The sequence below is a fragment of the Aricia agestis genome, chromosome 2, assembly GCF_905147365.1.
Source record: "Aricia agestis chromosome 2, ilAriAges1.1, whole genome shotgun sequence".
Taxonomy (NCBI): Eukaryota; Metazoa; Arthropoda; class Insecta; order Lepidoptera; family Lycaenidae; genus Aricia; species Aricia agestis.
This window is the reverse complement of record NC_056407.1, coordinates 3,747,347-3,887,916: the sequence shown is the minus strand read 5'-3', so window position 1 is coordinate 3,887,916 and position 140,570 is coordinate 3,747,347. Positions and strand designations below refer to the sequence as shown.

Here is a 140,570-nt window from a genome sequence, read left to right as displayed (position 1 = left end):
TATTTTCTTAGTAGAGGGCCCAGACAAGCGGCAAGCGATTATCGTAAACGCCAACGCCAACGCCACAAAATGTATGGGATTTGACATTAGTATTCGCTAGCGAATGACTTAATATGACAAATCGCAAACATTTTGTTAGCATTTACGATAATCACTTGCCACTTGTCTACTAGGTCAGTTTGCACATTTAAAGTCACATCGCATCACACAGCACCATATTGTGACGCAAGATGACATAAAGTATCTTGCATTTTCTTAAAGTTTTACAAAATCTCGTGCATCATAAAGTTCATTCATGACCTTGATGTGGACCACTTGGACCACACATAAAGGCGCGTTCACACGTCGGCGCATCAGCGGCGCCCCGCTGTCTCTTTGTGACCTGCGCCTAATCGTCATACAAAGGCCCGCGAGCCTGAGGGTTCCATGTTTACGTTCATCTCAATAAAAGGTTATTTATTATTTATATCTTGTAGCCAGTGACGGTCATTACAAGACGATTTCTACCATAAGTTTGTAAACAAGAGGCCTAAGTGCTAGATAGTTTAGAAGATATTATATTGTAAAAGCATCGCTCTAAAATCATTTGATCTGATAATATATTATTATTTATTACTCTACGGTTTTAAAGACTTTTCGTCATGGCTATGTCAGCTTACTAAGCTAAGGTATTCACGGTAAAACTATTATTATATTTTGTGTAGTAATAAATCTGTAGATTAAAATCTACCTATTTTACCTGATGATTCCTAAAAAAGTACACAAAACATTGCTCTGAAACAAAAAAAAGATCTATGACTAAGCCTCCTCAATCTTGGGTTTTCCGTCATCCGCGGAACCCCGATGACAAAAAGTCGGGCTCCTGTGTACCCGCCGCATTAATTTACTTGTGATGGAGCTTTTGATACACTGAAATGTGTTTTTTGCGCGGCCATCTTGAACAATCGCTTTTCGGAACCAGGAGGAAACGTGCGAGACTGGTGCATTCCACTTGGTTACTTTAAGGTTATTTCCGCTTAGACTTTGTGTTTGATTAGCTTTTTGAGAAAAAATAGGTAATAAAAATATGGTTAGCTAGTAACAGACTTACTTAAAAATTGTTTCCGCTTAGATTTGACTTTGTTTTTGATTATGACTTGAATTTAAAAAATATACCTAGTAGGTAATAAAAGGACATGGTAAGTAAGCTATAGTTTTATATACGCCCGAATACTGAGGCTAATGAAAAATAATTTTACTTACACACTCTTATCTTAGCATAATGATAGATACACGAGTAAAAATAAACATGAAATCGTATTAATTTTAGGTTACAATATTACTAACCCTCAAGAGTCAATATTTCGTCACTTTATTTAATTTCCGACCAGTAAAGCAAATAACAATATGGTTTAAGATTTATGGGTTATAGTCATGTTAAATTCCTTATGAACCTAGTTTTACCAGTTTATTGCTATAACTCAAAATACGAGATTATTAATCTCGTAAATACAAAACAGTCATATTAATTTGATCCTATTTTATTGCTGTTAATTAATAAGTAACTTTATCAAGTACAAAATTATTAACCACTGAAACCAAAAAATAAATAACATTCTGATGAAAGTTTTAAGCCTTTATCCTATCTCTTACGCCGGTTCTTCTCGGCGGGGTAGTTACCGAACCGGTGGTAGGCAACGTAGTTTCTTCGTTCGATTTTCAAAAAGTGTATCATGATACCTATTTTGAATAAAATGATATTTTATTTATTTATTTATTTATACTTATAAAGTCTAGTTCTTAAACAGGATGTTGTATTCGAGGCTAAGAGACAATAGCCACATTAGAGATTTTTATTTATTTTATCTCTATCTTTCATATTATATTATATTTAACACTAAGAGACAAGACGTAGCATTCAACCTCTTTCAAATTTTCTCTCTATCTCTCTTAGCTGTAAAACTATATTTTGAGGTAAAAATTTGACGGCGCCAAAAGGAGCGCACCTAACCAAGGTCGCTTTTTATGAAAATGTAATATTAATAAAGTGAACACAAGAAAACAATCGTTTCTCGATTCTAAGTATCGTTAATGTGGCGTGATTCCGGTGTCCGCTGTCGGTGGATTTCAATCACTAAATCATTTGCACTTTTTACACTTTGAGTTTAGGAGAAGTATTATGTGCTGGAACTGACTTCATCATGAGGCCTGGTAAAGATGAGGGCCTCGTCGGCAGTTATCTTCAAGATGACACAAGATGAGACAATAAACAAAAGGCGAGCCATATTTCTGATAAGAATCCTAGAAATCCAATACGCTGTTTTTGCCTTCAATAAATATTATTGTTGTTGTTTGAGGTCATAGGATCAATTTTTCTCATATACGGCAGTTGCCGCCATTATTGGGTTTGAAAGATCCTTAAAATTCTGATTTAGACTCGTTAGTCCGAAGCAGAGTTATTCCATTTTTTTTTAATCTGACTCTCAGCATATCCTTAATTCTCATTACTGCTAGAATAGTCAATATTTTTGGAAATTCAATATTTTTTTTAGGTACTAGTTAGTTCCTGAAACGGAATAAGAATATCGGAATTGAACCCACAACAGAAAGTTAGGAACTCAATCGCTCAACCACTGGCCTACGTACACTTTTGTAATTTCGTGGAAAATAAATTATTTTATGGAAAATATGCTAAAATATTATGTGAGGAATTTTCTTCCGTGCACATTCTGTTTTACGTGTATGGCAACACTTTATAATTTATTATTGTGCAATGCGACAATAAAATAACTATATTTATTGCCGTGCAATACATGTTTTTACTTAATCTAAATTTTTAAATGTAATAATTATGTAGCATCCAGCTACATTATTTGGTACAAAATATATTATTTTTGTGTTGACGCAAATATAAATAGCGCATTTTAGTTAGAAACAAAGTGAACTTAAATTTTCTCAAGGTAATGTTAAGTTAATTTATTTTTGTAATAAGTTAAGTTATTTTTGCTTATTGTAGTTGCTTCGTTTAAAATTTATAAACCTGTCGATCCTGTGTCGCCAGGATCGACAGGGTATCCAACCCTTTGATGTGATTTGTAGTCTTGGAGTCCGCCAAGTAACTATAATCAGAAGAAAAAATGAGTAGGTAAGTATATAGTCTAATATCTCTCCCCCAAAAATCGGAAGATAACACTGACCGAAACTCAAATAATTAAATTGTACCCAGCGAATCGAGGCGATAGCGGTCAACGACCTTTTTAGTCTAGAAGCTATATTATGAAGAATGCGCAAACTGTATTTAGCAAGAAAAAAATCTTGCTTTTTAAGTAATCTGAATTTACTGTATACAGTACATCTTATACTAGGTACATATTATACATAGTACTTGTACTTGTACATAGTACTTGAAAATATTCAGAGCACAAAATACTTCATCCACTACGTCTTGTCCACTTGAGAAATCAAACTTTTAAAATATTATTGACAAACCCAAAACTGGCACCGGATTCATCTCTATTAAATATTTTTTGTAAAGTTTACAAATATATTATTATATCCCTTTATTACCTTTATTGTTGCCCATAAGGGATTGTGCCCCAAACACCCTTTACCGTGGGGCCAACCCTTGATCCCATGATGTTTCACAAACTGTCATAATCTACTCAATGCATGTTATCTGTACTTTCGCTTACAAAATGCTTTATATGAAAATTTAATAGGTCATAAATCTTATAACAAATAAAAATATGCTACGAAGAGTTATAAATTATAATAATATTTATTTTGTTTTCAACAAAAAAACGCGAATTTAAATGTACAAGGGATGCTGAATTTTAAATATTTTTATAGACAATGAACAAAACTAACACTGGCATAAAAAAATGCGTGTATGTCTCTACATTATAAAGAAAACAATAAACATACAACTTCTATGCGTATTTATAACTTAAAATTATATTAAAATATCTAAAGACTAAAACCCACCCAAACTACTGTACCCAATATATTACATTATAATACCTTATTAATTTTTTGTAATTGATTCCAGGCAACCACGGACTACGTACAGAGAGACAGAATATAAATATTACATTTTAATTTAATTCAGGAGGCTTTATTTATAAAAAGTACTCCTTGTTAGACCTTTAAGAATATTTTCTACTAGACAAAAAATAAATCAAACCACTTGTGCGTCCGCCAGTACCCTGCTTTCGCTCCAGAGCGTGGATTATGACAATGGTGATGCCGCTGGCTTTGTCGGTGACCAGCTACCACCTACCTGTGTACACACTGGTCGGTTTTCACGTGGAGAATTACGCTATTTATATTTGAAGAAAAAATTGTTACTGAGTACCTACACTATTTATGATACTTAGGTAAAAATTCATTAGAAAAAATATACCTGACCTTTTTTTAAAAGATATCTGTCCTACAGGCCCTACACCTGGGCAAAGGTCTCCTCTAAGGCTTTCCACTTCTCATATTGTTCAAAAGCTGCCGTCAATCTGCCATCTTTCCCCATCTTTTTAGACTTGAAACCAGCTATCTCAAAAAATGTTTGCCGGCTCTCCAGCAGGCAAATAGGTGCGTTTCTACGTTGACACAATAATTTTCCGTTTGATTTATCAAACTTTTATTTCGTTCCGTTTGATTTATTATATTTAACATCGACAATATAGCTTAATTCAACTTAAATGCAATCTCCAATCAATAAATAGTTTGACCAATCAAAACGTGATTAATCAAAACCATAAAAAAGTGTATTATGGCTGAAAACTATTACATGGGATTCGGGAAATTTGTAGCTAAATAAATAAAATACTTCTGCAAAATCATCCCCTGTATCCCAACTATGGTCAGGCCTACCATATGGCATTGTATGAAAATATTTGTAGCACAAAGGACGATATGAAACATAATAGCGTGTGTCATTTCACTGAATAATCGAATTCGCCTTTCCGCTTCCTGTCAAACTCTCTACTTCACTATTGGCCAATACACCCGTGAATAGTAGCTTATCTTATTCCAAACTTTATGGCATGGCGGTTGGCATTAAAAATAATAACATTAAGTTAATAAATTAATAATAATATTACTGCAATGTTTTCACGCTAGACGGCAGCACCACTATGGACAGTAAACAAAAGTTTTGTGCAAGGTTTGACAAAATATTCTGATACTAGCTGTTACCCGCGACTTCGTCCGCGTTAGCATAGTAGATCACATCCCAAGTATTATTTATTGTACACAAATATTCATTGTACAGAATTGACTTTCCTACGATTTTATTATATTATATAGATGTTCCGCGCGGCTTCGCTTGCGTAATTTAGTAATTTCACGGGACCGTACATTTTTCCGCAAAAAATAGCCTATGTCCCTTCACGTGGATCATTCTTCATGTTTGCCAAATAACATGAAAATTGCTCCAGTAGTTCATAAGATAATAAGCAATTCCATATAATTTCCCTCCTTTTTTCCACATTTTCCTCTATTTCTTCGCTCTCATTAGTCTTAGTGTGATAAAATATAGCTTATAACCTACCTCAATGAATGAGCTATCTAACATTGAAAGAATTTTTCAAATCGGATAAGTAGTTCCTGCGATAAGCCCTTTCATATAATTTTCCCCGTTTTTTCACATTTTCCTCTATTTCTACGCTCCTATTAGTCTTAGCGTGATAAAATTTATACGTGGGAGAGCCATGCTTTGGCACGAATAGGCCGGCTCGATCGGAGAAATACCACGTTCTCACAGAAAACCGGCGTGAAACAGCGTTTCCGCTGTGTTTCGCCGGGTGAGTGAGTTTACTGGAGGCCCAATATCCTACCCTATTCCCTTCCTTTCCCATCCCTACCCTATTACCCTATTCCCTTTTAAAAGGCCGGCAACGCACCTGCAGCTCTTCTGATGCTGCGAGTGTCCATGGGCGACAGAAGTTGCTTTCCATCAGGTGACCCGTTTGCTCGTTTGCCTCCTTATTTCATAAAAAAAATATAGCTTATAACCTTCCTCGATCAATGGGCTATCTAACACTGAAATAATTTTTCAAATCGGACCAGTAGTTCCTGAGATTACCGCGTTCAAATAAGCCCTTTCAAATAATTTCCCCCCGTTTTTTCCACATTTTCCTCTATTTCTTTGCTCCTATTTTACATAGCATGGTAAAATATAACCTATAGCCTTCCTCGATAAATGGGCTATCCAACAGTAAAAGAAGTTTTTAAAATCGGACCAGTAGTTCCTGAGATTAGCGCGTTCAAACAAACAAACAAACTCTTCCCAATTATAATGTTAGTATAGATGACGTTTTTTTTTTTTTATTATAAAATTGGGGCCGTCTATGGACTGTTCGTCCATATCCTTTTTTTGTTATTTTATTATTTAGATTTTTCTTTTATAGATAGAATTTTTATAGATGACGTTTACATTGTGCAACATGTCGGATTTTGGTTGGACTGCTATTTTAAGGGTGGGTTGCACCAACTTACTTTAACTATAACTGTAACTTTAATTATAACTTTAACTACAATACAAAATGTCAAATCTTAGGTTAAAGTCAATAATGGACGCCATATTTGACGATAAGCTTGAGCTCGACAAGGCTTCAAATGAACGTGGCGAAAAAAGGAACTAACGCTGTCATCATACAAAACCGCCATTTTTGACAGTTCTCCTTTACCAGCAGCGCCCCCGCCCACGTTCATATTATCAAGCCTTGTTGGACCAGCTGTCATCTGTCAAATTCTGTGGTCAAAGTTAAAGTTAAAGTTAGCCTTAAGGCTTTTACCTTTACCCTTAACATAGGTTAACCCTTAACATAGGTTATAGTTAACTATAACCATAACTTTGACCATAACTGTAACTAAAACTACGCCTCTGGTGCAACCCACCCTTACTGTATTTGCTAGTAGCGCCCTCTGCTTCTTTGTGTAATTATATCCATTGCGATGGCATGAAAATTGGCTTTGCCAAAACAAGAACAAACCGTTAATTCCCCAACCCCACAAAATATTAGCACAGCAAAAATACGAGGTCTACTTGCCTTCGTCTGGAACATTGGAAAAGTCACAAGGCAGACAGAAACATCGGACCTTGAATATCTTTGTCGTCAAGACTAAAATTAGCCAAATCGGTTGAGCCGTCCTCAAGTTTTAGCGAGTATAAGAACATTTTAGAGATATTATATAGATACTACATGACGCCCGCAACTCCGTTGCGCCAAAATTAGTTTATCGCGCGGGAACCGTACATTTTTATACGGTATTCTATGTCCCAGGACATAGAATACCGTATAAATAATACGGGGTTCATATTTCCCAGGACTCAAAGTTTCTCCATGCCAAGTTTCAGCAAAATCGGTTCAGGGGTTTGGGCGTGAAGAAGTACCTAACAGACAGACAGACACACTTTCGCATATATAATATTATTAGTATGGAAGTATGGATTACAGATTATACATTACAGATAGATTATTACATAACATTATGTATTTTTTATGAAATAGGCTTAGCATCCCATTACGACCTTATTAACTATATTTACGATGTAGTAAAATTTCAATGAAATCCGATTACAATTAGGTAGCACATACTTAAAGAGACATTAAAATTACTTAAACATTATTTTTATATTTATTTGATAATAAGTTGACAAGATAATTAATTTTATATCACTCATAAACTTAATACATACTTGTGTGTTATGTAATTTACATATTAATGTTAGAATTTGTCTTTCATAAACATAATAATAAGTCAGAAATGAGTTATAGGTTTCATTATAATGTTCAAAATTTCAGATAAGAGTCTTAATTTATGATTTAGTACTAAACCAAGGAAAGTAATAGCAAAATTACAATTTGGGATAATATTATAATACTAGCTATTTGACCGAGCTTTGTTCGGTATTCGATAAAACATGAATAAAATGACATTTTCTAAAAATGGGTAGCTAGATCGATTTATCGCCCCCGAAACCCCCTATACTGCGTGTAATGGTTGTTTTCCCGCAGTAAAATAATTCTCTAAATTTTGTGAAGTTTTTTTTTATTCAAATCATACATAAAATTCGGCCGGGTCATAGCCGCTCGCGCCTATCGCCATAAAGTTGCCACAGTACGTCATACAAAATATTTTTTTATTTTCAAATATTTACATGCATGATTCGATAGTACTACTATAGGTAAATCGTTCTGCTGCGGGAAAACAAGCACTAAAATTTCTCGTTGTATACTAAATTTCATGAAAATCGTTGGAGCCGATTCCGAGATTCCAATTATATATATATATATATATATATATATATATATATATATATATATATATATATATATATATATATATATATATATATATATATATATATATATATATATATATACAGGGTGTAACAAAAATAAGTGATAATACTTTAGGGTGTGTACGTGTTCCTTGTAGAGAGTTCACTGTGAAAGTAGCAGCGCTGAAAGACCAAAAAATTTTTTCACTTTTGTATGGGGAAACTCGTGATGCTCGGACCCTTGTCCATACAAAAGTGAAAAAATTTTTTGGTCTTATATATATACAAGAATTGCTCGTTTAAAGATATAAGATGTAGAAGTGTACCTAGAAAACGATTCAAAATATTGCGTAATAATAAATGGAAATTTGACCAGTAACAAAAGAAAAAAACTCACTTGCTGATCACAGATTCATGTCAATACTAAGCTCAAGGGTTTTATACTCCAAGTGTCACTTCATTTATTAACTATTACTACTTGATACACTTCGAGTATCATTCATACTCATCATCTCATCAAGGCATTGTAACCCCTATTTACTCTCCATAAAGACTAAAACTCCACGTGCAATGACTCTACATTTACAAATTTTAAAAAGGTACCTTATATAAGCTATTTTCGTCTCTATTTGCTTGCAATAAGGGTGATGTGGGGTGTTTAATTTTTGTATTTTCAAGTGATCTCCAATGTAGGGTCCCAGTTGTTACCAATGCGTCCTCAAGTACATCTGTTGTAGTTCCCAATTATTCGTTTAGGGACGATTTTAAAAATCTGATACTGCTCAAAAATTCTGGTAAGTAGGGATTGAAAATGAATGGGAGTTAGCAAGGGTTACCTTGTACCATCGAATAAATTGATTCATATTCAGGGACCTACGTCAATTGGTCGAATTATGTCAATTCAATATAGTCGTGAATCGTGATCTATCTAAGCTGGGTTTAACAAAACACGACCAAAACGGACCTATTGAAAGTTAAGACATAATAATATTATTATAATATCTTCTTAATTGTTAGCGATGCAAATGTGTTGAAGAATGTTAAATCCCACGTATTTGACATTGGCAAATTTTAGCAGTGAAATTAATTAAAGCATTTACGCTACAATAAGGTAATAATCATATTAATATTAATATTATGTATTATGATTTGTTGTACTATCAGAGAAGTTGCTTCATAGACAGATGGCAGACCTACGTAATTTGGTCGCGTTGTGTTAAACCCAGCTTACAGATCAAGATTAACATGGAATTGACATAATTCGATCAAATGACGTAGGTCCGTCAACTGTCTATGAATGAATTTCTTCGATAGTACAACAGTATACTTACACCTCCGTGGTCTAGTGGTATAGAGCGCGGCTCTTGACTCGGAGGTCGTGGGTTCGAGTCCCGTGTTGGAAACATGTTATTTCCAAGTTTGGTTAGGACAATGCAGGCTGATCACCTGATTGTCTGACAAGTAAGATGATCCATGCGTCGGATGGGCATGTAAAAAGTCGGTCCTGCGCCTGATCTCTCGCCGGTCGTGTCGGTTGTCCGTCCCACTGGGTTATGAGAGTAAAGGAATAGAGAGTGCTCTTGTGTACTGCGCACACACTTGGGCACTATAAAATTACTCCTACGTAGCTGGCCTGGTTTCAATGAAACCGGCCACCGTCACCGAAACCGGTGTGGGAGCTATTATTATACTTACACCACGCAAAGCAAGCCTCGTAGACACATTATCACTTTGATGAAGAATAATTTGATCTAGATTTCATATCAATAAGGCTTATTTGCAATGAATGTGACCTACTCTATGATGTATTGTTATTCGTCACTGACAGGAGTCTTACGGCCTTCAAGTACATAGTTTGGGGCTACCGAAATCCCACTGTTTGTCTAATTCAAGAGAATTGACAGTAATTGGCTCTTCCTCCCAATTTGACTGCACTGTCACGTCTGACAACCAAAAATGAACCCAACACCAACCAAACAGACCTCAATTTGACTCAACATCAAAAGAAAGACTTGTAACGTTTAGATTTTGCGGAAGAAAGTCCAGAAATGTCACCAACATAGGATTCTAAGCTTTAATCTCGAGGTGTAAGGTGGTTTTTCGAGTTGTGGAAATGGACTTATATTTGACCTCTAGTACAGGAAAAGGGGTGCAACATTGCGGCAAATCTGTTCAATTTGATTAAGAAGATCTTAAGGAGATACTCTGATGATAGTACTCCGTTAGATCCATATTTAGGTTAGCACGAACAGTTGACAACAACAATGTTACTCAGGAATCTTCCTGAGCAACATTCATCACTGCTCGTTGACGCCATGCGTAAACTAATAAAATAAATACTATTTTTGTATCTGACACTAATTTAGCTTATGATTTGGGTGCTTTTTAGCCCCAACGAAAAAAGAGAGGTGATATAAGTTTGACGTGTCTCTTTGTCTGTGGTATCGTAGGCCGTAGCGTCCAAACGGATGGACCGATTTTGTTTTTTTTTTGTTAGAAATCTGTTTATGATCCGAAAGTATTTTTGGACACAATTCTTCATCATCGGCTTCTCGTTCATCTATATATATAAAACTCAAAGGTGACTGACTGACATAGTGATCTATCAACGCACAGCCCAAACCAGTGGACGGATCGGGCTGAAATTTTGCATGCAGGTAGATGTTATGTCGAAGGCATCCGCTAAGAAAGGGTTTTGATAAATTCCAACCCCAAGGGGTTAAAATAGGGGATGAAAGTTTGTATATAATAATACTTCTTAACGCGAGCGAAGCCGCGGGCAAAAGCTCGTAATATTATAATCGTTTTTCTTACGTGGTTTTCGCGGGATAAACGGATTTATACGCCACAAAGCAGTCTAGTGATTTGAAGAATTTGAGGTTGGACTCAATAAGTGTATGTCTCTTATGCAGCGACTAGCGTATGAATTTTTTGACAGACGTTCATCTATGTAACAGGGTAGTTGACTGTTGATTGGGTAATATTTTAACATTAACTAACGAAAAGCGCTAGTAAATATACAGAATGTCACAAAATAAAGTGATATTGATACTTTAGGGTGTGTATAATAGGTATGTCACTTAAATTAAGTTCACTGTGAAAGAGCTATGCTGAAAAAGCATTTTTTTGGTGATTTCTTTGGGCAAGCACCCCATATCATGAATTTGACCATATATATACAAAAGTTGAAAAAAGTTACTTTTACAGGGGGGGACACCCTTAAGTTTAGTATTATCACTTTGTTTTGTAAGATTCTGTATAACTAGAGTCAAAAAACTCCAAAAACAAGGCCTATGTAGAGTCCGTTCATTTGCCTTATTATAATAATTGCATGGTTAGCACCTATCTAATCTTAGCATGCTGTAGCAACAATAATATGTAGCCTGTAAACATTTTTTAGCCTCCTAATTTTGTTTCATATTTTCTTATCATTAGTTAATTCAAGGCAACAGAACGTAATAACTTAATAAGTTATAAATCTAGAGATTCTTTAATTAAATCTCTACCTTCGTCAAAAGAGGAGATAGATAATTTTATTTGAATATCTAAGTATTTTTAGAGTTTTAGTATTCATTTCGAATTTCCATATTTTATTTTCCATCTTACATTATGAATAACGTGTGTAAACCGCTTATAAATGAAATTATGTGCTATAAAACCTACTTGCTTAGAACTAAGCAAGTAAGTACTAGCACGGCAAACCAAGTACATTAGTAGTTAGGTACTTCTTAAGGGTAAATAGCAAGTTCTCATACTAAAATCCCTTACTTACTTCATAATGACACTATTCAATCAAATAAAGTATTTTATAACAAAATCACAAGTAATTACACTCGACAAACCGATTTTGGTACCGCCAAGTCTACCGCTGCATGACCGTACAGCGCTATCTATCCGCCAGTAGCGGAACTAGCGGCAGGTGCTGACAACTTGATCAGTTTAATGCGCTACTTTTAGACAATTATTTAAAATTGACTCTCGATTTAACTTGTAATTGCATACATTACTCTAAGAGTAATCTATAACAATAAGTCATTGATTTAGTATGATTTAAGCTGGTAATTATGATTAAGGCAAATAAATAATGTTTATTTAATTTATATGATCTAGATCTCTTCAAAATTATTGTATTTGACAATTTTTATTTGCCTTTTTAGGGTTCCGTAGCCAAATGGCAAAAAACGGAACCCTTATAGATTCATTTTGTCTGTCTGTCTGTCTATCTGTCTGTCTGTCCATCCGTGTAAAAGAATATAATAATATTATGATGTACATTACTAAAAAAAACTACCAACGAAAATTGGTTTGAACGAGATCTAGCAAGTTGTTATTTTTATACGTCATAAATGTTAAACCTTAATTTAATTTTCAATATCGACTGAAATATAAAAATGAATCAAAAACCTTTTAATTGCATAAAAATAAACCTTATTGGTGCCGGAACCCTTCATGGGCGAGTTCAATTCGCACTTGGCTGATTTTTTTTTGTGAAAAAGTTTTATTTGACTTTTCGTAACTTATTTATGTCTATTTAATATATTTTATTTATTCCTACATGATGGCAAATCATGTCTGTCTGTTCGTTATTTACACACCTAAGCTGCTGAAATGATTTTCATGAAATTGGAGGTAGTAGTAGTGGTCAGTAGCTATTTTAGGTCCTGGTTATTTTGTCATTTACAAGGAGTATTTATCTCGGATCGGTCCTCATGCGATACTTGAGTTTCTAATTAAAACGCCATAATATTAAGTATAGCAAAAAATAAAAATTATTTTAATTGTTAATCATTGTTTTGTTGCGTTTTATCGTAATAAATGCTCATTGTTTTATTATCATTATAAATGTCCATTAAGACAGAGATTGTCAGGCTGCCCTAATAATGTTTGACTCTTTAAGAATTAAACTATTATGATTTATGCTTTGAAAATAAAATTTTTTTCATTGCAAGTGTGTTATATGTGATTCAGGCTACAGAGCTTAATAAGAACTATTGCCTTCTATAAGTATCCATACTTTTATGCAAAGAAAATTTTAGTAGAAAGTTGAGAAGTTGACACAGCCTTTAAATAATAATTTTTGTAGAATGTATTCTTTTTGTTCGCGGGATTTTCCGTCATTTCCTCTTACTTATTAGTTATTCGAAGTATCCTCATCCCAAATTTCATTACAATCGGTGCAGCGTGTTACATGTCGAAAGCAAAAGCAAAGTAACTGACAGTGTATTTGTCAATCAATAATCAATAATCATGTATTTCTTTAGCGCACTGACACTTTTCTAGCAATGCGAATTTTCACAAGCTTCAGTATACTGAAAGTATACTGAAGCTTGTGAAAGTATACTTTGCAAAAAAGTATACATTTTTTTGCAAAGTGTTGTTCGGTTTTGTATAATTGTATACTCTTTTCTTTCATATGTAGCACAGTAAAGACACAATAACCTGATCTCTACGTCATGGCCACAAAAAGTCATTAGCGCTATGTAATCGATAACTAATTCAATATGGCCTATATCTGATGGGCGACGGGTGATGACGATGGCAATTAGTGACGTCACGGAGAGAAAGAGGCAAATAGTGTGCCGTCTCTGTCGGAACCGCGTGTGTCAAATGGCAACTCCCACGGTATTTCGCAGGGACGTACTTGTTATGTTGCATCCGGCAGTTTTTGCACAGAATATGACGTTTTTGTGTAATAACTTCATTTAACTTATTACCTTTTATTAGTATGAATAGACCAAAACAGCAGCTTATCAAGTAGCTTTTAGCTAATATGCTGAACCAAATTTCAACCAGAATATTATGTAAAAAATTTACAGGAATTTCAACCCTTTCGGATCTCCGCGTTTTCGAGCCTGAAATTTATCTGTCTCTCAAATCTTTTCAAGTCTTTGGCTTACAGATTTGTAGGGGCCAAAGACTTGAAAAGGGCCGCGGACTTCCAAATTGACACGTACAGTATGTCATTTCTATATAAAGCTAATTAATGTGCGCTCCGGCCCTGTGAAGCTCAGCGCGACATTTGGTCCGGCCACATTCCGCCGGCAGCGCCCCTAGCGGCGGCACACAAAAACTTAATTACTATCGCAATGGCCGACAATGCGTTTGATCTTTATATTTTTTATTTTTAATTGTCGATCGGGTTTCGTATTATGCGATAAATTGATTGATAACCGTTGATTAATTTAGCGAAAACGACAGGGCCGCGCGTCGCATGGGTTGGGGGTTCTGTAAAATAAATAAAAATCTTACGGCAATATTGTAAAAACTTATTATTATAATGAAAAACATAAATATTTAGCCCTTAAAACATTTCAAAAGCTTAGCGAATTCATAAATATTTTTCAGTCAACAACCATTTAAAAAAAATGGACGCCATCTGTTTTTCAACATACGGAGTACGGACGCGAACATAAAAATGCCTTTTCATTAAATACACATTAATTTAAAGGAAAAATGTCATTCATGCTTCCAAGAAGCTAGTTGCAGCTACGAAACATCTGTTGAAAAACTTGTTCCTGCTGCAATATAAGGAAGGAACCCTAAAGGCTATTCTCGATAAGCTATAGTAGTTCGTACTTTTGGAATGAATATACTTTACGACCTACTTTTTGGAAGAAAGCTTGAAATCTACCGTCATCTGAACTATGTTTTGCCGGCGGCTTCACACGCCGTTGCAAGAAATAGAATGTGTGATTAAGATGAGAAGGTTGGATTAGGATTAAGTTTGTCATTAGCTGCGCTGTCATGTCAATAGAATTATTGAAGATTACTGGAAAAAGCAGAAGTAACAGTTAAAAATATGCCGTTTTTTGCAATAATGGAGGCTTTCGGGCCGTAAAAAAATTATTATACATAAATTTAAAAGTACTTACATGAATTTTATGTGTAGCCACTAGCCAAGATAATATATTAGCTAGATTATAAAGTAGGTAAGTTACAAGATATTTGTTAAAATGATAAGGGAAAAAATTAGCAATTGTCCTTATGTTATAAAATGATAGTTATATGGTTCTTCCACTCACGTCTTTAATTGTTTCAGAAGGGATAAAATTGCAGGAGTTATCCTTAATGGTTATTTTGAAATATGATGTTTTGTCGGTACAATCCTTATTAGTAAAAAAAAATGCGAAAGCGTAGGTACGCGTGTATGTCTATCTATCACCTTTCCACGCTTAAATCGTTTTTATCTAGGAAATATTTGCAGTACCCGCGGGAAAAAAACGACGCAACGAAGTTGCTGGCAACATTTTATACTCAAGAGGTTTATTTTAAATTAATGGTTTTTTATCGTTCTATTGTGATTTGTGTCTTTAGAACCGATACGAATAGACGCAATCTATTAGACTTTTTAAATGAAATTAGGGGCAACCAAGCAAACGGATCACCTGATGTAAAGCAACTTCCGTCGCCCATGGACACTCGCAGCATCAGAAGAGCTGCAGGTACGTTGCTGGCCTTTTAAGAGGGAATAGGGTAATAGGATAGGGGAGGGTAGGGAAGGGAATAGGGCCTCCGGTAAACTCAACTGTCTCCCACGATTAAGTAAATCTTTACAAATAGTAGTATTTTTATACCAGAAACATAAATTCAAACCAACATATTAAATAAAATAGAAAATGTCTATACTCAATAACCTAATAATAGTTCCGTATTGCTACCAGCAATTTTAACGTCATGTTTATTAAAAGTTGTTAATAAATTTCTGAAAGAATGCCTTGGGCACCGTCCAGGTACCTAAGTGACACATTAATAGATAAGTGAGAGTAAGTGCTACCATTACACTTTGTTTACACATCATATTTTTCTGACCATTGCATCGTTAGTAATTCTACTGCTTAACCTATACGAAGGATTTTTTTATAAACCCACTTTTATAAACTTGAGTTCTTTTTTTTTTTTATTATACTACCTGACCCGGCAATATCTTTATTGCTCTTATTGCATGTAAAAAGATATTTATAGCCAATACTCAACCCCAGCCGAAATTTTATCAAAATCAGCCCAAAGTTTGGCGACAAACGCCACGACACGATAATTTTGTACGTAAGTTATTATTTATTTTGTATATACATAGTTACTATACTATTACCTGGTAGTATTCCATAAAAATCTAATTAAAATAACATTAGGTTTCTATTTCCAGATTATAGTCCGTTTTATTTTTGTACGAATTAGCTGTTATTAGAAAATTATTCAAATGTCATCTATAAAGTTAATTAAATAAGACTTCTAAAATATTCAATTACCTAATTAAAATACTCGTAGTAAACTGAGTAATTATTTTACGTGATTGAAATAAAACGCCGCGCGCCGTCGCACAGGACCGTAGTACCAAAAGCGACCGCAGCGTGAAATGGCGCTAGTGTCAAACACATTCACACTTGGAAACTACTCGTCGCTAGATGGCACGCAATAATCAATAATTATGAAATTACAGCTAGCAATTAAAATATTAATAAATGAATGTGCTCCAATTATTACGTTGATAAGTTTAATAACATAATATTTTTTTTGTTTGAGATTGTTCTTCTGGAATCATTTCGCTAATGATCATTGCTCGTCATAATAATGAATAATCATATTTTGTAATAATATGTGGATAAGCGGTAGGTAATGTAAGATGTTAGTTAAGTAATAGAATATGAGAAATGATCGGGTTGAAATGATGTCTTATAAGACATGACGTATTCATTCTTATTAGAAAAGTAAAATAGAGAAAGAGAGAGGAACATCACTGAGAAACGACAATACAAGACCACAGCTAAAAACTGAGACTTAAAAATTTTGGATATTATGGTCCCACGTATATTTGATTTAAAAAAAATGATTTAAAATGTGACGCTATTAACGTCAAGCTCATCCTGTAGCACCTCCATCGTGGGTATCGCAGACACAATAGATTTTCAATTGTAATGCGGCGGCTGGCTTTGCTTGGGGATTGATAGGTTAAGGGTGGGTTGCACCAACTTACTTTAACTATAACTTTAACTACAAATTACAATGCAAAATGTCAAATCTTTGGTTAAAGTAAAAAATGAATGCCATCAAGACGCCATATTTAACCATAACCATAGAGCTCGACAAGGCTTTCAATGCACGTGGCGAAAAAAGGAACTAACGCTGTCATCATACAAAAACGACAATTTTGACAGTTCTCCTTTACCAGCAGCGCCCCCGCCCACGTTCTTATAAAGCCTTGTCGGACCAGCAACTTCTTCTGTCAAATTCTCTGGTCAAAGTTATGGTCAAAGTTAAATTTGCCTTAACTATAACCATAATTTTAACCATAACTTTACTTTAACCACGCCTCTGATGCAACCCAACCTAAATGTCACAATGGCTCCAAAAAGTCCCAAAAAACATTCTAGTGGCCACGCTTTTCCCTTTTATACTACTAAAAAGGTTGTACCGGCTCAAACAGCACTAAATCATGAATCGCGCTATCGTAGTTTCTGAAATCATCGCGAATATACAATATCTAACAGACAAGGGCTTCGGATGGACTGGGCATTGTGCCTCGCTCGGTCTGAAGGTATACCTTTGTGGCTCCCAAGCATTTTTATTAATATTCCACAAGCTCATCGTAATACATACTAATAATAATATAAATGCGTGCTTATAATAATAATAATATACGTGGGAGAGCCATGCTTCGGCACGAATGGGCCGGCTCGACCGGAGAAATACCACGCTCTCACAGAAAACCGGCGTGAAACAGCGCTTGCGCTGTGTTTCGCCGAGTGAGTGAGTTTACCGGAGGCCCAATCCCCTACCCTATTCCCTTCCCTACCCTCCCCTATTCCCTTCCCATCCCTACGCCCCCCTATTACCCTATTCCCTCTTAAAAGGCCGGCAACGCACCTGCAGCTCTTCCGATGCTGCGAGTGTCCATGGGCGACGGAAGTTGCTTTCCATCAGGTGACCTGTTTGCCCGTTTGCCCCCTTATTTGATAAAAAAAAATGTGAAAGTGTGTCTGTCTGTATATCTGTTACCACTTGACGCCCCAACCGCTGAACCGACTTAGCTGAAATTCGATATGGAGATACTTTGTGTCCCGGTAAAATGTCCGGTTCCCGCGCGATAAACGAATTTTGGCGCAACGGAGTTGCCGGCGTCATCTAGTTACATTATAAACTTTTTACGAATAGGGAACGTTTTTAAATCTCTTCACTTCACATTATTATGACTGATCTAACACTGATTATGATAGTACATAACGTTAAACTGAAATATACAATGTAGAAATATATTTAAGCCAAAACATATTACATTTCCAGTACATAATGTACAATTTTGGGCATATGCTACACGGCTCCACTTATGGTGTTCCGAAAACCGGCATATAATTTGAAAATACCACAGGCTTTCCCATATCCTACGTGTAATGAAGTCCGAAACCTAAATACAGGCTTGTGCAGTGCAGTCAGCTAAGCCATAATATGCCTCTATAATATTTTTTGACGTCTATAATATATTATTATTACTAGCTGACCCGGAAAATGTTGTTTTACCGTAAGTATACATTATTTCTAGTATATCAATATAAAAAGTATCAATATAAAAAGTACTTAGATAAAAACATTTTCAAGCATCGAGGTAATTGATTACTAGGCAGTTGACAGACCAACGTCATTTGGTCGAATCATGTCAATTCAATGTTAGCTGTGATCTGTCGGCTGGGTTTGACGTAACGCGACCATACTACGTAGGTCCCCCATCTGCCAAGGAATCAACTTCTCTCATAGTACCTACGTACAAAATTTCATTAAAATCGGTTGAGCCGTTTTGGAGGAGTTTGCGTACAAACACTGTGACACGAGAATTTTATATATTAGATTACATGCAGCCCCGGATTTATAGGCCGTTATAGGCCTCGGCCTAGGGGCGGCAGCGTCCATAGAAGCTCTACTTCAGATTCCGTACATGGGGCGGGCGGCGGAAATAAAGTGGCCTACTCTCTCTAAGTACATGTTAGGGTCAATTTAGACCGCAACGCGCGGCGCGGCATTAATTTGTATGGATTTGACAGATTTCAATTGCGTGGGACGTCTTGCGAACCTGTCAAATCCATATAAATTTAGAAATGCATCTACGCGTCGCGTCATGCGGTCTGAATCAACCCTTAGGTTGGGTGGCACCAACTAACTTTAACTATAACTTTAACTACAATGCAAAATGTCAAATCTTTGGTTAAAGTTAAAAATGTTTACAAGGTTTTAAATGCACGTGGCGAAAAAAGGAACTCATCATACAAAAACTCCATTTTTGACAGTTCCCTTTACCAGTAGCGCCCCCGCCCACGTTCATTTATAACTTTGTTGGACCAGCTGTCATCCGTCAATTTCTCCGGTCAAAGTTAAGGTTAAAGTTAAATTTAGCCTTAACTATAACCATAACTTTAACTTTAATAACGCCTCTGATGCAACCCAACCTTAGATGTGGACAGTGAAACGCAATTTCTTGTGCGTAAGAAGAAATCTTTTGGGAGCTGCACATTCAACTGCAAAAAAAGTTTGCATCTTAAAGAATTCAAAGATTAGAAGGAAAGAGAAAACATTAACATTTGATACTCAGCTGGTAAGATGAACTCCTTAGGGCTTACAGGTTTAAAAGAAAGTATCAAGATTAATAATTGTATATTGTTTAATGCATTTTGAGGCCGAATGTAACTAGTTATTGTATCTAGCTGTAATTTTTTATTAATCATGAATATATGCATTTATTGATACAAAACTGTATTTGGTCCTTAAATAAATAAATAAATTTATTATATGTTTTGAGGATGAAAGTTTTTTCGCTACACATGAAGTAAAAACATTTCCACTGCACTTTATTTTACGTGTCGCGTCGGTACGAGTCGGGGGAACATCTTGTTTGTTAGAAAGAGGTAAAAATTATTGCTTGACTAGATGAAATAAAGAACTTTATTTGGTAAAAATAATTGTACATTAAAAGAGGAAATAAAACATTTGAAAACCGTATCTACCAAATTGGTAATTACTCAGCATGTGTTGCGAATCATTGTCGCAACGCTGATTTTCAAAAGACGACCGCAACTAGTTGCGCCGAAATTTGATAATCGCACGGGAACCGTACATTTTTCCGGGATAAAAGTATCCTTTGTCCGGGGCTCAAAGTGTCTAAATACCAAATTTTAGTAAAATCGGTTCAGCTGTTTGGGCGTAAAGAGGTTACTGACAGACAGACACACTTTCGGATTTATGATGTAAATTATGAATTGAAAAAGAAACACATAAACCCACGAGCTTTTATCCATGTAAAAAAGACCTTTTTGTTCAATATTTTTTGTGAATACTATAAAATTTTTAGTTTTAAAAATATATCCACTCCATCGTAATCCACATGCCTTAATACGAAAAACCCGAACGGTTATATTATGATAATCATTAACATGTAACCACAGAGTATAGATTAATGCTCATCATCAGTCCGAGTGATTATCTGTTTAGTATATAGACTGTAACACAGAGTAGTGAGCACGGCGACAGAGAAAACACCTTGAATGAGTCAGCGATACCAAAATTTAGATGTTCCGCCAAAGGTTGATTTGACATACCTACATATTATTATTATACGTTGTAGTTATTATGCTTGATAGTCTTAAAAGAAGATCTGACAACTCAAAAATTCTGAAATGTAATGACAACTCATTTTAGAACCTAAAACATTTAGACAATCTTCATTAGTGTTATTAGGGATTGTACATTTGTACCTTATTTGGTCAGTATTTTTTTTTGATATGAGAAACAGTTGATTATTCTCAGACGTACCCGATAAGCAGATAACATTTTATTAAAGTCGATACATCGCGACATAATTTTATCGTATAATTTTGCATAATCTTGGCTTATTTTCTCAAAACATGGGTCGTTTATTTATTTTGAAGCCTCTGCGGCTAAACTAACCTGTACCTGATTATTATGTAAATTAGCTATTCAGATAGAAGGTTAACATGGTCATCTGTCCTGCCAAAAAACAATAATTCCAGCCCAGGATCGAACCCAGGACATGATTACAGTCCCACGATATCAATATCCTGTTAATATACATTCTAATTCATATTAATTTTATTATTATAAACATCATATTATAATAAACAAAAACATACTTCTATACAAGAATAAACACGCAAATGTCTGTCTATCTATCCGTCTGTCGACTGTTATCTTTTAACCCTTAAACTGCTAAATTGGACTGCTAAAGTAGATCGATAGTCCCGGATAAAGAGCAAAGGATATATTTTGTCCCGAAAAATGTACAGTACCCATACAATTGACGTGTATCGGAGGCAACTCAAGTGCATCACGTGGAAAATCTTTTTGGTAGAGGTAACAGGATATTCTGAACAAATGTGTAGTTTTGGGAAACAGCTTAACTTTATATAACTGTTAACTATTCTTGATCCTACAAATATTGCATTAAATATTAACTTGGTATAACAACAGCAAAAATCACATTGTCTTTATATCTATCACTGCTGCGTACTCTTCAAATCTATCGACAACTTCATTAAGATCGGATCAGCAGTTCCTTACACTACGGCCTACGCACAACCGCTCTTCAGCTTTCGACTCATTGAAGTTCGCGCGTAGTGTACAACACAATAATTATGTTTTTAAATTAATTTGGAACTGAAAATAATTTTGAAAAAAGAAAACAGCAGCCTAAGAGCTGGCGCGCACTACGACTTTTTGCCGCGCGATTATTTTACCGACCTACAAAAATTCAAATAAAATGTCACTTTACGACATACGCTCTAGGTTTCATTTTGCTCTACGCCATTGACAAGCAGCGGCGGCATGGGTCGCTGGACCAATGTCGGTAGAAAATGAAAGCTATAGCCTATGTCATAAAGTGACATTTTATTTGAATTTTTTTCGGTCGGTAAAATAATCGCGCGGCAAAAAGTCGTGGTGCGCGCCAGCTCTTATTCCCGGAACTGATATCAATCTGATATTTGACAGTTTAGACATTCTATTTCTTCATATTTTAGATGTCTAAAGTGTCAAAAATCTGATATCAGTTTGATATCAGTTTCGGGAATAAGGCTGCAGAAAATTTAAACTGACCAAAATGGAGGCCATTTCCTTGATGCGTAGAATTAAATATTTTGCTTAACGTGTGAGTGGCTTTTATCAATTGGTACAGTAACTTTACATTGGTAAGTAGCATTTTATCCGATCTTTATTTTACATTTAGATGAAAATGGATTTAAACTAAGTAAATATTAAACATAGACAAGATAAATAGCTGATTCAACATACGATAAATTGCCTAAGATTACATTACCGCTTAATGAAGGTGCTTGAAGATTGCGCATAATATTCACTTAACAAACTTGCGGTTATGTTTAAGCATCATGGTTAAATTTAAACTAACCTTACCCCCCTCTTTCCCCATAATAACCAATTACGACCGACTTCCAATATAATAGTAATTGAACGCAATTCGCTATAGTTCCCCGCACCGAACAGACGGACAGACGTTTTTGTGTTAATGTGAAAAATAGTGGTGTAGTGCAATGATGAAAATAATAGTGGTGTGCAACTGTCATGTTGGAGTGAAAAAGTGTCACGTCCGCGAAAGTCAAACTTTCAAATAATACATGTTTGATATTCGCGCGGGAAAATGAGTAAGGTGCTCACTTAGTCTAGTTCATTAAAGCAGCGAATCTTATGTAGTTACTATCAGAAAAGTTGATTCATAGGCAGGTGGCGGACCTACGTAATTTAGTCGCATTACGTCAAACCCAGCAGATAGATTTAAGACTGATATAATCCGACCAAACCACGTAGGTCCGTCATCTGCCTATGAATATATTTCTTCTATGGTGCAAATTAAACACGACCATTCAAGGTAGTAAATAATCGGCTGCCGCATTTGCGCCCTCATATCCATTCTAACTTATATATAAAATTCTCGTGTCACAATGTTAGGCCGCGTACTCCTCCGAAACGGCTTTAGGTACTGATTTTAACCAAATTTTATATGAATATTCAGTGGGTCTGAGAATCGGCTACTGGGTACTTTTTACATTGATAAGTGCATTTGTTGAATAAATAATAGTAAATTATTACAACTCGAGACTGACGGCGACCATTGTTTGTGCGACGGGATAGCGATGGTCGTTGCCATGGTGACATACTTATTTAGTCACTTCAATAAAATAATATGGGTGTAATACTTGATATGGCAAAAAAACGTTTGGAGGGACAGTTAGTAATATTAGAAACTAGATGACGCCCACAACTCTGTTGCATCAAAATTAGCTTATAGCGTGAGGACCGTACATTTTTCCGGGATAAAAAGTATCATGTGTCCTTTTCAGTCCGTTACCTCTTCACGCCGTTGAACCGATTTTGATGGAATTTGGTATGGAGATGTTTTGAGCCCCGAAAAAGGACATAGGATACTTTTTTTTTAAATGTACGGTTCCCGCGCGATAAACGAGTTTTGGCCCAACGAGCGTCATCTAGTTAAATACAAAATAACATAACCTTATTTTTTTACAATTTAGGACGCTTTGTTATAAAATTTTAATTTAAAAGAAAACGCAAAATTAATAAAAATATGCTGGATGTTTGCTCAGACTCCTACTTAATGAGATCCAGGAAAATTCGGACATTATATTTTAAGGATGTCACAATATTGATAAAACTGTTTAGATAACTGTTATGATTTACGTAATTCAGTACGAGTACTTAGTTTATTGTTTTTAGAATATTAAATTATTGTAACTTAACTATTTTTGACTAAATTAGATGGTAGTTTTAATATTTAAATCTGGTCACACAGACAACGTGCAATCCCAAGGCTACGTTCGCTTCACTTGGAGTGGGGGTTGACGGGTAAAAATTGTGTATAAATACCCCAAGAGCGCAGTATGATGCGAATTTTGACGGAAGAACAATTGTAAGAGGAATCTCTGCCCGAAAGTGTACCACTGTATAGTATTGTAGAATAAATGTATTTGAAAGTCATCATGCAGTTTCTTATCATCACTTACCTACACGACGTTTCTGTCTTTGTTTGTCTAATGATTTTTACAACGTGTCAGACAACAACATTATAGTCATCCGCTCTGTTTATTTAACGTAAAAAATGTAAGCCACACGCAATCAAAATCTTTTAGTTAAAAAAAATAGAATAACCAAAAACCTCTAATTTGTAAGAATTTCCATATTCATCATTAGGCGAGTTAGAAATTCCTAAATCTTTTGGGTTGGCGCCAAAAACGATTATGTAAATGATAATATTGGTGGAACTTACATTTTGTGAGAAACCGTTTTTAATAATTGTGTGAGAACTAAACACCAATATGCAAGCCCGATCAACTACAGCCTGAAAGAAAACCGGCGTGGGAAAACACTTTAGTGTTTTGCCAAGTTAATTTTTTGGACCAGATGAAAAAATCCCGGTTTCTTAGCTTTTTCGTGTGGAGTTCTTGTAATCGCTCTAGCTCTTGTGAGGGGACCACCCAAACAAAGAGTTAGCGATTACAAGACGTACAAAGCATAGTTTACTCTATCTATGCCAAATCCTTACTAATATTATAAGTGTGTCTGTCATCTGTCTATTATCTTCACGCCCTTACCGCGGAACCGATTTTGCTGAAATTTGGTATGGAGATACTTTGAGTCCCGGTCCCCGGTAAAGAAATAGAATTTTTTATCCCGGAAAATATATGGTTCTTGCGCGATTAACGAATTTTGGCGCAACGGAGTTGCGGGCGTTATCGAGTTTTAACTAGATTCAGTACTTTTTTATCAACTAAGCCTATTAAGTTGGAAAAACAATATACAAACGAACCTTTTTCATATAAAGGCTACAGGGATACTTAAGGAAGTATAGGAACACATAATAAAGTAAAGTATCATCACTTCTTTACGTTGTCTTGCGTTGTAGAAGTCCCATAGGTATAGGTCTACCAGAATCTGATGGCAAATTTTGACAGCAAATTTTCAGAAAATATCCTGGATCATTGGATAAATTTTTATATTTGCATGTTTCACACACAGCCGCTATAAGAAAAAAAAGGATCAAAATGTTTTATTCCGATTACCCCGGTATTTCTAGAGTCAATTTACTTTCTCACTTTTTGCCATCAGATTCTGGTAGAACTATAATAATTTACATTCTTACTAATATTATAAAATACGAAAGTGTGTGTCTATATGGCTCGTAACGCTTAATGCTAAGTACTCACATACGGTTTTGCTCGATAGTTTTACTCCAAATCGAGCAATAACCACCGTGTGGACCGCAAAACAACTGACAGCTCGACGGCTCGCTTCGAGCCGGCTCGATGGAATTAAATATATCAAATATGTCATTTTCTTCGATTCGGAGTAAAACTATCGAGCAAAACCATATGTGAGTACTTCGCATTAAACATTTATAGTGATTTTGATTCAGTAAAAAGATAATGATACTTTTGACTCGGAAAATTTTACGATTTCCACGATACAAGCTTTCTTCGACGCACCGAAGTTGTGAATTGCGGGCAACGTCTAGTAATAATGACTTCGATTCCTACATAGCCTTAAGATCTAAAAAAAATTAAGTGGTTCATAATAAAATTTAAGTACAATATTTAATTTTAAACAATCTGAAGATATCGTCGTCTTAAAATTAGGACAAATTATGCCCTATTATAAAGAAATCAAGAGGAACTTTAGGTAACTTAGACTTGATGTAACATAAAAGAATAGATGCTGCTTTCATACAGCTTAATATATTATTTAGATATTTTAATGTAATACAAGAAATAGTATACTTTAAAACCAAGGTTTCAATCGCGTTTAACATACTAAGTATAAAAGTTATTAGTGTTTTTAATATGCTTTTGTATTTAAAAAATTATGACTAATAGTAGTTATTAACTATGGTTTAAAAGTAGTACACCTCAATCCTGCAACTTTACCTATCGCATTTTTAAGAAATCAGAAGAAAAATCGTAATAAAAATAATGTAAGCCATATTTTGCAAAAGCGCTTACATCAAAACTGCAACAAAGTAATAAAGTAAGAAATGCTTCATACTTCAATAATTTCATCTTCGACGTATTATTATGACATAAAAATTACAGCCTGCATAATTCATAAGCTTCAATAAAAAACCAGAAGTACAGCCGCGTGTGACATAATGTATGTAACTAGCTTTTAAAGCGCGCACTTGCAGCTTACAATTCTAGTGAATTTTTATGAAATGATACATCTACGTAAATGATCTATTTTTAATGACAGCCGAGACGATTCGAAATTCAAATCGTGCGCAGGCGCCGCACGGCTGGCGCTGCGGTTTAAAAAAAATATAGTCATTGCCGTATCCGGGATAGTAAATAGGGGGTTCGAGTCCCGGGGGTGGTGCTGGCTCTGCGGTCGATCGACAAATAAAATCGATTAATCCAACGCTATACTTAAATACCATTACTGCATATTCATGGATTTACAAGAAATTCTTACGGCGTATTATAGTCAATGTTTTAATTACGAAGCATTTGTATTTTATTGTAGTACTAGTGTTAGCACGACTTTGTATGCGCTACATTCAGTCTGGAACCCTACATTTTGCACGTAAAGGTGAGCTTTTTAACCTCCTTGTGTTCTCTATTTCTGTTCCAAGTTCAATTTAAATTATTATTAGTTTTTGAAGCCTTAGAACAGTCAATATTAAAAGAAAAAATATTTTTATTACTTGACCACATGACCAACCAAAAAAATCTATTGTACTAATTGTTATGATCATTGATCGGTGTTTATGACGTATATTTTTTGTTGAATATTATTCATAGATATATTATAATTTCCTACCCTAAGATTTGTAATCTTAGGGTGTGTGGAGGGGGGGGGGGTGGAGGCGGCAGCGACCGAGGATGGCGGCAGAGTTCGTACACAGGGGCGTCAAAATTTAAGTGGCAAATATAAAAATTTATAAGTTTTCGTTTTCTTTTTTAATCAAAGGTATTAATGACATTTTAAATATTAAATTAAAATCTTATTTTTGTACATCAAATTAAATTGTTTTGAGTTTACCGAATTGTCCAAGTGCGAGAACGTAATCTTTAAAACTTTTTCACTTCTTAATATATAAATTATTCATTTTTAGGGTTCCGTACCCAAAGAGTAAAAACGGGACCCTATTACTAAGACTTCGTTGTCTGTCCGTCTGTCTGTCTGTCTGTCTGCCTGTCTGTCTGTCTGTCTCCAGACTGTATCTCAAGAACCGCTATAGCTACACTACTGAAATGTTCACAGACTGTATATATCTGTTGCCGCAACAACAACAAATACTAAAAACAAAGTAAAATTAATTTTTTTTCCCATACAACAAACGTGATTTTTTTGGCCTTTTTTGCTCGTTAACAATAATGGCAACAGGTAGGCACTTGAAATTTTCACAAAGGCCTTAATTATATTATGTGTACTTTATTAATTATAATATTTTAATAAATATAATTAATAAAAATATAAGGACAAAGGCATATCCCACACAAAAAAACACAATCATTTTTGGACTATTTTTGCTCCATAACGGTACAGAACACTCCGTGCGCGAGTCCAACTCGCGCTTGGCCGATTTTTAATAATTCAATTTAATCACTTTTTTTTTATTTTTATAATTGGTGCTATTTAAAAAGTACTTGAATACTACATAATATTGATTGTTAAATAATTAAACTTTCATATTAATTTTAAAACCCAAATAAAACCCAAACAATAAGTTTAAAAAAATCAGTCAAGAGCGAGTTGGACTCGCGAACGAAGGATTTCGTACCACTATAGAGCAAAAATAGGAAATTAATGTGTTTTTTGTATGGTATTTAATAATTAAGGCGGCTCCCTTAATTATTAATTTTATTTGAATATTATTATTAATTATTATTTATTAAATAAATAAAAATTAGTATGTTGTGAAAATTTCAGGTACATAGTTACCGGTTGTCATCATTGATACCGAGCAAAAAATGTTAAAAAAATCACGCTTGTTGTATGGGAGCCCCATTAAATAATAAATTTATTTTATTTTTAGTACCTATTTGTTGTCATAGCGGCAACAAAAAACATAATCTGTGAAAATATCAACTCTGTAGCTGTTACTTTTCTTGAGTTACAGCCTGAAGACAGACAGACAGATGGACAGACGGACAGACATCGAATTCTCAGTAATAGGGACTCGTTTCTACCCTTTGGGTACGGAACCCTAAAAAGTAGCTATTACTGGCGATATTGTTACAAATCTATTGATCATTACATTTTTAATTGATATCTACGGCAAAATAAATATTCATATTCATAAGAAGATATTACCATTCCTTGAAAAGGTTGGTAAATAAAAAGTTATGTTTCTAAAACTTAAAATAAAAACGCCGAAATAAGCCGCGTAGCGCTGCTACAACGTGCTACGCAAGGTATTTTACATCAATAGAAAAGTTTTGTCACAAGTACCAAATTAATTATCACAGTTTTAAATATTGTTTATGCAAAATATTTAAAATTATTTTATCTGCAAACCAAAATAGTCAAGGAGCCCTAGAACATTTCTTTTTATTACTATCAAGCAAATTTTTTGTGAGTAGCTTCATTTAGATAAGACAAACAACATTTTTATCTGCGAAAAATCTTGAAAGTGATAGCTAACAGAGATAGAAGGGATTTCATACTTGGATTTGATGGTTTCAAAATATGGATTATTCTATTTGTAGGACTCCCTGACTAAAAGTCTACTACTTCTTTTATACTCGTTGAAGTTACTTTTATAGACCTTTAGAAAGTAAAAACTAAAGTTGCGGAATTGCACCTTACAATAGTTAAAGTAGTTACCAGTCTACAATTTAAAATAGGAACTCTTCAAATGAAGTGATAAAGTTCCCCGTTCGTACTCTGGGGGCAGTTTTCCTCAGCGAATTATGTCGGTCAGCATTAACAATATAAAGAACTAACAAAAGAGCTAACAAGCGCGATGTTTCCAATAGTTTAAACCAGAAAATTGTCTTATGAGGACCAATTTGTGTAATATTGTTCGAAATTGTGAGGGTAGTTGCACAGAATCAGAATGTATTGTGCGTGTTCAGTCGCGCGAGAGACGCGGCGGGGGACGGACGCGTGTCGCACAATTCGCGCTAATTATGAAGTCAAAATATTGCTCATGTTTTATCTAAGGCAGACCTAAATATGGTTATCGAAAACAACAATTTATATAAAGAAAGTAATTTAAAAGTAAAAGCCTTTTATATGTTTAAAACTGCTTTTCACAATAAAATCTTAGATCAAATTAAAATTGTCATTCACATAATATTTTCTCATATTTTTTTGTAATTCAGTAAATCAATAGGCACATACTACATACTACATTGCATGCATAATTAATTCCAAATTCAGAGATTCATGTATCTTTTTGAAACATCTCATTCTCTCGATTTTGAACACTATATTAATTTGGGTTTTAATCAATACAAATTTAATTTTATGCTCTACATTGATTATTTTATATTTATTTTTATTTTTTTAAACAAAATATATAAAATAAATATCTGCACTTGCGTGCAAAGCGTAGAGAAAGAAAATCCATTGTCAACGACCCCATTCCACGTTGACGCAAAACAAAAGAAAATCGGATAAGCGACCAATTCGTTGCATTTTCGCTTTACATTTCACATTTTTTTAAAGTATATTCCTGTAAATACAGAAAATAATTTACATGATAGTATTGTGTTGAAAAACGCTAAATTATACGACTAGGTCCGACTCATTTAATCAATATAGCATTTGATTTTGATCAGAACCGACTCGGTAATACCAAAATATATTATGACTATGAAATCAGTTCACAATCGCTAATAAATCACACAGCTCATTAAAATCACATTTACAATGCCCTGTCAACTCTACATACATAAAAATATTCCTATTCCTCGTGCTCGAGCCACGAATCGCCCGCCATCGTAGCCTGAACTCTACACACCCTTTAAAATACAATAAATCTATGAAAACACAGGACTCTATTTAACAATAAACGGGTCACGGTAAATTGGACGACGGTGATTTGAATTTACGTATTGTAAATACCGTCGTCTCAGTCCGTCGTGTGGCTTCCGTGACGCGAGAGAAGGAGAGAAAATAGAGAGTCGTATTGCATATCATTATGATGGCAGGAGGGAACGATTAAATGCCTCCGTCTCGTTCTGCGCTACGGATATTTGCGTGGGTGGGAGTGGGAAGACAGGTTTTGAAATATGAGCGCTCATTACGAGAATTTGTTATGAAAATATTATGGCATCGTTCGTTATATGGATTTATTTGAGAGGCATATTTCCTGAACGTTTTCTCGTTTTATCTTTTGTGAAGGTACGATAAATATTCGTTTGACTCACTTTTGAAGTCCATCTTAGTATTGTATTGCAACGAAACCCTTATGTAGAGTATTATAGGTCTACCAGAATCTGATGGCAAAAAGTCAGAAATTAAATTGACTCTAGCAATACCGGGGTAGTTGGAATAAAACATTTTGATCTTTTTTTTTCCTTTAAGCGGCTTATTCTGTGTGTGAAACATGCAAATACATATAAAAATTTATCCAATGATCAAGGATATTTTTTTGAAAATATGCCGTCAAAATTTGCCATCAGATTCTGGTAGACCTATAATTGGTAGGGTTTTTTTTTCAACAAGTTGGTACAAATCAAAAATCATATCTGGCAGTGATTCTTTCTATAAAATCTGTATCTACTGTCTATACTGAGTAGTAGTATACTGAGCTAAACTTATATTTATGAACCTTTTTCATAATAAGTCAATCTTATTTAAGCTACGAATCCGAGCTAAATCAGTTGAGTTTATTTTTTTCATCTTTTTGAGTAAAAAAGGAATTAATTTTTTTGTAAAGAAACAATTCAAGTTTCAACTCTTACGAAAAAAAGGACAGATTTTGCCCCGGAAAATATACACTATTTAATAGAAATTAAAGTATATATAACAGGAGAAATAATAATGTTTTAGAGAAATTCTCAATTATTTAGCTAAACTTGCTACGACCAGCCGCTATGACAATTTTTGGGTCTCTCAAAAATTACACAGATACCTGATTTTTGTGCCCGAAATACGAATGCAGAAAAGTTATTCCTTAAGCTACCGGCTTATGATTCAAATAAATACCTACAGTACTCCCAAATTAATAATGCGCATGGATGACCGTGAATAATGACCGTATTACAAAAGCTACAGGAATATCACGACGAACGTAGTACATGTATCTTAAACGCAATGCAATTAGAAAATGCAATATCGTCTACTACGTCGCTCCGGAAATACGACCATTGTTGTAAAATTTCGAAAATTTCTATGCGCATTATCACTTTTGGAGCACTGTAATGAAGCACAGCAATAGCTGTTAAAAACCAGAATCCGACGTCGTGGTCCTCATATATTTTGAAAATATATGAGGACCGCTATCCGTTGCGTCAAAGGACTATGCCCAAAAAAACCCATAGTCGATTAAAATAATTTATGTACATCAAAGTAGAGCTTAAATAGTAGATTGAAAATATGAAATTCATTTTTTTCTAAACCATAACCGAAACCGATAATTTGAAAAATAAATCTGAGATACACAGTGTGGTATAGACTACTTCGAATCAACTAGTTACTTCCTTTGTTTTTGGGATCTTTCTCGTGAAAGCGATGTTGATAGACAATAATGTACAATTAAATAGAAAAAAAAATCGGCCAAGTGCGAGTTGGACTCGCGCACGAAGGGTCCGTACCGTTATAGAGCGAAAGTAGGGAAAAATTGTTTTTTGTATGGGAGCCCCCCTTAATTATTTATTTTATTTTAATATATTAAAGTACACACATAATTGAGGATTTCATAAAAAAATCATGTGTCTACATAATATAGCCATTATAGATTAGGAGCCAAACAGGGCAAAAAATCACGTTTGTTGTATGGGAGCCTCGCTTGAATCTTAATTTTATTTAGTTTTTAGTATCTGTTGTTATAGCGGCATCAGATATACACAATCTGTGAAGATTTCAGAAGTCTACCCATAGCGGTTCTTGAGTAAGAGCCTGGAGACAGACAGACTGACAGACATCGAAGTCTCAGTAATAGTGTCCCGTTTTTACCCTTTGGGTATGGAACCCTAAAAAAGAATGTCAAATATAATATATTTTAAGAATAAACTAAACCACCCTTGGCTGCATTCTACATCCTCTATCGGTTGTATCACGGGGAGTGCTCTAAGAAATTGTTCGCAATCATACCTCCTGCAACTTTTCGCCATCGCTCCATGCAAAAAATATACCACCCTCATCACTTTGATGAGTGGCAGTCTTTCACCGTGCTTTTTTGGGTAACTTTCTGCTGCGCACTGTAAAACTCTGAAATAAACTGTCACTATATTTTCAATACGACCTGCAAACTTTCGAAGGCCGGCAACGTACTTGCAGCTCTTCTAATGTTGCGAGTGTCCATGGGCGACAGTATAGTTGCTTTCCATCAGGTGATCCGTTTGCTCGTTTGCCCCCTTATTTTATAAAAAAAACGATCATATAACCGATATCGTGTACTTAATAATCCTAAAAAACAGTACGTATTGTATACAGATTATTTTCTATACCAAACTAACATTCATATAACTGTCAGATATAAAAGTGATAAATATTTAAACATTAAATTCATAAATACATAATTAAAATGTTTTTACTACATACTAATCGCCACACTATCGTTTGTAGCATCGCGTCGTCCTGAATATCATATAGATTCCTATAAGAAAAGTCAATTAGTTACGATCGTTTTTAAAGTACTCGGTGATTGTTTAATCCAAAAAGGACATTGTATTTGGGATACAGTATAAGTAGTCTACTATGCCACATATAAATGGTTTCAATCGATTCCGGGCTTTTGGTCCATACATTTTTGGGCATTCGCCTTTCGTTTATTAATTATCGCGCGGGAACAGTACTTTTTCCTCGATAAAAAGTATCCTATAATATGTCCTTTCCCGAAACTCAAAGTATCTCCATACCAAATTTCAGCAAAATTGGTTCATTGGTCTGGACGTGAAGAGGTAAAAGACAGTCAGATAGATACACTTTCGCATTTATATGATTACGAGCTTTTGCCTGCGGCTTCGCTCGCGTTAAGAAGTATTATTATATACAAACTTTCATCCCCTATTTTAACCCCTTGGAGGAGGAATTAATCAAAATCCTTTCTTAGCGGATGCCTTCGTCATAATATCTACCTGCATGCCAAATTTCAGTCCGATCGGTCCAGTGGTTTGGGCTGTGCGTTGATAGATCACCATGTCAGTCAGTCACCTTTGAGTTTTATATATATAGATTATAGATCTATCCATATTAGTATGGATGGTTATTGGTTCATGTATGTATGTATGATGGTATTGATATTTGATGGTTCTGTTTTTTTAACATGTTTTGTTTCAGTGAGAAAAGCTAAACTGTGAAAATATGTATAGATTTATCTTTGACGATTTTTTGTTTGAAAGGCTAAATTGTGAAATCATTGACAGTGTTTTAGTTTTAGAAATTTAATTTAAAAATTGACTTCGCTCTATATTATGTTATTGTTTAGGTTTGGAAACCTAAATTATTAAATTCTAAACTAACCTAATATATAATAAATAAACCTAAATTATAAAATATTTCACTGCAGAGCCACAGTATAGCAATATGACATATCCCTATTGCTATACTGTGGCAGAGCCCTTTCTTCCGACGTTACTTCAGCCACTTTCTAACAACCGCCACGGAAAAATCTGTGTCATTAAGTAAATTTACATAATACTTAGGTATATTGCTTTAAGACTAGAAAAATCATTATTTCATTTTGACCGACTTCCAAAAAGGAGGAGGTAATACGTTCGGCTGTATGTATTTTTGATTTTTTTATGTATGTTCAACGATTACTCAGCCGTTTGTGGTCCGATTTTCAAAATTCTCTGTGTGTTGTTATAGGGTTTAACTCGAATATCTCGATCGAAGAAAAAATTTAAATCACTATATATTCCATACAAATTTCAAGGAGTCCCCTCGATTTCTCAAGGATTCCATCATCAGATCACCGCTTTTGTGAACATGGTACCAAACCATGTTCACAAAAGCGGTGATCTGATGATGGAATCCTTGAGAAATCGAGGGGACTCCTTGAAATTTGTATGGAATATATAGTGATTTAAATTTTTTCTGAAGTATTCGAGGCACTTGCTACCAAAAGTAGGACTTCACACCAGGGTATACCCTGGATCCGAAGGTGCCCAACAGAACTTTTGAATCCTTATAGATACAGTTTCGGGGATTCCGGCGTTGTTTAAACCACTGAAAGCTTAAGCCAATATATCAATATGATTAATCATCATCATCACAACCATAATTATATCATTGGTCATCACTCATCACATTATGACCCAATTATTGGTACTTTTCGTGATATTTTGCATCGAAGATTTCTTCGTAATATTTTATTTTTTTATTAAAAATAATAATTCTATAAAATTTTATAGTATACAGCTTTTATAGTATACTTGCTATAAATAGCATGCCGTGACTGTGAGTCTCGTGTTAAAGTTAATGGTTCAAAGTTCAGTCGGCAGCATTTGGCCCCGAAGTTAAAACACGGGTCAATAGCATTTTATGACGCTTACAGACCCAACTTAAACCATTAAGAGTTAGGTATTTTGATTTAAAACACGAGCGGAAATGGACAAAATAATTTTATAATTTTGAATTTAAAAGAAACTGGCCATTTAGCCAAAACTTTTTCGCTATCGCTTCGTTATAGAATCGCCAACCAAAATGTATGGAATTGACATAAGCGTTCGTTAATATGACGTTGACGTTCGACTTGTCATATTATGTCAATTCCATACATTTTGATCGGCGATTCTATAAAGAAGCGATTAAGAAAAGATCTTGCTCACCCCCCTTTTAATAATTTTAATATCAGGCAGAACATATAAATCTAGAGCCTGTTTGGGCCTATCCGAGTTAAGGTTTTCCCTTTGTTAAAATATTATGCCTTTTCATTCATAATTTGAATGAATGAGAGCAAGTCCAGCCGAATTGTTTTTTTCTTAACTCCGAAACACAACTCTTTAAGCTTGTCATCGGGAAACATTTTTAGGTATCAGTAGCTATGACTAGGACTTCACGCGAGAGCGAGATTTTTCTCGTCTCGCTTTTTCGAGACGAGACGAGACGTTTGGGAAAATATTATGGGCAATACCGAGACCACTACAGGGCAACCCGAGAGTCTCGTTTTGGGTCTCGTTAATTTTTTTTAATGAAGTTTTTCTTCGAAAAGTCAAAAAAGATCTACTTAGAAACCAATTCTGATCAAGACCTTTCCGATGATACTAAATATTATATATAAAATTCTCGTGTCACAATGTTAGTTACCGTACTCCTCCGAAACGGCTTTACTGATTTTTACCAAATTTTATATGCATATTCAGTAGGTATTTGTATGCATATAAATTTTAGCTCTGAGAATCGGCTACTGGGTACTTTTTATATTGATTTAGTGCATTTGTTGAATAAATAATAATAAATTATTACAACTCGAGACTGATGGCGAGTGGCGACCATTGTTTGTGCGACGGGTTAGCGATGGACGTTGCCATGGTGACATACTTATTTAGTCACTTCAATCAAATATTATGGGCGAAATACTTTATATTGCAAAACAACGTTTGCCGGGACAGCTAGTTTATTTATAAAAATGCATTTTATCATATAAATATGCTAGTCATTAAATATTCCTTATTCTCTTCTCAATTATATAGAAATAGATCATTATTCACAATTAAGCGAGACGAGACAACTGGTAACGAGAGAGAATTTTTTGAGGATTGACGAGACCGAGACGAGATTTTTGTTACACTCGCATACTCTCGTCTCGTGTGAAGCCCTAGCTATGACAAGTCAATCTACAAGAGCCATAAAGCGATACCTGCTCAAACTATCTTAACCTTTTATTTGTTATTAATTATTATACTTTAATTTTAAATCAAATGTCTTTAGGCCTCTAGATATCCTACCGCGTAGTCTTTGCAAACATGTCTTCTTCAGATCCTACTAAAAGCAAACATTTTTATGTTTAGAGAGAACATAGAAGCGACGAATCTGTAACAATATACGCATTAACTACAGTAGATAAGTATAGTGGAGATGTTTTTCCAGAGCAACTACACATTTCCAACTGAAGAGCACTAAATAAAGCGCGGAATGAAAATTCTCTTTTTACTAAGCGCTACCATTTTTAATACAGGAACACAAGTACGCCACGGTCTGTGCGGAGAACGTCGGACGTAAACATTTCATGTAGTCTTCATTTGTTGTTTTACAACAAAATGATGATTTTAGTTGACAAATGTCTATGCTTTCTAATGTCTATTAACTTTGGACGCCACTTTGTTTAGAATACTTCTTACAATTCTATACGGTATTGATAATAAATTGTTGGTTTTAATAAAGCCTCTTTAAGCCTCTAAAAGAGAAGAAAATTTTTGAAAGTAAAAGCTTTTTAAATCTTCAAATATTCATTTTATTTTGTTTTTAGTATTTGTTGTTATAGCGGCAACAAAAATACAAAATCTGTGAAAATTTCAGAAGTCTAGCTGTAGCGGTTCTTGAGATACAGCCTGGAGACAGACAGACAGACGTACAGACAGACGGACAGACAGACAGACTAACATCGAAAGTCTCAGTGGGTTCCGTTTTTATCCTTTGGGTACGGAACCCTAAAAATAACATAATTATTGTCTTATAACTAATTATAATATCTAAATCTTATAAGTCACTGAAAAAAAAACAGCAACAAAAAATACTTGCTACAAGTTTTCAGTTGCGCGCTCCGGTCGGGCGGGTGCCCCGCCCCGGCGGTTGCCATGGCGACGGCAGGGGCGGCGTCAGGGAGGCATGTACACCGTAATAAATATTTACTATTAACTGTACGCGCATAATGTATTGATTGAGACGAAATTATCATTCGGATGTTTAAGTTGCGATGAAAGTGAGATACATACAAATATTGCATTACTAGTTAACGCCCGCAACTCCGTTGCGCCAAATTTCGTTTATCAATTATGGCGCGGAAACAGTACACTTTTCCGGGATAAAAAGTAACCTACTTATGTCCTTTCCCTGGACTCGAAGTATCTCCATAACAAATTTCAGCAAAATCGGTTTAGCGGTTTGGGCGTGAAAAGGTAATAACAGACAGACAGACAGACACACTTTCGTATTTATAATATAAGTATGGAAGTATGAGTTTTAAATTTGAAAGTGTACCTACCTTTATGTCTGTTACGCCTAGAGGCGCCGCTGAATCGATTAAGATTTGGTGAAATACAGTCTGTCAAAAAAAGAGTAGACGCTGAACTAAATTTTCTAATCGTTTTCAGTATCGGATGATGGTTTTTTCACCTCGTATTTGCACTGACAACGTTTGTACAATTCAAATAAGTATTAACTATTATCATTCTGGCACATTTTATATTCGGTTTAATAAAGTTTTTCAATATTTTATGTACTTTATTTAAAATCTGTCCAATCTTTCTTTACAAGCTACTTTAAGTCTTGATAAAGATAAGATAATTTTATTACGGCAAAAATTTATTGTTTCCAAGCTGTATCTCGATTTCTGCTAAATCACAAATTTGATATTTCTGATTGTGTGATCATTTAATTCATTAGGAAATATACAGTGTGTTAGTGTAAACACCGCTATCCTTGAAACCACTAAATAAGTTACAATTTACAAAATCGACTTATTCACTAGAAGTGATTATAGAATAATAAGTAGGTTAAAGTATAACAAGTTTAATAACAACAATTTCGAACACGGTGGTTAAATGTCAATGTATTTAAATGCGTAGCAAACATATTTTAAAACTTCAGAAACTACAACTCCTTTACGGCTACTTAGAGGTAAATTTTCACACCACTAATTCCTAGTCTGCATTTCTATAAAATGCGACTTATTATTCGCAATTACATCATAATTTGTAACGTACACGACAGATGGCGTAATTAACTCGCCAATGCGGCGGGAAACGACGGAATGAAGAAAAATAAAACAATGGCCGCCGCACAATGGAGCCCTGGCTTCGAGGGTGCTCCTGTTTCGTGGAGGGTGCTCCAATTTGTAGCGGTTCGATGCTACATGTGTGTACTTCAGTGTATTTGTGACAATGTTGCTTCGTTTCTGTTTTGTGAGTTTGACGCGAATTTTACAACTTTAACCTATGTTTTGTCTACAATTCATCGAAATCCTACTACTACAGTATTTACGTCGGAAAATCGGGTTAGAAATGCAAATGAACCCAGAAAGCCAAATTTTGGATATTACGTGGGCGATGGCTAGAAAAGCTTAAGTTTAAATTGTCGACCAAAAATAATAAGTAATTATATTGGAGCCCCATCAAATCTATATATATATAAAACTCAAAGGTGACTGACTGATTGACATAGTGATCTATCAATGCACAGCTCAAACCACTGGACGGATCGGGCTGAAATTTGGCATGTAGGTAGATGTTATGACGTAGGCATCCGCTAAGAAAGGATTTTGATAAATTCCAACCCTAAGGGCTTCAAATAGGGGATGAAAGTTTGTATATAATAATACTTCTTAACGCGAGCGAAGCCGCGGGCAAAAGCTCGTATTAAATATAATAGTTAATAATATGTGTTTAGTATATTTTGTTGTTACAGAGGGAAACAAAATACATAATATCTGAAAATTTCAAGTCTTTACCTATCACCGTTCTTGAAGCCTGGAGACAGACAGACGGACTGTCTGTCCGTCTGTCTGTCTCCAGGTCTTAATTTTAACTGTGGCTAATTTAATGAGCTACAAGTTTATTTCTGTGTTTCTTTTTGTATTTGACAATAATCGCTATACAGGTCGAACAGGTCGAAATTATACTTTGACTTGTTTTTCGCAGTTATTTCCGTAAATATTGATTTTACAATAAAAATTATAAGGACTAAAAATGAGAAGGATCAAATTTGCGATAAATTTGATTCTTCTCATTTTCTTAAAAAAATAAAATAAAGGAGATATAGCTAAAAAAAGATTGGACCTTCAAACCAATATGCCGGCTAACGCACTCGTCGGATTTGGTCGAGTTTTTTTAATTTAAGCTATTTGTGATCTCTTCTAAACACTGGTGCAAAAAAAATCTGACTATAATTAATTTAAAAAAAAATAACCCTACTGGGGTAGAAGCGGTCGAATTCGACCGCGATAACAATAGAATTAAATTGATTTTTGATTTGAGGCGGAACTACACCATTTGATCGGGATATGTCATTTCAATATTTCAATATCTGTCGGCTGTGTTTGACATAACGCAACCAAATTTCATAGGTCTGTCACATGCCTATGGATCAACTTCCCCGATTGTACATTTTTGATTTCAAACTCTGTCGACTATATCGAATATGAGATGTACAAATACACAGCTCTACTTATTGTTACTATCTATGTGCCTACTGTCTTTCCCCACCCCCCAATCTCACGTGAGATTTTTCAGAATGTGGGTTTCTTATGTAAACGTAGAATGTGGGTTTCTTACGTTTCTAGAACAAATGGACCAAAATAGTATAATTATAATTGTAACAATAAGAAAAGAATTACGAAGATTTGCCAAGACCCCGTCCCCCGAAACACCTCACCTAATTTGTGGACGCTTATGTGCTTAATAGATGATGTCCGCAATTAATCAATAAAAATATGCTATGTCCTTTTCCGGGATTCAAAGACAAACAGTACGAATATGGATAGCGTGATTGAAAACGGCAAAACGGTCAGCAGAAAAATGGTAATCTCCGTTAGCCATAAGTCATAACTCATAAACCTAAGTTCGGACTACTGTATTTTGATTCAAAACTGTAATTTCAATTATTTTAATATAGAACTGTTTTAATTGTTCGAAGACTGTTATCATCGACTATATTTTTTATTGTTGTTAATATTATTTTAATTTCAGGTCGCCAAGTCGTAATCTACGGGTTGCGAACATAAAAAACCATTTGATACGTCCCAAACGTGTCCCAAACTACAAAAAACCGGAAAGATTCAACGACGTAATTATCCGACTGCAAACAAACAAAAAGTGTACGGAATTGTTCCAAATTATATATGGCGGGCACCGGGAGATATAATTTTGGATTTTCGAAGCTTGTGCGTGTCATTTTTCGAAAACCTTTGGGCCGGCAAAAAATCGGGTGTGCGATTAGGCGGCGCGTTTGGTTATAATGATACTAGGTCCGCAGACGCGAGGTGGTCTCGGACGTGAAAATGTGATGAAAAGCGGTTAAGGTTTATACTAGGCTATCAGTAACGTCAGTAATTAAAAGCATCGATGGTAAGTACCTACTACCTTCAACCTATATTGTAAATCTGGAGTCGCTTACTACACTGATCTCGTGGACAGCGCTAGGAACATGCCTTCAAGCGTTTTTGTCACAATTATTATTGGCGACAGTCAAACACAATAAACTCCAATATTAACTTAGCTTTAGCTTAGGAGTCACAATTATTATTAGCCTTATTTCCGTGGTCTCTGACTTTCCGTCATTGCAACTTTGTGCTGTCTCCTGCTTTGTATGGGGAGGGTAATTGGAATTCTTCCTACTCCTCCTATTTTCTTCTGATTAATTTCGTTGCGGGTCCTAAGACAGTTTTAGCATGTCCCTCGGGCTCCCGGAGATCATATCAAAGGGTTTTCGTGCTTGGATACCGCTGTTGATCCTGGCGACACAGGAGATACAGTGGTGGGAATGTGTAGTGGGCCAAAGCCCGTTTTTCTAAATACCTACTAGGCTCGCAAGTCACAACGTAAAGAGGTGGTTTCAAGAAGTGAAAATGTGATGGAAAGCAATGGTGTGACCTACTAGGCTCGCAACGAAAAGAGGTAGTCTCAGGACCTGAAAATGTGACGAAAAACAGTAATCATAGGCTTGCTGCAACGACTCAAGGTGGTCTCGCGGAATGTAATGAACTAACGTCATTAGTCGAACACACTCCGAGATAAAATTAATCTTTATTGTACTTTATGCAAGGTAATCTTCGAAACTGAAAATAACAATTATAGGGTTCGGTGACGATGACTGGTTTCATTGAAACCAGGCCAGTTACGCAGAAATAATTTTATAAATAGTGCTCTAGAGTGTACAAAGTGAAAATACACAATGGCATTCTCTCTACCGTTACTCAAATAACCCAGTGGGAAGGACGACGGACACGACTGGTGAGAGATCAGACTCAGGAGTGACTTTACAAGCCCATCCAACGCACGGATCATCTTACGGGAATGCACAGTCATTGTATTTTATTTATTCGTAGTTTAGAATCTAACTATCTAAACTTTAGATGTATAAAATATGTGTGTTTTATTAATTTAGAAAAGTTTTAGGATATTTGAACTGAGACATTTTCTGACTTTTTTTTGCGGGCACCATGTCGACAACTTTAGGCCAACATTACACGGTAGGTTTTGCTGTCAGTTTTACCAAAGTCATGACTGTGACTGAGGCATAAATGTCGTGTAATGCAGTGACTGATGGTTGCATGAAGTTGATTAACGAAAATCTGGATATCTTTATTTTTGCTTCATGCAACCATCAGTCACGAATTTTAAGTGAGTGTTGTCACATCTGACAAAATAGAAAAAAAATTAGAAACGTATACCTTTGAAAATTTTGGCTTTGACTGACATAAAACTGAAGAGAATTGAGTGACCGGCTAATACCATTCATCAGTCCATCAGTCACTATCAGTCAAACATAATTCATGATTGACGGAATTGACTGTCGCTTGCATGACCGTGTAATCGATGCCTTAAAATGTTTCTCTTACACTTTGACATCATAATATCAAATCCTGGCGGGATATTGGTACATAGTAAGCTATGATACAAGTGATACATTGGTGAGAATGTGGACCAATGTTCTCTTATAAAAATACATACAATCGAAAAACAAAATCCCTCCTGAGGCTATCTGGTAAAATACTTTAAAATAATTGATTTAATAGCTGGCTAACGCGTAAAATACTTTAAATAATTGATTTAAAAGCTTTAATTATAGTAAGTAATACACGTTTATATAATAAGTGTTAAGTGCTGACAGCTTACTTACATTGTTAGCCACTTACCACTTACAAACGAGCTGCTCTCAATTAAACGGCCCAATTAACTAACTGCCTCATTTTATTATTATCTCTCGTAAATCTCTGTAAATAAGAAATTAAGATACATGTTTTGATTCATTCTAACCTGTGAATCTATGCTCAGCTATATTCACAGATTAGATAATAGCTGTCCGTACTTTACTGATAAAGTACGGACAGCTAAAATGCTACTAATTTAAACGGCAGTAATTAATACCCGTATTAACTGCATAAAAGAAATATGTACCTATAATCGCACCTGGATTTAGTTGTTTCAATTGTTTAAAAAAACTGTTTAAATTTAAAATAAAATAAATTTAAACAGAGTAGGTAATAGGTATTTAATTTGTACACATTTTCTAGTTAAAAAAGAATAAAAAATATATATTCATTTGGTAAAATCATAAGCTACAGACAAGATATAAACGACTAATTAAATAACTTTATCAAATTGGTTGAAGAATACAAATTCAAAGAATTTGAATTTGTAGTCTGCAACCAGTTTCAGACATTGGAAAAGTGACTTTTTTAATGTCTGAAACAATAACAGCAACGACCTTATCCATCGCGTAAACATTTTATTGATAGACCCCCGATCTATATTAGTGCAAAAATCACTAATGTATTTGATTACACTTGACGCAACTACAAGTGTGGGGTAATCCTGACCCCACTATCACACGAGGTGCACTGATCCTTGTAAGCCTGTTACGATAACAAAGGATAATCGAATGCTGCTAAGTAAAGCTAATAAAGTGGTAATGACAATGATTACGAAGGCTAAATGATAAAAAGAATAAGATTGGTATCCGGGATAGAAGATGGCTTCGAAGATCGCAGAAAGAAATGCCCGGTTTTGCAGGGATCAAAAGAAAGATTGTTTTTCTCCCCCAGAAACCGATTAGCTACTTACTATATAGGTACATCCATACTAATATTATAAATGCGAAAGTGTGTCTGTCTGTTTGTTACTTATCCACTTCATTCACTCATGTTCTCAATTAATATTATCTCGTTTAAATAGTAGGGAAATACACCATTATAATTAACAGAAAAAAATAGTTGTTACTCTCTTAATTGCAATGAAGAGTTTTCGAAACAAGTTATAAAAGTACACACTGATGTAGAGCATGCGTCCAGAAAGCCTAGGCTATTTTATTGTTGGTAGTTTCCAGATCTTATAGAGTTCCTCTAGACTCCTACTATCACTTACCATCAGATGAGCTACCGCTCGTTTACGCACACGCGTGTACGTTCACGCCGACGGATAATCAGCTAACTGCTAATAGTATAAGAATACATAGCGGTGTTAACCCTCAACTACAATATGTTTCCCATCAAACGGGATGGAATAATCTGGGGGTCTTTTGGACCCCCGGGGGGACACGCGACTACCACAATGGGCTACTTTGACCCCTAATGCGAATCTCGCTAAATACGCGATGATTTCATTAACGCGAATTAGTGATTATACAGGACGCAATGTAATGAATAGTAATTATTTTTTATTTATTTTAGCAATCAAAATTAGAATTTAGATCATTTATATTTTTTTAAATTCTAGTGAGCTAAAAACTGACAATAAACACATTCGTGTTTATTGACAGTTTTTAGATCATGCAAACTGCACGGATTATTGTTGTCCCCGAAAGCATAATATAAGTATTACCTAAATACAAAAATGTAGATTAACCTATGACACTAAATTTATAATAAGAGTCGTGTTAGTAACCCATTGATGCTTGATGTGAAGATCTTTGCAAAGTTACTTTTTAGTTTTTATTCTACATTTTGTAAAGACTGTATTTAATGAATTAAAGATATTTCTTCGATTTCTCGAATATGGAGGATTTGTGTTAGGAAAAAGGGTATTTGTGTCCTGTCGTAATATGAACTTGTGTTGGTTTTGCAACTGGCTCTTATACCACCTTTGAAAAGCATTTAAATTACGATAGAGATATATGAACCTTAATATGAAAAGACATTATTATGTCTTGATGTCTTGTTATTGATGTTGTCCTGATTAAAAATATTATTTTTATACAACATCAATAGGGCGCGATCTGACGCGCGTTTTCAGCGCGCGCGGATTCAGCTCGCGCGTTTTCCCAAACGCTACAGCAGAAAACGCGCACGCTGAAGTCTAAACGCACCGTGAGTAGGATTTGCAACGAAAAAAAATCGGCCAAATGCGAGTTTGACTCGCGCACGACGTGTTCCGTACCACGATAGCGCAAAAATACGGCGAAAATTGTGTTTTTTGTATGGGAGCCCCCCTTGATTATTTTATTTATTTAAATATTATTATAAATTATTTAAGTACAAATAAAACTGAGTATGTTGTGAAAACTTCAAGTGCCTATGTATTGCCATTACTGATATCGAGCAAAAAAGACACACAGACAGATAGACGAACAGACGGACAGACATCGAAGTCTTAGTAATGGGTCCCGTTTTTACCCTTTAGGTGCAGAACCCTAAAAAAGATCGAATCACTTGATGGTAATGATCAATGATTAATCCGGCGACCGACACAATATGACTAACGTAGTAACTGATAATACTTCTTATTTTGAAATTTTTTGAACATTAGAATGACTGCTTATTAAAGTGCCTATAAAATAGAAGTTTGAAAATTTTAATTTGCCGACGGTTTCCACGGAAAAGTGAACAAGTGTTCCTTATACCCACAGCCCGTTAGAAAAAGGTTTTCCAATTGTCATTTAAATGAGATTTCTTATTTAGTCTACCTGCACTATTTATTTATTGCTACAACATGCTTACTTGAGAAAATATCTCCGAAAGTGTCTGACTATTACCGGTCTCTTCATATTTAAAACAATAAGCCAATTTTTATTAAATCTGGGATGAAAAGATAATTTGATGGGTAAGGACATCTAAGGATATTTTTTGCTATAGCAATCTGGCGAACCAAGTGGCGGGCTAAATCTACTGTTACATAAACATTTCGTCACAACACAGGCGTTAAAGAACGGACAAAATTTTTGTCTGACTCGTTCGGGTACAGAAGTTTGGTACAAAAAGCGGGCCCGTGCATCTAGATCAAAACAAGTGACATGTTTCAATGTGCCAACTTCCACGGCGAGACAATGAACTGTGGCTCTCAGAAGCCGGCGCAAAAACCTCCGGCGGCGCTTTGACAGAGCGAGAGGGGTAGTGCGAGAGGGACAGGCGATAGAACCTGCGCGGCCAGCCGCATATCGGGGTGGTGGACGTTGAGTCGGTAAGTGTAGAGTCAGCAGTTGGCATGAAGCTGAAGGATTTGTAAATTGTACCTACTCGCTGTAAAATAGAGATCTTAAGATGTTAATGCTAATTATTATACAGTTATGTTTTAGCCTCTTGTGTAGCTTAGGTTTTTTCTAACTTTATTAAGCAATATTAAATAAAGATCATAAATGATAATGTAAATAATTGCCTTAGCCTGTAGCTTGGCGGTGATGAAATTCTTGTGATGCCCCCTGAATAACATCTCGGAGTATCGCGTTGCGCTGGTAGACTGACTTGAAGTCATAACATAAAACCTGAACATTAGCAATGATTTTACCTGTCCGCAATTCTAGCAACTACGGAACGCATTTTATCCCTCTATATTATGTTCAAATTAATCATTACAGTATCAATTATATTCCGATTATATAATAGGTATAAGCTATGTACCTACTGTGTCACCTCTGCACACTAATCTAGGTGATCAAAGCCCACACCGCCGAGTCCTTTGCCGTGCAAAAACACAACTACCACGTATTGAACCTACTGCCTACTCGTACTGCCTAGGCACGGCATACATGCTAGATCTTATTAAAACCACGTATTTATCCTGGTCATGTTAGTTATATAAAATTTTTGATAATAATTACATGAAACAAAGTAAAAAAATGATTAATCCGTACTTAATATTAGAAATGCCAAAGTGTAACTGTCTGTCATAGGTTACTTTTTATCCCGGAAAAATGTACGGTTCCCGCGCGATAAACAAATTCTGGCACAACGGCGTTGCGGGCGATATCTATGTAGTTTTAGAATCAAACAAATGTTCAGTGATATCCCACTTGTTGACATACCATCGGTACTGTAGAGTCTTAATATGTAGAGGGTGTGCCCGGGTCTTTTTTAAAATTAAAAAAATCGGCCAAGTGCGAGTCGGACTCGCGCACGAAGGGTTCCGTACTGTATAGAGCGAAAGTAGACAAAAATTTGTGTTTTTTGTATGAGAGCCCCCCTTAAATATTTACTTTTATTTAATTTTATTATTAATTATTAAATTAACAATATAAAGAAGTTTTTTGTGAAAATTTCAGAAGTCTAGCTATAGCCGTTCTTGAGTTACAGCCTGGAGACAGACAGACAGACAGATAGACGGACAGACGGACAGACAACGAAGTCTTAGTCTATGGGTTCCGTTTTTACCCCTTGGGTGCGGAACCCTAAAAATGTCGCCAAAGTTCTCATAGGTTTGTATGAAGTTTCTATAACTTTTGTGTTCACAAAAGTTATTGAAATAGCATATTTTGTCGAAGGCTTAATTTTAAGAAAATTTTACCTATATCCAGTGAGTTTACTTTTAAAAGGTAACTAAAAATTTTGTCCTCAGTAGTACACGAACACAGGTTGTTATTGAAGTCTCTGCCAATGTATACGATGTGTCAAGTAACAAAAAATTTAAAAGTAGTATATTTTTTTTTCTTTAATCACAATGTTAGCCAGATGAATAGTGTATACTACAAACTAGATGTTTCATGCGAATCCCTTCGTGCTTCATTCCGTGAAAACCGATATTGCATAATCGATAATGCAAATAATAGAAAGCAGAAAAGTCCTTTGACCAACAATAATTTTCTATTCAGCTTTTCCATGGCTTTTCCTTGAAAACTAATTGCACCTACCAGTCAATTTATTATAGTCTTGAGGTATAAGATTATAATGTTAATTTTAACCCGTCGATCGTGGAAAAACGATGGGGCTTGATGAATTAATAGTTATCGAGACAACAAGTAATAATATTAGGCAAGGAATTTCAATTATTACCTACGTGGGAGAGCCATGTTTCGGCACGAATGGGCCGGCTCGACCGGAGGAATGCCACGTTCTCACAGAAAACCGGAGTGAAACAGCGCTAGCGTTGTGTTTCGCCGAGTGAGTGAGTTTACCGGAGGCCCAATACCCTACCCTATTCCCTTCCCTACCTTCCCCTAATCCCTTCCCATCCCTACCCTCCCCTATTACCCTATTCCCTCTTAAAAGACCGGCAACGCACCTGCAGCTCTTCTGATGCTGCGAGTGTACATGGGCGACGGAAGTTGCTTTCCATCAGGTGACCCGTTTGCTCGTTTGCCCCCTTATTTCATTAAAAAAAAACTTACATTTCACTCAGCATAGCCGCTATAGAAAGGATTTATACGGATGAATGGAAAGTTAGACAAAAAAATGTTGTCGCTTCAGCCTGCAAATATTTGTACTAACTAATGGCTAATACAGTATACAGTATGAAAATTATTAACAGACGAACATACAACATCCTCCGTTTTGTTAGTCAGTTAAAAAGAAGTTAGAAAGATTAGATTCTAGAGATTCTTGCCGAGAATGCCATAGTTATTAGTATAGCTGGACAAATTAACCAAACAGTGTAATTTTATAAGTGGTAGAGAAAACTACAAAGTTTTAGTTGGCTATAGGCTGAATAATGTATATTTTATAAACTAACGCAAGTCCCATAGTATTAATTCTAACACGAATTGGCATAAAAAACTATATTTTGACTTAAAAATAAATTCAATTCAATTTCAAAAATGAACAAATGAAAGATTTTTTTGTATGTGGTAGCCGGTAGGGCAGATTCTACAGAGCCTCAGTCGTCTTTAAGCGTACGGCGTACCCTACCCACAATAGCAAGTCTAAATACAAATTGGCGTAAAAACTAAAGTATAATTTAATAAGAATTCATAAGAATAGCTGGCGCGCCAGCGTGGCAGGACTGATAACTCAATAGCTTTGCCGGCACCGCGCGCGCCTAAAAACTGCCCCGACCTCTCAAACATCCTCCTTAGCCAATTTAAATGTACTTACGTGTAATTATGAACGTTTACCGGCGCGCCTCATTACCGAGCGCCATGCGTACGTGCGGCGCCATCTAGCGGCGAGTAGCGGAAACTTTATTGTGATTAATGTTTCAAATAAATAAATAAACTTTATTGTCTCTTATTAAAGTTTTTATTTATTTATTTAAAATTACGTTTTACTGATTAATTTTATTTTAACATTGAAAAAAATATTTAACTGTATGCCGTTATTCTCTATATATTTATGTGAAATGTAAATGCAGCTAAGGCTAATGATGGAATTTAAATCAATTTTCAAAAACAAACTTCCTTTATTGGTATCAATTTTACGGTTTTACTTTAGTCTCGGAATCCTTGTTTCATATCACATTGTCTTCAGGCTTCAGCATACCGTCCAGAGTTTTATAAACAGTAAGTGCTAGAGAAATGATTATTTGCACGAATTTGCACGCCGACACTACAGTACTATTCAAAATAGCGAAAAACCAAAAAACTTTGGATCCCTTTTGACGAAAAATGCGTAAACGTAGGTGAATGAAATTTTGCACAATTATAGTTTATATGGTGAAGGAGTAAATCGAGCTAATATTATTTTGAAATTATGCTTTTATCTTAAAAAAAATTAACAAATAAAACATTACCTACACACACTACAATGTGCACACTACTTTTTGAATGCCAAGCCAATTATACTCTTTTGTTTATGGTTGAAGTCTGTTGTCAAATTAAAAATGGATGTTATTTTTTTTATTAAATCTGAAATAGTCAATACTTTATACGGGCAGCCAAGAGAAGAAGATAATTAATTTTAAGGTCGAATTTCGACCATTTGGCTCGTCTCGACCATCTAAATAGCTCCCACACCGGTTTCGGTAAATTCATTGAAACCAGGCCAGCTACGCAGTAGTAATTTTATAGTGCCCAACTGTGTGCGCAGTACACAAGAGCGCTCTCTATTCCTTTACTCTCATAACCTAGTGGGACGGAAGACCGACACGACCGGACCATCGACCATCTAGTTCAGAATAAAAACTTCAAGAAAATATTTTTCGGATAACTCCCCTACGCATACTGGGAATATTTTTTTACAAATCATTATAATGTATACCAAGAACTTAGCTGGAAGAAGCGGTTTTGTCTAATCAGACAAGAACAGCCTCAATAAAGCGATTTTGCCTTTTCTGTAATAAAAACGGAAGCCTGTGAGCTTTCGATAAATGACTTCATTTTGTTTTTATAGTGGTTATCATGTTTGTTTCTTGATTGTGAACAGAATACTTTGTTTTTAGGGCGCTGTATCCTATGGAACCCTATTACTGAGGTCTGTAGGTCTGTTCGTCATCAGGCTATAATTATCTCGTATACCATGATAGTTGGAAATTTTACAGAATATAGATTTGCCGCCGCTACAAATACTATAAATAAAATATTAGCCCCATACTCCTCATTAAATTGAAGTAATTCATAATTAAGGTTGGGTTGCACCAGAGGCGTGGTTAAAGTTAAAGTTATGGTTATAGTTAAATATGGCGTCCTTTAGCTTTAACTTTAACCTTAACTTTAACCGGAAAAATTCACAGATGTCTGTTGCGTTTATTTTTTATTGAAGCTACAGGTAACGGGATTGAGGGTATAAAAAGTTGAATTATCCGTAAAAATCAACAGGAAAAATATAACACTGTAAAACATAGTAAAATTTTCAGATATACGTACGAGCGGAGGTTAAATAGGACGCCATATTTAACTTTAACCAAAGATTTGACATTTTGCACTGTAGTTATAGTTAAAGTTACAGTTATAGTTAAAGTTAGTTGGTGCAACCCAACCTAAGTGAGCACGGCCGTTAGTTTAGAATTTAGATGTTCGTACATCTTTGTGCTTGAGTTGGATTCGCACTTAGGCCGTTTTTTTATTTCTTCGAATATCCAAACTGTACCTACTAAAAGTTATCAAAATCGGCCCAGTAATAGATTTAACTTGGTCGCTAAGAAACCATAAAAACATTCTCTATATATAAAATTTTTCAAACATAACTTCGTCGATTTTAATAAGTTACTTGGTTATTTAGTAGATAATAAGGTACATTATATGCGGGTGTATATTTAAAGATGGATGTCGTCAAATATGTCCATACCATGTAATTTTAGTGTTCCCTCAAAGGTACAAGGTGCGTCGTATCTACCGTCAAAGAGTAGACAAGGGGAAGTAAGGTGCAAGTCAAAATATTTGAGGTTTTCATACCATAGGTCAAAACGGAAACCTAGCTTACTTAATATACTCTGTTATTCTTTCTTTATACCATTACGCGACATTTTATAAGATAAGCTGTACAACAAAATAGTATAGTTATAACTTCTTTGCGAATATAAGGCACGTAGAGTTAAATTAGAAATGGACCTATAGCTATGTCCACACTATGCGCTTTCGTCTTCAATTTTCGTCATCTTCTTTGTATTCAACTTTCGTTTGGCGCTTTCAATAATTGAATGCGTTAACGAACGCAACGCCAACATTGTCATTTCTGTTCAGTTGCAGTGTCTGTCAGCTTTGTAACATGTGCGTCGAGAACGTTTTACTGGGTGGAATATGTGCGGCTTATTTTATTCCAGAAAAAATAGAACTAAGCGAAAGTTTTGGATACGGTCAGAGCGCATGCGTCGCGGGCATGCCTCACGTACGCTGTTGACTGCGCTATAACGCATGCCCTTGATGAACAAAAAAAGGCACAGTGTGGACAAAGCTATTATGTCATAGAAATATTGTGAAGAGTCTAAGTCAATTTTTATTTTTAAGAAAAATAGAGTACATAAGGATATAAAATGTTCCTTTTTGTAAAAAATAATACGTATGACTTTTTTTTTATGAAATAAGGGGGCAAACGAGCAAACGGGTCACCTGATGGAAAGCAACTTCCGTCGCCCATGGACACTCGCAGCATCAGAAGAGCTGCAAGTGCGTTGCCGGCCTTTTAAGAGGGAATAGTGTAATAGGGGAGGGTAGGGAAAGGAATAGGGTAGGGGTCAGGGATTGGGCCTCCGGTAAACTCACTCACTCGGCGAAACACAGCGCAAGCGCTGTTTCACGCCGGTTTTATGTGAGAACGTGGTATTTCTCCGGTCGAGCCGGCCCATTCGTGCCGAAGCATGGCTCTCCCACGTGTTTAACATGAAGACTTGCATTAGACTTCTCTCACCAACTCACTTTAACATGAAGACTTGCATTAGACTTCTCTCACCAACTCGGAAGCTGCTCTTTGCCATTTTATTGAATAACCAAATACATAGCTTAACAAACATAGTTACGGTTTGGGGAGAGGTGTATTAATTAAATCGACTGTATATTTACCGAATTCGGACTGTAATTTGTGTGATTGTATGGGGATTTGTGTTCCTCACGGCGAGGACGTAGCACGCAATGCCTTGTAGCTCATTGGCTAAAAGTTTGTAGACATTGTTTGTCCATTATCATAATTATAAGCCACAAATAGACATACGAAGGCAATACGAAAGGTCTTGATCAATTTGTGTAGACTGTTACTTTGCAATATTAACATGGTCTATCTTAGCCTAACCTCCGTGGTCTAGTGGTATAGAGCGTGGGTTCGATTCTCGCGTTGGAAACATGTTATTTCCAAGTTTGGTTAGGACAATGAAATTCAATGAAACCAGCCACCATCGCCGAAACCGGTGTGGGAGCTATTATTATTATCTTAGCCTAAAAATTCGTTAGATTTTTCTGAATAAATAGCTCCACGTCTGACTGATAACTTCACGCTTAACCACTGAGTCGAATTTTATGAAATTTAGTATTGTTAAGTTATTGTTAAGTCCCTTTATTCAAATATACAGTTCTCGAGCGATAAACGAACTTCCCTTTAACGAAGATTTGAGCAATATACCTACTATAAGTAGATATAGTTTAGAAAAATTTAAAGCCAAAAATACAACACTTTACACCAACTCAAGCAAAACGGTAAGCAAAAAATTTTTGGCCGAACTTGAAGCCGAAGCCGAATTATTTTTCCTTCCGACTTAACAATCATATCTGCCAGTCCGTGTATGAGATCATCAAGCTTAAGCCCTGAACCGTTTTTGATGAAAGTCTGCGTACAAAATCTTTGAATCCCGGGTTACACAGAAATAAATTTCATCCTGTAAAAATCCGCGGTTCTTCACTGTGTAGATAAAATCTATTATTTAACTATAATAATATTATTATTAACACGGGAGTTTTTCAGTTTAGTTGTTTTTGATGCCGTCGTTAGAACCGTTAGTTCTGGGAGTTATCTGGTACCATCTAATCACGGTAGCCGTGCTTCTCCGAACCACCAATTACACCAGTATGAGGCCCGAGGCTGCGGGTTTCATCACTATACAGCGTGTTGCAGATATATAAATCAAAATGGCGGAAATGTGATGGAAAGGTAAGTTGGTTTTGATAATTTCAACAGTCGAGTTAGAAATTGAATAGGATGAGCGTTGATATAAGCATTGTAAATGCCAAACGCTGTTGACTTTTATTTTGTATTCCAGATATTACAGTACCCGCTACATAATAATATTATAAGTTATAGTATTTTGTACGGTGTTTAACAGGAGACAAATTTAGGTAATTTAAATAAATTATCATAAAGCTTCCCATCGCTTGTTCTAAAACCTATATATAAAATACCTTCATAATATTATAAACCAGTTAAATTTTAGTTTCAACGTTTTTTAAATCACCAAATTTTGGAACACTCTGCACATAAATGTTCGGCAGTAACAGTAAGGCAAACCTACGCCTTACACGTTAAATATATTATAATTTCTACCCTGGACCATCATTTGGGAATATCTGGTAGTCGCTCGCCTGTAGCCAGGGGTCAGACTTATATTTAGGTACTATAATTAATTCATCTCCAAGGTTATGTTAAGGATAAACTATTTTGTCTTAAAACAGGCTAAGTCCAAGTTTTACTAACGCATGTGTTAGTGGTTCGGTAGTGAAAACTCTGACCTATGTAGAGTTGAAATTCAAGTAGCTCCTTGTAGAATCTAAGAGTTCTAGAAACGCTTTACAATTTTTGTATGTAGTCGAAATCGCAGGCGATACTTCAAAATGGCTAAGAATATCTAATCTATGAATGACCTGTTATTTTTGATGATTAAAAACAATCAGGGTCCTATCAGACAGAGAGCGGTCACGCGCTCAAGCAATTGAAGATGAAGAGGTTTCGGTTGTGATTTCGGTCTTAAGGTGACGCCGCGTTAAAGTAGAAAACCGTGTTGGATATGAAACCGTAGACTGCTTGTTTCCTATGAGAGGCCGGCCCGGCCTCTCACAGAAAACAAGAAATGGAACAGCGAGAAATGGAATGGGCGGAAGCATAAATATATTTCATATAAGCTATGGGCAAATTAAAGTGTATGCTTGAACCAATCTATGTACAAATTTTGGAAGCTTAAATCACTCTCCTCTGTTGGCAAAATTAGAATCCCTTTTTTTACTGAGGTCTTTTTGCTTGATTATTATTGTGTTATAAAAGTTAACCAATCGTGTTATGCTATGGGTAATTCAAAGACAAAAACATTATGAATACTGACAATGAACTTTAATTTCTTAGCTTTAGTCATTGCTGAGAAAAATCGATATCGCTGCAGCCAAATTATCAAGGCGTCGCCTTAAGCCGAAAGTGTAGCCGATATTGAGTGTCATGTCGCTGAACACGAGCAAGCGTTACGCATTTTAGTGTATTTCCCATACATATTAACAGTTTTGGTCTTACCGAAACGACAATAGGTTTATAACGTTATCCTATTGAGCTAGTGAACTTTGTCACAGTCGGCGGCTGGCAATCAGTTTAGTGAGAACGTAACTTTAGCAGTGGCGGATTAACCCTCAATCAGATTAAGCAGTTGCCTAGGGCATCACGTCTGAGGGGGCACCAGAGGAAGCACAAAAAAATCCGTCCTTAGGACACGTTTACGTCTCACTCTCACGTCACCAAAAAAGTTTCTAGGAAAAGTTTTTAGGCGGTGAAGGTTTAAACTTTTAAAGACCGATTCTAGTTGACATACAGATAGGGGGGCCTACATGCATGGATTGCTTAGGGAATCAAGTTGCCTTAATCCGTCACTGAGCTTTAGGCCTAAATTTTGACGAATATGTCTCTGGCCGAAGGTCGCCGTAGCTAAGGCTTCTATCAGACATATCTCCTTTTATCGTTAGTATAAAAAGTGCTATCATAGGAAAAAAACTTTAAATACTCTACACAGGGGACTTAGAACACCGACAGGTCGTTTGACGGCATTTCATAAAAAACGACATCAATAGTTTTTATAACACATTGCACTTTTTAACCGACCGAGCGGGGTTTTGTAACCGAGTCACGTCGCAGCACGCTGTAGGTCGTCGCTACGGTTAGCCGGGAATCGAACCTATGCCCTTTGTTTCACTGATATAAGTGTTGATTAATTCATCACTAGTCTAATTGTTGTTAAGTCGGTCTTTATTTGGTATGTTAGGTTTGTAGAGTTAGATTGTACGTGTTGGTGTGACCCGTTAGAAAAGACAGAGAAGATTAAAATATAGCTTCTTTAATAATAAAAATATTTACAATGTCTCTTTGTCTTGTCTAGTAATTATACCAAAATTAATTAGAAACACACGGCATATGACATGACGGACTGAGACACATACTGGCCTTAAATAGTTAGGTATAAGTTATAACTAGGGTTAGTCTGTTTTTAATCTTTTAAGACTTTTAAGTAAGTCGGTGATTTTTTTTAATGATTTATTAATGATCATCAATAATATTTCTTTTTTTTAAGTATCTGTTTTCAAAGAATTTATGAAAATTTTAAAATTTATAATATATTTGAAGAATTTTAAATTTTGAATAATATAGATATTGTTCTTTTATGTTTTTCTTAGGCTCCAAGCTTCATCTAACTTCTTGTTATGCGTGTTATCGTAAGATTTTTCCCGGATAAACCTTCTAGAAACTGAAGAAAGTCTCAGCACAAAAAATACAAAACATGCGGTGTTCAATAATTCATGCGCACATACACGCCCGAGGCGGGGTTCGAACCCGCACCTCGCTACCACCAACTTACACCCAAATGTACTACCCACCGACACAAACGAAAACCTACTCTATCTCGAAAACGTAGAGTCCATTACCAAATGCCGCGTCATCACATACGACCTTTCGAAATCCTTCAAACGATACAAATGATAAGAGAATCCAATAAAATTTATTCCAAATCATTGTCATTCAATTATCAACTGTATTCCATTATGAAACAGCTCGTTTTTAAGGATTATGATGGGGGTAATATTGACTTATTTTCTAGAGAAATAATTTATGCCTGTCTTTGACCGCAAGTCGTGTCCGCGACAAGAACGTCGTATGTGACTGCGGTTTGCTCGGCTGAAATGACCTTAGTATATGTGGAACTTTCTGTAACATCAATTGTTATGTCAATCTCGAAGGTTGCAAGTTCAGTACCCATGACGACAGTAACAAGAGATTGGGCCGCAAAAGAAACTTATGTCTGAAATACATTCGGCCCTGTGATTCGGCCATACTCAGATATTAAATCTAATAAAGATTTTTGACATACCGTATGTGAGTACTTAACATGACTGTCTGGATTTAAAGTTAAGGTAAAGGCTTAGCTCAAAATAGAAGGCATTTTGAGCGTTTTGATCGTTTTTAACAACAAATGGAACGCCGAAATGTGACTTGTGAAGTCAAACGTATTAAGAAAACGTTCAAGAAAATTCTCGATATTCGAAAATAGAATTTTAAAAATCATCCGAAAATCTTTAGACAAAAAACGTAAAAGTCATACGAGTTACGACCAAAACGGAATTTTTGGAAACAAAAATGAGATTTATTGTTATAACCAAATAAAATATGGGCATACAAAAACGGAGATAATGGTCGGGCGATAAATTAATAATTACGGGGCCAGAACCCGCACTTATCGCGTTAATCGATCGGGCTTAGTGGACGCATCAAAATCGACCGGCTTCCGATACATATACATACAGACATACATACATAAACACATATTATATTATATAATACTGCACACAAGATCAAATCATCCATTAAAAATCCCAATGATTTTACAAAAAAAGTCACAGATTTATACCTGAGGAAATTTATTCCTATGCAGTTGACAGACCTACGTCGTTTGGCCGGCTAATATCATTCAATGTTAGCTCATAGCTACATCTGTGATCGGTCGGATGGGTTTGACGTAACGCAACCAAATTACTTAGGTCCGCCATCTGCGTAGGAATCAATTTATCTGATAGTACTTACCTTTTATCTAGCTTCGTTTTAATTTCGGCTCAGTCCGAATCCTATCAAATATCAACATAGCATTCTTATACAGGATGTGACAAAACAATGTGATAATACTACAGGCTGTGTTTGTTTCCCTTGTATAGAGTTCACTGTGAAAGTAGCAGGGCTGGAAGATTTTCTTTTTCTTTTGGTATGGGCAAATTCATGACATTGCAGGGATGTTTCTTATAAAAACATAGAAGTCAGAAGTAGCTCGACTTTTAGCACTGCTACTTTCACAGTAGACTCTATATAAGGGAATCATACACACTCTAAATAAATAAATAAAAAATAAATAAAATATCTTTTTATTCAAAATGGGTATCATGATACACTTTTTGAAAGTCGAACGAAGAAACTAGGTTGCTTACCATCTAAAGTATTATTAGTTATTACCTTATGTTGTTGCTCTACCTATTGAATTTTGGTGATCGATTAATCAGAACACGATCGTGTTAGTTTAAGGGGGCGACTAACCCTAAATTGTCGATTTTATCATTCATTTTTATACTTGAAAATAAGCTCCGAATTGTTTCATTTTCTAAAATTAGATACTACATTATATTTCCGAGAATTCGATCTGAGCAAAAACACGATATCTTAAAATTTTCTCGATAGAAAAAAATCACAAAGATGCATCTAATTTTCACGAATTTTTCATTTATTGCCATAACCGTGAATTGAATTAAGTTAATATCTTAACACATTGTATAAAATTTTATCATTGAGAGATCGACCTAGCGAATTTTTATAATGTTGTATATTTATCGAGTTAATGAGAAAATACTAATTTGGCGATGAATCCGCGTCGTTCTTTTTCACCTGGCATATGACAGACGGGCGTGAGTGTGAAGAGAGAAGGGCCATGTTTGATTTTTGGGGTTAGTCGCCCTCTTAAAGGCAAAGATAAGAGTACCGGCATTTCGTAGTTTTATATAAAACAGATTGGATCTATTTAGATTCTAGGAACTAAGCTGCATATTAATTATAATACGATTCATATTCAAAACAGAATGCTTAGTAAAACTGCATTCGCCATTTTTTTAGTGAAAATATAAGGCAGCAAACGAGCAAACGGGTCACCTGATGGAAAGCGACTTCCGTGAACACTCGCAGCATCAGAAGAGCTGCAGGTGCGTTGCCGGCCTTTTAAGAGGGAATAGGGGAATAGGGGAGGGTAGGGATGGGAATGGAAGGGAATAGGGTAGGGGATTGGGCCTCCGGTAAACTCACTCACTCGGCGAAACACAGCGCAAGCGCTGTTTCACGTCGGTTTTCTATGAGAACGTGGTATTTCTCCGGTCGAGCCGGCCCATTCATGCCGAAGCATGGCTCTCCCACGTCTAATCGATAGCGAAGGTACCATCGAAGAAATTGATTCATAGGCAGTTGACAGACCTACGTCATTTGGTCAGATTATGTCAACTTAGGGTCAATTCAGACCGCAACGCGACGATGCGAGGCAAGGCGCGGCGCGGTATTAATTTTAGGTCTCGCGAATCTGTCAAATCCATATAAAATTAGAAATGCATTTACACGCCTCGTTACGGTCTGAATAAACCCTAGTGTAAAGTGTAAATCATCATCAAAACGCGAGCAAAATACGTAGGTCCGCTGTCTGCCTATGAATTAACTTCTTGATAGTACATAATATACAAAAAAGTATGGGATTTGGCATCCTACTTTACTGTTAAAACATTGGCGAGTGCATTTTTACTAGGGAGCCAGCCGCCAGGTGAGCGACTTGATTATTCCTTCAGAAGATAAGTTACGAAGTCGCTTTGTACGAAAAGTCTTGACAAAAGCAGGTGATATTAGATACAATAACCCGTTCCCAAGATGGCGGCCTGAATTATGTACAAACGGTAGCCCGATCCTGTAATTACTAATTTGCTGATTTTAATCGTGTCAGCCCCTTTATTTGTACAGTCAGCACCTCAAGATCAATAATCATTCTGCAATCTACGATCAACTTAATACTTTTTGTTTTAAGACTCTACTACGACCGATATACTTAATAAGAATATAGAAAATCTAAGTGAATGTTAGATAAGCTATGGACGGACTACTAGAATATATGCTGTCAAGGTTTTTGGAATGTAGATTTATGCAGATGTTATGTTTCCCCACACTCATTTTCACTGCTCTAGCATAAATGAGAAAGCAAAAGAAATTACGGTTTTTACTTAATATATTATTGTCCTAAGCATATCAATAATTATATTATGGCAGATTTCGAAATTAAAGCGGGGAATTGACTACCGGGCTGCCCGCGGGCCGCCCGGTCTGGCACAAGTCTGCCGCTTGCCCCTATTGAACACACACAGAACAGACAAGTCAGTCGAATAGATAGAGAGCTGCAGCTCGGTCGTGGACTCATGGACTCGACATTCTTTTTAACAGATGATAGATCAGCATCGGCATTGATTTCTTTGGATTTTTCAATAAGTTCGCTGTACGTAGATCGGTGTTCATGTAATCCTTGCTTTCAACTTTCCACAAACAAGGATGCGACCGGTAAATAGAAATAAACGAATATCAAAATTGTTTTTGTTGGTTTTTCTTAAGTTTAGTGTTTGTATTGTTTACAATAATATATTTTAAACTAATATTTTAAGTGCACTCTAGTCACTCTCCAAGGCGCAAATGACGACGGGCCGCCCGTTGCGACCATTCATGTACAGACTTGCCCGTGCCCGCGCGGGAAAAATGCGATCTCGCGGGCAGGCTGCGGGCACAGGCCGGCGGGCATGTCTGTGCCCGTACCTAGGAATTGACGAGCAGATATGCGACAGATCTGCCCGTGACGGGCGGCCCGTAGCGGGCGGCCCGGTAGTCAATTCCCCGCTTTAGGCTTGTCAATGCCAAAAACGGGGATTTCTAAGTAAATGGCAAAGTTGAAAACATATTTTAAACAATTTCATTTCAAAACAGGACATAAAATTTTGTATGAAATTTTTGCCACGTAGCAGTATTCTGCTTTTTAATTATATTTAATTGGCTATGTAATATGCCGTTATTTGATGTTTGTTTGATAAATCGCGGCTACATAACTTTAATAAGACATAAAGCGATGTAAGTAAAATCTTACATTGCGTTTGTGCTACCTGGGACATCTCTCAGTCAGTATAGCTAGCTTGATGATGATGATAAATGTTTCCACATTTGACGTTAGGTTAAAATGAACACATATTTCGGAGTCACGTCAGCCGCTCCGGGCATTAAATCAAAACGCCGACATACCAAAATTTTATTCTAAAGATCGAATCGAAAAACAGGAATCGAGGAAACGGTGTAACAATTAAAACGATCACAGGGAAAGCCGTGGCGACGACTCAGAAAGTTTTATTTAAAAGTTAATTGTTGCTAACGAACGAGTAAGCAAACTTTTAAATTATTGTAGACAGTGTTACGTCACAGTTTTACAATATTGTGGTTACTTACGGCCGTTCCCAATATTCAATCTATCTCTGGTTTGACATACAACCGATCGCAGCTAACATTAAATTGACATAAAATTACACACACATTAGACATTATACAGTGTGTAACAAAAAAAAGTGATAATACTTTAGGGTGTGTACGTGTTCCTTGTAGAGAGTTCGCTGTGAAAGTAGCAGCTCTGAAAGACGAAAATTTTTTTTCACTTTTGTATGGGCAAGGGCCCGAGCCTCACGAGTTTCCCCATACAAAAGTGAAAAAAAAAATTGGTCTTTCAGCGCTGCTACTTTCACAGTGAACTCTCTACAAGGAACACGTACACACCCTAAAGTATTATCACTTATTTTTGTTACACCCTGTATGTCTCTAATGTCTAATGTGAGCTATTCCTATCTCTAGTAGGGCAAAACCAGAGATAGATCAAATATTGGGCACGGCCGTTACCAGTAGGACCACAGATGCGCGCATTTTGACATCGCGCGCGGTCAACAGTTGAAGGGAAATTATTGTCATAGACGCAGTAAAATGCCGTAGTACTGTGTTAACTTTAAACCTTATAAAATATTATGCAACAAAACTAGCCTGTATACAGTTATAGTATTAAACTTTTAATTTATAAATCCTTGCTAAGCGCCGTAAGGGCAAAAATGTAGAATTAGTGTCTAAGCACACTATGCCGAATTTCCGCGGCGGAAGTTCGGCTTGATCCTCCTGCAATGTATTTTAAATGACCGATTACAAACCATGCCGAAATTCCGCCGCGTTATATTGTATGAGTTTGACGTTGCTGACGTAATCATGCGGAATTTCCGCCGCGGAACTTCGGCATAGTGCGGTCGCAACTCGCAGCTACGCCAGCTCCGTTTTATTTTTTAAATTTATTATAAAAGCTTGTACATTTTTTCATTAGGTTTAATTCTAAATTTATTGAATTCCGAATTTAACGTAACTAATAACTATATAATATTAACAAATAATAACATTATCAAAATTACTGCAGCTTTCTTTACTGTTATAGCGAGCCGTCATAACACATTTTTACACGTTTCATTTTCCATTAACAGCAGGACTTTAGAAATACATACGTCCTTACTGAAGTAAAATAAAATAATTTAAGAAAGCGACTCCATCTCTTTTATTTTATACGAAACCGATTCATCACCGATCAATCTCGTTGGGCAATAAATCAGTATATATCTCGCGAACATATTATTATGTTGCCCCCACTGCAATTAACATAGCTATGTTGATCTAGAGAATAGATCTCATCCTTTGTTTTTGGGCGTCGAATGTCGAAAAAGGTTAGTGTTAAATATTAAGGTATTGATACAGTATAGATGTTTTAAAAGTTACAGAAGAAAATCTCGTGGAAAACATTAACACCTTTTTAGTAACAAAATTATATGAATAAACGAGCTTTTGCCCGCGGCTTCGCTCGCGTTAAGAAGTATTATTATATACAAACTTTCATCCCCTTGGGGTTGGAATTTATCAAAATCCTTTCTTAGCGGATGCCTACGTTATAACATCTACCTGCATGCCAAATTTCAGCCCGATCCGTCCAGTGGTTTGGGCTGTGCGTTGATAGATCACTATGTCAATCAGTCAGTCACCTTTGAGTTTTATATATATAGATTGATGAAAAACATATATATTTTTCAGTAACAAAAATGGTCTACATATAATAAAGGATATAAATACACATAAATAAATAATAAAGGACATCTTCCATACAGATTACTCTATAAATTGTTTTAGGAATTTCGGTCTATTCGGAGCCTATTCGATGCAAGCCAACAATTAATTTTTTCGTTTGAAAATTAAATGAGTTAACGTAAAAAATGTCATTTTATTCGTGTTTTATCGAATACCGAGCAAAGCTCGGTCAAATAGGTAGTGAAAATAATAATACAACGACTAAATGGTCATAACTCATAACTGAAGTAGGTACTCGAAAACATATATGTTCACACCATTTTTAACATTCGGTGGCCGTTCTAGTACCTAGAATGCCGCTTTGATCACAGACTCTTGCCTGCTGGAATGTTGTCGCTTCGTCACTCGATCATCGAAGTGACAATCGAAGTACGAGAATCGCGGCCCAGACAGTCAAGGCCACCACTGATTCCAGAAAACCGAGGATTCGAAACGAATACAAATCACACAATAAATTCTTTTACACATAACGCGAGGGAAACAAAGAAAAAAGCGAAAGATAAAAGAAATGTTGAACAAATAAAAGAAGAAGGTAATTGTTGACTGACACGCGAGCCCTGCACGCTATCACATGCATATACTATATGTATACGTAGATGTACGAGTATACATAATACATATTATAGTATGTGTGTATTAGTATGTAATAATCATCAGCTAAAGTTTTGTAAAAGATAGGTACTTGTGAATTGTGATGGTTTTTACTTCCTACGTTAATTTTATTGTATGCGCGTTGATGTCTTTTTTGGTAAGAATTAGTTTACATTGAATATACAAAATAATTGATTACCGAACTGATTTTTGACTAAAGTTGGCACAAATATTAATGAGTAGAAAGAGAAATGACGATGACTGTTTGTTTATTTACATTGCAAGCTTAATCGATGTAAATAAAGCTTAATGAAAATTATCAAAGATCATTTATTGAAAATTATCATCATAGAGTCCACAGGAAAAACTTAGGCTGTCAAAAATGTACGGTTCTCGCGACATTTTAGTGCGATAGAAGAATGAGATGTATGTATTAGTATTTGTCATATTAATTAATATTTAAGTAAATTAAGCCAAGACTGAAAATAATAGAGCGTAGACGTACAACTTAGTTTCATTAAGAGGATTCCACACCGCCATTTTTTCCATACAAACGCTGTCCCCTGTTTCCTCCCTGGATAATGCTAGTAGAGTTATAATTTTTTTCCTGAATATCTACGGCCACTAATACAATGTCCCTATGTTTTCTTTTTTTTCATAATTTAATTATTAAATAAGATATAAACGTTCAAAAACCCAAAAAAATGGCCAGATTTTCCACTGTGTTCAAACGTCCAGAAAACAGATTTGGATAGATTATACAAAAAAAGCAAAACATAGGAACACAGCTCAAGCCTTTTTTTAATCTTTAATGAAAAAAGTACTTAAATCGGTTAAGTTTTGGAGAAGGAATCAGGGGACAACGAATCGTTGATTTTCTGGATTTTCTGCAGTTGTCTCTATCGCGTTCTGCGGTATAGGCTTGAGGTAAGGGAGACAGCTATAGATATTACACGTACTTTTTTTTCATTTCTCTAGCTGCTGTGGTATCCTCTTAAGCCATTGAATTAAATCATAAAAACGCCAAGGAGCATTTTCTGTCCATCCGTCTTTCTGTCACCAAGCTGTATCTCCTTAGGTCTTAAGTTCTTAACTATTTTACAATAAAGATAGACAGTTGAAATCTTCTAAGTTAATGTTATAATATATTGCCGCTATAACATCTGGAGATTCAAAAATAATATTTCTAAAAAGCTTTCGTGCAAACGAACATGATGTTTTTTTCTACTTTTTTAACACTACCCACCTTAATACCGTACCATTCGCATACCTACCCACAAAAGTATATTAAAGTGGTTTTTTTTTTTACTTTTTAATTTCTCTTTCACGAAAACGATAGAGGCACGATCGTTTTCACCATACATCATATTTCAGAGCTCCAATTTGGTCTGTAAAAGGTAATTGTCTAATTCCAGCCCCGCGGCACTCCGCACTGCTCTGAACCGTGATTTATGGGACTAATGGTGAAGAATTCGGTGATTTAACGAAAAATATTGTAAAAAATAAAAGTAACAAAAAAACAATCGGAAAATGTTCAATAAAAGTCGTAGTTTTTTGTGAAGTAGGTAATTTTATAAAATTTTATTGCGAAATAGATGAATTTGGAATTTCAAATAAAATTTTAATTATATTCATAAATAACAACATGTTCATCTGTAATGGGCACCACGAGTCTACAGTTTTTCAACGATTTCCAGGGAACAAGCCAAAGAGAAGAATTGGTGCGAGCGGCTTGCGTAAAAATTTTGAAGTCAGCTTTCTTAGCAACCTTAATAATTAGTGAGTTTACTAAAGAAGAGTCTGTGTATATTATGAATAAAAATGAATTTTAAATTTTCTTGGTCTCGCTAAAACTTGAAAAAAGCTGAAGCGATGTGGCTAATTTTGGTCTTGAATCTTGGAAGTCTAGGGGAGGTTTATATTAGGAGGTGAGGGATACGAAATTCAACGTAACTATATAATATTATGTTCATAGTAAAATATTAGCTCGTCTGTCAAGCGCCCAAAATGGGCGTCTTACCCTAAGGGTAGATTCAGACCGCAACGCGACGCGTAGATGCATTTCTAAATTTGTATGGATTTGACAGATTTCAATTGTGTCAGACGTCTTGCGAATCTGTCAAATCCATACTAATTTAGAAATGCATCTGCGCGTCGCGTTGCGGCCTGAATCAACCCTAAATGTGTACTGAATGTTGATTCAGACCGCAACGCGACGCGTAGATGCATTTCTAAATTTGTATGGATTTGACAGATTTCAATTGCGTGAGAGGTCTTGCAAATCTGTCAAATCCATACTAATTTAGAAATGCATCTACGCGTCGCGTTGCAGTCTGAATCAACCCTAAGAGCATTTCGATACATTTTCGAAAATGGTTTGACAGTTCGTGACAGATGAAGGGATATAAGAGAAAAGAAAACGGAAATACCCACAACGATATAAACAGTCTGAAATCTAAACAAAGGCATTTAAAAATAGACGATCGATAACTTTCACATTCGATATAAAATCAAAGGCTTCGCATTCTTTTATTTAATCGTCCTGTAAACGGACTAATTGCGGTGCTACGATTGGTTGATTATACACCCCGTACAGTTCCAGTTCCCACGGAGAAACGCTGGGTATATTTCATTTTCAAAAGTCCGTAACATTGTTGGGCATATATTCATTGAAAATAACTATTAATTTCTGTTATCAATTGTAGCAGACGCTGTGTCAGATGTTGTAAAATACCACATACTTTTAATATGTACTTACCTCTTACTCTAAAGTGAAGAGAAATATGTTTAGTAGAGTAAATAAAACTTTTACGGTGAAACTATAACATATATTTATACGTATAAACCTTGATAAAACTTAAAATAAAATATCTTTTTATTCAAAATGGGGATCATGATACACTTTTTGAAAGTCGAACGAAGAAACTACGTTGCCTACCACCGGTTCGGGAACTACCCCGCCCGCCGATAAGAACCGACGTAAGAAACTCGCACGGGGCCATCTTTTATTAAAAAATGGAAAATTAAGTAAGAGGCTGCTAAATAATCTACTTATTTATGTAAATAACAGATTTTAATTGCCTCTCCTCAATTAATTAATCCCTTGCTTGCCAGTGCGAGTTTCTCAAAACGTCAAACTTTTTTCATAGCAGATTTAGCTTAAAATACCCCAACGGAGGCGTCAAGGAACACCATCACTTTGGAGCCTTCGGTGTAAAAACAACTCGAGGAATATAATTATACAGTCGGCAACTATAATTATACAAATATACAATTACAATAATTACAATAGATGTTTTAATTAGGGCTAGTTTGAATAATGATTCAGAAGCTAGACTTTTCATCGGTAGTTCACGATATTAATTATACGATTCATTAATCACTATCGTGTTTATGTAAATAATAGATACTCTTTGTAATAAGTTTGTACGGTAATCGGCAGCAATAATGGTAAGCTAATAATTGTCGAAATGAGTGAGGTGTATTGCTTAATCGTGAGATATTTACGACATGTCAAACTGTGGTCTAGTTACAAAGTCTCTTGGGTTTGTGGCTGTGTGTGACCATATTCTGTTTGTATGTTACCTCTTTACGGTTTATCACTAAAGAGATTAAGGGCTTAAGGGCCTGTTTCACCACTTCCTGATAAAGCTATCCACCAATTAACTTGACAGATCATTGATCAAGTATGGAGAATCTGTCAAAAAAAGTTGTGAATAGCCTATTAGGCACTTTATTAGAAAGAGGTGAAACAGGCCCTTAGATTTAATTAAGTTTTTTGACCGAAAAAATTTTGCGCGAGCGAAATGTGGGCACAATCAAGCTTCGAATTTAACAACGCCACGTCACGCGTCGCCTGTACCACAATAGACATAACGACCAGTAGTTCGACTGCAAAGAGACGGACAGGTGTCAATATCTGTCAAATTCGTCGGGTTTCACTAGGATTATGAACGGAATGTGCCTCGCGCTGGCTGATATAATAAATTTTTTAATATTAAAAATAAAGTTTTCAAAATTGGATTCTGACAATTTTAATCGCATGTGCCAAAACACAAACAACAATACGACCAAAGAGGAACACGTCCATCGAATATGTCATAGTTTTAAATTCGTAGGTAACAAGTTAACAACCCTAGCGCCGATTTTTGTCATAATACGTCAAATTTAAAAATTTCAACATCAGTTCTAAGTCGGCGTACTCTATCATTCTGTCTACTCTGCCTGTACTTACTTACCTAATTTCTAGCATACTTACTTCAAGTATTACCCACCATATTTGACATTTTCAGTCACGGTTACTTTGAAACATAACGGGAAGTCTACTAACTGCCTAGTATTTATTATTCTTAGCAGTGAGGAAACCAATGCAAAATGCGAGTCTGGATTAAAGGAAAAATAGAAGTTTGATGGATGCCTCCCGTCGAAGCCTACCCCCAGGGAACGTCAGGCGTAATCACTAGTCTCGAATGATTGATTTAGTGTACAGAACCTTTACAATTACTTTTTTAACCCTAAAATAAACCTTATGCCTCTCACATAAAGGCCAGGCGGAGGCAATACGAATCCGAATACATAACGTTTAGTAAAAAACACTGATTCACTATTAATAGCGCTGTTGCAATTAGGATCAGAACAAAAACTTTAAATGCGTTTAATTCGATTTTTAGGTTGTTTATCATCGTACAATTATTGGAATGATTATAAACAATAACCGAAAACTGCGATTAAACATACGAGTTTTTTTTTTATGAAATAAGGGGGCAAACGAGCAAACGGGTCACCTGATGGAAAGCAACTTCCGTCGCCCATGGACACTCGCAGCATCAGAAGAGCTGCAAGTGCGTTGCCGGCCTTTTAAGAGGGAATAGGGTAATACGGGAGGGTAGGGAGGGAAGGGAAGGGAAAAGTTGAGGGTAGGGAAGGGAATAGGGTAGGGGTTAGGGGATTGGGCCTCCGGTAAACTCACTCACTCGGCGAAACGCAGCGCAAGCGCTGTTTCACGCCGGTTTTCTGTGAGAACGTGGTATTTATCATGCTCCCCCACGTCTAAATGTTATTTAGGATGTCTTTTTGAGGTGAACTTGTGAATTGCGATAGGTATTATTCTATGATATTTTAATAGTAGGTATACTTATGAATTCATTGATCTACTAAAATAGACCACAGTACCTAGAGCTTTACAGTTAGATACAGTCCGGTCAAGCCAACTTGCGTTTCTGGAACGCTAATCACTCAGACCAAATATGAGGCTAATCAGGGACACATTTAGGTACAGATAATATTTGATTTCATCAACAATAGCTCAACATCATCATTAAAAGTAGCCAGAAACCGAAATAAGCTTTTGATTTAGTTGTGCACTTTTGGAAATCAACTACCTACTCTCATCCATAACAGAATATGTCCCGACAGGATCTCACAGGAACTTTAAGGCAATATAACTGTAGAATACAAGAGCTATGTTCACCATAATATCAAAGAGAATACATAAATCTTACAATGTTACATAGGTTTACATCACATCATACTATTTTACCTCTGACATGATCCTTATGCCAACGTACTAAGGATCACCCTGAGTAATATGCCCTATACATTGTCGTGACAGGCCGCGGGCAGCCATTGGCTAGGTGGTAGGGCTCTGCGCCCACGCATGGCACGCGAATTATGGCGTGGGTCGACTTGCTTGGCTGAGTTTGTTGTTTATAGAAGAGCGATCTATCGCCTCATGGCAAGGGATGATCCATGTTGCGTCGCTATACGAGGGGGTACTGGTAGGCAGTGGACAGCATGTAGGGAGTTACCTATAGGTATCAAACGTAACAGTAGGTATAGATAATAGGAAAATTTTACCTTCAAATAAAATTTTTATTATGCTTCCAAAGACGTCCGAAGTCCATTATGAGAGTACATCGTTTCCTTTTCCGATAAGTCGCTATAGATGTCGCTGCTTCCGCTACCATTTTGCGCCATCTTTACTACCTGCTTCCTGTAACTGATTTTTACCGCACAGAAACAAGCCACCATTTTCGTCATTGTTCGGTTCATAATGGAAAAGGCACCAGGAAGACATTACTGGGACTTCGGACGTCTTTGGAAGCATAATAAAAATTTTATTTGAAGGTAAAATTTTCCTATTATGCGTTCCGTTTGACGTCCGAAGTCCATTATGAGAGACTGTTTGTTATCTCCTGGTGGCTTGTATTTCTAGTAAAAATTAAAACGCAACAATGTGATTAAAACAAATTTTTTATAAACAATAACTTAAAAATATTAAAAATTACAAGTATAAATCAAACTAATCAAAATTACGAATTAGGCTGAAAATATTGTGATAAAGAATTTTCTTCAACAACTCCACTATTAATTTGTTTTAAATAATACTTTCTAAAAGTATTTTCATGCTGCCAATTTGCCTTAGCTAAAATATCATTAATGTGATAATTTTCAACCCAATTTAATGACGAGACTGCTGATCTACAACTTCCAGCTGACGCATTGATGCCAGCCTCGGATAACAATTTCTTTATCCAACCACCAATAATTGCTACAGTAGCTGGTCTTGTAGGACTTCTAGTCGCTAAGAATAAATTAGTAATATTACCTCTGCTGTGCCTTGTCATATTTACTAGAGTACGTAACCAGTGTACTGCATCTATATTCCTATCAGGTGCTGATATAAATGTCCAACTCGATTGCTGATAAGAGGATGAATCAGTCTTTGAGCCGAAAACGGGGTGCAAGGTAATTGAGTTAGAGTTATCAACAAAATGTTGATTGTCAGTATGCAAAAGGGTGAGATCATGTACTCTTCGACCGGAGGACAATAACAAAATAGCAGCTGTGTGCCGAGAAACTTGATACAGGCTATTTAAATTAACATTATAGTTTTTTAAAAATCTAATCAAAATCCTTGCATCCCAAATCGGTAATTTAGGAGGCGCAGGTTTTGCCAAGGAAATAGCTTTTAACATATGTCTTACTAATGGGTTAGCAGAAATCTTAATATTAGATATTGTTTCGCAAACTGAAGCAATAACAGATTTGTGGACAAGAATTGTCCGATAAGAAAGACCATCAGCTAAAAATAGATTACCTAAATATTTAGCTACATTAGTAGGATTCGGTGAACGAAAATTAAAGCTATTTACTTGACAAAATCTTACCCACCTACTCCAAATAGGGGCATAAGTTTTTATAGTTGATTGTCTCCAACATGAAGACAATAATTGCTTTTCCTGTGGAGACCATGTATCTATCAGAGCGTCCCACCCAAAATGAGCCAAGCTTCCAGGTGTAACTTGTTGACTTGTGCCGGCGGTAACATTGTCGCCGTGTCCACCAGCAACTCCTTCAAATCTTTGAGTTTCACCGGTCGTTTCAGTGCACGATTTTTCAGATCGGGTCTCCAAAAGGGCTTCTTCCACCTGGGTGCTATGAGAATGTACTGACCTGAGGCGGAATTCAGATGATCTAGAACCCTGGGTATGAGGCTGGGTGGTGGGAAGAGCCATGCAAGTCGATAACTCCAGGATCTGCTGAACGCGTCGTGAAAGTAGGCGTTCGAGTCTGACAAGTCTAGCGATACATAGTCTGCTACGACGTGTGCTGTTTGTGACGCGAACAGGTCTAGATCTGGCGTTCCCCACATACTGAACAGCTTGGTCGTTGCCCTGTCTGTCAGGTGCCACTCGGCAGCGGCGCGATTTCTCGACAGGCGATCTGCTTCGGTGTTGAACAGCCCGGGTAGGTGGTGCGGGAGTAGCACGATATTGAGTTGGTCTACTAAGCTCAGCAGCTGCTGTGTTAGATTTAGCAGTTGACGTGATCGCGTTCCTCCTTCGTTTTTTATATATGACACGACTGTTTTGTTGTCGGTCTGAAGAATTACAGTCGAACCCTGCAGCGTCATTGCTTTGGCGGATATCGCTGCTATTACGGCAAACATTTCCTTTAGATTGCAATGCCACACCCTCTGGTGTTGCTCCCAATTTCCTTGTATCGTGTCGTTGTTTACCTGAGCACCCCATTGAATGTCCGACGCGTCGGTGATGACGTGGTTCGTGGACATTCTTTGGAGATGAATTTCCGACTTCCGACTGATGTTCGTCAACCACCATATCAGTTCTGCACGTACCTCCTCTGGATACTGATTTTGCAATTTTGGATACCTCCTGAGTTTGTTGCTGTGTCGCTGTAGTAACCGGCAATGCAACCTTCCCCGGTGGGTGATGAAGGTTGCGAAATTGAGGTGGCCTAATAGGCGTTGTGCTTGTTTTAGGTTCCACCTGCCGGCTGCGAGTCGTACTCGCAACATTTGACGAACACGTTGTATTTTGTCGGTAGGCAAGGACTTCGTGTTGGATTTGGTGTCCCATACCACTCCCAGGAAGTCTATAATCCTCGTAGGAGTCGTTACAGATTTCTCCATATTGATCGACCAACCCAAGCTGGTCAAGAACTGTACTGCTAGCTTTACCTGTGCTGCCAGTGTTTCTTTGTCGTGATGCACTATCAGATAATCGTCTAGATAAACCACTAACCTTAGACCCTTTTTTCGGAGGATATCTGCCGTCCAGTTCGTTACAGTGGCGAAAATCCGCGGTGCTGCTGCTAGGCCAAATGGCAGGCACGTCATCTGGAGCAGACAACCCTGATAACTGATTCGCAGAAATCTTCTGTGTTGTTTCTTTACAGGGAGGTGGAAGTAAGCCTGACTTAAATCCAATTTTACCATCCAATCCCCTCGTTGCAGAAAATCGGGCACTCGTTGATGATGGAACAGACGGAAATGCTTCGGTTGCATGTAACGATTTAACGCCTTGAGATTGAAAATTACACGATTCTTTCCATTGGACTTGGGAATTATAAATAGGGGAGATATGAATGAAGGCGTCAGAGGAGCCGGTTCTAAAACTTTTAGGTGAATCAAATTTTGAATTTCGGTTGTCATTGACTGAGATCGTGGAGTTTGATATTTTGCTAAAATATCTAATGTTGGAAGAACTAGTGGTGGCGTTTTGTTGAATGGTATTCTGAGACCCGTTATTAACTGTAAAATTGATTTGGGAGGATTGTAAAGATTCCAAATATTTTGAAAGTGTCTCAGACAGCCGCCGGAAAAAACACAGTCATTTATTTTTATATCCCGACCGCCTGCCGTCCGTTTTAAATTTTTTCCCCGCCCTACTTTTTTTAACGGACGAGTTATTTGACTGAAATCGCTCCGAATCTTTGTTATCGGCCTGTTTTGATCTAAAATTGTTATTTTGTCGGCCGCGAAACGGTTTTGCGTTACTAAAAGAGGTCGAAGGTTCGGGAGATTTTGGCCGGAAGCGGGTAGAATTTGAATGTTTTTGCAATTTATCTACCCCACCAATTTTTTGTATGTACATGGATAACTGACCCGGTTCAAACATATACTCACAAGAAGGCGGAATTCTACCTAGATCTTCCCTCATATATTTATCTTTTAATTTTTTAATGAGATCTCTACGGCGTAATTCTAAAACTTCGGCTCGTTTCCCGCAAATAATTTGCAATATATCATGAGAAACCGACTTATAATCAGAATCATTACCGAATAATTGATTTAACTTATTATAAATAGAAGAAGAATCAACTTGAACCTCCGAAGAGGCAGACCAATCGATTAGAGTTTGTAAAGCGCTATTTACGGCTTCATTTTGGGCCAAAAATGCATTAGATAACGCTGCAAAACTACGTTCCATTTGGAACCACCGTAAAGGCGCAAAGGGATCCTCAAGACGACGTAATTCTTCATTAACTCTCAGTTCTGTGAAGGCGGGAAAGGCCACGTACTTTTTCTGAATATCGGTATATCTAACTGCATTCCAATCAAGCGATTCAAATCTTTGCATATTTTTAATTTTATCGACCCGAGCCTGTTTTGCTTTTGGTACGGGTGGATCTTTAACGGCGACGTTCAGATTTACAATACTACCCGCATCTAATTTTGGCGGGCATAAGAACTGTTCACCGGAAATTGATGCATTATTATTTTCTGATAACGGCATATTATGTGTATTTTGCTGCGTTGCCTCCGTAGATGCCATGAATTTCGTCATTAAAATGTTGTTTAAATGACTCACCAGTTGCTGTGACAATGCATCAAACCTTTCGTCTAATTCTGCTGAACTAGTACGTCTTCGGCGTTTACTTGGTGGCCCCTCTTGATCTGTAGAGCACTCCGAAGAACTATCACTATCCTCTTCAATAGGCGCGTTTACGTTAACGTCTTTATCACTCATTTTACACTCACAGTTACGTAACGGTAACGGAAGCAAAATTTAAATTGTTTGAATTTCACTTTCTACTTTAATCTCGAAAGCGATTTAAATTACGTAAAAACTTGCGACAAACTAAATATAATTTTGAATTTAAATTCAAATAATAAATAATAAATATATTTTAAACTGCGACCATGCGCTCGGTTCGAAAAACGACGCAACAATGACGAAAATGGTGGCTTGTTTCTGTGCGGTAAAAATCAGTTACAGGAAGCAGGTAGTAAAGATGGCGCAAAATGGTAGCGGAAGCAGCGACATCTATAGCGACTTATCGGAAAAGGAAACGATGTACTCTCATAATGGACTTCGGACGTCAAACGGAACGCATAATAATAGCTAATAATAATAATAATAGCTCCCACACCGGTGACGATGGCCGATTTTATTGAAAACTGGCCAGCTACGCAGGAGTAATTTTATAGTGCCCAAGTGTGTGCGCAGTACACAAGAGCACTCTCCATTCCTTTACTTTGATAACCCAGTGGGACGGAAGACCAACACGACTGGCGAGAGATCAGGCGCAGGACCGACTTTTTACATGCCCATCCGACCCATGGATCATCTTACTTGTCAGACAATCATGTGATCAGCCTGCATTGTCCTAACCAAACTTGGAAATAACATGTTTCCAACACGGGAATCGAACCCACGACCTCCGAGTCAAGAGCCGCGCTCTATACCACCACGGAGGCGTTTTATATGGCGTTTTATATGGAGGCGTTGAGGTATAGATAACATATTATGCAAAGCAGCTTTGAATTTTAGTTAGTTCTTCTTCGACTACTGTAACATCAACAGCAGTAAAAACATGGTAAAAACAGCAACGTGTCAAGACGTGGCATTTTGCAGTATGGCGGCGTGACTTTCGATTTTAGCCAAGCGACAAAATCAACCTTGTGAATATAATTATTGTGTATTCGAAAATTATATAGGTACTAAGATGACGCCCGCAACTCCGTTGCGCCAAAACTCGTTTATGTCGCGGGAACCGTACATTTTTCTGGGATGAAAAGTATCATATGTCCTTTCCCGGGACTCAAAGTATCTCCATGCCAAATTTCAGCCAAATCGGTTCGGCGGTTTGGGCGTGAAGAGGTAACAGACAGACAGACAGACACACTTTCGCATTTACAATAATAGTATGGATTACTATGTAGTAGAATATTATATTGTATATAAGTTTGACATAGCTGGCTGCAAAAAGGATTCGACTATTGTGTGGGCGATCAAAATGATTGCAACTTGCGGAGAGAAACGAAAAATGCTCAGCGGAGTTAAACTGAGAGGATTGTATTATGTAATTCATTAAGGGTTTTACTGTCAGGGATCTTTAAGCCTAAAATATACAGATCTATTATCCAAACCAAAGTTACAAGGATTCAAAAATACGACCAAACGTTTCCAGAAAAAGTATGTAGTGCCCTTGCGCTTCGCTTGGCTCGTCTTGGCGGGGGCACTACCGTGCACTTCAGTAATTCAGTAACCAGTGCTAAGGCTTCGATTTCCGACCGACGATTCTGATTCTAAAAAGATTTAGCTAGTAACAAATGCACAAAGGTAAGGTAGGCATGAGCCGACAAAGACGCCATTTTCTTCATAATAGGTAAATGCCCTTCACAATATGGCCGCTTATAATTGTTAATAAAAAATTCAAACCCCTTTCCATTTGTCTAACCTACTATTAGCGCTGCTTTACATAAATTACCTCACTACCTGTTTCATTAGTCATTACACTTGTTATACAATTATGACAAGAAACGTCGTATCTGTATCATTTAAGGCAGTGTTTCCCAACTAGTGGACCGCTAGGGGCCGTACAAAGATGTCTTCTCCTTCTGCGTTCTTTTCCATTTTATTTTACTGCTGCACTCAAAGACAACACAGAAAAACAAAAAGAGGTTGACAGATAATATTCGTCTCTGATTGCAGCAGTAAGTTCCTCTCAAGGCTCTCCTCAGGCACCAAAAATTGTCTCTCGGGTTGTCGTCTGTCGATTTAGGCAATTTATTTACAGTGTAATCACAGCTCATGCTGGTTATACTGGTTCACAAGCCGCTGGAGTCTGCCAGTAAAGCCGTACAATAATTATTTCACATTCAAAGAAATAAATAAGAGTTATTATAGTGGGAGAAAAGGCAAGTAAGGTTCGGTGAAAAAAGGTTGAGAAACTCTGATTAAGGACACTCCTAAAATAGTCTTTGTAGCAGTGTATTATTGTGTTTCATAATAATTGTACAGGTCTTTAATTATTTTAACTGTCTTTAGAATTAGGTACGTAGGTACCTACTTTGTTTTAACGTAGATGCTACGAATAATAAAAACTACGTAGATGGCTATAAAACTACTTGGCGAATGGGACTATGATACCTATGTCATAAATCGTAATATTATGTGTATCGTTTCAGCTTTGTTGGCTGATGGCTCTAAAAGTATGAAACATGTAAATTGTAAACGCATCGCGTCACGTCGTGTAAACCTAGATTTCTTAATGGCGAATAAGACCGTGAAATGCATTTGAAAGAAATTAAAGGAGATTTACATCGCACGAAATAAATACCAGGTATATTATTGTTTTCAAAAAATTTTGATGCACTATTTTCTCATTCCCGACGTTTCGGCTGCTTTAGAATGGCCGTAGTCACGGTTGGACTGTAGTCTGAGGTGAGTAGGTAACGGACGTCCAACCATTGACATATAATACTAAAAGTTTATTTAGGCTCCCCCACACATCATGCGCGTTATATGGTCGATAATAACGCGCCCATGGGCGTACCCAGGTTCTGGGCCAGGGGGGGCAAATTAACCAGGTTCTGGTGCCAGGGGGGGGGCAAATTACGCAGATTCTGGGCCAGGGGGGGGCAAATCAGATTTTTTATTTGCTAGGTGTTTATAAAGAATAAAAAATTAATAATTTTTAGTCGTATTGCAAACAAATGGCAAAAATTCGTTATTTTTATAGATGAAAGTACTAGATAATATACTTAGTAGGGACGTCAACATGATCCAGGGGGGGGGGGGGCTGCCCCCCCCTGCCCCCCCCTGCCCCCCCCCCCCCTCGGTACGCCCATGAACGCGCCTGTGTGGGAATAAATAAAAATGTACTGAAGTTGTTCAACTACCCGCAGATTCATCAATTATTATTTGCGTTCCGATCTACGCTGAACGAACTCACGGTGTCTTCAACCCATGGTGTTTTAAATTTTGGTCGAAAAAATATCTAGAATTTTAGTTATTACACTAAGGGCCTGCTTCACCATTTTCTGATGAAGTGCCGAATAGGCTATTCACAGCTTTTTTGACAGATTCTCCATACTTGATCTGTCAAGTTAATTGGTGGATAGCCTATTCGTCACTTATCAGGAAGTGGTGAAACAGGCCCTTACTATAAGAAACATAATATGAACTACAAAAAAACTCAAGTTATTTATTATTCAAATATATTTGTAAAAATACAAGGTATATTGTATATTTTGTATAGTAGGTAATAATATTTGACTAATATTCTATTACAAACGTTAAAAATAAATGCAATATTAACATCAAAAACTTACAAACTAGTATTTTTATTTTAGTAATAATAATCATAAGACACATGCATCAAATCGAGACTCAATATGGACTATATTAGATATATTTTATAAAATAGCATAATATTTTTAATCGTAGTATAATGTAAGGTCCCTTGCGTAGTCACTCACAACATCAAATGGAAAGAAAACTAAGATATATTAGGTAATTGTCGATTTTTCCACACCTTATATTATTATGTCACTGTCGCCTAACAATATAACAAAACAAAAATTTTGAAAATCGGTTCAGAAACGGCGGAGTAGTGGTCGAACATACAAAAAAAAAAAACCACAGCCGAATATATAACCTCCTCGTTTTTTGGAAGTCGGTTAAAAAGAATATTATTCTACTTTTACTGTTCCCCAATAGCTATGTCCACACTTTGCATACGCACATATTGGCGCATTCAATAATTGAATGCGTCAAGAAACGCAACACCAATATTGTCATGTTGAAATTTTTGATACGGTCAGAGGGCATGCGTCGCGGGCATGCCTCACGTTCGCTGTTGACTGCGCTATAACGCATGCCCTTGACTAACAGAAAAAGGCACAGTGTGGACAAAGCTAATAGGAAAGAGAGAGAAATGTAATCAACACAATAATAGTTATAAATTGTAGACCAACAAAAATATGTAATGATTACAATATGCATTCATTCGTTAGTCAAATTATAAACAAATAAATATCGTATACTAATAATAATATGAATGATTATGACACGAGAAATGTAATTTGTGCTACATTACTAGCCTACTCATAATCCCCCTTACTAATAAACATTGTATACGCTTTGAATAGTTATACAGTATTTTGTTCCTGTCACACAAGTGACATTTTTAATTGGATTGAAGAAGACAAAACACTGTGTAACTATTCAAAGCTTATACAGCGTTTATTAGTAAGGGGGAATATCTATAAAAATAATAATGTCAGTCTTATTTATAGTAGGTATTTAGATTCATAATCGTGTTAGTACTTAAAATGTTCCTAAAGATTTTAGAGTATTTTTTTTGTTCCTACAACCGGTTTTAGCCAGTTTTGACAGATTGATTCAGTTATATAATATATCAATTTCAATTACTAATTATATAAATGTCGCAAATATTTGCCATCCTTAGGCGCATCGCAGACGCAGGCGCATATACAATTATATGCAGTAAAGCATACGACGCGCAGCACGGACGTCTGCGTTACTGCATATAATTGCATACGTTCTATTTCCACGGACTAAAAAGTGAGTCACGGATAGTCTGTCGTCTGCGATGCGCCTTAAATATAGGACGAAGTCAAGCTTGTCAAAAATGAGTAGACGCCGAACATAACCCTTAATAAAGCACAGTAAGTTTTAAAACTTCATTAAATCTAATATTAATGTTGTAAGACGATAGTATTATAAGTGCAACGTTGTAACGTTAACGTTGAAAAAACCATCATCCAATTTTGATTCCTTTTAAAAGATTTAGTTCAGTGTCAACTCTTTTTTGTCAGACTTTTTTGGAAAGAAAATAATTTCCAGATAAAAAAATACAACCAAGAGCCAAATTAAGATAATACTGGACAGTGTTTAAAGCCAATTGGTCCGTAAAACCTATTAGGAGTTTCTTAATTATAATAATTATAATTATATACTTACTAATGAGTACTAGAGATTCTAATTTATGTTAACCACGGTAAGTTAGGATCGACCTGTTCCATTGAAACCAGAAGTAATGAGTGTTTGAAATTCTATTTGCCACCAGGTGCCGCTGTCTATTGTGTCAAACTGCTGTCATACGTCACGATATAGCTGTCATATGTCACGATAATATGCCTATTTGACACTATAGACGCTAAGGCTACATAACAGCACCTGGTGACGAATAGAATTTCAAGCACCATCATTGAATAGCCCGATTGTGTGCGCAGTATACAAAAACACTAAATCTTCCTTTTTACTTCCATAACCCAGTGGGACGGATAGCCGACACGACTATTGAGAGATCACGCGCAGGACCGACATGCCTATTCAACGTAATCATGTAAGCAGCCTTCAGTGCAGTGCAAACTTTTTCTAACTCTGGAATCGCATCCACAGCCTCCGAGTCAAAAGGCAAGTTTTTGATTGATTAATAATTATTATCTTGGCTTACCGTGTGTCAAATTACTCCGAACTTATCAGGATTTAGTGTAATATTAGTAACTCATATAAAACAGTCTTAATAATAAAGGTGTCAGGAATTTTAGCTGTCACTGGACTATCACTGTTAAGTGGTTTCAAATTATCAAGAATTTTATAACATATTATGGCATTTTTCTCTTTTAAAATGCTACAATTTTATAACTATAAAGAAGTCTTCTTAATCTAAATAGTTGCTTTATTTAAAACATAGTAGAAAAAATATATATGAGCTTTCATATACATTTTCTTAGAAGTAAATATTTGATAGTTATTTTAAAAATAACTTTATAGCAGTATAAAACAAAATACTAATTACTGCTTTAAAGACATACTAATTTTATAAACGTTATGCATATCTTGCTACGGCTTTTTGGATCAGAGCAGCTGAATAGGTCAATCCATTAAAAAAAATAGTAGCATAGTAATTTTTTTGTAAAAAGAACTGAAACAAGTCATCGTGGAAATATAAAAATGCTACCCATAGATGGCGTTATTAATGTGTTTGTGACAAAGCAGCGTCTCTGTCAATAGCAGACCTAGCATGACCACAGGCTAGAATAAAAATACTTAGATTAAATTTATTATTATAATTTATTATTAATACTTAGACAACGTCAATCTGTCACTTTTTATACCATAGAATATTAAATGTTGGTCATGCTAGGTGAGCAAATGGCACTAATAATAATTGGTACCATAATGTCGCTAATACCTAATGCATGTCATAGTCGCGCTAAAACTTGGTATCGTAATCTTGGCATCCTAATGGCGATAGCATTTTACACATGCACGACTAATACATGGTACCATAATGGCGTTAATACTAGGTGCCATAATGGCGCTAATAACTAGGTACCACAGCGCTAGGCGATGCAGATCAGCTGCTTCCCTTCGTCCATCTGGAACTGGACCTTGTCGGAGCTGGCTGCTTTGTCAGCGACCTTGGACAGGGCACTCGCCAGAAACACCTGTGCTACCCCCGTCGCCGTCACGAACATAGCCCAGCCTGAAATATTGTTTATTCTGTTTGTACTTGTTCAGTTAATCTTCTTATATATAAAATTCTCGTGTCACAATTTTTACTGATTTTAACCAAATTTTATATGCATATTCACAAACGGCTTTACTGATTTTAACCAAATTTTATATGCATATTCAGTGGGTCTGAGAATCGGCTGCTTATTATATTGATAAGTGCATTTGTTGAATAAATAATAGTAAATTATTACAACTCGAGACCGACGGCGACCATTGTTTGTGCGACGGGATAGCGTAGTCTAAGCGATAAGTTGAGAATGGCGAAATATAGAGATAAGGGTCATAAAAATACGTGCGATAGCTTATTAGATTCGGGAAGACGTCTAGAAAAATGTATCGGAAGCGTGTATTAGCACACAAAAATTTCATAAGTTATAAGCAAATTAGGTTGCCAAAAAAATGGTATTACGTTTTTTGTTAAAAACTCCGAAACTATTAACATTTAAGAAGTTTATAAAAAACATTCTTAAAGAGGAGGAAATTCCCATAAGAAAACTCCCAACTCCCGGAATTCTATCTCTATTATTTATAATTCTAATTTAACGCTGAATGTAAGCCTCCGCGCGGCATTTTTAGGTAGCGCGCGCGGTTTCAAAACCGAGCACGTCACACTGATTATTTTTTTAAAGGTATTAAATATTAATTTAAAAATTTCAAAAACTTATAGTGTATTCCGAACACTTCAAAAATTTGCTGCCGTTGGAAATTTAACTTCAAGTTAATTTTTCAACAAATTAGACAAATGTTAACTAACGAAATTTTTTCGAACTTCCGTCCTTATTGTACTTTAAATAAAATCATAAATAATTTTCGTAAAAATGTTTCACTTCGTGGAGCCCTTGATATAAACATACTTAACAAGATCACGCCATAAAAGTTTAAAAAAAATTAATACTTTGTTTATAATAATTTTTTAACTTCAACAAAAAACTAGAAATCCAAGTAATATTGTCAAAAAAAAATTTGTTTCATTTATTATCACGTAATTGTTTTCATATCAATGAAGGACATGTATTAACTAAGAAAAAATTTTTTTCCGCCATTTGCTAATAAAAAAATTATAAACCAATGGACTATTCCGATGCTTTTAAAGAAATTTTTTTCTTACCTTTATTCTCTTGAAAATATTATGATTTTTAGAAACAATTTTTTTTCTTAATAACAATATTTTATTGTTTATAATCGTTTTTTTAATATTTCAATTGTTTAGAGAAAATTTGACTCTTAAAAATCATGATTGATCGTCCTCAATATGGTTACAAAAACAAATTTTTTTTTTATCAACAATTTCATTGTTTATTATTATTATATAACTTAACAATTTGTTAAAAAAAATTCTGAACTTTTTTATATTTTTTTTCTGAATCTCCTAAAAATACAAAAACAAAGATGTACAACAAAGTGCAGAAAATTTATTTTTTTCGATTTTTTTATTGCACCTTTTAAAAAAAAATTCTGCACTTTGTCGTACATCATTGTTTTTGTATATATATCCTTAATCTAAAATCTTGTTATAATATCCTTAATCTAAAATCTTGTTATAATTTTCTGAAAATATTTTCTTTTTCATAACATTAAAATGACTGCAGTTATTTATATAATATAACTCACCGCTAAAATAAAAAACGCTGTTATTATTTTTTATCAGTTTTACGTAATGTAAAATACCTGCAAGGTCACCATGACGCTCAAGTAACTACGAATAGCACTCAGGGATCCCCTACTACTAGAGCTTAGACTACTCACAAGTACGAAATAACATAACATGAAAAATATAATAGAATAAAGGGGCTTACCAATAGAACAATCCCCAGGTATGTAGGGCTCGGAGTATTCACCACACATCTTCTTGATGCGAGTAGAGCCCCATCCCCATGGGTATAGAAGAAGACCCAACACACCAAACAGACCTGGAATTGATGTACATATTTTGAAGACATTAGTGGAAGAAGCAGGCAAGTAAGAGTTAAAAAATTGTCCGTTTTTTGAGTTAAAAAGTTTTAAACTCATTTTTTTCTATTTGTTTTGCGTTTTGTCCTAACAGGGCCGAACAGCAATCTTATTAAAAGAGAGTTACAGTTATAAAATATTACAAATCTAAAAAAGTTGTACCTCCTAAGGCTTGTGTGGCTCCAGCAAGGGATATGACACTCTTCTTGAAGACGGACTGCACACAGCATGCCATTACTCCAGCAAGGACAGTTGCAAATTGTATAGCTGCACCTGTAATTTATTACAACAATAATGTTTACAATCAAAATTACATAACTTCAACTATATAGATTGTATTTTTCTAATTAAAATATAATTCAGCTACTTATTTTTAATTAAGTATCACTATTATGATCAAGAAATAATACAAGCTTAAACTTAATAGAAAACTCCAAAAAGCTTGTTAAGGAGTTATGCAAAATTGTATTGAAGCACAAACAAGTTATTTTCTTTAGTATTATAAAAATAAAAGTAACCGCCTGCCTGCTCATGTTATGTATCACTTTTAAGGTCCAAACATAATTAATGTCCACAATTATTTTCCACTTTTATATCTACCAATACTTACAGAGAGACAAGAAGAACATAGCAGCTTTCCATGGAGACGGGTAAATCTCGGAATCCGTGGAGAGGCCGTAGAATGAGAATGGAGCACAGTTGTTTCTGTCATGTCTCATGCGGATACATCTGAAAAAAAATATGTTAGGCAAATTCTGAAATAAGCAGATAGTTTATTACATGTAATACAGTTATTTCCACCCTAGCATGTACAGGACCTGAAGGTTTTCCTTCTCCAAGTCATAAGTGAGCTGCCAGACCCTTAACACATACTCGTGGGTATCGCAGGCACAATAGATTTTCAATTGTTATGCGGCAGCCAGCTGCCACTTGGGAATTGATGGGTTAAAATTTTTATATAGAATCGACTTTTTATTTGGTCTGAGATAGAATCTAAATCATGGAAGTACATAATTGTATTGTCGAGTGCTACTTACCTATTATAAATTCCAACACTCGGCACATAGAATCCGGTGATATTGTTTTCATTTGTGACAATAGGCTGACCGTGCAACCATTTCGGCGTCATAATTCCAGTCAGAATCAACATAAATGCAGCTAAACTCAACAGAAGCCATGCAAGACTTCGAGATGTTATAATAACATAACACATGCTTGCAAACAATGCCAAATGATTGTCCTCGTGTAAATAATGTGCAGCACCACTTTAAAAACTACTTTCCTAGTTAATTTGCTATTTGCTAAAATGTTTACAAATACACGAAAACTTATTTAAATAATAAATCAGTAAAATAATAAAAATTTAGAAAATGACAGTTTATTATGTCAGTGTCAGCTGTCAAGTTTCGATCTGTGTCAAGTGTCAACCATAGATTTTTCTTTAATTCGTCCCGGTCGGGACAGGCTCAACTCAACCATAAATATAAACAGTCATCGTTAATCGATTTTTAGGGTTGTCGTGAAATCGATATGTAAACCACAGTCCACAATACACGCATGAAATATGAAATGTTTTTTATTATTATTATTAAACAATAAACAATACGACACTGTAAAAAGTAGACAATGTATAGTCCGTCAAGAAAGTGAAGAAATGAAAAAGTTTTAATTTCTTCAATTTCTTGACAGACTATACAGTCTGTCAAAAAAGTCATGAAATTAAAAAGTGGCAACAACGTAGTATCATCCCTTTCAAATCGATCTAAGAAAAAAGGGATGACACTACGATGTTGCCACTTTTTAATTTTATGACTTTTTTGACAGACTGTACAATCGTTAATGTTTTGGCGGCTGACTGAAATTAAAATTAAATTCGGATTGCACCATCGTCCACCACCATCAACAAAGTTTCATTTTTAACCGACTTCCAAAAAGGAGGAGGTTATATTAAGTTCGGCAGTGGATTTTTTTTTTATTTTTGTTTGTTCAAGGATTTCTCCGCCGTTTGTGAACCGATTTTCAAAATGTTTGTTTTGTTATATTAGGTTAAAGGTTTCACTCCAAATTAGTCCCATTTTCACAAAAATGGTGATCTGATGATGGGAGCCATGAGTAATCGAGGGATCTCCTAAAAATTTATATGGAAACATAATATGGTTATTTTGGTTTTATAAGAAGTATCCTAAGCATGATATGCTACCAAAACGCAAGATTTTGCACCAAGGTATAGGTACTATGGTTCTGAAGATACTAAGAGAACTCCGGATTCCTTATACATACAAGTTTGGGGGCTTAGTCTTAAAAACTGAAAGCATAATATGCTACTTTGCACATTAGATTCATTATCATCATCATTACCACATCAGGGTCACCAATGTCACATGGTTGTATATAGATACAATAATATGCTCCCACAACTTAATCCTTATTATTGGCACAGAATATAATATAATAGTACTCCGTATTGTAAAGGAGTAAGCACATTGAGACGGGCCGTGCCGGGGCTCAGCGTGCCGGGGCGCATCGCAAAAATCCGCCTCCATACAATTTGTATGGAAGTGGATGTGCGTATATAGCGTAGCTCACTGTGTCGGGGCGTAGCAGATTTCCGTTAATGCGACAAGGCCCGGCAATGCCCGACAAACCCGCTGCGCCCCGAATTATGTACCACACAATTGAACATAACAAATTCGAACTTAACTCCAGAGCGTAAGACACACATTTGACATTACTTCTGAGATTCGAAAGAAAAATTGACCAAGTGCGAGCCGGACTCGTGCACGCAGGGTTCCGTACCATTAAATTTTTAACATTACATTTTTATTTTATTTTAATACTATTATTAAATATTAAAGTACACATATAATTAGGGGCTTTGAGAAAAATTCAAGTACCTGCCTGTTGCCATTATTGATATAGAGCAAAAAAGGCCAAAAAAATGAAATCAAATTTTATTTTGTTTTTAGTATTTGTTGTTATAGCGGCAACAGATATACACAATCTGTGAAAATGTCAGAATTATAGCTATAGCGGTTCTTGTATACAGCCTGGAGACAGACGGACAGACGGACAGACATCGAAGTCTCAGTAATAGGGTACCGATTTTACCCTTGGGTTTTTTTGTTTCAGTTGTGCCTATGGGGACCCCTAAAATTTTTAATAATTTTTCCATTTTTATATCAAAATTTTAATGCGGTTCACAGACTACATCTACTTACCAAGTTTCAATAGTATACCTAGCTCTTATAGTTTCGGAGAAAAGTGGCTGTGACATACGGACGGACAGACAGACATACAGACATCTGTCATGTGTGGTGTCTGTTGTTATGACTTCGTCTATTTCTTTTTCTGTTTCCCTTCTGAGTGTTCCGTACATGTGACATTTTCTGTGAGGCAGTGCAGAACTGTTTGAGTTGTTAAGTAACAGTGTTGCCATATATACAGATTTCTCCGTATTTATACAGATTTTTGGTGAGTAATACGGATAAGGCGGCCTACCACAACCTTTCCTAAAACTATCATGTTTCCAGAACACTTTGTTGTAAGATTACAATAACCTTACTTTGATTCGTACCATGAACTTTTTAAGGTGTATGAAAACAATCTTGTTTTATTCCTGCTAAGTGATGGGAAAGAACGAACGATATCAAATTATTTGTTTACATTTATCAATGGGTGGAAGCGAGATAAGCAACTATAAAGCGCTTTGTTCCTCTCACACGATTGTGTAAACAAATGAATTGTCATGGGTGGAAGCGAGATAGCAGCTATAAAGCGTTTTGTCACTCTCACACGATTGTGTAAACAAATGAAGTGTCTAATTAGTCTAAACAAATGTAGAAAAAACTTATTAGTGACTGTAGAGAATTTGAATGGTAATAAACATAAATATTTCAATAAATTAAACCGATTCAGCGCTAAATTGTAACAATAGGAATTAATTAATCAAATAGTTAAATTGTTGAAAAACTAATGCTGAAACCCAATTAAGTGTTGTTGTGGTACGCTAAAACAAAAAAGTTTTAAGTGGTGTGTGAGTTGCGCGACTTTGAAGACTGTTTCGATATTTTCTATTATAAGGTAAATAGAAGGTACGTAAATATTTAATTCATTGGTTATCTCAAAACAAAAGCCGTTTTTTATGTACTTACATGGTAAACTTTAAATACAAATAAAGTTGAGACTTTTCTTGTTAATACATAATATGCGTAATTTAAAGTCGTACCGTACTCAATTTTCAAATATAATTTTACTAAAAAACAGTAAAAAATGCAAAACAATCTTAAAAAAGTTGATATTTCACAGCAGATTTAAGATCACTAGTTTGACGTTAAAGTAATCTTGCTCATCTGTCAAACGGTGTTAAAATGGAGCTCATGGTACGCTGAGAGCGAATGATATTGGGACATGACGTCACAAAACGTCTTGACGGAACAATCATAAAGTAATCTTACTTTTAAGAGGTGATGGTACGAAATCATAAAGTAAGATTAAAATAATACTGCTATAAGAGGTTGTAGTAGGCCTCAAGTACTGTATACAGATATTTATACAGAATTACAGAATTTTGTAAATATGACGACTTGGCGGGGGCACTGCCGTGCCCCCAGATTAATTTTGTAAAAATTCAACAACGAAACAGGCTAAATCGGGCACCATTGAAGGTCTTTTCCATACAAAGTAACTGATTGGAGCGAAACAATGCTATAATCTAGAGGTTGATGAGCAGTTGCTGTCGAAATTTAATAAAAAAAATTACAAATGAAAATAATATTTCTATCTTATTGCTATGTTTTTTTTATTATGTTAAGGACCTGTTTCACCACTTCCTGACAAGTGCCGGATACTTAACTTTCTCGACATGTAAGTATGGAGAATCTGTCAAAAAAGTTGTGGATAGCCTATCCGCCGGTACGTTAATCAGGAAATGGTGAAACAGGCCCTTTTAAGGCCCATTCACGGCAGGACTGCACGGCAGTCCTGCAGTGAATGGGCCTCACTGATTGGTTCACACTCGGTGTTTCCGGCCGGCAACACCGAGTGTGAACCAATCAGTGAGGCTCATTCACTTCAGGACTGCCGTGCAGTCCTGCCGTGAATGGGCCTCTTTAGTGTGTTTAATTTTTTTTCTATTAGATAATATATTTTAAATTTTTATAAATTTATGTACGAGTATATTTTTATTTATTATACGATTATCACCTTATCACGTCAATACATATCCCTTTTTTTCATAAAAAAGCGTGGTTATTTATAAATAGGTATTTTTTGTTGACTTTAATACAGATTTTATACAGAAAATTGAGACAATATGACATACAGATTTTATACAGATTTTAGCAGTTCCCACTACAGATAAAAGGTCGAAACCATCTGGCAACATTCTTAAGTAGTCACAATTCACATTTGCACGCCTTGCAGTTCTCCCTGAGTTTCAATCGGTCCAAGTACTCTCCGAAGCCTCCGTGTCCTGTAAAAAGTTGTGGTGACAGGTTGTCTTTCTTCACTTTGGAGAGAATCTTGTACGCTATTCGCAGGTCATTGAAAAAGTATGTTATTGTTTTTCCGTTTCTTTCGGTATTATATTGTTCTTGATATTTTTCTAGTGTGTTTTTCCTTAGGTTATATTTTACAGCGCTTTGGGGAACTGAATCATATGCTGGTGCTGTTTTCTTTTTCGTGGCTTCCCTCGCCAGGTGGTCGACACGTTAATTATTATTATTATTATTATTACTATTATAGTCACTCTGTGCTCATCCCAGCATTGACTGCTGCTCCTACTTTTCCGTCCAATTTGCTGCCGTCAGTATCATATAGAGTTAGGATGAGTTCAGGTATTTTCTTTAGATCTTCCTCTGTGGTGACCCAATCAAACGTTATTCGTTCTCTTTTTGCTGGATGCGGGAGGTCAAAAGGGTCTTTTCTCTGTTTTTCTGTCAGGGTAGTAGATCATGGGTTTACCTCTCTTAACTCTACATAGTTCTGCGTTTTTTGTAATCCTGAAGCACAGAGGAATCGTGCCACTTATTACTGTGCTGTGCATTAAGGAAGTAGTTTTGTGTGCTTTTGACATCATTATTGTGAACATTCGGTTCATTCGGTCTATCTTTTTTATGATGTACTTTTTTCTAAGGACAGGTTCCACGCTTGCTGCATACAGGATCGTGAGTTCCACTACGGATGTAAACAAAGTCTTTATTATCTCGGAGTTTAGGCCCCGTGTTGCTCTACATGACCTTGATAACTTTTTGTATATCTTGATGACCTTATCATTGACATGTTCTAGATGTTGTTTGACTGTTAACTTGTGATCATGATAAGGCCGAGCAGCTTAAGATGGTTAGTGAAAGCCACTTGCGATGTCATAATTGCGTTTATTCGTAACTACTAGCTGTTGCCCGCGACTTCGTCCGCGTGGACTTCAGTTTATAACCCGCGATGTCAACAAAATTGGTGTCAAAAGCTTTTACAAAAAAACCCTGGTAGGCTGGTACCCCTTAAATCAAAACCGCTGTGCAGTATGCACATAATATTTCATTTTATTAAATTAAACTTTATATTGTATGCCAAATTTTAAAGCTTATAAACTATTTATTAAAGCTTATAAACTATTTATAATTAACATTAAACCATCAAATATAAATATTTTAAAGCTTATAAACTATTTATATTTGATGGTTTAATGTTACGTCACTGCATAGATAAATTACTGAGTTATTTAAAACATAAAAAGAAATAACAATTGAAAAAATCGAAACTCAAATGTAAGATGATACCACCTCTTATAACAGAAAGACGTTTGAACAAGCGTCAGCGCGATATAGGAGACGCACGGTGCCATCTATTATGAATTTTTAGAACTAATTTAATTTGAACAAATTTATGCATTTTCACCCCTTTACAACCCTTTTGTTCCAATAAAAAAGTAGCCTATGTCCTTTCTCAGGCTTTATACTATCTGTATACAAAATTTCATTACAATCGGTTTGGTAGTTTTGGCTTGAAAGCGAGACAGACAGACAGACAGAGATACTTTCGCATTTATAATATTAGTATAGACTAGTATAGAATAAAGCCTGACTAAGGAAATTCATTCTCCTTGTGAGTATAGTATTCGTTGACTTCGTTCCAAATTCCAATATTATTAATTATTTGAATATAACTTATTTTGGTTTGTGTGAAATAACGCCTATTACACAAATCACAATTCGCAACACCTTTGACAAATAAATATGTTTTCGAACAGAAACGATTTTGCGTATAGCTTGCGATATTGTAAGTTCCATAAATACGTTTGTATGAAAAAAAATATATAAATGAATATTGAATAACATTAACTCGTTACTCGATCAATGCAAAAGAACGATGCATTGTATGAATTTGTATGATGTATCGAGAATATTATGATGATAGTTACCTCACTAGTTCATGCTAGCTCACTCCATCACTCTTCACTCTTGTCACTTTGTCAGTCGTCGAAGATTTCTAATTTTTATTTTATTTGTAAATTGACGATTGAATGCTAGCATTGTTATGAAGACAGAGCCTATTTGGAATAATTAGAGTAAAAATGAAATGTATTTTACATAGATAGTGTTGTGTAATACAAATTGTGTGAAGATATAGTCAAGTTTTTAAATGTGCAGTGATTCCGAAGTGAAATGTGGTCGATGACAGTGTAAAAAAAAACTGGAGCTCGCTGCGTAAGTATAATGATACCAAATTCAATACGTAGACCTTCGAAGTGAAACTATGTAGGTGCAACTAGGCGCGCTGTGCGTTTTTAATTTTGTAGGATAGCGACCATCTGTCTATTGACAGCTTATCCGTAAAGTGTATTGTGTTTTAGATCTCGTAAAATTAATTAAATTTCATATAAACAGTCAAATTGATGTATAACTAGAGTGCTTAAGTAGTATAATTAAGAAAGTGCCATTAAATAATCATAAACGTGGAGCATTAAAGGTACGCTGCGTGTGTAGGAAGTTAAAAGAAAAACAAGCTTCATTTGCCCTTGTTTGATTGCAAAACCTGAGTTCTTTGTCAGATGTTTTGTACTTTTACTTTTCCTTATAATGGTAGGATTGTTGGGCACTGAAATCGCAGTGTTTACCAGTTTCCCGCTTTTTTTTTCTTTTGTGGGTAGAAAGTTTACTGGTATTTGCTATAATCGTGTCTTCTCAATACTGTCAATATAGTATATTTATGGATGACTGGTTTTTAACTGTAGTTTGGTGAGTTTTTGTTAGAATGCAGTTAGACTTAATTGTTAACATGACACAGTTTTACTTAATGCTTGTGTAATAATCGGTTGTGCTCTTTGTTATGTCTGTTACATATTAAGTTCTGAATAAAGTAGTTTTTGTGCTGTAAAAAATAACACATGCATAAATGTATTTTGTTATGTAAACAAGTAAGTCTAGCTCAAAATGTATGTTGTTGAGTGGTTGCCCGATTTGTAAATTTTATTATGTTTCTGCGATGATCTTTATGTAAACACAATTTATTATGCATTCTTGTGTTTCGAAACCATTATAACATCACAGGTTTCCACATGTGCCGTGATAAAATAATCTATAGCCAACTATATTAATACCTTGATCGGGGATTCTTGGAAATCTATCGCGGTCTAATTCAACCATTTGGGAGTTGATTGGTTAAAGGAACCTGTACTTTGGATAATTTCTTGTACAAGTTTTTTAACCCTTCTGTAAGCTCAGTATGATCTGCGCAGAAACAGTTATTTTCTTTGAATTGTAGGCAATATGATGGTTTGTTAAAGGAAATCTGTAATTTTGTACCTACAATTTGTCAGTATTTCTATTCCTGTGCAGACAAAACACATTTCCATAATAATTATACTAAACCTAGAGCTTCCTTAATTATTGACACAGTTCTTGAAATTATAATATAGAGAAAAAAAAGAGTGAAAGTTTTAAAATAACCTTTTTTTATTGATTTCATATGTAAAACTTTAAGTTTTAAAAACCTCAGGTTTCTACCTTCCCATAGGCAAGGCAAAGCCTTCTGTACACTTAAGCAAAATATCTGAAGACCTATGACCTTTTTTAGGCTTGACGAGGTCATTACAGTGCAGCCTTGTTGTTTCCCAACAGCTGAGTCTACAGATATTTTGACTAGATCATACTGACATACTATAGCTATAGTACTTCAATGTATTTTTTTTTAATTTCAGATGAAGCACTCGCATCACGAGTAGGCGAACAAGTCCATCTGTGATCTCACAAGTGACATAGTGTATTTTTTATATTTGTATGAATTGTGTTCACGTTTAGTGCAATTAGTTTATTTATGACCGACAATGAGCTCCACCAACTCGTCAAGTAAGGGGCTCCATATGCCTCTACGACAAATTGACTTGGATCAGGTAATTTGTTTTTCAATAACTTATTATTTGAGAAGTCTTCTTAAAAGGGCTTATTTACAAGTTAATCAATTCTTTTAGTAATGTAATGTAATGATCTATTCATTACATTACTAAAAAAATTTAATTAAAAATAAAATTGTAAAATAGCGCTGTTTTGATGTCCAGGTTGCTTTTTAAATTTTAATTTAAGAATGAAATAAGCTTTGAAATGGTTTTATGAACTAAAAATTTTTGGATTATTTGTAGAATCAAATGCTTAAAAAAACTTGATTTAGATTTTTTCAATATCAACCTTTAAAAAAGACTTCTTATTAAATATTCTGCTCTGATTTAATTTTATCTCAATGCATTGTGCAAGCAAAACTTGGTTTTCTATGTACCTTATGTTACAAACATAAACTTTAATGTCACTTATTTAAGGGTACAAATAATACAATATTACAATCATACAATTTTGTTAACATTGAGAATAAAATTGGTTAGAATTAAGTACTTTAAGTATATCGCTTACACCTAGCTCACTCAGCAATTTTATTGTTTGCATCACAAGTGATTGTTGACGGACAGAAATGACCAGCTGTATCCAAAACCAACAATTTCAAAAGGCGTAAGGAAATATACTTGTAGTGGATTTTGTTTAAACTCAAACAGTATTTACAAACATAATTTAGTATTTAGATGTTAGGGCTTTCTTGAAATCACAGACGCCAAGGGTGTACTACCAGGATTTCAGCTAGGGGGGGGGGGGGGGGGGCAGCTCATACAGTGTTTCGAGAATATGGTTGGTCTGGTACATTAAAACAAACAATCATAAAAATTGACTTTTATTAATTAGTTTGATTATGACACAAAACATTTGCCAGGAAAAGTGACGTTTATTTTATCTTCAAGGGGCTGCTGCCCCTCTACCCCTACCTGGGTACGCCCATGTCAGTCATACAATCTGCTGCTATTTATAGGTCTACCAGGATCTGATGGCAAATTTGGATGACAGATTTTCAAAAAACAACGAAGTCTTAGTAATAGGGTCCCGTTTTTACCCTTTGGGTACAGAACCCTAAAACAACCTTATTTCCTGCTGCGAAGGTTGTATAGTTATCGCACAAAATCAATACGGCCGATCGCTTTTGGACCATTCCATATTTAATGATCGCTTGATTAGAATAGGACATTGCGAATACAAAATATCAGCTAAACATCTTCAGGCTGGACTTTAGTCTGTAATCTTGCGGTTCGGGCTGTGCATTATGTAACGATTTATTTAAATAGCGGCGCGGTCGAGTAAAGTTGCCGCAGGCCGCTTGACTAAGTTACATACGATGAAACTTAAGGGCCTTCCCTACCGAGATTCCGTAATTTACCGTATTTAAAGCCTTATAAATTCAGAATTTGAAAGCTACAAAGTTATAATAAAAATACAGTAATAATCTTCAGTATATCAACATTCCTTTCCCCGTTTTCAATTTTCTAATTTTATTTATTATACTCATGATATCAGCTTCCAAAGAAAAACAAATTTATCAAAATTCAAGCATACATTCAGCATCTCCTTAGGATTTACAAATTACTTTTATTTGAAACACACGCCAATAGATCGACAATATCATATACTACATATTCCCCGTTTTAAATTTTTTTAGGACAATTTTGAACTAAGTTAAGTAAAAAAATAGGGTTTTGGTGCGATCTCGGCAACGCGGCAAATGTATGGCCAAGGTCGTTTGCTCGGGGGACGGCCTTAACGGCGCCGTGAAGTCAACCACCACACATAACAAACGTATAACGACGTTGACGACCTCTGTGGCTCAGTTGGTGCCTGGTGGGCTGTTGGTAGCTCAAGCTCGCGGGTTCGAATTCCGCCGACAGAACAAAAAGTTTTCAAAGTTCCTGGGTCATGGATGTGTATTAAATATGTGTTTGATATAATTAAAATCTTAAATATATGTATATTATAATGTGTAGTATAAAAGTATTAAATATATTTCCGTTGTCTGGTACCTGTAACACAAGTCCTTCAGGTACTTAGCACGGGGCCAGACTGACGTGGTGTGAAGCGTCCATAGATATTATTATTATTATTAATTTCTTTTTGGTTCAACTACATTTGCAAAATATGCGGTAGTTTTCTTAATTTAAAGAGAGAAACGTTGAATCGACTTCTCTGATAGTACAGTGAAATGCTTTTTTTGCCTCTTTTTAGAAAAAGAAAGAAATACAAAGGAAAACTCGCTAGGAACTCGCCTTTTGTGAATAATAATAATTAAATGCTATCGTGAACCGCGCTGGTCTACAGAAATACTAACAAACTTACATAATAAACATAATTAAACTGTAGTACTAAATATAGCCTAAATTGGCTGTTGATTTTATCGCTGTTTATTGGAAAACCTCCTCCTCCCCTCTTCACGTTGACCATAATTGAAAACCACTGAATATAGCCTGAAAACTGCTGTTGATTTGATCGGAGAACTTTTTAAAGGTCCCTCTTTACGCTGACGGAAAACCATGATTGCGAAGTTGAATTATTGTTCATGATCGACATATCGAGATGTCGATTATGGACAATCATAGACGAATATGCATCAATCATTTGCACGCTATGTGTACAGTGTACCCCAGATAAAATGATTTGACCTGGACGACTGACAGATTAATGTGCAATGACGGCAAATTTTTTCATCTGAAAATACATATTTAAATATAACCGAATCCGTACATTTAATATTATAAATGCGAAAGGGTATCTGAGTGATCTGACTGTAATCTTTTCACGCCCAAAAGCTGATGTTGCTGAAATTTGGTATAGATATACTTTCAGTCCCGGGAAAGGATATAGGATACTAATTATCCCGGAAAAGTGTACGGTTCCCGCGCGAGAAACGAATTGGCACAGCGGAGGGAAAGAGTATTTAGATACTTATAAACTAAAACACGATGAACAAATAATACAAGGCTTCATCAGTCATCACAGCGAAAGCCTATTAGGTCGGTCACATGTATTAGGATTTAGGAGATTCATTAGGATTATGTTGGGTCATTGAGTTGGTATGAAACTCCAATACGCAATAAATAATAACTATTGAATTATCACTGTTTCAAAATCATCGAAATTTTCCAGCTCTGAATAATCTGATGATGATGAGCTAAGAACACTCACAAGTCACGAGTTTGGCTTTCAAACATGAAAAAATTTACATCAAAATCGGTCCATCCGTTTGGACGCTGCGATTCCACGGACAGACACACATATAGACAGAAACGTTAATCTTATAATAATCTGTTTTTGTCGGACTTTAAAAAATAATACCATTTGTAAAATAACTAAGGAAACAAGGTACTGACATTAAAGAATAAGAAAGCTGAAAGGGACAAGAAATGTGATCAGTATCCGTATCCAAAAGCAGACAATATTTTTGACGCAAGTATTTCATCAACAGTGTGACACTGGCTTAATTTTCTCGATAGAAGACTGTCGCATGTCTATGATTAGCCTAAAGGTGCCTTTCCGATCCTCAGCGGCCGCGACCGAAAAAAATTCAAATAAAAAGCCCCATTATGACCTAGGCCAGGGATGGCACGCGTGTCACTGGTCCCAAAATTAGTATCGAAATTATTTTAACCAAAAATGAGGGTTATAGATTCTCCTCTGCATAGTGGGCACCAAATTAGGAAAATTTTTAAATACGCAGAGTTTTTTGTATACTTATATCAATGTACGCATAAGACCACAAAAAAATATTGAATGGCACGTCTATGACTTAACTGAAGATTTGTTCAGAAGAAAGGTACATAAATATTAAGTAGGTACGAAAGTTGCGGTAGGTTCTATCGTACCCGCAACTCTGCCTTAAGCGATGAGTGGAACACCATGGGGTTTTAGTGGGTAGCAGGAGTCCCACATACCCCGGCCGATATCCCCAATTTGCCGGGGATGCGTAAAGCATTTCCCCATGTTAAAAAAAAAAAGTAGGTACGAAAAGGTTCGCCATCCCTGACCCAGGCTATTTAAGGTTTTATTTTGCTCTACACCACTACAAAGCAGCGGTGACATGGGTCGCTAGATCAATGTAGATAGAAACTGAAACCTATTATGACCTAAGGGGGCGTCCACACTCCACAAATTACGTGAGGTGTTTTTTTTTAATTTTTTGACCCCTTCCACCCCGGACGTTTGGTTTGACAGTCAGTAGATTTTCTTTCGAACGAATTTGTGAATGATCTTAATCGTATAACGATTAGGTACGCTTACGATAAGCATACGTACAATCTGAATGAAATGTACCTAAATAGTATCATTTTCTTGAGAAAAAAATAACGTGAGTTTTGCCGCGACCCCCCCCTCTCCCCAGCGTGAGATTAGGTGATAACCTCCCCCCCCCCACCTCACGTAATTTCCTCACTTCACTCACCTAAGTCATGAAGTGTAATTTTATTTAATTTTTGTTGGTCGCAGTCGCGTCTTGCGTAGATTGGAAAGCCACCTTAAAAGGCGCATTTTCACTGGTCGATAGGGCCCGCATGCGGGGTGCGGGAGATTTCTGAAACGCATGCCACGACTATAGATGCTGGCGGGAAAGATTCCGAATTATTCCCGTCGAATACTTCGGAAGTATTCCGAAATATTCCGAAACTTTGGGAATATTTCAAGTGTCAAAAAAAACGAGGAAAATTGCGCTTGGAAGTTTTAAACTATTTATCTTTAGTTGTGTATCTAAGAATATGTGATGCCGGTTACTAACTTTATTAGCCAAGCGGCGAGAAACGGCTTTTTTGGCTTATTATCATTACTAGCGATAAATAGCGGCTGGTAACAGCTTGTTACTTTTCTTTGATAATACCTAATCATATGAGTTCGTTTATTTTTTATGGTTTTTATTCTAATTTACTTACAATAGGATATATTAGTATGGATAGTATGAATATAAGTAAGTAATAAGTAGGTAAGTATAGATTAATCAATCCCATTGGCCATTACTAATTTATAATAAAACTAGATGACGCCCGCAACTCCGTTGCGCCAAAATTCGTTTATCGCGCCGGAACCGTACATTTTTCCGGGATAAAAACTATCCTATGTCCTTTCTCGGAACTCAAAGTATTTCCATGTAAATTTTCAGCAAAATCGGTTCAGCGGTTCGAGCGTGAAGAGGTAACAGACAGACAGGCAAACAGACGCACTTTCGCATTTATAATATTAAACCTAGAAGTAGGTATAGATAAACAATTTATATTTTACTTAAGTACGTAATGTGCCACTGAACAAATAATTCACTCAACCACCACAAACCACAAACAAACACGTATATTTCCATTGAATTATTCCGGCGAAATATTCGACGGAAACATTCGATTGCGGGGTACGAATCTTTCCGCGGGGTGAGGGAAAACTTCTCCGGGGAGCATCTCCCTTCCGCACCGCCGTCGCCCGCTCGTACGGGCGAGCGAGTCGTGCGAGCGGGCGACGGCGGCGCGGAAGGGAGATGCTCCCCGGAGAAGTTTTCCCTCACCCCGCGGAAAGATTCGTACCCCGCAATCGAATGTTTCCGTCGAATATTTCGCCGTGGCAGTCGGCGCGTGCGAAGCGGTGATAGCGGCCGGCGGGCGACGCTCTATGCGCGGCGGCGATCGATGATTGATGCAAAATACGATTTTTCAGCATAAATAAAAATTCATATTATTTTTTTTATTAAATTCATTTTGAATAATTCAAATTTAAAGAAACTTTCCCAGAAGTATTCCGGAATTATTCGGAATTTTTCAGAAGTTTTGCAACTATAGCCACGACCAATGAAAATGCGCCATTTGTTGTTATAGACTCCCCGTATGCAGTATGGCGTATGCTGTATACCGTACGAGTTAACGGCTAATGAAAATGCGCCCTTAAGAAGTCACTTGTACAACTACGTGATAGTCACGGCGTCACGGTGTTGATTACACCTATTGTTACATTGTGTATCTCGAAGTAGTCATTAGTTTTGTAAAATCGTAAAGCAATTATTACAAAACGTAAGGGATATTACACACGTACTATGTCAGCAGACAGTATAGGAAAGTGTGTCAATGATTTTCAAATATTTTGATGCATTTCAGTACAGACTCGTAAGTTTTTAGATGTGAAATCCTAACTTTGCTTGCATTTAAAATTTTAGAATTTAAAAAACAATATAAATTACCCAGCCATGATTGATCATGTCGGCTGTATTTAGTTTGTGCCGCATATGCAAATGTCACTTGCACGCGACAAAGTCTTATAAAGGAGTTTCCAAGCTCAGCGATCAACATGGTCAACATTTAAAGTGTTTCTATCTACGGTAGCACGGATTGACAAAGGAAATCTATCACTTTGTTCCTAAAATCATTATTTTCCTGTCCTTTCCATGCTAAACCTACTAGTACTTTAATGCTAAGTACTCATATACGGTTTTGCTCGATCGAGCAATAACGTCGAGCAAAACCCGCGGCTCGGGATTTCGTCCACACATTCAGCATTGCTCGATAGTTTTATTCTAAATTTATAAATATTTAATTCCACCGAGCCGGCTCGATGCGAGCTGTGAGTTTTGCGGTCCAAGTAATTATTATTACTCGATTTGGTGTAAAACTATCGAGCAAAACCGCATGTGAGTACTTAGCATAATATGACTGGATCCAGTTAAATTATAGATCCACTCAACTACCTTACTAAGTTAAATCCAAGTTTATGCATGGCGAATAAGGGTATGCGCTGAACTTATGGCTCCACTCAGTATTGAAATCGTCTCAATTGATTCACTTCTATAAATAGCGGTGCAGCGTCAAGATCGCCGCCGAGCAACGTGATATTCGCGGTTTGTAATACAAGTCTTGTATGAGGGGCTTTCATACGGTAGTCTACACTGCTATTATAAAGAGGAAAGATTTGATTTTTTGTTTGTTTGTTTGTTTGTTTGTTTGAGTCGAATAGGCTCCGAAACTACTGGACCGATTTGAAAAATTCTTTTACCATTGGAATCCTGCATTATTTCTGCTGAACATAGGCTAATTTTTATTTTGGAAAAATATAAGGTTCCGTAAGATATTTGGGATTTTCGGACGCAAGGTTTAAAAAATCAACCAGAAAAGTTACTTATTTTGCGTACGCTGCCTAAACTATAAAAGATAGAGGCATAAAATGTTCTAAGTAATTATAGATCTTTTAAATATCTACAAAAAAGTCCGCGACACACTATACCTATCTATGTTGAGTGAGGCACAATAACCATTTTTTTATTAAAAAATCTAGAATTTTTTTTGGACTATATTTAAATGCGTTTATTTAAATCATGCTATTGACCCTTATCAAAATAAATTATTTCATCACTAATTACAGTTAATGTAGATAATATTTGGTCTTTGAATGATTAAAATTGGACGTTTGGTTTTAATGTTATGGCGAAATTAAAATATTACGATTTCTGCTGCACGTTGCGAATTGGGCGTCAAGGCGCGATGCGCGGGTGTGCGTGCGGTAGGGGAGAGATTTAATTATCAGTGCCACAGACTCGCCCGGAGAGTCCACGTAAATATTACCTCGATCGTGGGAATCGCAGACACAATAGATTTTCAATAGTTATGCGACAGCCGGGTGCTGCTTTATTGATTTGATATAGACTATCGTGCTTCATTATTATAATCCTAATTTCAAAAAAGCTTTAAAAGTTATGACTACGAAAGTAATATTTTTAGAACTTTTAAAAATAAGTTTTGAATGACTATTATTTTTGATTGCTATTATAATTAATTAATTTCTTTAACTATAAATCTCCAATAGCGGCAGCCGGCTGCCAGCATAACAATTGAAGATCTATTGTGTCTGCGATACCCACGATGCCGATGCACGATGGAAGTATTAATGCATATTTTTTAATCCACACTATTTCTGCTGAATATAGGCTATATTTAATGAGAGAAAAAAGGGAACCGTATTAAGTGTTAATAATTGTGTGAAAAATCTACCAAAATATTCCTTCTTGCTTATGCTTTATAAATTATAGACTATACTTACTTATCGCAAAGTGATGTACTATAGTCTTATAGTTCTGCAGGTAAGGATAAAATAATCAAACATAACACTTAAAATATAAAAATATAAAAAAAAAAATACAATAAAAATGTGTTATATGTACATAATAATTATAATATAGTAGTTGCAGGCTAAATAATGTAAACTATTTTTATGTTCTGCTTAACTTAAAGATTGACTACCTTTATTTAAAAAATAATAATTTAAAAACCAATGTCCACCCGTGCGAAGCCGGGCCGGGCCGCTAGTCGGTAATAACGCTGGTTATAGGCCGCGTGCAGCTTTAAGATCGCTCGACGAAACTGTATCGGGAAGTAGGCGCATGACGTGTACAATATTATCTGTCCTATAAAATAAAATACGCATGTGTAGATACAATATTATGAATTCCATAAATAGTATTACGCTTGAACACGATCTACCATGATCCATCTGATCATGGATCTTCCAATAGCGTGACTCCGAGCGCGCACCTGCTGGACCCACCAGGCCTAAGGCCTAAAATCGAACACTGCAAATTTCCAATCCATTTCTGCCAAGCTATTTATTGTGTACGGCTTATTTCTTTTTTTTCAAAATCAAAATTGTTTTATTTCTGAATAAATTTAAAATAAATGTTTTCAGAATGTCCTACATGATGCCTACCACCGGTTCGGGAACTCAATCAAAACTATTCAACTTATCAATCAAAACTATTCAAGTTCAGAGGACTTATCGCTAGACTTTTTATTAATTTTTACAGGTTTCTGTAATAGCATTAGAACTTACAGACCTACTGCATTAAATATTAAATTACTCACAAAAGTTACAAAGTAGATACTAAAATTTTAATTCTTACTGTCATACATGTAACATGCTGTGTTATGGTAAAATAAAGTACGTATTTGGCCACTGACTCACTGCCAATATTATTAAAACCAGAAGTTCAACGCTAACCCAAATATCCAATATAAATACTGGACGTGGATTTTTAATCCGTCCAGTAGTTTTGGCACATCGCCAGCCGTTGCATATTATAATAACGCATTCCATAGCACTTTACACGTTATAAATGCGTTTTTATGAGATTTACCCGGATTCTACAATATTAATTCAATATAAATACAGCTTCGATCGAATCCGGATCCTATAAACGAGTATAATGGTATTCTAATGTGCGTCAAACAAACGTTAAATGTTTTTTTACAGTTTTAACCAAAAGTCCAGAACACGTTCGATGTAACCGAACATGAAAGTATACCGTTTGTAGTTTTATCATACCGAGACTGAATCGAAATGATAATATTAAAAAGATGTAATTAACGGTAGGTTGAATAAGCAGAATCAGGGTACTGTAATAAGCAATAAAATCTAGGCTACCAATGCTCCGACATTGTCATTAATACGAAAAGTAAGACACATTGTAAGCACTAGATTTTTGCTGACTTTGAAGTTTGAACCATACTGTATGGGTCAAAATGTTAGTATTTATTGCTCAGTTAGCTAATCTGAAATAAACACTAAAGGTACAACTTGGTAACGATAGTATAAGGCTCGGCAAAATACACGTTTGAGCCTCGGAACAACACCGACTGGATTCTATGAAATTCACACTGTAGTTGGCGATATAAGCTAGCAAGTCGTCCGGTATTGTATATAGCTTACACATTAATTTAAAATAAGTGATTAAGGCATAGTCACCAAAATATGAAGTAAGCTCTTTTGAAATTTGTACTGTGGAGTCATTACAATCGTAATGTAAATGACATAGTATTGACTAAGTACTAAGTAGTATATTAACAATTTTGTTTAATTTTCAGATATGGGGCGACCTACGAGAGGGCATCGAGCAGGTGTACAACAGAGAGAACATAGAGAAAGTGCGATATATGAACCTGTATACGTATCCTTTATATTTATAAACTAAACTAAAACTTGGGCGTGATTTTGCATAAGGTGTAGTAATAATTTATCAAATAACTACCCATAAATATAGTTAGATAATAGATTGTTTTGGGATCTAATTCGAAGTCAGCAGAATCCACATAATATTTCAGAGTATCTAATTTACTTAGCGTCAGCCCATACAGAGGGAAACACAGTGGATAATATTTTAATAGGGCACTCCAAAATAAAAATAATTGAAATAAAATGCTTGTTCGAAAATACGCAGAAAGTTTGATGTAATCATGCATTTTAAAAGCAAATATTGGAGAGTCTCAATCACATCTTACCCGCTACATATTTTATCTTTTGTCTGCGTAAAGGTGCAAGTTACGTACGTATACAAGGCCACGCGACAACTGCAGACGACGTGTCGTCGCGACACTACTGGTTCGTATGTATTTCTATGAATAAGTGTCGCTAGCTTCGTGTTGCTCACTGCGGAGGGTATTTCATAGAAATACATAGAATCCAGTAGTGTCGCGGCGACACGTCGTCTGCTGTAGTCGCGAGTTGCTCGGTTCCAACTTGTACCATAAGCAAGTATAAAGGAAAAAAATATACTATTAATTAAATTATTAAATTAAATTAATTAATTAATTAAATTAAATTAATTAATTAATTAAATTAAATTAATTAAATTAAATTAAATTGTTTTATTTCTGAATAAATTTGAATCAAATATTTTCAGAATGTTGAACTACATGTTGCCTACCACCGGTTCGGGAACTAACCCGGCGAGAAGAACCGGCGTAAGAAACTCGCACGGGGCCACTTTTTAGTAAAAAAGTGGAAAATTTGTCTTAAAAAAATAAAATTTACAATGTAAATAACTTAATCTATACAATATGAATACACAATTGTAAGGCACATATAATAAATGTAGAAGCAGCCTTGCAAGCAGCCATCCTACTCCCAAGATGTGCTATCGTTTAGGAAATATCTATCGAAGAAATCACTATCGAAGAAATTGATTCCTAGGTGGTTGACGGACCTAAGCCCGGGCGCGCACTAGCAGCCAAGCCGCGGCAGCCATCGAGATAAATACATTAGTATGAAACCGCCATAGACGACGCGCACCTGGCCGCAACGCGCCCAGCGGCCACACCATACTTTCGATGGCCGCCGCGGCCTGGCCGCTAGTTCGCGCCCGGGCTAAGCCATTTGGTCGGGTTATGTCAAAATATTTGTTGTGATCTGACGGCTAGGTTTGACGTAACGCGACCAAATTTTGTTGGTCCGCCATCTGTCTAGCAATCAACTTTGAATATACAATAGGCCGTAGGTAAAACAGTATTTCCTTGACGGACACCCAGTCACGTATACAACTACTGTACATCGGTGAACCAGCAGAGCGGAAGCGGAGGTGCCCGTAGCACCACCGGCAATGCACCGCACAGGATGGCCAACTTCATGGGCAAGAAACAGGTGAGACATACAACTTACAAGATGTGGTATTTTTAAGTGAGTTATGTGAAGATGATTGTGAACAAAAATGAAGATCAAGCTGATTGAATAACCATCGCACAGTGTATCCCTTAAAGCAATACACTTAACATAGGCAGATTCCTTGTTGCCTTTTTACTAAGAAATGATTTGTCATAAATCATAATGATACTCCCAAAGACATTAATAGGGGATTAAATGCTACAATTAATTTTACGCTGGCGAAACCGCTAGCAAAAGCTAGAAGCGTAATATGACATTATTTCATTGCAAATGCTTCCCACATAATAATCTATTGTAACTTCATATTACTATGCTGTTATTTTTACGTAGGTTGCAATGCAAGTCTTTAAGGGCGTTTATCATAAATTAGATATCCTTTAGACGTCTTGTATTACCAATAAACATGGTAATCTAATTTCTATAGTATTCTTCGAATAAAACTTAAGTTCTAAGCGACCTGCGGGGCTAAAATGGTCGCTCTGGAGAATCATATAATTTATCACAATATGACTAATTTTTAAACTCCACTTTGCGTGCAATCATATAGTGATTCACTTAGATTAATGATTGGTCCCGCGAGCGGAGCTCGCGCGCGTAGACCAATCATTAATCGAAGCGAATCATTTAAACTCCACTTTGCGTGCAATTCATATAGTGATTCGCTTATATCAATGATTGGTCTCTCGTGCGGCGCTCGCGCGCGGGGACCAATCATTAATCGAAGCGAACCACTATATGAATTGCACGCAAAGTGGAGTTTAAAAATGAATCATATTATGATTCAATATATGATTCTCCAAAGCGACCATTTTAGCCCCGCAGTAGCATCATAAAATTTTAATGTTTACTAGTGGGGCTCCAAAATGCACTTGGGGCAAGCCGCAAGACTAATGTGAGGCGCATTTTCTCGGACTGCAGCCCGTTTTCCATCTATCTATCCCACCTACGTACTCAACTGCGGTTAGACATAAAGTGCGCGTACCTTTATTTTACAAAACCGGCCAAGTGCGAGTTGGACAATTATATACATATATACAAGAATTGCTCGTTTAAAGATATAGGATAAGATAAAGTTACCCTTTAACGTAATATGTTTCAGGGCGGGCAGGTGCAGGGCGGCGGCGCGCAGCTGGTCGGCCTCGAGCTGTACAAGCGGCTGAGGGACTTCCTGCGGATATATCTCATCAATCTGCTCAAGGTAATTTTTATGGGTAGAATAGTGTATTGGTATGAATGTCATCAGTAGCATAGACTTAATATATACTGTCGTATAGACCACCTGACAACCCGAAAATGCGTGACCATTTTCGATCTGTCAATGTGTGCGTGTGCTAGTGATGTATATTTTACTATCGATAGTATAGTATTTTGCTATCGATAGTATAGTCTGTTCGAGTTATTTTACCTCAGTTTCTATAAGAAATAAATAATATGCAACTTTGACAGATTTGTATTTCAAATTAGGTATCATAAATTTTGGTGACGATTGAAAAGTAGATACACATTTTCTTTTGGAATAATTTTTCAATCGTCGGATATGACATGAGGTTCTTATAGGGGTAAATAATATACACATAACACATTATAAAGTTACTTATTTATTACTCAGGTAAAATTTATCTGGTAAATCAGCCCTTACATTGAAAGTAAAGTAAACAACACACATAGTATATTATATTTTATTCTTAAATTAAATACATATCATAATATTTTTATTACAATTATTTTTAACCGACTTCCAAACAGGAGGAGTCTAGACGTTCGGCTGTGGATATATTTTTTATGTATGTTCAACGATTACTTCGCCGTTTATGAACCAAAATTTTTCTTTTGTTGTACATTGTATTGTTCCGAGTAGGTATCATGTTCACAAAAGTGGTGGTCTGGTGATGGAAATTATGAGAAATCGAGGTGACTCCTTGATATTCAAATGGGAACATATGGTCCCAGAAAACGTTTAAAATCTTTCTATTAATAAATTTAAAAAAGTGGTCAAAGAACGTTTTGTGCCAAAGCCTATTATAAGGTCAATGATTTCATAAACGATGGCACATCTTGGGAGTAGAATGCTGAATGACTGCTTGCAAGGCTACTTCTACATGACTTACAATTATTGTGTCTATCTATGTTTACATTGTATAATTTTTAGTTACAGCATTGTAAATTTTATTTTAAAAGATTATTTTTTTCTCACTTTTTTTGGTAAAAAGTGGGCCCCGTGCGAGTTTCTTACGCCGGTTCTTCTCGTCGGCTTAGTTCCCGAACCGGTGGTGGGCACCATGTATTCTGAAAATATATTTTATTTAAGATTTGATTAGAAATAAAGCAATTTTGATTTTGATTTTTTTAACACCAACTGTAAGTATAGAAAACGTTAAGGACAGCTAAAAAGAGTAAAATTATTATTTTTTAAACAAATTATTATTTTTTAACAAAAAATTAAAACCGACTTCCAAGGTAAAAACAATAATAATATTAACTAAAAAGTATTAAATAATTCTTTCTCTAATAGTGCCTTTTCCAGAATTCGTCAAAATCCCAACTATTTCTGTACATATTATAGTCTTCATTACTTTGAAGTCGGTACCAGCTAATTAAACCATGACTTCAGTCAATGTCAGAATATCTGAAATATTTGGGACTGGTACCGACTTCAAAGTAATGAAGACTATAATATGTACAGAAATAGTTGGGATTTTGACGAATTCTGGAAAAGGCACTATTAGAGAAAGAATTATATTTTAATACTTTTTAGTTAATATTCTTATTGTTTCTACCTTGGTAGTCGGTTTAAATTTTTTGTTAAAAAATAATAATTTCACTCATTTTAGTTATTTATGTAATGGTAAATACATAAGTGTCAGTTGTAGATAGATATGATTTAGGTATGAAACTATCACACCAAACTTAAGCTTGAATTAAGTACGTTGAATAAAATTTACATAGTAGCATATTATTATGCTTTCAGTTCTTAAAACAACAATGAAACCAAAGAGTCAGAAGTTCTCTAAGTACTTTCGGAACCATGGTATACCCGTGGAAAAATCTTACTTGGTAGCGTATGCTTAGAATACTTCTAACTAAATCGAAATCACTATAATATTATGTTTCCTTATAAATTTTGAGGAGCACTCTATATAACACATGGATATCATTATCAAATTGCCAACTTAGTAACCGTAGTACCGAGGTGGTATAATAATACACTTTAAAAGAACAAAATAATTTTCAAGATCATGTATAGCTAATGCTGGTTAATAATGTAGGAACTTAATTTTGCTTTTTAGCCTTGGATACCCTATTTTATGTTTCTTTCAATTAGTCTATACTGTCCCACCGCTGGGCAAAGGCCTTTCACTGATTTTAGTTATCTACAAGACAAGGCTTTAAGCGTAGCCACTAGGAATATTAACTATCCATATTATATTACTGTAAGCAAAATTGTGGTATATGCTTGGAGTTATCTAAACGATGCAGCAATTTCCAAATTTTCATCTTTATAGATTCAGGAGTTCTGTTCAGTGCCTTTGGACCAATCCTTCCGTATGAAATTTCTCTTATTTGTAACATATGTTTATGTTACTAGAAACAACATTTTAACCACTATGAGTGTTTTGATAAATTTCAAGGATTTCCCTCGATTGCTCATAGATCCCATCATCAGCTCACCACTTTCGTAATTGTCATACAAAATTAAGATTATATCCTATACAACAATAAGAGAATTTTGAAAATCGGTCCACAAACAGCGAAATAATCGTCAAAAACATCTGCTCCGATGTAAATATCATGAAAAGTACCAACAATTGGGTCTTTGTGTGATGACCCATGGTATAATTATGATTGTGATGATGATGATCAATCAAATTGATGTGTTGGCTTATGCTTTCAGTTGTTTAAACAACGCCGAAATCCCCGAACCTGTATATACAGGGTGTAACAAAAATAAGTGATAATACTTTAGGGTGTGAACGTGTTCCTTGTAGAGAGTTCACTGTGAAAGTAGCAGCGCTGAAAGACCAAATTTTTTTTTACTTTTGTATGGGCAAGGGCCCGAGCGTCACGAGTTTCCCCATACAAAAGTGAAAAAAAATGTCGGTCTTTCAGCGCTGCTACTTTCACAGTGAACTCTCTACAAGGAACACGTACACACCCTAAAGTATTATCACTTATTTTTGTTACAACCTGTATAAGGATTCAAAAGTTCTGTTCGGTACCTTTGGATCTAGGGTATAACCTGGTGCGAAATCTTACTTTTTGGTAGCGTTTACCTCGAATGCTTCAGAAAAAATCAAAATCACTATATGTTTCGATACAAATTTCAAGGAGTCCCCTCGATTCCTCATGGATCCCATCATCAGATCACCACTTTTATGAACATGGTACCAAATTCAGATTTAACCCTATACAACAACAAAAAAATCATGAAAATCGGCCCACAAACGGCGAAGTTATGGTTGAACATACAAAAAAAATATATATACAGACGAACATATAACCTCTTCCTTTTTGGAAGTCGGTTAAAAATTAAAACCGACTTCCAAGGTAATGACAATAGTAATATTGTACTTAAATGAACTAAAAAGTATTAAATAATTCTTATTCTGTACTCAGTATTAATTCTGTTCTCAATCTTCATTATTTTTGCAATCGGTTCCAGCTAACCTAATCGGCAGTTCTCTGACAGAATAGGTATAACTGCAACTTATATACTTACGACTGGTACCGACTTCAAAATTATGAAGATTGAGTACAGAATAAGGATTATTTAATACTTTTTAGTTCATTTACGTATAATCTTAAATGAACTAAAAAGCAATAATTGCTTATAATTGCTTATTTTTAATAATTGCTTCAGTAACAAGTGCAACAGTATGTCAAACTTACTGGTACAAATAAAGTTGGGATAGCTCCTTTAACCAAAATAGTATTTATTCTACTTTTTCTTTAAAAATTTTCAATGAAATGTTTGCTCTGTTGAATTTTTCTTGGGATTCCAACCAACACGCCCAATTAATGTCAGCCATTTTCCTCTTATTAGAGGATCTTGACGGAATCTGTAAAACAAATGATTATGATATATAGATATAAACCTTTCTCTAGTTTTAGAGTCACTCTATATTATAGTAGTTATATTATATTAGCTATTAAATAAATAAATACAAATTCGGACGCCCCGCCCCGCTCATACATTTTGACACGTCAGAAATTCTTTTAGTATGATGGGTCTACAACAAAATGTATGAACAGAGTGCGTTCCGCCGGGCGTCCGAATTTTGCTGATCAGAAATTTCGGATAATGTGCGGCCGGGCTTAAGTTGATAAATATAAAGGTAAATGATTTTTATTTTAGTTTTATGTTAATGTAAAATATCGATAAGCATATCGATAAATTTGATTCAAGCACTAGCGTATATGTAAAAAAATTTGATGAAAAATTTTTCTTCAAAATTTGTGTAATATAAGAACAATAATACCTTTAGTTACGCAAAATATGAAAGTAAAAGGGAGGATTCACAATATTTTATTTGAAATAGAGAACTAAAGACAGAATATAGCAAAAATAAACACATCGTAGCAATTAGGACATGAAGATTAATTACCTGTGAAATGTATATTTTTCAGGATTATTCTTATGATTTACACTGCTAACACTTACAGCACAAGTCACCATTTTTAAATATAATAATATTTATTAAAAATAACAAACAAATTAAACAATATATTGGAAATACCGAAAGGGCATAAAAACGACTGACGACTTTTGACGACCTGTCAAATAAAAGTGGTTACAATTTTCATTAGACTGCCTCTCTCTTTTCATCTTGTTATAAATCCATAAAGGATTTTCTTCTCTCTCGCACTCTTTGTTGGTCTTTAGCATTATAGGTTTATGATCAGTAGACATCGGATTATATGCACGATCAAAGTGCCAAAATATCCATGCAAGTAGGTATGCATGATAAATGGCCGAAATATGCACAAAATATGCACAATCAAGTCACTTATTATTAATTATTTTTTTAAGAGCTTTCTGGTGGTGTCGTTTATAAAAGCATACATTTTTATAATTTCATCAAATCCAGGATTTTAAATGTTTTATACAGCACCAATAATAATTTTCTACCAACATTTTCCGATTGCAATCTTAATGCACCTGAAAGTTTAATAAATTGGCAACTACTTTAATTTTTTTTTACTAATATTGCCTACTACAAAGAAAAATTTTGTTTCTAGAAAGATATTGTACCTATCGGGTGTATTGCATTCTTTAAATGCGGATGGAGACACATATTTGAAGTGTTTTGATCTATCGTACCTCTGTTTTGTGGCCTCGGTGTGTGTCATGATAGCTAGTTTGGAGACTACCGAAATATGCACTATCAACGAAAAATTGCCAAAATATGCACTATCGCCTAAAAAGTGCCATTATATTCATTTGCATATGCAAGTATGCAAATGCATATAATCCGATGTCTAGTCATCATTTTCTTAGATGTAAACTTTAGAGAGAGAAATAAAATATGGCTGATTCGATGACTTTGATGTCTGTCTGTCCGTCTGTCCATCTGTCTGTCTGTCTCCAGGCTGTATCTCAAGAACCGCTTTAGCTAGACTTCTGAAATTTTCACAGGTTGTGTATGTCTGTTGCCGCTATAACAACAAATACTAAAAACAAAATAAAATAAGTATTAAAGGGGTGCTCCCATACAACAAACGTGATTTTTTGGCCTTTTTTGCTCGTAATCAATAATGGTATCAGGTTGGCACTTGAAATACTCACAATATTCTTAATTTTATTTGTACTTTAATTAATAATAAAATTTAAATAAAATAAATAATTAAGGGGGGTTCCCATACAAAAAAACACATTTTTTACCTAATTTGCTCTATAATGCAAATGGCACGGAACCCTTCGTGCGCGAGTAGCACTTGGTCGATTATTTTTCTCTGATGACGTCACTCATCCTAACGCGAGTATAAGTTCTCTACTAACGTCATTGGTTAATTTCAACATGACGTCACTACAATGACGCGAGTAGATTATACATCTTATGTTTTTCAGGACGGCGCGGAACTGATGGGTGAAGACGTGCTGGCTTTCTACACGAAGCAGTGGGAGGAGTACCAGTTCTCGTCGCGCGTCCTCAACGGCGTGTGCGCGTACCTCAACCGCCATTGGGTCAAGCGCGAGTGCGAGGAGGGACGTAAGGTACAGACAATATGATATTGGACACATACGATCTTGCTACAAAAGATTTAAACACCTGTTCAACAGTTGATTAGAGAAAAATTCAGTACAAAATGGTCTCAAAACCACTGTTCAACAGATGTTTAGTTTTTTGTGGTAAGACCGTTAAGTTCAGTTCATAGTTTATTATTGTCGACTGTTTTTATGTCAGAGTACCACTTATCCACAAAATTGTTGTACTTGAAAGAAACGAATGGACTTGGGAAATGTAATTTGCATGTCGATCTGACTTAACAGTATAGTATGATAAAAACGTATTTAGGAAATAAAACTAAGGGGCCTAACAACCCAAAGTTCAGTTGGGATGGGTTGTTGAGCATAAAAGGTCCGGCCGCCCAGAAATTCGTACAAATTGATCCATCGACATTTGCATCTTCACTCGCATTAGTCTATGATGTAAATTATGCTGGTGACTGCACTTAAGTGCGTTATAATTTGTGGGGTAGTCTGTTCGCTGACAACAAAAACACAGTGAACCTCCATTAATTCTGGAACTTTTCTTAATTTGCCATTAACTTCTGGAACTTTGTAATTTCAGGGCATCTACGAGATCTACCAGCTGGCTCTAGTGACGTGGCGCGACAACCTGTTCAAGTGCCTCAACAAGCAGGTCACCAACGCCGTCCTCAAACTGATCGAGAAGGAACGCAACGGGGAGACCATCAACACTAGACTCGTGTCCGGGGTGAGATTCATATTCGGTATACTAAATTACTTGAATCTTTTTGCACCACAGAAATAAATCAAGATAGAACGGCTAAGCGGGTGGAGTATACGCGTGTTTCAATCTTGCACAAGTGAGCAAGATTTGTTGAACGTTCATTTAGTCAGCGCGCACGTCTCGACTTGATTACACCGGAGCGGTTGTGCAAAAATGCCTCATTGTGCAGTGTCTAATTGTAAAAACAGAAGTACGAAAGTGAATCGGTCAAAAGGAGGTATTTCTTTCCACGGGTAAGTTATTTTTTCTAACTAAGTGCAAAGCAAAAATTGACACGATCGATTCCTTAGCAACGCACGCGCGTCGTCGTTCTATCTTGATTTATTTCTGTGTTTTGCACTTATTACATGAGCACAAAATTTTGGTGTCTATCTCACATTACGCGTGCGCGAAAACGAGATGACGATATTATATCTGCCAAGTTAAAGCAGCGACAGGTCAATGGGCGAGTTTATTTCTTAGAGAACATAATATTTATTTAGTAATAAAACTTTTCAGCTGGAAGGTAATGACGTTAGCGTCTACCAGCTGCCGCATAATATACTTTTATCAACAATCAGCCTAAGGCCCAATTTCACCAACGTCTGTTAGTGTTATGTGTTATGAAAAGCGAAAGAGGTAAAATGATACGAATTCGAGCATTACCTTTAACCCATCGATGACACAATAGCTTATCTATTGTTAATAATTAACAGTCGTTGGTGAAATTGGGTCTAAGTCAAATACACTAACGTGTTAATAATTCCAGGTGATTAATTGCTATGTGGCTCTCGGCCTGAACGAGGAGGAGCCGTCAGCTCGAGGCCAGAACCTCGCCGTGTACAAGGACACGTTCGAGGCCGTCTTCCTCGAGGACACGGAGCGCTTCTACACGCGCGAGAGCAGCGACTTCCTACGTAATAACCCCGTCACCGAGTATATGATCAAGGTATAATATGCTTCGTTTTGGCTTAGGTCAGGGGTTCCCAAACTTATTTTGTCTACTGTCCACTTTGGGAACAACTTTTTAGCGCCCCCATTATTTCAATTTAAAATACATCCAGATGAAATAAATCACCCCCCCAAACTTTTACACAACGCCCCCATTTTTTTTCTGGGTCCTACACCACCCCCTATAGACCTTCAGCGCCCACCAGGGGTCGTTATCGCCCACTTCGGGAAAGGCTGGCTTAGGTGTAGGTGCTATTGTAAGGCTAATTGTAAGGCCTTATGGCTTAGTTGTAGGTATTATCAGAGAGAGTTGATGGCGGACCTACGTAAGTTGGTGGCGTTATGTCAAACCCAGCCGGCAAATCACGACTTATATTGAATTCACTTTACTCAACCAAATGACGTAGGTCCGACTACTGCCTATAAAACAATTTCTTCGATGGTACTTTTGTGAGGTTGTAGCCTGCAGATATTATGTATGTTTCTGTCTTTTTGCATAGATTAGTTAATGCTTTCTTATTCTTCGTTTCGGCTGTATAAAACTATACAATGCAACGCGGCGCAGTTCAGCTAGTAACGAACTGTAAATAAGTCTAACGACGTACTTACAAATACAGTGATATAAATTAAATATGTAACTAAAAAATTCAAAGTACGATGTTCTAGGCGGCACCCAAGAGTACATCGCAGTATAGTTTTTTCGCCTCTTTTATGCTAAATTGAATTTAAAACATTGGTATGTTTGGCAGGCCGAACAAAGACTGCAAGAGGAGGAGAGGCGCGTACAGGTGTACCTGCACGAGACGACCATGGAGCGGCTGGCCAAGACCTGCGACCGCGTGCTCATCGAGAAACACCTGGAGATCTTCCACTCTGAGTTCCAGGTGTGTAATATAAACATGTCTTAACTCACAGAATGACATAAAAAGTTTATTAAGGTACTCCCACACGGCAGTTATGTAACGTTATAAAACATTGTGTAACACGATAACAATTTATAGCAGCGTGTAACATAATATGCTACAACATGTCAAGAAATATTTCTTAACATGTTGTAGCATATCATATGTGACACGCTGCTGTTGACATAATATTGTATATACGACATCAAAAAGACATAATATTATACATACAATAAAATAATTCCTTTTGAAGACTTCTTTGCTGTTGAGCAAGCTTAGAAATAAAATTAGGCCAATATTGATAATGTTACCTCTGACCTCATCAAAAGACACTTCAGAAGATAACCGTAAATCCGTATTGCATAACCTTATTGCCGATCACGTATTAGTTATTAGTTATTACTGACTATAATATACTTGAACTCTGTGCCTAACATTTTGTTCTCCTTCTAGAAACTTCTAGACGCCGAGAAGAACGCTGACCTTGGGCGCATGTACGCGCTGGTGGCTCGCATACCCGACGGCCTTGTGGAGCTGCGCAGACTGTTGGAGCAGCACATCCACGCCCAGGGTCTCCTGGCGGTGGACAAGTGCGGCCACTCCGCGCATACCGTGAGTAGACCGGTGTAAACCAGAGTAAAATGCAGTAGACCAGTGACAATGCGAGTAGACTTGAATCAGGGCGAGCTAAGTGAGCCTTAGTATATCCCACAACCTGTACATTTTGTGGTACACTTTACGGAAAAAGTATCGCGCCTATTGATTTGTACAGTAATTTTTATTTATATGTGTTATCATTATTCAGCCAAGGTGTGACGACGCGAGCCCTCACAAAGCTCGGCTTTTAGCTAGTAGACTATAGTAGGACAGAGTAGGCCTCAGAAAATCAGAGTAGACAGCAGTAGAGTAGATCAGGGTAGACCTCAATAGACTAGACTGTGTAGACTGGGCTGGTAGAGCTGCGCCGAATTCAAGAAGCATATCCATGTAATAATATAATACTCCCCACACTGATTTCGGTGACGGTGGCCAGTTTCATTGAAACCTGGTACGCAGGAGTAATTTTATAGTGCTCAAGTGTGTGCGCAGTACACAAGAGCACTCTCTATTCCTTTACTCTTATTACCCAGTGGGATGGAAGACCGACACGACTGGCGAGAGATCAGGCGCAGGACCGACTTTTTACATGCCCATCCGACGCATGGATCATCTTACTTGTCAGACAATCAGGTGATCAGCCTGCATTGTCCTAAGCAAACTTGGAAATAACATGTTTCCAACGCGGGAATCGAACCCACGACCTCCGAGTCGAGAGCCACGCTCTTAACCACTAGACCACGGAGGCGTTTAAAAAAAAATCCATGTAACGACTCTACAGTCGATATGCCGTGGTAGACTGCTGATAAAGCAAATAGCCTACGACAGCAACAAGTCATAGGTTCTACGTTGGGCATGACAAAAATGTCCACGATCGTAAGCAGGGTCTTGTAAATTGGGGTCTACTGGATCCAGAAAAAATTTGAAAGTGGTCAAAAAAGGAGTTTGGTAACCTCTGCTCTATAATTATAGCCTACATTATTTCCACAGGACCCCAAAGTATACGTGTCGACGATCCTCGAGGTGCACAAGAAGTACAACGCGCTAGTGCTGGTGGCCTTCAACAACGACTCCGGCTTCGTCGCCGCGCTGGACAAAGCCTGTGGCAGATTTATTAACAGTGAGTTTATTGTGTAAGAATGTGGGTGGGTGTGGTGGCGCTAGACAAAGCCTGTGGCAATTTTATTAACAGTGAGTTTGTTTAAGAATGTGGGGCATACTCTTGCACCAGTCTGGGTTTAAAACCCTGAGCTTACTGTAATGCCAATTGACTCTTGTTTGTAAAAGAAAACGCATGATATTCTATAAACTTGACTCGACTCTTATCTCTTCACGTTCAAATCGGTTAATTGCGATTTGCGTGGAGATAACTGGAGTCCCGGTAAAAGGTATAAAGGTGTAAATGAAACCACCCGGTTTCATTTCACTAAAATGAACAGATTCCGCGCGAACTAAGTTCTGGGCTACATAATAATGATATTATAAGTAAGATTACAATAAAAATACTGTCACTGTCATACTCGCTTCTTATTCGCAGGTAATGCAGTGACGAAAGCAGCTAATTCTTCTTCCAAGAGTCCCGAGCTTTTGGCCAAGTACTGCGACCTTCTACTCAAGAAGTCCAGCAAGAATCCAGAAGAAGCCGAATTGGAGGATACCCTCAATCAAGTTGTAAGTGAATCAGATATTGAAATAAGCCAAAAAGTAACCCCATGAAGTAATATTAAAAACCTTTTTTCTTTGGAACATCAAATTTTATCTGAAGCTGAAATTATATCTTTTATTATTTTATTATTGTCTTAACTATAAATGAATATGAATATAAGGCAGCCTAAATGTGCTCTCTTATAATCATACTCTGCTACAAGAATCTTTATGAACCTGATACAAATTTCCTTAGATTGGCCATAGACGGAGCGGTCGCTTTGAAATTTGCACCGACCGCTCAAGAACTGCTCGAGCGGTCCGTGTATTGCGGGTGTGAATTTAGTATGAAAACTGCAGATCGCCGTGCGGCGGCCGCATTTTGCAGTCGGTTTCGACTGCAAGATGCGGTACGTCTATGGCCGACCTTATAGCACAGTATGCTAAATCTACGACTTACAAGTTACAACTACAGTCTACATTTTACATGCTACTATTATTGGACCGAAACTGTATCACTATCATATCATCTGTACCGAAGGTTAAATAATACGGTAATTTCAGATGGTCGTGTTCAAATACATAGAGGACAAGGACGTGTTCCAGAAGTTCTACAGTAAGATGCTCGCCAAGCGGCTCGTGCAGCACATGTCCGCCAGCGATGATGCCGAGGTAAATGTGCATTTTGGATTGAGGAGGGTGAGGAAGACATGTTTCATCTTATTGCGCTGTTCCTGTCATGCACGTGCTCGCGGATCTGGTCCGCATGCGGGAGGGTTTACCTACTGTAAATGTGTATAACCATTTATGATTACAATTTTAATATCATATGTAATTTGTTCTATTTTTACATTGTAGGCATCGATGATCTCAAAACTGAAGCAGGCGTGCGGCTTCGAGTACACGAGCAAGCTACAGAGAATGTTCCAAGTAAGTTTTAAATAAAGTTTCGTCGATCAAAAACGTGAATATCCATACTTATATTATAAATGCGAAAGTATCTCTGTCTGTCTGTCTCGCTTTCACGCCAAAACTACTGAACCGATTGCACTGAAATTTTGTACACAGTTATTCTAGAGTCTGAGAAAGGACATAGGCTACATTTTGATGTGGGAAAATATCTTATTTCCATGAAAATATCGATGAAAAATTCGCATTGCGTGTGGCCAGCGCTCATCCCTGGGGTCCTGGGTTCGAGTCCTGCAGGCGGAACAAAAAGTTTTCAATGTTCCTGGGTCTTGGATGTGTATTAAAATAATATTTAAAAATCTTAAATATATTTTATGTATAATATTATAAAAAATCCAGAAATATATCGATGCAATGAACATTTTAGTTCTAATACGATTCAACAGATGGCGTTTTATTTTTTACTTCATTGTAACAGAACTAATCATACTTATTAGTTACTAGCTGTTGCCCGCGACTTCGTCCGCGTGGACTTCAGTTTATAGCGCGCGATGTCAAGAAAATTGGTGTCAAAAGCTTTTATAAAAAGACCCTGGTACCCCTTAAATCAATACAGCTGTGCAGTGTGCACACAATAAGTATTTCATTTTTTTATATTAAACTTTATATTTTATGCCAAATTTTAAAGCTTATTTAGCCCCCCAATTACACAACTTTAGGCTGCGTTTCCACTGAAGCGGAGCGGAGCTTAGCGGTGCCCGAATTGACCAATCGTGCTATTCCAGCGGAATGACAGCAAAGATTTCGAGTATTTTCGAGCATGGTGATTGGTCAATTCGGCACCGCTAAGCTCCGCTCCGCTTCAGTGGAAACGCAGCCTTACCCATAAACTATTTATCATTGATAGGTTTAAGGTTACGTCACTGCACAGATAAAGTACAGAGTTATTTAATACCGTAGAATAGATATAACAATCGAAAAAAATCGAAACTTAAACGTAAGATGATACCACGTCTTATAGAAAGACTTTTGAGCAAGCGTCAGCGCGATGCCGCACGAGAGACGCACGGCGCTATCTATTATGAATTTTTGGAACTAACTTAATTTGAACAAATTTACGCATTTTCACGCCCTTACAACCCTTTTTTCCAGTAAAAAAGTAGCCTATGTCCTTTCTCAGGCTTTAGACTATCTGTTTACAAAATTTCATTACAATCGGTTCGGTAGTTTTGGCGTTTGGCGTGAAAGCGAGACTGACAGACAGACAGACAGACAGAGATACTTTCGCATTTATAATATTAGTATAGATTATGTGCACACTGCACAGCTGGTTTTGGGGCCATTAATTAAGGGCCGCGCTACACCGGAATGGCAGCGGCGAGGCGAGCACTTTCAGCGCTGCCATTCCGGTGTAGCGCGGCCCTAAGTGGGGTACCACTTACCAGGGTTTTAAAAAGTTTTTAAAGGCGAATGGGCAAGTGTCTATGGAACTTAGTATCGCTAAAAATATTTTTGTGCCATAAGCTATTTTAGCTTAAATAATAGCTTGATTATAGCTCTTTCTAATACATCAACTACGATTCTTATAACTCTCCGGAGTTTACGGCAATTTCAATTTAAAAATACGAGTTAAGTAACGTTGCGCCTCGTATTTGAGCCTATAAAGCTTAAAATATATGATAAAAACTAATTAAAACTTTTTTTACTATCTATGTTTTTATATGTGAAAAAGGAAATACCTAAGGAAATAGGAAATAACTTCTCCCAATGACCGTCGACTAATATGCCGCAGTCGAAGTGAACAATTAACACACCGTAAGTTTTCCATGTTTCTACTCACTGTTGAGTCTCTTCAATGAAGATCAGAGGAGTCACTTTCTCTTAACTAATGGAGTCTCTTTTTCTAAATTAATAGAGTCTCTATCTCACTATCACTTTGTTTATTTCTACTGATTGTATCAAATCACACAAGAAATATTCACACGGTCGCGGTAGGTACAATCCGAAAATTCAAACTAACGTGCGTAACTAAGGAACCGCGATGACGTTTGAGACATATCGCCGTGTCGGTGTTGCCAGATGTTAAAATGTAATATTGTTCAATCGATATTATCGAGTGGTGAATATTAATTAAATGAATTAAAAACATTTGGTACTCAAGCAGAATTTAACAGTTTATTAGTCCATACATAGCGAGCCTCCTCACGAGGTATTTGCCGCGCAAGGAAATGGTTCCCGACGGCACAAGAGTGGCAGCCTTGGTAACCTTTGAGCAAAACAAAAAGCCGGCTTTTTATTTTGCTCGAAGAATAAAGTTGGGACTATATTACTGAAATCCCTCTGACCGGAGAAAATTCAGAGCATTGAAAACAGAACTCAAGAGTCTGGACCTATGTAACAAAGAGCAGAAAATCGGAAATACTACAACTGTTTGAGTCAAATGTCAGTGTCACATGTGACAATTCTCGTACCTCGAATCTCGTTTCGAGTCTCGCGCTGACTCATTCACACAGGCGCGCGCGATCGAGCGGGACAGACTGACAATCGCACCGATATTCGATTCATGAGAATCAGGCCCCAGACTTCAGTGTTGTAGTTTAATTGCGTTGCTTTTTTTCGGCCGGTGAGATTCCGAGCGGCCGGGTCTATGGCTGGGTCACCGTGTCTGAGGTAGTCGGTACTTGGTACACTCGCTCGGTGACTCGGTCACTCCGCACTCGCCTGCAGCAGCACACGTGCTTACACGGCCGCAGGACGTCTTTATAGCGGAAAATGCCTCGCGGAGCTGCTCGCTATATTATGTGTGCCCGACTATTCATGAAAAATCTTTATTTTTATATTTTATTTTAATACTGCATAAAATTGATAATATTATACTACTTAAATTCTGGTTTGACTTCAGACGACGAAGTACTTCTACAATATTTCGCATTCAATAGTTTATTTTCGGCTTGAAAACAATATTATAATATATACAATACGGTTTAGAATAAAAATTATCTTTAGACGTAGAAAATATTATAACAATATGTTTAAAGTCGATTGGTAATCGATTTAAAATTAAAAAATGGCAACACTTTTCGTATTACTTTCAGCCATTTGCAGTTAGAATATAAAAAATCAATTAAGAATATTGATTCTTGATCATTTTTATTCCGGAGAGTTTAAACTGTGTTAATAATTACAAATTCGATCTAAAATAAAAACAGGAATTTTCAATGTATTAACTTAATGGCACAATTTCAATTGAAGAGATACCATCCATGCCCATACTCCTTTGACACAAATTTTGTTGACATCGCGCGCTATAAACTAAAGTCCACGCGGACGAAGTCGCGGGCAACAGCTAGTCTTATATAAAATTAAAAAGTAGGTGTTTGGAAATTGAACATATTAAACACTTTATTTACGGCATATTACATGATGCTACATTAATGATTTGCGATGTCCGGTGTGTGAGGCAGTAAATGACACGTTGCGTTATCACCGCCTCGCATTATGTTATGGCGCATCAACGCAACGCTAATGTGGTATGTAAAGGTGATCGCACATTTTTTGTCAGTAACAAAAGCGCAGCATTTTAAAATTCGTCGTATGCAATGACAATAATATGAAACATCCCGCATTCACATTTCACCCGCACCGCACAGCGTACCCTGCTTATAAATGCGATCACCTTAATGCGGTATTCCGTGATACTGACGCAACGAAAAACGCATTGTTTGCTCGCTATAAGTAAAAGCGATTAACAGATTAAAGAATTAGGTTATCCTTATCACTATATAATTTGTAATGTATACTTATCTTTAACTTCTTTTCAGGACATCGGCGTATCCAAGGACCTGAACGAGAACTTCCGCAAGCACATGTCCCACAGCTCGGAACAGCCGCTGCACATCGACTTCAGCATCCAGGTGCTCAGCTCCGGCTCGTGGCCCTTCCAGCAGTCGTCCTGCTTCCAGCTGCCTACTGAGGTGAGCATCAGGACACCCCCTGTGGACACGTTACGATTTGCAATCGTAATTAGTGTCTGACCAAAGTTTCAACTTTGACTTCGACCATAAATCGACATTCGATTGGACACTTCTCTTAATAAGAATTTCTAAAGGTAACTGCAGATCTAGTCGCACGTGCACCGCGTTGCAGTTGCCATTAATTATCTAAATATTTTACTGCTCTGCGTCACAATTAAATTTTGAAGTGTTGATGGAAATTGACAAAACTAATTTGAAGGCAGAATTTATGGCAAATGTCTGTTAACCTTAGAAAGTAAAGACACAAAATACAATAGCTACGTTATTCGTATGCAAATCTTTAATTTCTCGTAATGTTTGTTTAGCTCGAGCGATCAGTACACCGCTTCACGTCCTTCTACTCGTCCCAGCACTCGGGCCGCAAACTCAACTGGTTGTATCACATGAGCAAGGGCGAACTCGTCACTAACTGCTTCAAGAACAGGTGGGTATTTGTAAACTTTGTTGCTAGTTGAAGCATTTGAAATGGAAGCTTGAATTATGATTTATGATTGTAATGACGACGCTAAAGAACAGTTCTATGATTTATAATGTTTGGTACCAGAGTGATGATAATATGCAAAAAAGCGCCTGAAATATTTGTTATTATGTCTCTGTCTGATTTATTATTATGTTTCTTTTTGACGATAATGCGTTGTGCTTTTTCGCCTCTTTGTGGTTCGTGCCGTCAGTGTTTTAACCGCGTAAACTGTAACATCTTAGTCGTACAGTACATACAATTTAGGAAAAAAGTTAAATTGAATTATAAGCAGCTGTTGGCGGAGCTAGGTAATTTGATCGAGTTATGTCAAACCCAACCAATCAATAACGATAAACATTGAATTTTTATAACGCTACATCCCAGTAGTTTCTTCATCGATTTCTCCTACGGCACATACTAACATAGTAAACGGAACTAACGAGCAGGGCGACTCAGAAGAGATCTCAAAATTTATACGTTTGATGTAGTATGCCATATCGGCCGGGGCGCGCCGTACTAATGCGGTACTCAGTATTGTGAAACATGTCAAAAGCGGTACTCGCGCCCAACTTTCGGCAAGATTCGCCCGTTTGTTTGAAGTCGAGGTACTCCCTAGTTCTATCATCTCTGGTGCTAATGTCTTTATATTATGTTCCATAGATACACGCTGCAGGCGAGCACGTTCCAGATGGCGGTGCTGCTCCAGTACAACGACAACACGGCGTGGACGGTGCGCCAGCTCGAGCGCCACACCGGCATCAAGGGCGACTTCCTGCTGCAGGTACGATCCTGTACAATATTGTACCCAACTGCGTACATGACTTTATACACGACGCTGGACGTGTTGCCGTAGAACGCATGGATGACTTTTGTGTATATGTCAATAGTAATAATATAATATCACGTGGTCACAAACGTATGGGCGTGTTGCGTGAGCGTTGCGTTGACGCTGCGTTGTCGTTGTGTCGTTTTACATACCGAAAACTGTGACGTAAACACGGTGCGCTGCGTTAGCGCAACACTGACGACACACGAACGGACCCCCTTAGGCGAAGCGGGAGGGATAACCACTTGCGATGCCGCAGCGTCACCGTTCAGTTGTATTAGGCCGCGTTTCCACTGAAGCGGAGCGGAGCGGAGAGGAGCTTAGCGGTGCCCGAATTGACCAATTGTGCTATTGCAGCGGAATGACAGCGAAGCGGAGCGAAGATTTCGATGGTGATTGGTCAATTCGGCAGCGCTAAGCTCCTCTCCGCTCCGCTCTGCTTTAGTGGAAACGCAGCCTTAATAACAATGCTGCGTAAACACGTTACAATAAATGTGCTGCTCGAAACAACGCTGCCGAAACGCGCATTGTGGACTGATCGATCTTAGAACTTGTCCATCTTATAATGATGCGCCTCTCGCTCGTATATAATACAGTATAAAATTTACCATCTACATCAACTGGAACGTGTTCCATGCACGTCGTCAAGTCAGACAAGGTATATCTATAAGAGTTATTTAGTACTTGGTGCTAATGAGCTCTTGTGGTCTCCAGGTACTGCAGATCCTGCTGAAGGCGAAGCTGCTGGTGTGTGCGGACGACGAGGCGGAGCTGACAGACGCCTCGCTAGTTGAGCTCTACGTAGGTTATAAGAAGTGAGTATATTTTGTTTTTTTTTTAATATGAAATAAATACGAGCAAACCTGATGGAAAGCAACTTCCGTCGCCCATGGACACTCGCAGCATCAGAGGAGCTGCAGGTGCATTGCCGGCCTTTTAAGAGGGAATAGGGTAATAGGGGAGGGTAGGGAAGCGAATAGGGGAGGGTAGGGAAGGAAATATGGGAGGGTAGGGAAGGGAAAAGGGTAGGGGATTGGGCCTCCGGTAAACTCATTCACTCGGCGAAACACATCGCAAGCGCTGTTTCACGCCGGTTTTCTGTGAGCCCGTGGTATTTCTGCGGTCGAGCCGGCCCATTCATGCTGAAGCATGACTCTCCCACGTCACAAGTTGATAATTAAATATAAACTTTATTTTACGATTCACTCAACGCCGCGCTGCAGCGGAGTGACGCATTACATCATGGCCAAATATTTTTCATTTGGAAGTGCATGAGCTAAGCCGCACTACGCGACAGCACACAAAACGTCAGTACTATGGAATGTGAAGTGTCGAGTGGCTCTAGTGTCGCATGGTGGAGACACCTTAATAAAGAATAATAATTTACTTATAACCGACTTTATTTCTTAACACTTTTACACGAATAAATTCATTCCATATCATTCTTGACCGGTTTGACATTATGCCAATTTTAAAGCAGAAGTGAATAGATAAAGTCCTACCAAAAACCTCAGAAAAATTACTGTGTATCAATAAAATAACACAAAGCTTTTTAGATTATTAAAATTTAGACATAAGTTACTAATACAATTAATTAAACATTTACTGGCCCTATCTACCGAATCAGTATTTAACCGTTAATAATCATAATATTTGTTTCAGTAAAAAACTCCGCGTTAACATAAACATACCGCTGAAGACGGACCTGAAGGTGGAGCAGGAGGCCACGCACAAACACATCGAAGAGGACAGGAAGATGCTCATACAGGTGAGGGGTCTTAAAAGACAGGAATCGAACTCACGGCCTCTAGTCAAAAGCCCAGCTTTCACTGCCGCACTCAGAGTGGAACATTAATTACTTAAATGTAATTAATTCAAAATTTTGACATATTATCTGCTATGCCCCATACATTATCTATCTAAATCTTCATTAAATTGAAGGTTAATCTCAATTAAATATCTCTGAGTACGGCGGTTAGCCACTTAAATACAGAGGCGTTTAATTTAACTAGTTTGTATAAGAAAATATTGAATGCGAACTGTACATTTTATAATGATTAAAATTTCCTATGTCCTAACTTTCCGGAGCTCTAAGGGTCCAATGTCCATGCCACATTTCATCTAAATTGGTTCAGCGGATTAGACATAAAAAGGCAACAACTAATAATAATAATATTAAAAAAAAGTGTTTGTATGTCTGTTTCGAATATCGCCATAAGATGTTGCGGGTAATATCTAGCTCATAATACAAACGTACGATGTAACGTAGCGACGTATAGGAAACGAGTTCATTAGTTTCGTATACGTCACGTTAATATTCTTTTTTTTTACGATTTTTTTCTGTGTCCAGGCGGCCATAGTGCGCATCATGAAGACGCGCAAGACGCTGAAGCACCAGCACCTGGTGGTGGAGGTGCTCAACCAGCTGTCCAGCAGGTTCAAGCCGCGCGTGCCCGTCATCAAGGTCAGTAAGGGTAGAGTGACGTCACAAAACAAGATGGCGACTTTACACTTATAACCCTAGTATAATATGGAGTGTAGATAGAGGAGAACTATCTTATATGGGGGATATTTGAAAAAGTGTCCAGCTGCACGCAGTAAATAACAGTTGAAAAATTCTCCAAGAGTGGCGCTAGCTGCAGCAAAGGGTATGGAATGAATGTAGCCATTGGTGACAAAATATAAATTGAAGTATATTAAAATATAACCTAAAATGGCTGAAATAAAAGCTGCTAAATGATTTAATATTTAGGGCGGCTTTTACCAAACCTTATTTAAAATAAGTTAAAACGCATTTAGTTAAATACGTTTTCATTCGTAAACACAATTAATTTAAACTTATTTCATTTTGTCTTGCACCACGATGTTGAAGCTTGAAATTAACTAAACGCATTTTGCAGCGTTGCTGCATTATGTCTTGTGCGTTCCATTTTACGATTTGAGCAGTATTGTTACATATAACGTTATTTCACGGTTGTTTGACGAAATTCGGTTTGTTTTTTTGCGTAAAACGAGTTTTCTATCAATGAATGCCTCAGACGCGACGGACGCAGGTAGTATCCCTTAGTAGTCTGTGGTTGGCGCAAGGGTTTGTTTGTATTGTTGTACTTGTACACATGTTGTTTTGTTTCACATACTTTAGGTTGTTGTACAGACTCGTGCAGATGTTCTGTTAGTAGAGTAATCGACAAATAATAATTATGAGTGATATAAAAAGTGGCCCCCGTAACTTTTCCTTTTAAAACAATAATCTAGATTCAATTATTTCTAGCAAAATCATCGTCGTCTTCTTTGATAGGCGAAATCTTCGAAAGAACTTTTTCTCTGTCAGGGTTTCAAACAAATTTGATCTTGCCTCAATAACGCTGACATCTCGAGGCCTGTTCATATAGTTGACAATTTCTTCGTCGTCGTCATCAATCTCATCAAAAAGAAACTCAAACAAACTCTTTATTTTTTTCACACTCAAATTCTTCGAAAATTATTCTCGACCAAAAAAAATCTAACCTCAAACTCAACTGTTAAATACGTTTAGCAGCTTAAACAGCGATATTTGCCTGTTTAAATTTGACAGATCATTAATCATGTTTAACTTGTGGTGCAAGACAACTTGTGTAGTTAAACAGAATTTTGTGGTTAAATAAAATTTTAAACATGTTTAACCGCTTGGTAAAAGTCGCCCTTAGTATTTACCCTGTTGCTACTGTAGCGCCACCCTAATTTAACGCATTTCAGCGGAAACTTTACATACAGAGATAGTAATTCTCCTCCATCTACACTCCATACCCTAGTAATAGAAATAGTAACATGATAGATATGCGATAAGATACGCATTGTACCATCGAAGAAATTGATTCATAGGTAGTTGACGGACCTACATTTGGTTGGATTATGTCAACTTTGAACTCAATGTAAGTCTTCACTTGTCGACCGGGTTTGACAAAAAGCGACCAAAAAACGTAGGTCTGCCATCTGCCTATGAATCAATTTCTCTGATAGTATATTATGCATAAACGCGCTTTTTCACGTTGGGCCACGGATAAATATGATTATGATTCTGAATAACTATGATTCTGAAACTGTCTATCATGCGTTGTTTATGGGCGCTATATGCCCCATATTCGCTCATCATCGTCCAACATATAATTATTCTGTACCTTTCGCCATTTTAATCTGTAAAACAAAATTTGTTAAGCCGGACTGTAATAATTATTATGGAAGCAGAATGCTTAAGATATTAATACTTTCATTTGTAGAAGAGCTGCCTGAAGACCTATAAAAGTTGTATCGGGACAAGTTTACGAGGGCTGCTATTTATGTATCCGGAATTAAAAAAAGAAACAAACATATATCATTTAATATGGTTTTATTGCTTTTCAAAATATTCGCCGCGATGATTGACACACTTTTGCATACGCTGGAACCAATTTTCATAGCACTTTTTCCATTCTGATTGAGGTATCTCCAAAACGTGCATTTTGAACGCATCAACAGCCTCTTCGCGGCTCGAAAAACGTTGACCACGTAATTTGTTCTTCGCGTATGGAAATAAAAAGAAATCGTTAGGTGCCAAATCAGGGCTGTACGGCGGATGACCAGTCAATTCGATCTTTTGACCCTCCAAAAACTGAGTTGTTTCAGCTGAGGTGTGACAGCTAGCATTGTCGTGATGTAATATGATTCTGCGTTGTCGGTTGTCCTTTCTTATTTCTTCAAAGACTTCTGGTAAACAAATGGTCGTATACCATTCAGAATTAACCGTTTTACGATTCTCTAATGGCACTGTAGCCACATGTCCATTAATTAAAAAAAAACAGGCGACCATTTGCTTCAAAGTACTTTTTGCACGAGTAAATTTTGTTGGTTTCGGCTCATCTTGGAACACCCACACCGTTGACTGTTGTTTAGTTTCGGGGTCATATGCATAGATCCAAGATTCATCACCTGTGTAGATATTATAAACGGCTTTTGACGTACCACGGTTGTATTTTTTTATCATTTTTTTGCACCAATCGACACGAGCCCGTTTTTGATCGATTGTCAAGTTGTGCGGAATCCAACGCGAACATATTTTTTTTACAGCCAAATGTTCGTGTAATATCTTATGTATGCTCGTCATACTTATGCCCAAGGACGCCTCTATCTCGCGATATGTAACATGACGATCACACATTATTAGTTCCCGCACAGCATCTATATTTTGTGGGACAACAGCTGTTTTTGGGCGACCTTCTTTATTTTCATCCGTGAGCATAGACCGCCCACGATTAAACTCACTGTACCAGTGATAAACAGTGGTTTTTGATGGTGCTTCATCTCCAAAAGTTGCGGTGAGTTGAATAAAGCACTGTTGTTGATGTAGCCCACGCCGAAAATCGTAGTAAATCATTGCACGAAAATGTTCACGCGTTAAATCCATGGCAAATGAAGACACGCAATTTTCAAAATGACGCCACAATGGAAAAATAATTGACAGTCACATGAAACAAAATGTATTCTTCAACCAAAGAGTTCTATTTTCAAATGTTGTAATTACTTTTTAAATATTGTTCTTGTAAGTGGCCAGTTCCGGATACATAAATAGCAGCCCTCGTAATATAGACGGCAATTTAAAAAACAACTATTGAGTAAATTTAACTAATGCGACCACATCTTGTCCAGATAAACTCTTTGTAGTTTTTGCGGCAAGATTTCTTGTATTTTGTAATATTATTGTATACAGTATTGAACAAAATAAATAAATAAATAAATAACTCTTCGCTAATACAACTAACACCGACATTATGTCCACAGAAATGCATCGACATACTGATCGAGAAGGAGTACCTGGAGCGCACGGAGGGGGAGAAGGATATGTACAGCTACCTGGCGTGAGCCCCGACAATATACTATATTATCTACGTTGAGTTTCATTGCCCTAGGGCCGTCCACATGTCACGTCAGACTTAGTGTCTAATTTCATTGCAATCGGTTCAGTAGTTTTGGCGTGAAAGCGAGACAGACAGACAGACAGACAGACAGACAGACAGACAGACAGACAGAGATACTTTCGCATTTATAATATTAGTATAGATTATCTACGTTGAGTTTCATTGCCCTAGGGCCGTCCACATGTCACGTCAGACTTAGTGTCTAAACACACCATGCCGAATATACGCCGCCGAAGTTCGGTATGATTACGCCTGCAATGTATTTTAAATTACCGATGATACACCATGCCGAAATTACGTCGCGTTATAATATATGTGTAGTGTGTACTGCGTAGCAAGCGTAATCATGCCGTACTTCTGCCGCGTATTTTCGGCCTAGTGTGTTTAGACACTTAGTGCTTGTTCGGAGTTCAGACACAGCGGAAACCGTACGTTTCCCGTGTTGAAACCGAGCGGTTAAGTGTGAACGGTGTAATACAACGCCTTTGCAATAAGCTGCTAGCGGTTAAAACGCACGGGTCCAAACCGCGCGGTTCCTGCTATGTCTGAACAAACACTTAACCCCCCTATATAGTTTTATGAACCCTTTGACGTGCGACGAAAAAGATTTAAAGTAGAGTTGAACAGAATATTTTTACCCACTTAAAAAGTTTGCCAATATTACCAATGCAGTTATAAAACTCAATTAAATAACAATTTGATTTTGATAATGCAGGCTCTGGAAATTTAATGCAAGTCTCTCGTACCCTTAAAAGGCCTTCGCCCACTGCGACTTTTGAAAAGCGTTGAAATTTGAAACTTATAATTTATTTTTTTACTAGCTGTCCCGGCAAACGTTGTTTTGCCATAAAATTATTTTCCCTATTTTTCTGCTTTTCTCTTGAAGGTTTTTCTAAAATTTTTTTCTATAGACCTCACGGAGCCCGAGACCTTTCCAACGAATGCAAAACCGTGGAAATCGGTTCGTGCGTTCTGGAGTTAGAGCGCCAGGAAGGAAAACCGAAGGAAAATGTCGTAATTCTAGTGTTTCGCCATAAAACAGGGAGCACAATGGCTCTGGTGGCGGAACCAATAATGGCAATCTTAGGTATTATTTTCGGTTCATAAAAAATTTTCGAAAATTAATGTCTAAAACAAACAAATATAACAGTACCTGAACTTTGTAGACATTTTACAAAAAATAAATACACTCCCGGGGGAGGCAACATGTGCGCAATAATCATCAAAACCTATTTTAAAAATGCTTCATATAAATAAACATAATCAATAAGTAATAACATATTAAGTCTTGTCTTCTAAATTACAAAATTATAAAAATTCCCGGTGACTCTGCTGGTAATTTAGTCGGTAAATTTGTCATGACCTTCTTCGCCCTTTGACTCCTGCAAGATGACGTCTCGTACTTTATCGTCTAGTCTTGCCGGTTCAGCCAGCTTCCGACGTAGTGTGCGGTGTGGCGGTCCGGCCGACGTTCAAATGTTTCGTATCAGAAATTTCGGACAATGTGCGGCCGGGCTAAAGGTCTCAGCAACCAGGCCATAAGCTCCAAAAAAAATAGTTGTTACACTATTTGACAGGATTGGACAACAAATGTTTGACATGTTATAAACAAATCAGCATCTATTGAAATGATAAAGTATTAATTAATCATTACACATATCGAGTTTTCATTGTTTTTAAGATGTATTCTGCTATTCGGGACGGAAACAAATCCAACAAATCAAAAACCATGGCAATCGGTCCAGCCGTTCTCGAGTTATAAGTGTTGTAACAAACACGACTTTCTTTTATATATATATATATATATATATATATATATATATATATATATATATATAGATTTGAGTTTGAAATTCGACCATTAATGGGTGATCTCTAGTAATATTAAATATTATCCGGATATAACTAATCTTAGTTCATCTGTAACGATAGGTCAATGAACGAATTTCTGTCTATCCGGCGACCGGCGTATTATATTGATTAGAGTAAAATTCCTAAAATACGATATTATAAATCTTTTACTAAATAACTATTCAAATATTCTATTCCTATTTTAAATATTATGTAGGTATTAATATTAGCACAAGGTCAAGGCTCAACCGACTCAAAACCATTTATTTATTGTCATTTATATGTATATTGAATGGTGAATAAGCAACATTTACTGCCGTACTCAGAGACATTTAATTATGATTAACCTTCAATTTAACGAAGATTGGCAGATAATGTATGGGGCTTATGTCAAAATTTTGAATTAATTACATTTAATTAATTAATGTTCCACTCCGGGTGCAGCAGTTAATGCTAAAGTCCGGTCGCCGGATAAAGATGAATTCGTCCATAGACATAATATTACACGCGCACGAAAATGTCCGTCTCACAAATGACATAACGTCACATACGGTACGGTACTTGTTTTTCATCGTGTAGGTATGTCGAGAAACAAGTATTTGCCCTTACATGTGTGTGAAAGAGACTAGGGTTGTTGAGGAAGTGATTATGAGGAAGAGGAGGAGGAAGAGGAATTGTCACGCGCAAATTTAGGGGATGCGGATGAGGAAGAGGATGTTTTTTTGAGGAAGAGGATGAGGAAGCGGAAGAGGAAGTACGTCCATATAGTACAGCGTTTGTGGGTGATTACGCCCCCTTGTGCCCACAAGGCTCAAGGTCTTAAAGTGGGACTCAAAAAAAAAGACGGGTTACACTCCGGGAGTGCCGGCAGAAGTGAAAACTTTATTATTAACGTTGTGCATTATTTTTTATGAAAATCGATTTTTTAATTAATCGAAACCCTTACAATCGATTAAATTTTTAACCCCTTTTTTAATAAAATCGATTTTTTTAATTAATCGAAACCCTTACAATCGATTAAATTTTTAACCCATTTTTTATGAAAATCAATTAAAAAAAAACGATTTTTTTTAATTACTTAATCGAAACTCTTACAATCGATTAAAAATATCGACAATCGAAAAAAACAATCGATTGTTCGATTAATCGATTTCGGTGTTACAACACTAATAACTTAAATTGTTAAAGGTCTCTTATTTTTTATTTCATTTAAAAAATTTCCCGCCTGTCATGACTTTCTTGACAGACTATAAGTGTAACGCCACCATAAACAGTGCGTAGTACAGTGTTGCGTAGTCGGTAGTATCAGTGACTATATTCACTAATCACTGATCACTCAGTCAGTACAAAACCCGCGGCGCTCGCGTCCACTTGTGTTACATAACTTGTAGACATTGTGTGTTACTTGTTTATATTTCCGTGATGATTCGAAACAGTAAATACCTTTATGGGCCAAACGATGTCGTGATACCGGCATCTATAAGTTTCAGTGAGTATCTGCTGGAGAAACTACGGGAGAACAAGGGAAAGCCAGCGTTGGTGAGTTACATTATCATAGTACATTAGTGTTAGTTAAACATGTATAACTCGTGTACGGTTCAATATATTTCAAGGAAGATTTGTGTTAAATCTGTAAAATGTACGGTTCTAGTGAGATACCAATTAACGACTGAATGTGTATTACTTTTGCGAATAAATGCATAACTATTATCTTATATTAATTTGTTAATTGTTGATAATATTCAAGTACGATTTAATTGACAGTATTATATAAATATTGAGGGTTTCGACCTATTATTATCACCTCGAGATCTATATTTATGTGTTATTGTGCAACGCGATATTTCAATTTTTACTAGGAAATGAAGTTGACAGAACTTATAAAAGCCCACTGTATTAATTATTACTTTAAGAATGGAATTTCAATAATAATTGTAAAAATATGTTCGTGAATTTGATTTTCGCTCAAGAAAAGTGTCATTTTAAGTATATTATATAATTTGACTAGATGCAACAAAAACGTAAAAACAAAAAATCTTTGAATATTGCTATTAACGTTTTTAAGGCGAAAATATTATTACTTTGCTGTTTGCTGTTTAGCAGGCATACTACTTAGCATTGACTTATTTGCTTGTTTTACTAAAAATTCTTTATTGAGTTTCTACTTTCTGTACAATTTACTTTAATTGTTTATTAAATTAAATTATGATCTTATTAAGTTTATAGTATAAGAAATAATCTTTGATAATAAAGTGTTTGGAGGTAAAGATAATACCTAATTCTTATCAGTAGCTATATGTAAATAACAATTTATGACATAATAATGCAAGATAACAATTATTATCAATTTTGTGACCTATAGACCCAGCGCAGGCTCAAATCTTAAAAAAATGTGCCAAAACTTATTACTTATTAGTGTAAGTACTCACATACGCGACGGTTTTGCTCGATCGAGCAATCACGTAGAGTAAACCACGGTTCGGGCTTTCGTCCACACATTCAGTATTGCTCGATAGTTTTACTCCATTTCGAAGGAAATTAGCTACGACTAATAAAAACTAAGGAAGAGTAACTGTGTCAAAAATTTGTCAAGCCGGCTCGATTCGAGCCTTCAAACTGGCTCGATGCGAGCCTTCGAGCTGTGAGTTTTGCCGTCCACACGGTGGTTTAGTTGTAGGTTTAGTTGGTGGGTTAATAATCTATTATAATTTGAACTTCAAAATGGTATATTTTGTTCGCTGGTTCTTCTTCAGTCCGATTTTTTTTTTATGAAATAAGGGGGCAAACGAGCAAACGGGTCACCTGATGGAAAGCAACTTCCGTCGCCCATAGACACTCGCAGCATCAGAAGAGCTGCAGGTGCGTTGCCGGCCTTTTAAGAGGGAATAGGGTAATAGTGGAAGGTAGGGATGGAAAGGGAACGGAATAAGGGAGGGTAGGGAAAGGAATAGGGTAGGGGATTGGGCCTCCGGTAAACTCACTCACTCGGCGAAACACAGCGCAAGCGCTATTTCACGCCGGTTTTCTGTGAGGACGTGGTATTTCTCCGGTCGAGCCGGCCCATTCGTGCCGAAGCATGGCTCTCCCACGTCAAATGTCCGATGTCCTGCATATAATAAACAAGGTAGGTCTTTGATCCGACTGTATTCAAAATGTAATGGCAGGTAATTGAAATAGAGTTAAGTGATAACACAGGAAGCACACTTTACGGATATAAACTCTTTTGTTTCAAAATAAGACATAATTCTGTTGCAAATGAAATCGTCAACTGACTATTTCTTCGATTTTCCAGATAAATGGCTTGACAGACGAGCGGCTGATGTATGACGAAATACTTCAGTGTTCGATGAACTTTGCCGTGTCTCTGTCCGGTCTGGGGATCAGGCGGGGAGACGTGGTGGGACTGGTGTCGGAGAACCGCGCGGAGTTCTGGAGCTCGATCGTGGGGATTTTGTGCACAGGGGCTACTGCTACGCCCTTCAACTTGACTTATACTAAAGGTATGCAAGTTTGAAACTATAAACCAAATACGCAAATTTAACTAACAGGTTAGAGGTAGAACCTTTAACCTGTTAAAGAACAGCCATTTCTTTGATGCTCATCGATGACTTATTATAATAAGAATTTTAACTTTCGGAAAAACATATTTCAATTATAACGTTGCAAATGTTAGGAGGAATAAAATTTAATCTTATCGGTCAAGTATCTTAAAGTTTATAATAGTTGATAAAACTGTTTTGAGTGCATTATTGTTATGATGAGAATGATAGTAGGTATCATTATATTTTAGGCATCAGCGCCGCTTTTATCAACTCCCGTACCTACCTAGTACGTTTATTGCAAGAATGTCGTTGATACAAAGTACCTGGGAGAGCCATGCTTCGGCACAAATGGCCCGGCTCGACCGGAGAAATACCACGTTCTCACAGAAAACCGGCGCTGTGTTTCGCCGAGTGAGTGAGTGTACCGGAGGCCCAATGCCCTACCCTACCCTCCCTTATTCTCTACCCTCCCCTATTTCCTTCCCTTCCCATCCCTACTCGCCCCTATTACCCTATTCCCTCTTAAAAGGTCGGCAACGCACCTGCAGCTCTTCTGATGCTGCGAATGTCCATGGGCGACGGAAGTTGCTTTCCATTAGGTGACCCGCTTGCTCGTTTGTCCCCTTATTTCATAAAAAAAGTCTTACTATATCTTCTTCTTATATATAAAAATGGATTTTCAAATGTGTTAGTAGCGCTAAAACTCGAAAACGGCTGAACGGATTGGGCTGATTTTAGTCTTAAAATATTCGTAGAAGTCCAGGGAAGGTTTTAAAGTGACACGAAGTTCACCGAGACAGCTAGTATTAGTATAGAAGTATGGATTGTTACTAAAAACGCAATAAGTCTGTACTTACTTGAAATTTCAATTTCAGATGAGTTCAAACACGTCATCAGCATAACGAAACCGAAAATTATGATATTTTCGCCAATCGGTTACAAACTGCTCGGTAAGATGATCACCAGCTTGCCATTCGTCAAGAGAATCATAATATTCGGCACCGAGAGAATCCCTGGTACACTTCTGTACAACGACCTGGCGACAATGGTTGACGACGGGCGACGGGACGTCACGGCGCTGCGGCGTGACGTGACGGCCGACGAGTTCGTGCCGGCAGACGTCGAGGGACAGAGCGACGTGGCGTTCGTGCTGTACTCCTCCGGCACCACGGGACTGCCCAAAGGCGTCATGGTGACGCATCACAATTGTGTCGTCATGGCCTCGTATGTATTAGTTTCTATCTCTTTTGTTTCTCATAGTGTTTAAAGAGATAGCATCATAACGAATAAGGCGAAGTCTATACAAGGTGTAACAAAAGTAAGTGATAATACTTTAGGGTGTGTTTGTGTTGCTTGGAGAAAGTTTACTGTGAAAGAAGCAGCGCCGAAAGACCAACATTTTGGTGTAAAATGTTTGGTCAAACTTAGTATACAGGGGCAGGGGGTTTCGGGGGCGATAAATCGATCTAGCTAGGAATAATTATTAGAAAATGTCATTTTATTCGTGTTTTATCGAATACCGAGCAAAGCTCGGTCAAACAGCTAGTATTATTATGTTATATCAGTATATTAAACGCACGTGTGCATCATACTACCTACTGGCTGCACCAATCTGGATTAAATTGCTAATGCTCCTTAAAAATATTCCTTCCTCTATCATACACACGAAGAGAGAGACGACATAATACATAGACGACCTCTGTGGCTCAGTGGTGAGCGCGTTGGTAGCTCAAGCCGGGGGTCGCAGGTTCGAATCCCGCCGACGGAACAAAAAGTTTTCAATGTTCCCGGGTCTGGATGTGTATTAAATATCTGTATGATATAATAAAAATCTTAAATATATGTATAGTATAAAAGTATTAAATATATTTCCGTTGTCTGGTACCTGTAACACGAGTCCTTTAGGTACTTAGCACGGGGCCAGACTGACGTGGTGTAAAGCGTCCATAGATAAAAAAAATAATATCAAATCCATGATTATATTTAACCCAGTAGCTTTAAACAACTGGAGTTTATTCAAATATATGTTTCTAGGTCAGGCAGTGTTAATACTGAGTTGATCGGTCTCACTATAACCCCGTGGTTTCACGCGATGGGCCTTATGACCAACCTGGCTACGTTCTCGCGAGGGCGAACCAACGTCTACCTACCGAAGTTCGATGTCGACATATTCTTAAAAACGATTGAGAAGTACAAGGTAAGAAACAAAGTTATTAAATTTCCAGTAACTACAGCTGAGTGCTCTGGTACTGTTGTCAATAGGGTCCATATTATGTGATTTTGGATTTGTATCCTGGAAAGTTTGCTAACAGAGTTTTACTTTCTCCGATTTTTGAAAGGTCCTTTAATTAGGTATAAGTACCAACAAAAACGACAAGCCTATCGATATATTGTTATCCTACCTAGTGCACCAATTTTATTTACAACATTGTAGGCTGTAGCACAGTCAGTAGGATATAACGCCTCCGTGGTCCAGTGGTTTAGAGCGTGGCTCTTGACTCGGAGGTCGTGGGTTCGAGTCCCGCGTTGGAAACATATTATTTCCAGGTTTAGTTAGGACAATGCAGGCTGATCACCTGATTGTCTGACAAGTAAGATGATCCATGCGTCGGATGGGCATGTAAAAAGTCGGTCCTGCGACTGATCTCTCGCGTCGTGTCGGTCATCCGTCCCACTGGGTTATGTAAGTAAAAGGAATAGAGAATGCCCTTGTGTATTGCGCACACACTTGGGCACAGTATAATTACTCCTGCGTAACTGGCCTGGTTTCAATGAAGCTGGCCACCGTCACCGAAACCGGTGTGGGAGTTATTATTATTATAGTAGAATATTGTCTTGTCTTTTGCTAAGGCCTGAGTGTTTTCAGGTAGGCAGAACGAGTGTAGTCCCAGCTATATTGGTGGCACTGAGTAAGGCTGAACATTCCTACGACACGAGCTCGCTGCAGGTTGTGTACTGTGGTGCCGCGCCGTTGTATGAGGAAACCGCACTCGCTTTTAAAAAGAAGTAAGTATTTTAATGAGGGTTTTTGATGTTCCATTTGCCACAAGATGCCGCTATGTAGCCTTAGGGTCTATCGTGTCCATAAAGTTGTTATACCTAGCGGAATAGAGCAACAATCTTGAGCTGTCTAACGAAACCAAAATTGGTTTTCATCTGTGTGAAAAATATGTGTACGTATACACTTACACAAGCATGATTGAACATGAATTCTATGAGATTAAATTGTCAACGTGCGGCACGTGCCGACTGGACGTCAAAAAAAGAGTGCTGCTGTCATGTATCATACGTCTCTTTTTACCACGCAGTGTTACTGATAGTGACATCTCTCTTGCTCAAGCCTTTGTTTCTCTATTCCGCTAGGTATATTAACTTTATGATCGTGTCAAATATACATATTATCCTGACACAAGACAGCTACATCGTGACATATGACAGCAGTTTGTCACGATAGACCTTAAGGTTACATAGCGGCACCTGTTGAAATAGAATATCAAAAACCCTCATTCATTCACGCGCGTTTATAATAAGTACATTACAAACAAAGCGTGGACATTATTATTGAACATGGTGTTGCCTGCGGCGATGGTTGCAAAAACAGCGCACAAAAAGATTCTCGTGGTATTTATATGCCAAACTCTACTAAAGTCTGACCCGACTTTAGTAGAGTTTGGCATATTCGAAATCTCAGAAAAAATTAACATCTTGGTCAGACTTTTTTCGTAAAATACTAAGTAAGAACTAAACTGAGTTACTAAATGCGTTGTGTAATACAGTGTTTATCTATACTTCCTACTCCTCCTATCTTCTTCGGATTAAATTCGTTGCGGGTCCCAAGACAGCTTTAGCATGTCCCTCGGGCTCCCTGAGATCATATCAAAGGGTTTTCATGGTTAGATACCGCTGTCGATCCTGGCGACACAGGAGATACAGTGGTGGGAATGTGTGGTGGGTCAAAGCCCGTTTAGAAAAAAATTATACAGAATTTCCCAACCTTTTTTTATTAAACTCCGTGAAAACTGCATCCAATTTCCTAGGGGTCCGTGGCGAAAAAAGTTTGGGAAACACTGGTCTCATATATTCTGTCTGTCCAAGTGTGAAAATTAATGATATCCAACATAAATTTGCAGGTTCCCGTCAGTCCAGGCGATACTGCAGGGTTACGGCATGACGGAGAGCACCCTCACCCTGCTCATCAACGACAACCCTGACAAGATCGCCAGCGTCGGCACCGTCACACCACATAATGTTGTCAAGGTGTGTATAGTCCAGTCTCACGATAGGAAGAGATTCGTTGATTAATTTGTTCCTGCTTGTTTCTTTCAGATGCGCATTTTAATATTGCTATCACGCATAATATGCGTTAAAGCAATATTATGTGCTATGTGAGCCGGATACCTACCAATATTTTTGTGCGCTCGTGAAAGAGACAAGTATGCGAATGGCTGAATTTTCGCTATTCTGCGACCGATTTAAAAATAATTAGAATTACTATTTTTCGTCTTAATGCAATATACCTTTAGATGGATTTAATGTCATAAATTTTATATTTATATTGATTTATGTTAATTTACATAAACGAATATAATATTTTCAGGTAGTTAACATCGATACCAGAGAACCCTTGGGTCCGAATGAGGAGGGCGAGATTTGTGTGAAGGGTCTGATGATTATGAAGGGCTACATCGGGAAGGACAGACGCGAAGACTTCGATGACGAAGGGTTCTACAAGACAGGAGACATCGGATACTATGACGAGCAGGGATACTTTTATATCGTGGACAGGCTGAAAGAACTGATTAAATATAAGGGATTCCAAGTAAGTGTTTTTTTAAGATAAAGAAATATTTTGACAGTATTTTTGAAGTGGAAGTTTGGAAAATATAATCAGCTAGCTTGCGCAATATCTAATCAATCATCGTTTGAAATTTTACATTAAAATTATTACTATACAAGATGTTAGGTTAGTAAAGAAGAAGTTAGGTTAGTAGTTAAACACCGTTATCCTTGAAACCATCAAATGAGCCCGTCAAAATGTACAACTTTTTCTATGAGAACAATTTGATGGATTCACTGTATAATGAAATACGTAGGAGTCAGGAGACTAATAAATAGGATTATACTTTCAAAATGTTTTCATAACCTTCAAGTTTATTTCCTGCCGAAGCGTTCTTCTTAAGGTGCACGGAATTGTACCTTAAAATGTCTTTAAAAAATCGGCCAAGTGCGAGTCGGACTCACGCACGAAGGGTTCCGTACCATTATAGAGCAAAATTTTGTATGGGAGCCCCCCTTAATTTTTTATTTTATTTTAATATTATTATTAAATATTAAAGTACACATATAACTTAGGACTTTGAGAAAAATGCAAGTACCTACCTGTTGCCATTGTTGATATAATATGTAGAGCAAAAAAGACCTAAAAAATCATGCAATACGTTGTATGGGATTCCCTTAAAGCCGCGTCTCCACTAGGCAACATTTAGCGCGCGACACGTGACGCTCAACATGTACGGCAACGCTGCACAACAGCGCGCGATGTTGCCAGCTGACGCGCAACATGACGCGCGGCTTGTTGTTTGTTTAAAGAGAATTGCATCAATTGTCGTCAAGTGGAGACGCGCGCAACAATATCCGTAGTGTGGTCTAACGAACAAGTGCTCAAATTAAGCGAACTGTACCAAAACTATGAACGTCTATGGGATACTGCTCACAGATACTATAAAAAAATTTATAACCACTGCCACTAAAATCAACACAAGTTGTTGGCGACGACTGACGTAAAGTAGATGCGTAGACAGACAACGTTGTTCATCAAAAGTCCCGCGCTGACTTTCAACATGTTGGGCAACTTGTTGTCCAGCATGTTGCGCGTGAATTGTTGCTTAGTGGAAACGAGGCTTGGATATTCATTTTATTTTGTTTTTAGTATTTGTTGTTACAGCAGCAACAGATATACATAATCTGTGAAAATTTCAGAAGTCTACCTGCTATAGCTATTCTAGTTACAGCCTGGAGACACACAGACGGACAGATATGGAAGTCGCAGTAAAAGTTTTTACATTTTGGGCACGGAACCCTAAAAATAAGGCTTTGTATTCGAATTTTCGTATATACAACGATTTAGCCATTTGTTATGTTATATTATAAAAATAATTATTGCATAAATAAAATTCTTAGGGCGGGTTGCACCAGAGGCGTTGTTATAGTTAAGGTTAAGGTCATCGTCAAATATGGCGACTATTACTAGAGATTTGACAGTTCATTTGACATTTTGTTATAGTTAAAGTAAGTTGGTGTAACCCACCCTTAATTAAATACTTAAAATTCTAGGTAGCCCCAGCGGAGTTAGAGGCAGTGCTTCTCAAACACGAGGGGATCAAAGATGCCGGGATCGTGGGGGTGCCGCACCGCGGCGCCGGCGAGGTCCCCCGCGCGTTCGTGGTCCCCCAGCCGGGGGTCACGCTCACTGAGCGGGGGGTCCAGGACTTTGTGGCTGAGCGGGTGAGTATTGTGACGTCATATTATTGCATAACTAAGATTGTTCGAAGAAATTGGTAGCGTCCTTGTGCGTTTATACAGGGTGTAACCAAACAAAGTGATAATACTTTAGGGCGTGTATATGTTACGAGTTCACTGTGAAAGTAGCAGTGCTGAAACACAAAAGTAACTCTTTCCGCGCTGCTACTTTCACAATAAACTCTACAAAGGACACATACAAGCCCTTAAGTTTTTACATTTAGTTTCGTTACACTCTGTAGAAACGGCATTGCTATTAAATTTTGCAGACAGTTAATAATATTTTATGCTGACGCCTGCAAAAGTGAGTTAGCAATATTTATTTAAAGCATAACAAGTTGCCAGAATTAGATTTATATTTTGTTTTTCTTCATTCTATTTCAGCTTTCAAATCCAAAACATCTACGTGGAGGTGTCAAATTCATCGACAGCATTCCCAGAAATCCTTCAGGCAAGATACTTAGAAGAGAGCTGAGGAAAATGGTCAAATCAAAGAGCAAATTATAAAAGACCAAGGTTTTATACACTATTATACAGCATGACTGGTGAGACATGATCAATACTTAAGGAGAATAGGTTCTCGGTTCTCGATTCTCATTATAATTATGTAATAAAATTAGGTACTTAATTTTTGACCAAATTTCCCTTTAAATAAATGGACACGTAGTAAATTACTATGCGGCCGGCGCGGCTACCCCTCCCGCTCGCAGTTTCCATGCGTTGGGTTAAATAATTATTTAACTTTAAGATGCATTTACTCAGTGATCAATTGATATTAATTTTTGTATATTACTTTTTTTAACTAATATACGTCCCTAATATACTATATCACGTCCTCTCACCAGTCATGTGTACAGTCCAATTTTTCTCGTAAAGATGTGGAAATAAAATGGGGGCCAAAGTAAATTAATAAGATATAATAGGACTTGATTACACCTACCGAGTAACGTGGCGAGACAGTGCACTCGGCCAAACTGTCTCGCCACTGTACCTACTCTGTTGTTTTAATCGAGGCAATAAGGCATGTATCAAAATAGCAATTTAAATTTTTACAATGATTATCGGCTTAGAATATATTTTGTAAATTATACAAATCCCTGATTGTAAATATTATGTAAGTTAAGTTTTTAATAAACCATAATAATGTTCATGATTTTTTTTAGAAATCCTTGTACTTATTTAAAATTATAATAACGATAAAGTACACTCATTATAATGTAAAAATTTCATAATTTAAAAAAGTGGGCGACATAAAATGCACAAAATGTTAATCATTATTCATTATTATTATCATACTCGCACAATAGACATAATATTAACTAACACTCGTATCTATACAGGGTGTAACAAATATAAGTGATAATACTTTAGGGTGTGTACGTGTTCCTTGTAGAGAGTTCACTGTGAAAGTAGCAGCTCTGAAAGCCGACATTTTTTTTTTCACTTTTGTATGGGCAAGGGCCCAAGCGTCACGAGTTTCCCCATACAAAAGTGATAAAAAAATTTAGTCTTTCAGCGCTGCTACTTTTACGGTGAACTCTCTACAAGGAACACGTACACACCCTAAAATATTATCACTTATTTTTGTTACATACTTGTATATATAAAACTCAAAGGTGACTGACTGACATGGTGATCTATCAACACACAGCCCAAACCACTGGACGGATCGGGCTGAAATTTTGCTTGCAGATATATGTTATGACGAAGGCAATCCGCTAAGAAAGGATTTTGATAAATTCCAACCCCAAGGGGTTAAAATAGGGGATGAAAGTTTGTATATAATAATACTTCTTAACGCCAGCGAAGCCGCGGGCAAAAGCTCGTTTAAATATAAATTCATTGAGTATTTTCAATGTGGCGGATTTTAAGGTGTCCTTTACATTTTAGTTAAAAATTATTATTATTAATTGGCAAATGTCCGGTAAAAAAGACAAGTGCGTGGGCGTCACCGTCGGGGCGCCTTTGAC

General features: G+C 36.6%; 3 protein-coding genes across 6 annotated transcripts; 2 read left to right on the top strand and 1 right to left on the bottom strand.

Moving 5' to 3' along the window:
• Nucleotides 1-79,048: 79,048 nt before the first annotated feature.
• LOC121737883 (LHFPL tetraspan subfamily member 2a protein) lies at nt 79,049-83,004 on the bottom strand. Its single transcript, XM_042129618.1, has 5 exons — nt 82,720-83,004; nt 82,293-82,411; nt 81,845-81,955; nt 81,529-81,642; nt 79,049-79,700 (listed from the first exon to the last, which is right to left on the bottom strand). Exons 1-5 carry the CDS (start codon nt 82,893-82,895, stop codon nt 79,558-79,560), a joined length of 663 nt encoding a protein of 220 aa, XP_041985552.1. The 5' UTR covers nt 82,896-83,004; the 3' UTR covers nt 79,049-79,557.
• A 6,140-nt stretch (nt 83,005-89,144) lies between these two features.
• Nucleotides 89,145-126,658, top strand: LOC121737860 (cullin-1). Of its 3 annotated transcripts, none has more exons than XM_042129595.1 (21): nt 89,145-89,385; nt 90,879-91,070; nt 100,911-100,993; nt 102,351-102,462; nt 103,583-103,681; nt 109,550-109,696; nt 110,274-110,420; nt 111,205-111,384; nt 112,136-112,270; nt 112,742-112,900; nt 113,876-114,005; nt 114,423-114,556; nt 115,094-115,201; nt 115,388-115,459; nt 119,260-119,412; nt 119,778-119,896; nt 120,593-120,713; nt 121,473-121,573; nt 122,421-122,526; nt 123,109-123,222; nt 126,552-126,658. In XM_042129595.1, exons 2-21 carry the CDS (start codon nt 91,005-91,007, stop codon nt 126,630-126,632), a joined length of 2,367 nt encoding a protein of 788 aa, XP_041985529.1. In that variant the 5' UTR covers nt 89,145-89,385; nt 90,879-91,004; the 3' UTR covers nt 126,633-126,658. The 3 variants fall into 3 exon arrangements, with proteins under 3 accessions (XP_041985529.1, XP_041985537.1, XP_041985544.1); XM_042129603.1 differs by lacking the exon at nt 89,145-89,385 and adding an exon at nt 89,508-89,647; XM_042129610.1 differs by lacking the exon at nt 89,145-89,385 and adding an exon at nt 89,898-89,916.
• Nucleotides 126,659-129,885: 3,227 nt separating this feature from the next.
• On the top strand, nt 129,886-139,690 carry LOC121735005 (4-coumarate--CoA ligase 1-like). 2 transcript variants are annotated; one of them, XM_042125683.1, is made up of 10 exons: nt 129,886-130,078; nt 131,832-132,039; nt 132,957-133,305; nt 134,116-134,278; nt 134,948-135,087; nt 136,212-136,338; nt 136,679-136,900; nt 138,415-138,585; nt 138,985-139,132; nt 139,453-139,690. In XM_042125683.1, exons 1-9 carry the CDS (start codon nt 129,962-129,964, stop codon nt 139,105-139,107), a joined length of 1,620 nt encoding a protein of 539 aa, XP_041981617.1. In that variant the 5' UTR covers nt 129,886-129,961; the 3' UTR covers nt 139,108-139,132; nt 139,453-139,690. The 2 variants fall into 2 exon arrangements, with proteins under 2 accessions (XP_041981617.1, XP_041981610.1); XM_042125676.1 differs by having other exon boundaries at nt 138,985-139,137; nt 139,458-139,690.
• Nucleotides 139,691-140,570: the final 880 nt, after the last annotated feature.

Bases quoted from the DNA above. Each gene is read 5' to 3' on its own strand.
- LOC121737883 (XM_042129618.1), bottom strand. From the start codon at position 82,895: ATGTGTTATGTTATTATAACATCTCGAAGTCTTGCATGGCTTCTGTTG. The intron at 82,412-82,719 runs GTAAGTAGCACT...ATTTTTTTTCAG, and splicing joins AGTGTTGGAATTTATAATAG to ATGTATCCGCATGAGACATG. The intron at 81,643-81,844 runs GTACAACTTTTT...CATCAATTCCAG, and splicing joins AGCCACACAAGCCTTAGGAG to GTCTGTTTGGTGTGTTGGGT.
- LOC121735005 (XM_042125683.1), top strand. From the start codon at position 129,962: ATGATTCGAAACAGTAAATACCTTTATGGGCCAAACGATGTCGTGATA. The intron at 132,040-132,956 runs GTATGCAAGTTT...TTTCAATTTCAG, and splicing joins CAACTTGACTTATACTAAAG to ATGAGTTCAAACACGTCATC. The intron at 133,306-134,115 runs GTATGTATTAGT...ATATGTTTCTAG, and splicing joins AATTGTGTCGTCATGGCCTC to GTCAGGCAGTGTTAATACTG.
- LOC121737860 (XM_042129595.1), top strand. From the start codon at position 91,005: ATGAGCTCCACCAACTCGTCAAGTAAGGGGCTCCATATGCCTCTACGA. The intron at 103,682-109,549 runs GTAATTTTTATG...TATGTTTTTCAG, and splicing joins ATCTCATCAATCTGCTCAAG to GACGGCGCGGAACTGATGGG. The intron at 111,385-112,135 runs GTATAATATGCT...TATGTTTGGCAG, and splicing joins TCACCGAGTATATGATCAAG to GCCGAACAAAGACTGCAAGA.